Consider the following 144,179-nt stretch of genomic DNA (forward strand, 5'->3'; position numbering starts at 1 on the left):
TTTCTTCTGATACTGCGTATAAGTACATCTTAGTAGCAGTTGATTCATACACACGCTTTGTCTGGGTCTGGCCCCACCGCAGCGCTGATTCACGGACTGTCATAAGAGATTTGCGCGTCTTTATAGGGAATTTTGCCTGTGGTACCTTCCATTTGGATCAGGGTCCTGCTTTCGCCTCTAAGGCGTATAAGGATGCCATGATGTCGCTGGGGGTCCAAGTCAAGTTTTCGTCTCCATACAGACCTGAGGGTAATAGTGTAGTGGAACGAATGAACCGTGACTTAAAGCAATCATTGACAGCTCGAGATATAGGCACTGGCAGGAACTGGCTGGCCCACCTCAATGGCGTGCAGCGTGCTCTTAATAATCTCCCTGGACGGTCTCTGGGTGGGCGGACCCCATACGAAATGCTCTTTGGTATCAAGATGTATGTACCTAACCTTGATGGTCTAGACTGGGTGGCTAGCGCTATCTCCTTTGACGTAGATGAACATTGCAATGTTTTACAGACTCTACAAAAGACAAGAGAGGATCTTGCAAAGGAACATTTGCCCTCCACATCGGATGATGCATTGCAGATCCCGGTAGTTGGCTGGCTACCCCAAGTTGGAGAACTGGTTCGGGAGAAGATCGAGAACAAGAAAGAATTTGGTCCCTCCTATCGAGCTCCGGTTCCTGTGCTTGGTGTGAAGGGCACAAGAACAGTCATTTTACAACCACTTCCAGGTCGTAAGGAAAACAGGTTTATCTCAATTGACAATGTCAAGATACACAGAGTGGCCGATTCTTCTTAGTATGACACCGGCGGTCTCCTGTCCTTCGATTGTGAGAAATTCTGTTATGGCCACTGCTTCTAATCCTGAGCCCGAGGTAGCCATTGAGATGCCTACAATTTCCAGTCCTTTATTAAGTACTTTGCCTGGTACTAACGTTGATGAAATTGATTACACTTACCCATCTGACTTATCGATGCCTGATTTACAAACACGTTTGGCCACAGAATCCAGATTTTCATTTGACACTGTCTCGCACACTGCAACCCTCTCGGATTGCAGTATATACAAGTTTATTTAAAAAACATTTTTTAATTCCTCCTTGGAAATATGTTTGGCTAGCGCTTTTTTCAATTTATCTTTTTATGTCAATTGGTTTTGTGTTTTATTTTTTCCGACTCGTCAATGGACACTATGTCGAAGAGAGAACATGCATTCGACAGCTCAATGGAACTCTGGCACCCCTTTCCTCCTCGCATTCCGCACACAGACTGAAGAGAGACTTGGTTTTTGTTAATATCACTGCTTGGCCTGTCCTAGATGGGATTGTATGGGATGATGTTAAATTTCAAATCCATGGCCCATCTGACGTTATTAATGTCCCTAATGTGCTTAGAGTATATATGGGGGATGTGGTGAAACAAAACATACGTTCTGATGATTGGGATGTTCAGGCCGTGGAGGCATTGTTTTCTGATTTGAAATATTATGCTGCCTTTGATGCTGAAGATTTATATTTAGATTCTGCTAATTATGGTGATTTATTTTGCTTCCAACATTTTGGCAACCACGTCTTACACAAAACTAGTTCCAGAAGAAATACTGTAAATTATACACAGTGGGAGCATTGCCCGGCTCTTTTACAAGGCAGTTCAAGTACATTTTTGAAAAAGTACACTTATTTTACCGATTTTAATCAGTCCAATCTAGCTTAGTTTTATTTTAAGATGACAGAAAAATCCATGTCCAAGGTTAGACTTACCGATACTAAGTTATTGTATTCGAAGTCCTTCCTCGACCAGTTAGCTGTTGGAGGCTACGAGTTGTGGAAGGAAACAATTGACCTTAAATCAATTTGGGGTTCTGAAAGTTGGCAAGTGCAAGGCACTGAGGCTTTGCACCGGGCATGCCTCATCCCAAATCATATGTTATTTTTGAACTCTACCATTTCTCAAACAACATGCTTTGGATTGGCTTCTTCTAAAAAAGTGAATACTCCTTCCATCCCTGATTTAGAAGAATATTCAGGTTGGGGTAATTTTACAAAATTTTCCATTAGGGAATTTTCTGGGTTTAGCTGATGGCTTCACACAAATCAGGACCGATCCCCATTTTGAGAATGACCATTCTGTCACCACTTATTCCATAGGCAAATTATGTCAAAATTGTCTCCAACATTCTGCCTTGGCATCAGTTAAACTGCATCTATCTAAACTAACGGGTGATGTTGATTTAAATGATTTTATAAAAGGCCCGGCTAGTGGTAGATCAAAACGATGGATATATGCGGTTTATAATGAAATCTGGAAAACGTCACAGATTGAGGCGGCTACCCGTCTTAGGGCTATTGATCAAGCTAACTTGGAGAAAGTGCTTGCAGTTGTAGATAATAGCATTAACACGCTTTCTTCCCGTATTTACACATTGGATAATATTGTATCATCTGTTGTTGATAGTGTGCAAAATGAAGTGTCAGTGTTATACCATGGTCAAAATCAATTGCGTTCTATTATGCAGTTTGCATGGACCCTGCAGACACTTAAGGCCGGAAAAGTGCCTTGGAATTACATGAATGTCTCCTCCCTCTTTGCCCCTTTTAATTTGACTGACAAACAGCGTTTGCTTTCAATGAGAAATGCATCTTTTTCCATGTTACACATTGAAAAGTTGGAGTCTTTGCCATTCTCTGTGGCAGAGGACACGGCTGCGACGTGCCTTATCCACGGTTTAATTACGTTACCGTTTGCTGTATTTAAATTTACAAATTGTAAAAAAAATGTTGCCATTGGTAGATACGAACCGCTGGGTAGTTCATACCTCCATGAAGCCTGGTCGCTTCCTTTCACATACAGATGCCTTAGAGAAGGGAGGGAGGTTTTTCTAAAAGGTGAAGAGTGCACAGAAACGCCTGATCACTCATTAATGTGTAGACATATTCAGTTGCACGGTTCTTGCAACCAAGAACAGCCTAATTTAGCCTGTGTTTTGAAGGGTACTCCCGTTCCAACAATCGTCCCCACTTTCAAATTACTGGCAAACGGCAGCTATTTACTTTTAAATAATGAAGATTGTTGTGGGTTAATAAAAGGCATCACTTATGTGGTAACAGTCACTGAACGTGTGGTTTGCTGTAAAAATGTTTTGTATCCTCCTCCGCATGGGAACTTGGATGTTTCCATCTGGCCGTGAATTCCAACCTTGAAGGCAGAGTTCAATGGAATGAGTAGAATAAGAGCCGTATGGTCACAAAAAGAAGTTGCCCTGACTTCAGCTCGTGAAACATTTGTCCTTCACATAGCCAACACCCGCACAGAGGTGCAGGCTTTATTGAATACTGACCTACCATTGCATTTCAGTGAACTGATTCATACAATCTTTAACGCGTCCTCCACTTCGGGCCTTGCACATTTTTTTAAGATAGTTAGCAGTGGTCTTGTGACTTCCTTTGAAAAGATATTTGGAGTCATTCCTGCTTTCTTTCATTCAATCTTTTCGAGCCTGTTTGGTGGTTTTCCTGTTTTACTAGCGTTGGCCGCAGGCGTTCTGGTGATATTCTGTTTTATAAAAAATGGATGCCCGTCCTGTGTTTCAAGACGCTCAGCCCCGCCTGGCACTGTTTCGCAACAGGATGCTTGAATACTATGGCACGCTGCCACTCGCCACCTTAAGTGCAGCGTATGGATTATCGTTTCGATTTTCCTATTTTACGTGTGTCCAGCCTGTCTTTCATTGCCTGAGCTGCGATTTCGATTGGGCCCTGGATTTGTGTCTCTGCAAGATGGTTTCTCCTGACATGGATTTTAATCATCTCATGAGTCCCTTAGTTGCTCACGAGTTGTTTTTTCCGACGAAACGATTATGGCCTTGGCAGCGATGCATGGAGTACTGGGTCGATGGAATGTATTTGCAGCAGCGCAAGATTTCTTGGCATACAGCTTCATTGAGAACCCACCGAGTTGTCCTCTGATGGTGCTAGAGGCTCCGGTAATTGAAGAGCATGAATATTCATTCCCGCTATTAGATTAGATAGCTGAATTATTTTCGGATGATAACAGTGATTTCCTTTTGGAAGCTGTAGCTGCTTATTTTGCATATTCAGTCCTGGGCTGAGACCACTCAAGGCCTTTGTTGACATTGAACTTTTTTCGAATATTATTTTGGAGAATTATGACTAAATTTTCATGTCCCAGACCTATTGACTTTGTCGACATTGAACTTTTTTCGAGAATTTTTTTTGGGCATTATGACTAACTTTTCATGTCCCAGACCTATTGACGTTGCTCAAATTGTCAAGATGGTGTGATTTTGGTTTATTTTTTTAAGTGACGAAATTAAGTTTTCTCACCTCCTCAAATTTGAACAGACTTTCGTTCTTGAACTCTGCACTTCAAAGATGAGCCCCTTAAATTATCTTGGCTTATCCGCGCTCGGATCTTGGGGGGATGTCATATAGATACGCTTTGCCTATATGCTCTGTTAAGTTAGCATGAGCTTATTAGAAGTTTAAACGCCATCTTTCCCTTCTGCTGCTTTTGCACACGACACATAAACTGTTGTTTTAGCTTCGGTTCACACGAGAATAATATGTTATTACTCTGATATCAGCTTTGCTTAGTGAACTGTGTCTGTACAGTGAGTGCTGAAGCATTCAAGGATAACTCGACACAGTGGTTGTTGTGAGGTCTGATCTTCGCACCTTCCTAGACATAACATTCATGCAGTGGCAGCCAAATTCTGGCTTTAGGCACATTTTATATTGCTTCTCGCAGCGCACCCACACACACTTGATGGTGCTTCGCATGCAGAGAGCTGGTGGAAGATGATGTGATCCCTTACCACTAGGATCTTGAGGTATGGGGCCGCCCTGCTAAAACCCAATGAGACCTTCTTAGATATAATATAATATGCTAATTAGGGAGGGTGAGAATTAGGTGTTGTTAAACCCGATTCATTTCAGCATTTTAGCATATTGTCACCTTTCACATTCTATGGACTAGTAACTATGCTGATTACTTTGCTTCTTATAATATGTTTGCTTGTAATATCTAAGATACTGCTTTTGAGAACCTTGCATTGGTAAATAAACATTTCTAATATGCTAGCGTCCTCATTTACTCCCTGTTTTGAATTGAAATGAATGTATAACGAAAGAGTGTTCATGTGTTCCACATTACCTGAGGTAATCTAAGTCCATGTTCTGGTTTGTCTAAGTATTGGGAGTTTGTAATGACCAACAAGACACTGTAGCTAGTCAGGTAAGGGAATTTTGGGTACTAAGGTGAGTTTTGGCACACCCTAACTTACTGAGGTTCCAGGTTTCTATGCACAGTTCTGTAGGAGAACAGGATCCCTGCTACACTCTATCACACTTTTAGTGGGATTCATGGGTGCGCATAACTCTGTACTCGTGGTGGTGACCTCTGCACAAGTAAATGAGCTAACGCCCACCAAGAATCTCTCTTTTTAACTCCTGGCAGGCATAACTGATATAAATGTGTGCGTGAATTTAACTTTCGGTCAAATTTACCTTTGTGAAAAGGTCCGAAGAGCCTAATCACAAAAACTATCTTGGAGCAAGTAAAGTAGGACTGCTTACTTGTCCTGTCTTTTATGTATGGAGTTCTCTAACCCATTGCCAGATAGCTCCAAGTATATATGTAATGGATTTAGTCTCAAGAGTAAGAGAGTAGCAGTTTGAATATAATTCATTAGTACTATTGAAACGCAGGCTCAAAAATACTCTAGTCCAACCTTAGAGTAAGTCAACTACTACACATGGCCAACCACTGACATTGCAACACACTTCCATAGAAGTCAATGAAGGCAGGGGGTACCAGGGCTCCCCAAAGTGATGACCCTGAGATCTAACCTAGAGTTTGGGAGTTCCTAGGGAGTTGAGCTCTCTAAAACTGTTGCCATTATCGAAAAAAACTGTAATGGTGTCAGGTGCACAAGTTAGCAGGAACTTTAATCCTTACTGCAGCCCATATCAACGGGTTTACTGAAATAAATATGGGAATACAAGTAAACAAAATTAGAATAACTAACATTTCATATAAGCCTTTAGGTAAATTAACTTTAATGTTATTATTAAATGAGTTTATACAATGTGCCTAATAAAATGTTTATATAATATATATTAGATGATAATGTCTTTTTTAAACTGAATTATGAATCTGGTAATGCATAACATGCATCTAAGATTATGACACATCAAACACAAACAATACTGTAAGGGGTGGAGAGTGTGAATGAACATTTTATTTCATTTAATTTAATTCAAAAATTGTTCAGATTAAAATTAAAACATTTATTTAAATAAAAATGTATTATTTTGTGCCTAAGTGATTGTGTTTTGTCCCTTTGCACTGTAGTTGTCCCAAGTGAAAAGGACTAATTATTTGTAATAAAAAAAATTATAATATTTATTTTTTATGAATGTTTTTTTTTTCTAATTATTGTTTACGGGTAAATGCTTGCCCTAGTGGTGCAAACTTAAAAAACAGATGGAAACATACTAATATAAAGCTTTCAGTCATAAATGCAGTCCTATGTGCCCCCCTGCCCTCAAATGACGGGTGGAAGCACTTAATTCTGCATGTTGCTGTAATTCTACACATCGAAATATTATATTCTATTTATGAGGAGATTTAAACTTAGGTGCAGGTGTAAATCTACACATGAGGAAATCTACACATACAAACATAGCATTCTGAGTAGATCCCTTAGTGTGGTTGGAATACAGTAACAAGGAGGTAATTTTCTGAATGCTAGAAGAGAATCTGCTATAACTGACATTATTTGGTTATATCTCCAAATATGGTGTTGCACTACGCAGGGCCGGAAGTCTCTGGCTACTAAGGGCTGTATTGTATTATTCAACCACATGCTGATGATTTCACTAGAGAGATGAATTTCATCCAAAGAATGGTGCAAAGCATATCAACAAAGTTACTTCTGTATTGTTTGTTGTAGACACTTCAACCAGGTCGCTGCATGAAAGTCTGGCATTTTCAGTTTGTTTCAGTATTAATGTTTGATTGCCCAGCAGTTCTGTATACTACTTGAGAAAATACACAATTGAGGTTTTACGTACTACAGTTCATACAGGGCCGGCAAAAATCATCAGAAACACATCTCTATTCTTATAGTACAAGACACTGACATCTGCAACAGTGCATAGGGTGTAACGTTTACTGGGGTGTACACCGCAGTCTCTCCTTTCTCAGTTCTTCTTGAGCATGGATACTCACTAACGTTTCCCCAGGGGCTACAAATTTGGTCTGTGATGTGACCGAGGGTGCATTGATACCAGCAAGGTGGTGGTCGGGTTTGGCAAGGGGTTTGTGGTAAGGTAGGTGTAAGGGAAGCTAGGAGTATACATCTAGTGTCTGAATTACACAATGGGATACCAAAAACTTGGAATTATTTTCAGCTTCTCTGCTTAACCAAACTGTGTGATCCTGGATAATTATTTTATTTCACTATCCCTCCTTTTTTTCATTATCACATAAGGACCTCGAAATACATAACTTCAGGGTGTGTGTTGTACAAAGCATTCTCCAGTGTTTGATTTAATAAACTATGTGTTTTTCATGTATAATAGAAACTTCAGCCCCCAAAAGGTGCAGATGCCAACTGACTTGCCTCTTCGTACACTATTGTCATTGTTATCAGGGTGTAGGGAAGAATTAATGTGTCTCAATTCATGTTTGAAAACTATCAGTTTAAAAAAATATACTTCTCAATGCACTGATAATCTGGTGTACTAAGGTGAAACGGTTCTGCATGTTAATAAATTATTAACAGACTTTATCATATTTTTACTGCAAGATGTTTTTATAAATGACTGTGTTCTTACAGTTAAGTGGTTTAGGACACCCTGGTTAATTCCTTTCTTTAATTTCAATTAACATTTAAATAAATGCGTGCATCTTTATTTAACATTTTTTTTAGGTCTGCCCTGAGCCAGCGCACAAGTGCTGCTCTGGTGATGATCTGTTGTAGTACCGTACGGGAGAAAAGCCCCGCCCACTCCCCTGCCCTTATTTTGCATTGACTTGTGTCTTTGTCCTTTGTAAATGCTGTCTTCTGATTTCTAAATAGGCTTGTTAGTCCCTCCTTAGTATGGCCATGTATTCATTTGTAACCTTCCATGGCTACTGGCCCCTTTACTTCGGCTGTTACACAGTATGCTTATTTTAGTCTGTAGTGCATCTGCAACAAATGATGGACAGCATGCTGAATGATTCAGACATTCTCCCTGGCTTGCTTCCAGTCCAGGGAGGACCTGGCCTGGCAGTTCAGGCTGGAATGTTCCCATTGGGTGCAGGGTCAAGACTGATTTGCATATGGCTGGGTCCAAACTGGAATGGCATGGTGAGCAAACAATGATGGATTTAGTCCCAGATCTCTGTACTGGGGTGAATGTCTGACATTGTTCTGCATTCTGTCCATCAATTGTTCTTTTTGCATATTTTAGTCAGTAAGTACTATTTTCTTTAATGAGTTTCTGGTCCTGCAGGCGCTACTTGCAGTATGGCATGAGCGCTTTCACTTTCAAATAACCCGGGTTTTGATCAGTCATGGACTCTAAGTGGCTCGTGATACGCCCTCCTACGTTACTGACTGCAATGTTGTTTTTTTTATATTGCCTTTCTGTTGACTTTTTAGAAGTCAGAGCAGGTGGCGTGAGTGTTTTAATAGCAGGGTATTGGCTTCCCAGCAGCATCGACCATGGGTGAGTGTCTCCGCCCACTGCCGATGCAGAGACTCAACTGCTCGGTTCTCATAATCTGGGCAGACATTGCCCCTGTATCCTACAGGAGTTGGCATTACTTGAATGGAATCTTAATTTTCATGTCTATGGCTACTCTACGTGTGGGAGGGAATGAACTTCAAATACGCAATGCTGGTCATTGTAGCATCTGAGCCTTCTGTCTTCGCATCTGTGCTGCTACTCTTGTATTTATTTCCTGGATTGGGTGGAGGCAAGCAGGATCTGTCCATGAGGCCATCTCATTACTAGAGGAAAATTTGCACACCAGACTGAACCCCATTAAAAAAGTCGTAAAATTTAACTGCAAGTTCTTACTTCCAGATCATCAACTTTGTGTCTTGACACTGCACATTTTCATAAGTGTTCTATTAATTTCCCCAGGGCATTGGGAAGATCTTTTGGGGTGGCTGCGGCCAAAGTTTGGAACAGTCTACCTTGGGAGATTATACAAATTGAGGAACTTCTCCCGTTCAGAAAATGCGTGAAAACCTGGCTGTTCCCTAAGGTCCGAGTTCATTACCACCTGTATGACACCGTTCCTCCCACATTTCATGGAGCCTCAGCGCCAGGATGGCTGCAAAGTGACAGTGCGCTTTATAAGACTTATAAATAAATAATTTTAAATAAAGTTTAAAAATAAACCGAACATAAATGTTATAGTTAATAATGATTAACCTCCTGCCAAAATTACAGAACAATGACATTTTTGATTTCGAACATGTTTATGATGAGCCTTGTGGCACAGATAGCTACTATTGTTTTGGAGTGAAGTGCAGCTCACATAGTGTATCTCATTTTGTAGCACATTGGAAGGTCATAGCATAGTGGGTGAACTGGCTGTTCTTCATTGTATATACTATTTTGAAAGGTATGGTCTTTTAACCATGTGAGCCCTGTATTTTCAATCCCATAATTGGTGTAGAGTTAATGTTTTGATAACTGCAGAAAAATAAAACATTTCTTGGGGAGGGTCTGCTAAAAACAAATGTATGATGGCGCCCCGCCCTAACTCTGACACCAGACCCAGGATGCATTTGCACACCCACCTCCCTCTTTTTATGTTCAGCCCACTCCCATCCTGTTTATTCTTGATGTCTCTGCTTATGCAACACAAGAATGTGTTTTATGAAGGGCTGTGACTTGAGGTATTCTCCCTGGAGGGTCATAACCCCTATGTCGTGTAATACAATTTGCGCTTCTTTCTACATGTTTAAATCAACAGCATATATACATTTTAGGGGAACAAACAACAACAGTGCAGCATTTTTTGCATTGTAATTGAGCCGAAGGAGGGACTGAGTGAGATGAGCTTGGGGCCAGGGTTGGGCTTCTGGATGGATGTGCTCGTACCAGGTGTGACAAATGTGAACTGGGCCAGCAGGCGCATGGGCGTGCTTCAGAGTTCATCCTACATGGACCATTTCGCTGCCTCCGGGGTGGGGCAAGCTGCTGCTGCCCCTCCTCTGCTCCAGATAAAGAAGAAAACACGTGAATTTGTGAGAACTTAATGAATGTAGTCTCTTGCTGCTGTGTCAAACAATTGGAGCGTGTTCCTCTAGATGTCAGAGTGGTAGAGTTGCAGAAAAAGGTGCCTAATGTCACCAAGCAACTTCCTCCAGCAAGATACGCACATGTACTTATGGATGGTCTGTCAGGTAGGCAAAACAGATAACAACAGACACAAGCCATTTTTTGTTTTGTTTTGCATAACATCCCCTCAAGCAGTGAATTTTGCTCTCGTCGGAAGGCCTTTCATCATTATCTGCGCCACAATCTTTTGTCAATCTGGGATCAGCCACAGACACTAAACAATACGAGCTTTTCACCACATGCTGTTATACTTTACACTCCCTTCAGAAATCTCAGCCAGTTGTCTACTTTCTTTCCATGCTTCTTTTACTTTAAGGTTGGAAATGCGAACACTTTACAATTAAAAGCATAGAAAGCAAAATAAGTTCCGTTGGAAAACGTTGGTTATTTCCAATATGAAGTTGTAAATACTAAAACAGTTGCCTTCTACAAAAAATCCTAGTTTTTTGGTGTATTTTAGCGGAATATTGGTGTAGGGTACTTTTCTTTTGCACACTTTATAGGCGCAGTTTTCCCTGCAACACACTCTTAAATTCAGCAAAGTGTAAAATATGTTGCCAATGTACCTACAATATTTTTAGCTGATTGGAACACGCATTTTCCATGTATTTACCGTGCTTGGTACTGTTTAGCAGTGCGGTGCTTGTAAATATATCAAGCACACTTGGAGCACATCGTTTGTGCAAGCCACACCCTTTATATTTTTTGTGGTTTTGCAGACATTACAGCAACACACTTCGCTGAACCATCTTTAACTGAGCCGCTCTCCTGCTTTCACAACAGTATTTGCCCTAACCTTTACAGCAATCTATTTTCTTGAACAAAGTGGATAAGATTATTTTGGGGTTTGTAATGTATTTAATTTTGTGTTGTGCTTCACTCTTGCTCTGACCCTGTTTCTTCGTGCACAATGACATGCTCTCCCAACTTTAATGGATTTTGATTTTTTTTTGCAATGAGTTTTAGAGCAAACCGATTTTATGTTTTGTTTGCGCTGTAAGCTTTCACACACACTACAGCATCCATTCATAAATGTATCTAAATTCTCCCACTGTTGCATGTCGTCTTTGTGTTATGTTTTCATCAGTAACAGAGTCTAAGTGCACCTTGACACGCTCTCCTGCTTTTCAGTTTTGTGTTTCTGTAAAGTTTTGATGGCAGCCTGGGTCATAGTGCAACATAACACACTCATTTACTTCCCCAACATGTATCTTTTCCGTTTGCGATGGATCTCCATGTGTAATTGCAATAAGACACACTCTTCCACTTCACCAACTATAATGGATTTGGATTTATATTTGCGGTGAGTTTGACAGCAACATATTGCCACAAACATAATGGATTAATTTATTTTCTGCATGTGGGCAATAAATGATCACCCACTCCAGGATGTTAGTGCACCATAACACACTACCCTGTCACATTTACAATGATAAAAGTGATATTGGTAATACAGGTAAAATACACTTGCCCCATTGACGTGCTCCCATCATATTTATATGTGGTCTTGCAGCCAAATCAGCAACACAGTTCTTCAAACTATGTTTAACTGCACCAAGACCTGCTCGCCTGCTTCCTCACTATCATGGAATGTTTAATGCTTGCAATAACTTTAACAGAAATCTATTTCCCGAACATAATGAAATATTTTAATTTATGGGTGTGTTTGCGATACATTTTTTACCGCTCCATGACATTTTAAATATCCAATTTTAAATGCTATAAAATATGTTGGAAATCCAGGTACATTACATTTGCCCTGTGGGAGTGCTCCCCTTTTAGGATGATCATTGGCAGAGCATGCGCTGTTCTGCGAGGCATGCTGTATTAAGGTAGTAGGGATTTGAAGCTCCACCCAGTCTCTGCCCACATTTTTCATTGGATTGTGTCATTGTCAACTGTAATCTGTGGCTGTTCATTGGTCAATAGGCTTAGTAGCCCCTACTTAGTACCACCTTATCTCATATTGTAACCTCCCATGGCGACACTCCCTGTTACATGTGTGGTTGCTCCGTAGGCTTTAATTACAGCCTCAGAGCACTATTTTCTCAAATAGTGTTGTCCTGCCTGCTGTTGGAGGCAGGACACGCTCTCTCCTAACGCTTTCTATTAAAAGATTATGGCACGCATTTGCAATGCAATAGGTCTCGCATTAATGCGAGGCCTATTGCACTGCAAATGCTTGTTTTATGTTAGTGATGAGTCGGGTAAACATTAGCCCAGTGCTGCTTTTGACCAGGGGCCACATGTAAATGTCAGGAGGGTCGCCTGCGGCCCCGGGCCGTACTTTGAGTATCACTGCTCTTTAGGGTGACCAACTGGCATTGGTGCAAATTCAGGACGGTGAGTGTAAAAATTCAGGACAAAGGGTCAAAATTCAGGACACAAATTCAGGACAGGAGGTCAAAATTCAGGACAAAACTTTAGGACAATAGGTACGTTTTACAGACACCTCAGAGGTCGCGCAATAGTATATAAGTAAGCCCAGCCATTTCCAAACATATTCAACCATTTGCAAACCTATGTTTGTATCCTTCCATCTATCATTTCACTCATCCATCCCTTCATCCATCCTTTCACTCATCCATCCATTATCCATCTATCCACCCTTTCACCCTATCCATCTGTACACTTACCCATCCACTCTTCATCCCATCCATCCATTCACTCATCCATCCAGCCATTTACCCTTTCACCAATCCAGCCATCCTTTCACTTACTAATCCTTCCACCCATCCACTCTTTTAGTCATCCATCCATCCTCCCTTTCTCTCTCCATCGACCTTTTCACTTAGCCAACCTTCCTTCCTTCCTTCCATCCATCCACCCACCCATCCATCTACTCATCCACTCATGAATCCATCCATTGACCCTATCACTCATCCATCTATCATTTCACTCGTTCACACATCTATTCATCCTTTTGTCCATCTACCCTCCCTTTCACTCACTCATCCATCCTTACATCCACCCTTTCACTCAAACATCCATTCATTCACCCTTGCTATTATCAATCCATCAATCCATCCATTATTTCACTCATCCACCCATCCACCCATCATCCACCCAACCATCCACCCACCCACCCACCATCCACCCACCCATCCACTCATCCATCCTTTCACCCACCCACCATCCACCCACCCATCCACTCATCCATCCATCCATCCTTTCACCCACCCACTCATCATCCATCCATCAATCCTTTCACCCACCCACTCCTCATCCATCCATCCATCATTTCACCCACTCACTCTCCCTCCATCCATCCTTTCACCCACCAACTCATCATCCATCCATCCATCATTCCCCTCATCATCCATCCATCCTTCCCCTCATCATCCATCCATCCTTCCCCTCACCATCCATCAATCCTTCCCCTCTTCATCCATCGATCCATCCTTTCACCCACCCACTCATCATCCATCTATCCATCCTTCCTTCCCCTCATCCATCCATTCTTCCCCTCATCCATCCATCCTTCCCCTCATCCATCCTTCCTTTCATCCATCATCCATCCTTCCCCTCATCAATCCATTCTTTCCATCTATTTATCCTTCCCCTAATCCATCCATCCTTCCCCTCCATTCATTCATCCATCCATCCTTCCACTCATCCATCCATCCATCCTTTCACCCACCCACTCTCCATCCATCCATCCTTTCACCCACCCACTCTCCATCCATCCATCCATCCTTTCACCCACCCACTCATCATCCATCCAACCATCCTTACCCTCATCATCCATCCATCCATCCATCCTTCCTTCCCCTCATCCATCCATCCTTCCCCTCATCCATCCATCCATCCTTCCCCTCATCCATCCTTTCACCCACCCACTCTCCAACCATCCATCCTTTCACCCACCCACTCATCATCCATCCATCCATCCTTCCCCTAATCATCCATCCATCCTTCCCCTAATCATCCATCCATCCTTCCCCTCATCATCCATCCATCCTTCCCCTCATCATCCATCCATCCATCCTTCCTTCTCCTCATCCATCCATCCTTCCCCTCCATCCATCCATCCTTCCCCTCATCATCCATCCATCCTTTCGCCCACTCATCCATCCATCCACCCATCCTTCCCCTCCATGCATCCCCTCATCCATCCATCCTTCTCCTCCATCCATCCATCCTTCCACTCCTTTCTTCCCCTCCATCCATCCTTTCCCTCCATCCATCCATCCATCCTTCCCATCATCATCCATCTATCCTTTTACCCACTCATCCATCCATCCATCCTTCCCCTCCATCCATCCCCTCATCCAGCCATCCTTCCCCTCATCCATCCATCCATCCTTCCCCTCCATCCATCCCCTCATCCATCCATCCTTCCCCTCATCCATCCATCCTTCCTTCCCCTCATCCATCCATCCTTCCCCACATCCATCATTTCACCCACCCACTCTCCATCCATCCATCCTTTCACCCACCCACTCATCATCCATCCATCCATCCTTCCCCTCATCATCCATCCATCCTTCCCCTCATCATCCATCCATCCTTCCCCTCATCATCCATCCATCCATCCTTCCTTCCCCTCATCCATCCATCCATCCCCTCCATCCATCCATCCATCCTTTCCCTCATCATCCATCCATCCTTTCGCCCACTCATCCATCCATCCACCCATCCTTCCCCTCCATCCATCCCCTCATCCATCCATCCTTCTCCTCCATCCATCCATCCTTCCCCTCCTTCCTTCCCCTCCATCCATCCTTCCCCTCCATCCATCCTTCCCCTCCATCCATCCATCCTTCCCATCATCATCCATCTATCCTTTCACCCACTCATCCATCCATCCTTCCCCTCCATCCATCCCCTCATCCAGCCATCCTTCCCCTCATCCATCCATCCTTCCTTCCCCTCATCCATCCATCCTTCCTTCCCCTCAGCCATCCTTCCTTTCATCCATCATCCATCCTTCCCCTCATCCATCCATCCATCCTTCCCCTCCATTCCTCCATCCATCCTTCCCCTCATCCATCTTTCCCCTCATCCATCATCCAGCTACCCTTCCACCCATACATCCAGCTATTTATATTTTCTCTCATCCATCCTTCCCCTCATTCATCAATCCATCCATCCATCCTCTCTCATTATCCATTTATTCACTCTTTCATTCATCTATTTATCCTTTCACTAATTCATCCAGCCATCCACCCATCCCTTCACTTACTTACTCGCCCACCTTTCCATATTAATTTTGAGCTGAGACCTTTTGAGAAGAGGCACATCAAGAACTTCACGACTGGGACAGAAGCCACCCAGGGCAGAGACATGATCCACCACAGGGGGGACAAGAGCCATCACGGGAGGGGGAACAGGATCCACCAGGGTGGGCACAGGGGTGGGCATGCAGTATTCTAGTATCATCTGGGCTCCTCGCCCCCTTCTGCACAAGAGGCTCTCTGTCCAAAATGCCATTCCCCACTGTGATGTACAGTACTTACATGAGATACTCTAAGAGAACTGATTGAACTGATTGTCCTCCATACTTTGTTAATCTGTGTGGGTGCGATTGTGCCTTTTCTTTATTGTATTACATTATAGACTGCATGTTCAAAGAACAGAGGTTTGCTTACAATTAAGTGACAGTAATTAAGCTCGGTGAAGAGAAGCACATGCTGCCTTGGTGTAATCTGGCTGAGCGGAGTCTAGGATGTCTGGGGCCCTGGGTAGATAGAAATGGAATGTGTAAGGCCCCTCTAAATTGCAGAGACATGAGTCATTCAGGGCTGTTTGCATCTGAATAGATGCCCCTGCTCCTGAAGTTGCAGCCCCTCTTCTCAGTCACCTTCGAGCACCTCTTAACAGCTCATCAAGGGCTGGAGGTGTCAGGGCTGCAATCCCGCTGGGCCTCTCCAATGCTGCTGGGTATCTGACCTTTGCTACTGCATTGGGAGTCAAGAAGGGAGGTGGGGGCAAGCTGTGCCGGCTTTAGGGTGGGGAGACCAGGGCCCGGCTAAAATGACGGACAAATGGCGTCTGTTAAAGAATCCTTCACGGACAACGGACAGACGGCCAAAATTACGGACTGTCCGTGAAATTTACGGACGGTTGGTCACCCTACACAACAATTTGGCGGTGGGCAGTCAAACGCATCTCCATTTTGCAGCGGTTAAAGTATGTGAGGGTCTGAGCACCATGACCGGCTGCTATCGAAAGTTGGCAATTCTGCTCCTAGCGCAGGTAAAGCTCAAGTGTGCACCCAAGGTACTCACTCATCCACTCCGCAGCCACCCGGATCTCCCACAGCAGGAATTAGGACCAAGCTTAAGGTAGACCCAGTCACACTGGTAAATTTAGATGGAGCTCTGCAAACCTTTGACTTCATCAGGGCCATGTTTTTCTGGACTTTGAAAGCTTTTGCAAGTCAGCCGATGTTTTAACTATTGATGATTCAACCAACACATGTCGACAGTTCTAGCAGTATGATAAAATATTAAAGAAATGCAGTTATGAAAGCCCTTGTTACTGCGCTCCAATGATTCTAGAATTAACCGTCCAATTATAATCCGTGCATCTGTTCTTGCAGGTTTAGACTCAGACTTAGATTCAGAGCGTAAGCTGCGTGGACTATTTATTTGCTGCTTGTAATGTCTACAATGGCTGTCAATTTGACCAATCATGCACTGACAAGGGTGCTGACTTATTTGTAAATAATTTTATGTGCTGAAAGCAGCACGAAGAACTCGCTGGATTCTCACTTAAAAGAATAACTAGAATTGTCTACTAAAACATTTTCTCTCCCAAAAAACATCCTTAATTACATTACCTAAATTAATATTGGAAACAAGGTTAAATATTCCCCTTTGTAATAACATTCTGAAGGGAAGAGAATGTTTCACCTTACAGGCAAACGACACACTCCTACGAACAGAATATACATTATTCATCATCCTGTGCTAAGAAAGTATTTTTCCCACAAGACACAGCAAACATGAAATGGCAAGATACAGGGCCATTAGAAATAAGTTCCAGAAAATCACATAGTCACCCTTTCTTGCTGCCAGCTATCTTTACAGAGCAGCTGCAAGTACAGCACTTTGGATATGTTCAATGCAGGAGCCCGGCCAGACTTCTAACAAGAAGAAACGAGCCGTGCTTTCCTCTCCCCAGCCTGCTAGCAGTCTCTCCATCAGCGCCAGTTACCCTTGAACAGCTGCTCAGACAGTACATGCGAGCCTCTGCACGCTGGCGTGTTTCCAGGGATCTCGTGGACATGAACGGCCTTGTTCTCGTACTCTCAGCTTGTTAGCCGTCTCCGTGGGCCGATCAGTCACAGTGCTGCCTGTTAACTCGCGACGCCAACCGCTTTTTGTCCCTTAGCTCCTCATAAAAATCAAGCGGGATCGGCAGCATAGCGCCATTGCATCCTTGACTCAAAATATTTTTTTTTTGTCTCTGCCTGCGTTACATTTTTGATCGAATCCGTATTCAATGGCACGAGATGGAAAAAAGATTTGTGAAAAATTCCTCACTCGGTGGCCCTCGAGAAGGACTCAGGTTCCCGTGGCACCTTTGATTCTGATTAGCAAATGCGAAATTGAGCAAACTAATGCTTTTTAACTTTTTATATGCATGCGAAAAATAAAACATTTATCTGGAAAGTTCTAAAAAAATTAAAAAAATTGTGGACGGAAAAACATATAGTCTGTATGCCAAGTGTGATGGTGGTTAAGGAGGTTTGGATAAAAAAACACAAGTAAATGAAGTGACTTGTATGGCCAGCACATCGCCCTATACCATATGAACCAACTCCAAGAGCATATGTGTGCATGATGGAATCCAAAAACCAGGAAAGGAACCTTATTACAGAAATGTGCAGCCAAACTCCAAGGCAACAAGCACGGTGTTAAGTGCACACCTTGGCAAGGAGCGCAGGCTTACTTTTCTAATGCCGAACCAACGTTAGAAAAGTAACGTGAATATATTCGGAGGGTAAGATTTACTATTCTAACTCTAATCCCACAAACGTTAGAGAAGGAGCAGAAAAGAAGGGGGCAGAGTTACAATTCTAACTTCAATTCAAGAAACATTGAGGAAAGTGAAGGAATAAAGTGGGTCATATTTACTATGTGGCCTTAAAAGCCAACACACTTTGAGGATAGTACAATCATATTTTGGAAGGGGAGTTACAATTTACTCTTTTAACATTATGATATTGCCTTCAAGCCAACAAACATTGTGGAAATTATATATTATATATTGAGGGAGGGAGGATTTAATTTATCATTCAAGCACGTATGCCGAAGCATATATTAGCTAGACGCCGATTTGAAGATATGGAGTACTCTCCTCTTTTCTGACTAATTCTACATGCAGCTGAATCCATTTATATCTTACGAAAATATAAGCTTTGTGAAAACTATTTGATGCTGCCTTTTGCTGCACTATCAGCAACCGATTTGGGTAACACTACTTCATAAATACTGAAACTTTTTAGACGCCGCAAGTCTGATACTCTTGGCTGTTTTTGTGGAAACCCTGAGTAAGTCTTGGGTGAATGCCCGCATAAGACGAAACAAGTGTTGGCTCGGTGGCTTTTGTGTGTTGGAAAAGATTAAGAAAATAAGAACGGAAGCATTTATTTGAAAATATTGGACACAAATAAACAGCAAGAAAATCACTTAAGAAGAACACTGTGTGAACTAAAAAAATATTTTTTCGGGCTAATATATGAGTTTTGGTCAGTACATTGAGTTTGTTTGTCTTATGGGTGCGGATTTATCTACAGCCATTTAACAATGCTGGGTGGTCATTGTTCTATGTCCTTGTGAGCATTTCTCATCAATGAATGTGTATGACCAAGTGTGTCAGCTTGCGCAATTGTACCCCACTGCCTGTTAACCTTTTTTGCTTCATATATTAGTTAATGTTTACAGTAAAAATATAATTTTTTAAAGGCAATTTCGAAATTGGTCTTTATTTTTTATATCACATTTTTCCCACTAATATTGGGGTGAATAAAATTGTAGAATAAATAAAATATGCAACAAAAATATATCCATAGACACACAACAAAAAAAGAAAAAGGCAAATAAATATTTTTCTTCAAATTACAATACCAAAGTATATATAACTAAAGTTACTTTAAATTCGGAACCCACACTTTAAATTCTTTTTTAAAGTAACTGTTTTAAACTATTTCAAAATAATGCTCCAGGGACTAATTAACAGCCTTGTAATACCCAATATATGTATATTTAAATTATCATCCTACATATAAAGCAAAGCATACCACATCCTTCAATACAACCCAAACCAAGTTTTATTTTAAAAAAGGATTAAAGTAATTCGAATACTAAGTTTAAAACATTTCAACATTCTTAAAAATTCATGAAATTCAATTATTAAAATGTACAATTACTAACTTTATATTAATATAAATACATTTGAGTTAAACCCTACCCACCAAACCCTCAATAAACCTCACAACATGTCAAAATAAATTAACAAATAAATAAATACCTAAAAACATTCACTAACCAAAAATTAATTTCATTAAAAGTATGTACATTTAAAGCATTTCTCACTCAAACCCAAAAACCAACCCATACACACAAAAAATTATGAAAACAAAAACACTTAAAATAATACTAAAAACGAAGGAAATATATTTATATATTCATAGCTAAATCTATAACAAAAATCATCCACTTTGCTGTATCACCAAAATCATGATAGTTAAGTATACTCAATTTTTAATACAGATATTATTTACAACATAAAAAACGATATACGTACCATTCATGTTATATCCCATATTATGTCCTACAATATTTTTGCAGTCACAATAGATTGACCATAATATTGTGTGTGGGGGGTACTCTTTTAGTAGGGCCAAACAGATCAGACCTGGGGACACCTGGAAGGACTATGGGGACAATCTTAGTATAACGTAATGGCAATGTTGGTCCTCTATGGGAACCAATACACACAAGCTCCCCAGGGGAGAGTTCTTGACCCTGCATGGTATCCAATGTCACAGCTAGTATCCTGAGCCTTAGAATATCTGCTACCAACCCCTCTGCACAGCATATAAATAGGTTTCCCTTTTACTCTCACTAACAATCAAATAACATGAGAATTTCTTTTCTTCTCATTACATCAAATGTTTACTTGCTGACTAGTAACTGATCTTTACAATCCTTGACACTGTTGCTTCCTCTACTGCAGAAGCAGGTGGCTGGTGCTACAGAAGCTAAACAGATCCACTTCCTCAATGCCCACAGCTAGTATATACACTTTGTTGTCCCCCCTAAGAGAAGGCAAGAAGATAGTGCCACAAGTTCTGGAGACAGAAACCAATCAAAGATCCAGCATTCCAAAGGAGATCCTTCCATTCTAGAAATGAGTTAATCCACTATAGGTTTCCTTTCTTCTGTTGCTCCTCTTGTTCTCAACTATTCTTTCCGGTGCATGCGTTTAAAATGGAGCAGAGTAGTTCTAGACTGTGAGAGTTGTGAGCCAACCCAGAGATGCCACATCTCTCCTTCACAACTAACTGGAACTGCCATGGAGCAGGCTCTTTTCTATTCAAACACTCTGCACAGCATTCCGAGAAGAGCAAAGATGGTGTCTTAAATGGACAATAAATCAACCCTCTCCTTTGAGCCAGGTTACACCCACTCAAGAATGCTTTCTTTCCTCTTAGACTTCAAGGCAACTCCTACTGCAGTGAGAGTAAGCAGAGGTTTGTTTACCTTCCCCTTGTTCCATGTGGGAGCATCTTTCCAGTGCTTGACAGGCAGAGACAGTTGATGAGTATATGGAGATTTTTACCCTTGCCTCCTTATTCTGCCTGGAGATGGCTACTCTCCTAGGGTGGGACAGTTGTTCCAGGTAGAGATTTTAACTGCCAGCTGGCAGTTCAATAATCAACAAGTTTAGCAAGCAGGGTAGCTCAAAGCACGAATTGTATTAGCCTGCCATAGGGAAATGTGTCCAATGTTTTAATTGCAAAAGAAATACAGGTACAGTAAACATGAATCTGGATATGCATTTGTGGCCCAGAAAATGAACATAAATTATTTTACTAATTTGTGCCGTCAAAAATTCCATTTTAAGCCCAGTTTACAAAAATTATAAAAACTCTCCAGATTTTAGACTTCAGCAAAAAAGAAAGAAGACAATTCTTTTTGGATTCCCGATCAAATTCAATCAATCAATCAGGGGTTTATAAAGCGTGTTACTCACTGATGAGGGTCTCAAGGCACTTTGCCTTGGCAGGCCATAACTAATTTGCCAGCTGTGCGTAGATGGCAGGCTGGACCAGACAAGCAGTCCCTCTCCCAGCATCAATACCTGTGAACATAGATGTGAACACATCATGCAGAGTCTGCTTAGAGCCCTATACCCAAGATGTATACAATACCTGACCTAGCTCACTTTATTCTGAACGGTAGACACTGACAGTTGCAGCTGTAAATCCATTTTTAACTGAAGCGCATTGGGTGGGACTGCATTAGAGAGACTCACTCAAAAGTGAGGTCCAAAACTCAGAGGTCTTAAAGCCCAAAAATGTAAATTTTTAGTGTGTACATTTCTGCTTCCCTACAATATTCATAGCAGGTAACGTTTCACAAAAGTAAATGTTGAAAATCTGTATTTAGATATTAATACAGAGTACTCATCCATTCCATGGATATTCTGATAAATCCGTCATACAAAGCAAATTGCTTGTGTAAAGCGCACCATTAGAAATTATGCATTTTTACCAACTCTAAGGGGCTGATTACGATGTCGTCTGGAAACTCTTCTGACCAAATCAGTTTCGGAATCATTTCAGATCGAATCAGGTTCTGCGAGTCTGACTGAACAATTATGATGCTTCCGGACATCGTTCGGTGGGACTCGCATTGACTTCAATGGGAGCCTGTGTTCTGAACGAGAACACATGCTCCCATTGACAAAAGGGGTGGTTAGGGAAAACCTTGCAACCTGTGGTGGGCGCCCCGTGGTGCTTACCACACTGTGCATGCATGGGAAAGAGGGACCCATGGGTACCCTCACAGGCCCAATTCCGAGGGCCCTGGATGAAGGGGGGCCTTCTACCGGCCCCCAAAGTCAGATTCCGACAGTTGATCCATGTCGGCACAACCGATTCAGAAAGGCTGTCCGAAGCTGAAGTCCTAATTGCTCGGATGGATTCCCCGTCCGTAGATTGCTACAATTTGGCTCCAAAGAACTCGGTTACTCCCAAAGCCTTTCGGAACCAAGTCAGTTATTTTGAAAGCTTTCCAGCCATTGTAATCGGTCATTGGGAAAAGTGTCTGAGGCGGTCGGAAACGTGGGTTCCGAATCAGATTCGGACAAATCGAATGCTGTTCGGAGCCTTTGCAAACTACATCGTAATCGCCCCCTAAATGTGATGTGTGAACTGACAATGGGGTTGATGGGACATTAAACTACTTATATCACATGGCACATCAGTGTATACTCTCAGTGAAATATTTGTTTTGCAGACCTACAGATCTCTCTGTACAATATGTTACAGTCCACTCAGGACTGAAGAACTCCCAGTCAACCGTAATTGCCTAAAGGACAGCATCTAAGAATTAGAATCATATGGCCTTCTACAATCCTTTTCCAAGCAACAGCTTCCATAGACACAGATCCCTGAGCAAGGCAAACAGGGAGTCTACAGCAGTCAAAAGAATTTACTTCCCTAGAAATCAACATCAGGAGGTTGTATGGTTACTGTTAAGATTTGCAGGAGGATTGCCGACTCTGAAGGTGGTCAGTGGACGACTCAGTCTTCTTGTCACATTGCAGGAGTCCGACTCCGGCATGCATGTGCCACTCCATCTGGAAGACATTCTTAACACTATGCACATTCTTCCACCTCTTCTACAATTTCAAAAACTTTCTCTGAATTTGCTTTACACCACGTCTGTAAAAGTGTTCTTTCATAAGATTGAACCTATTCTAACTTTCTTTGAAGAAACATGAAATGACACGTTTGGTTCCCCCAAACCTTTGCAGTCTTTAATTTTAGCACATCCCAACCTATCATGGTTGCACAAGTTTATCTATGTATGCTATTTTTGGCTTGTTCTTTCACCTACATCCTGTTTCACCCTATTAATGGGATTTACACTCTCTGTACTATGAGAGACAAATGCACCAGTAAATGTGGTGGTGGGTGTCCCTTTCTAGAATCTTGCTCCTGGTTTCCAGTGTTTTCTTGCTTCATCTTCTGGGATTCTGCCTTATCTCCTGGGATCTTACTCGAGCTCCTAGAAGCCTAGATCTCGAAAAATGCCAGCTTGTTCAAAAAATCTCCACTTTGAGTATGTTGACTTCTTGGAAGTTGTTTATGCGTCATGGCCTTTTACTTCAGTGGCCCTTCAAGGAGACACCTGCTGTTTTCATGTGATTTATAGGTGTTAACCAAAACAACGTGTACAGAAAGGAGTCCCCCTCACTTCTCACAGTTTTTGACTAGAGACAAAGATGCAAGCATTGAATTCAGATATTGGCAGTTAGAGCCATGAATCAAGTACATTCCAGTAACAAAATGTGGACGTTTTGGGGAAATTTGTTTGTATTTCTTCCACGGTTGGTTTCAACTGTGCTTCGAGCATCGTACCTTATAAACCTCTTGAAAAAATGACAACATTTCGAAGGATTTATTTCACGAAAAGAGCTTTCTTAAGAAGCTGCAGCTCTACAACAGAAATCACATTTTCGTGTCAAAATGTGCAAAGGCATTCCTCGTGTATTCATGAAAATAATAAATGTGACCCTCTTAAAGATCAATATCTTGAAAGCCCTAGCTAGTGAATGAACCTGGATGAAAAGGACCCGTCACAGCTTGCAAACAGATGATAACTTCTCTGGTTGAGTTTTCTGGACCTGCCCCTTCCTCCCGGGAACCCTTCACCTGGCAGTTGACTAGCTCAAAGCAGGTTATTAGCATAGAATTATTAGAGTTACTTCATCCCAGGGGTCTAGAAATCTTCCCTGTAAGAAATAATATTCAATATATAAATGTCCACATCAATGCTAAAACAGAGAATTGGAATCCGGCAAAACTACCCATATGCAATTATTCATCATGAAAAGTGTGGTGGTGAGGAAACAAAGGGGACCCTGCATGACCCCCTAGTGCCTCAAACAACATTGATGCACACAGGGGACTCAATATGTGCCCCCCTGTGTGCACGCACACCACTTCCTGCATGGCATCGACTACAGCAGTCCATGCAGTGCAGGTACTGATTTTGACATTACCATTGCAGGGCCTATTTCTTGGGCACTTCTGTGGGAACACCAAAAAACAGCCCGTCAGACAGGAGAAAACTCCTAATCTGGCAGGCGGTTCAAACATGGGTTTGGCAGAGCGGGAGAGAGATGGTCCTGCTCCCACACAGCCAAACCCATAATAAGGCCCTAAGCCAAATTGAAACATGGATGATGGACGTAACATTCAAAATGTGCCCTAGACCAGCCACAGAGATATACTGCAATCATGATGAATATCAAAACTCTTAGTGCCTGATAATTTGTTTTGTGGTCTCACCACCGTACAGCTGCAGCGGTGGTCCCAAGACCACCAACTTGGCGGTGTCCCGCTCGCAGTATTATGACGTTCCCGATGGGATGGCATTCTCTTGGTGGCAGTGTCTCTTCAGAGTGACGTTTCACTGCTGGAGAGATAGGTAAGTACAACATGTGTATATCTGAAACAGATATAAATGTTGTGTATGTGTTGTAATGTATATGTAGGCCATGCATACTGTGTGCTTTGTTGCATGTTAAATATAACAAACTGTTACAATACACCATATAGGAGACATAGCGGTGAAGCCTACCTATGGATCTGGCGACAACTCTCACTTCTTTTTGTGCTTTTCAGCCAACTCGCACATGACAGAGTCCCCTCCAGGAACAGCTCGTAGGAAGGGCAGATCGTAATCTGGGATGTCAAAAACTTTGGCAGGACAGCCTCTAAGTCCCACCTCTGACTTTTCCACTGTCGACGCATAGCAGAAATCTCGGTGGTGGTGGCGGTCCAGTGGTGATCTGTGGCAAAGTTCCTGCAAGGATCATAATTTGGTGCTCTGACCGCCAAGGCAGCATGTGGGAGATTGCCCAAAAAGTTACGGTGGTGACTTTCCGCCAAACTCATATGCAGGCCCTAATATATCCCTATATATGCATTGCTCCCTAAGAAGCAAAGTTACTCTTACTAAGAACTAGTGAACCACATCAAAAGAAAAACAAACTACTCCCACACATAAAATTGTAATAGACTTTTTATCCAAGCAATGATCCAGGCAGTACTTAAGTTATGCATTAAGAGGCTCATTTACAAGCCCTGTGTACCACAGGAAAAATACTTTTTGTGACATTCGAGTGGTGTACAGGGCTTAGCCATATCTATAAGGCCACGTGCTGCCAGACTCATGGTGGTGTGGAAGTGGTGGACTCCCTACAGCCCTACCACAAGTCAGGTGGTCGCACTGCCACAACCCCCCCTCCCCCACATCTTGCGGTGGTCAGGAGGCCGCAATATGCCTGGCGGGACGCTGCAGTCCCACCAAGCATATTACTAGTTTCCTCTCTGCCGGCGGTGTCATGGCAGCGAGGCAATGAAAGGTGACCCTGCAGGGCCCCCTGTGGCTCCTCCGCATGTGGAATAAAGCATGTCCCACCTGTGGACATGCACATCAGGTCCTGCACGGCATGGACTTTGTAGTCTATGCCGTGCAGGAAATAATGTTGGCATACCCATTTTCAGGGCACCACCATGGAAACATAAAAAAAGACCGCCTGGCAAGAGAAAACTCCTAATCTGGTTGACTCTCTAACCATGGCTTTGGCAGTGCGGCAGCAGGGTGGATCCAGTTGTACACCGCCAAAGTCATATTCGGGCCCTATGATGGAGAAGCGTGCAATGGGCATTAATGTGGGTGTTCCCATGTAACAACAATTACTTTTGACACATTCCCAGATTTACAACAAGCTGTAAACCTGGGAATGTGTCAAAAGCATATGCCTCCCTATGGGTTGTGGGGGGGAGGTACACCGAGGAGACATAACATTAGTTCTCCTCGTTGTTTCCTCTTTCTATGAGTGCTGCATTCTAGAAGATGAAAGAGAAGAGAGACAGAGGAAATCACCTCCATTGCTTGTTTTTGTGCTGAGAGGCGTCCATTTCTACGTAAAAACAATAAGGAGGAAGGCTTGTGGCGCTGTCCTACTTCAAAATATTGTAAATGGGGCCCTAAGTGTAGAATAACTAATCACTTCAGAATTTTAATAACAAGTCTATTTCACCAACAAAATGAACAAAAATTAAGTCCCATAATGGACTACTTTGAAGACACTTGGCTTGGGAGGCCGCACCTCTCAGTACACAGATGGCAACCCAAATGTCAAATGCCATGGTAGTATGTCTATGGGCCTTGCTATGACTTTGGCGGTCTTAGAGCGGGCCAGAGTACAACTTTTAAAGTCTCTGCCAGGTAGTTCTTAGGCAGTCCCACAACGGTGCCTTTGAAAAGGGCACTGCAATGGGAGAGTCTGATACTATAAATGGTCTGGGGAAGAAGCAATTGATACTCTATATCCTGCCTTTCATGAGGCTGTTCAGACAGCCTCACTTGGCCTTATTTCTAATAGGGCGTTGATTGTGGTTATCCGCAAGCCGGGCAAGGATCCACTTGCTTGTGGTAGCTATCGTTCTACTTCACTTATATATGGAGATGTTAAAATACTGGCAAGTATTCTAGTGGTACGACTTCGCAAAGTCATTTCATCCCTGAAACATCATTCACATGGTGGTTTTTGTCCCAGACCGTTCCTCTAGACACCACCTTCGAACATTGGCTCTTTCCTTAGGAGCAGAAAAGGCATTTGACCATATTGACTGGGGCTATCTCTTTGCTACCATGAAACGCTTTGACCTAGGTGATCAGTTTATTTCTAAGGTCTGCCTACTATATGACAACCCAAATGCTCAGGTCAATTTTGCTGGCTTTCTTTCAGACCCTTTTTCAATCCAAAGGGGCATCCGGAAAGGTTGTCCCCTTTCTCCCTTTTTATTTCTACGGGTGATAGAACCCCTTGCCTCACTATCACTGAGGAGTCTGTGTATACCTATTGTAGGAGGTGAATCTAAACTACATTTATATGCTGATTACATTCTCCTTACTTTAAAAGATCTCCCTAAATCTTTACAAGCTTTACTTGAGAATATTGATTGCTTTGCAATCCATTCCGGTTATAAAGTGAACTGGGATAAAAGTGAGGCTCTTCTGCTCTCTCCCAGTACCACAAAAGCATCAATTGATAGATACCCCTTTTTCTGGAATTCATCGAAACTAAAATGTCTGGGAATTCTGGTTAAGTGAGGTTTGGAAGAAATGGTTTCAGACAACCTCTCACCCCTTATAACACAAATGGAAACTGATTTCAGTAAATTGTATCTCTTAGGTCTTTCCATGTGGGGAAGAGTACAGGCCGTAAGGATGGTCACTTTATCTCGCTTCACTTACGCCCTTGGAATTGGAATGCTTCCAATTACTACAATTACAATACAAAATACAATCCTTTAGCTACAATACGCAGAATAGAGGCCCATATTCGGGCATTGGTCTGGGGATCTATGCCTCCTCGTCTAACTGCTGCCAAATTAATAGCTTGCCGCTCCTATGTTGGTCTGGGTTTACTATCTTTGGAACATTATTCTTTAGCCCCTCATCTCTCGCAATTAGTCTATCTACTTCCAGGCACGATTGATCCTCCACAATGGGTTACAACAGAACACTCTCTACATAATCATGATGATAGTTTTGAAGTTCAATATGTTACCCATAACCCACAAACATCTTCTCCGCACTCTGTGATACAAGCTACATACCAAGCATGGCATCGAGCACATCGTCTTTTATGGGTTGCTCATTGCTTGCACTATAAAGCTCCACTTTAGGGTAATGAGAGTATTCGAATAAATGGTCAGGCGCTTCACTGGTCCAGTTGTAGATCGAGAGGAATTCAGACACTAGATCAGATCATACTAAATGGAGGGTTAAAATCCTATGACCTGCTTCGTGAGCAGTGTCTGGGTCCTCTTCCCAGACACTGCTCTGGGAAGACACTGGGGACTCACTTAAATCTGCTATAGTTATTCCTATTCTAAAAAACCTGGTGCTGATCCCACCTCTCTCTCTAATTTTCGACCTATTTCTTTGCTCCCGCTCCTGGGAAAGATCCTGGAGAGCCACGTCACCACCTGTCTCTCTGCTTTTATTGAGGAGAACCATCTTCTCGCCTCCCATCAGGCAGGTTTTCGCCCAGCTCACTCGACGGAATCTGTTGTCCTCTCCGTCTTGGACGAGCTTAGGAGAAGCGCTGATATCAACTCTCTTCAGGCCCTGGTCCTACTCGATTTGTCCGCCGCCTTCGACACGGTCGATCATTCCATCCTTCTCGATCGTGTCGGGGGCGCCGGCATTCGGGGGTCAGCTTTGGCCTGGCTTGCCTCCTTCTTACAAGACCGTACCCAGGCTGTCCAGCTGAAGGGTTTTTCTGCCCCCCCCTGTTCTGTCTCCTGCGGGGTCCCCCGAGGGTTCTTCCCTCTCTCCCCTTCTCTTTAATCTTTATATCTATCCTCTTACAGCTGCCCTGCTAAAAATGGAGGTCACAATATTTAACTATGCCAATGACCTTCAGCTTATCTTTAACCTCTCTTTTTCCCCTGATTCTATCTTCAAGTTCCAATCCACTCTGATTTTCATCTATGATTGGATGAACCACAATCATTTAAAACTTAATCCTGATAAGACAGAGTTGGTCCTTACCGGTGGCCCCTTTAGCCCCTGGACCTCTGCCTTCTGGCCCCCAGCCCTCGGTCCTCCTCCCCTACCCTCTGTCTCTGTTAAAACCTTGGGCATTAAAATCAGTCAAGATCTCACCATGCGCTCTCAGATTAGCACAGTTGTTTCATCTTGTTTTTTGTCTCTTAGAATCATTCGCAAAATCTCCTTTTTTTTTTCTACTGATGCCCTCAAAGTCATTCTTCTGGCTATGATTTTATCCCGCCTTGATTATGGCAATGCCCTATATGTAGGCGTTCCGGCTTATGAACTTCGGCGCTTACAATTAATTCAAAATCAAGCAGCACGTCTCATTTATAGGCTTCCTAAGTCTTATCGAGTCACCCCTTTGCTAAAAACTCTTCATAGGCTACCCATCTTGCAGCGATCTTTATTCAAGATGGGCTGCCTGATCTTCATGGCCTTAGCTGGCACTGCTCCAGCTTTCATCAACTCGATGATCTGTGCTTATGTTCCTAGCAGAAGCCTCCGTTCCTCCACGCAGATTCTACTAAACGTCCCTCGTTTTCGGAAGAAACAATTTGGAGGCATGAGGTTTTCTACCCTTGCCCCCCACCTTTGGAATACCTTCCCCTTTACCATTAGGTCCGCCCCCACATATATGGACTTCTGTAAAACCCTAAAAACGTACCTTTTTTCCCAAGCATATTCACCGTAGTAACCTTCCGGTCTCCCCTCAGTTCTGTCATTGTGTAGCGCCAAGAAACTGCATGGTGTTAGAGCGCTTTATAAAACCTTTTCAACCTCAACTTCCCTTGACATTACATTCCTCACCAATATTTGAATATCTTCTTATAAAGGGGTGACATAAGGGAGGGATGTCAGGTCTGTATGGTGTTTTAACTCATCACTTATTCTCACAACCACTTCTTAAAGCTCTTCGTGAGAAATGGCAGGAGCGCTTACGCATTACCAGAAGATGTCTGGTCGGACATATTGGAAGCCCTTGACAAGATTACTCAGGAGGCACGTTCAAAATTCTGCCTTTTCAAAACTTTACATGATTGGTATTGGATACCTTTGAAACTACAAAAATCAGGATTATTACCACATTCTAAGTGCTGGAGGTGCCTTGGAGTCAATTGTGATCTCCCCCATATACTCTGTGAATGTCCTTCTATACAGTGTTTTTGGACTTATGTAGGGAATACTATGAAGACTACAATTCCCCTCTTACTCCCCTTACTCCTCCCATCATCTTATTGCATGAACTTGGGGACTCGCCTGACATTACACGTCCACAGCCTCGCCTTTTACACACTGCACATTCTACAGCCACAATTTGTATCTTAAGACAGTGACAATGACCCAGTCCCTCCTCGCAGGAGGACTGGATGGTAGCAATTATTCAGACGGAATCCCATGAACGTTTACTATATCGACTACAAGATCAGGAGGAAGGTTTCCAACAAGTATGGGCTCTTTTTCACCGAGACTCCTGAATGATCCTTTCCTCTTTCCCATATTCTATTCATCTTGTCTCCTTCTCCTTCTGCTTCTCTCTTTTCTCCTTCCGTTTACCTTTTTTCTCATATCCCCCTCCCACCCTTCCCTCCTCTCTTTTCCTTTATTGCGCATGTACCTTTCACCTTTATCTTTCCCTCCTTCCTTTCTTTCTCATTTCCCCCTCCCTGACTGATTGTGTTTAGTGAGGGGTATGAATTCCCAAATATAATATATCATGCACTATATCCTTTTCTTCCATTATCTGCTTTTTTTATATGACACCTTTATCCCTCCTCTCATTTATTTTGTGTAGTCTTCTCTCCTCTATAGCACACTGATAATTTTATTGACTTTAGACTCTTGTCGGTCCATATCGTCGTGCAGCACTTTTATGTATTTATATATCTTAAATTCTTTCAATAAAGAATTACGAAACAACAAAAACAGATGAGGAAAATAAAAACATTATGATGGAATTAGACCAAATATACACACATATTAAAATATAATATTTCCTTCCTAAAGATGCATTTAATAAAATCAACCTTACATGTGTGTAGCTGTAGATCTTCAGCCATGTCTAGAAAATCCATTAGACAAATCTGTAAAAAATAGACTTCTAGGAACTCAGAAAAATAAATAGATGACAAAGTTCAAACTAAATCCAGCAAAGTAATTCAAAGGCATCAGGAAGCATAAAAAACCTTAAAAAAATAAGAAAAATAAGACCCACTGAAGGAAACCCAAAAATGTAAAGGAAATGAAAAAGGAAAAAAAATATTTTAAAAAGTAATATTGGTTTACAATGAAGAAAAATGATTTCCTTTAAAAAAAAAAACACCTAACTCAAGTCCAAAGGATGATTTCTGATTCGTAAACCTGTACCTAAAAAAAACACAATTTCCAAACAGAACACAACCATTACAGTATTCTATGAAAACACCAAAAATATATTACAATAAGTAAAATAACACAAGACAACTACAAAACTATAACTAGGTCTATCGTACAACACAGTTTACTGACAAAATATCGCCATACCAAAAATTGTGTCATAAATATCGTTGTCAAAATATTGCCATCCTAATTTTTAATGTAAATGACAAAGGCATAGAAAAAAATATTGTTTTCTTTTATATCAATGTACAAAATATCCATTTTATATAGGCAAACAGGTTAATTTTAGGTGAGAAAAGGGACTTTATGGAGGCAATACAGAAGCAAAAGATTAAGTGTAGGCAGGAAAAACGACTTAGGGGCCGATTATGATCGCGGATAATCCGCATCCTCCGGGCCGGCGGAAGCCACCGCCGGCCCGGAGGATGCGGATTATCCGCTGCGCACTGAAAAAATACCCCCCGTCAGATTAGGATGGCTGGGGGATGTTTTTTCCGTCCGCAGCTTTTCCGCCGCGGTCGCCTTCCGACCGCGGCAGAAAAACTCTAACATGGCTGCCGGTGTCTATCAGACATCGCCAGGAATATTAGGATGGCGGCGGTCCTGTGCCTTTCCACGGCGGCATTTCCGCCTTGGAAAGGCATACGGTCTTTTCTTTGCGGGCCCGTTGCGGGCCCTCAGGGGTGAGGGTGGGGGGGGGTGGGGGTTGCACATGGGGGGTACCTATGGTACCCCCCTGCCTTTGCGTACACGAAGCGGCAGGCACGACGCGGTCCCTGCCGTTTCATGCATGCAAAGGTCAACATGCACTTTTTAACCTTGCGGCGGGTGCTGCTTGGAGCAGCATCCGCCGCAATGTTAAATGTAGGGGATGTGACCGCCAGGGTAGTGGTCACATCCTAATTTCCATGGAGGGACCACCGCTGCCCATGCGGACGGTCCCTCTTCCTCAGGGGTGGCGGACGGACCTGCGTCCGCCACCCCCGAGGAGGCAAAACAGAGGCAAAAAAGAGCTAAAAAGGTTAAGTTTAGGCAAGAAAAAAGCCTTTTTCTGGAGGAAAAAATGAGCCAATAGGTTAAGTTCAGGCAGGAAAAGAGGCCATTTATGGAAGCAAAAATTAAGCAAAAATTTAATGTTTAGGCTGGAAAAAAGACTTCATGGAGGCAAAAAGGAGGCAAAAGCTTACGTTTAGGCAGGAAAACAACTGTCTATGTAGGAACAAAGGAGGCAAAAGGTTAAGTTTAGGTGGGAAAAGGGGCTTTATGGAGGCAAAAACATAAGTAAAAGCTGTTTCTGGAGACAAAAATGTTAAGTTTAGGTGGGAAATATAACAATTTATAGAGGCAAAAGGGAGGTAAAATGTTAAGTTTAGGCATGAAAAAGACTGTTTATGGAGGTAAAAAGGGGGCAACAGGCTTCACGTTAGATGAAAGTAAAACAAAGTTATGAGGCAAGCTTGAGAGCTGTGGCAAGGTTTCTGACTGACAGCGGTTACAGGCTTCAGTTGAAGCTCAGCCTGGCACAGCAGGGGGAGCTGGCAAACTACAGGAAAAAAACAATGCAAGAAAACAATATTGCACCCCGGGTCGTAGCAAAAGACTGTGTTACTAGGGCTTGTGTCAACACAAGTCTTATGCCACTGCTGACACCAAATGTTAGAACTAGCAGTTTCTTGATGGATGGGACGCATTGAAGCCAGACAGAATCCACCGCCCTAGATAGGATGAGTATCATACATTTGTCTGACAACCTCTGTTCAACTTTAGGCAGTTTGGCACAGAGCAGTCAGGCTTATCCTCAGGATAAAGTGTAAAGTATTGGCAGAAGACCACCCTCGTAACACACTACAAAAAGACTCCCTACATTTTACTATACACACATTGAAATCAAAATGACATACACATTGGATATATGCTTTACGGTTATATGCAACTGTTAAAGTCTCCCATTAGCAGTAGAATGGCATGAACATATGTACTAGTCATAGGTATTTACCTGCCCCTTTATCTCCTCAGCCAGGTAAATACTTCCCTGAGGTGTTCACGATTAAAGCAATCCCTCCCACATCACAATTAACAGAAACATATATGCAGGCTGGTTAGAGGTATTCCACTTTCATGCTAACACACTAGCATAAAACACAACATTAACAATTATGCATACCCAGTACAGTTGTAATGGTCAAGAAATCAGACGTTTTGGTGACGCTTCGTGACCCAGCCGCTCAGCCACTCAAACTACACCTGCCAACGATACACATTGCATCCACTGGTAATACTTTGATTAGATTGTTGGGACCACCTATGCGGAAGGAAACAGTTACTTGATTTCATCCCTGCAGATTAGACTTTAAGGCACCCAGCGGCACCTTCATGATTGTGGGATCACAGTCCCCCGTAGGAGGAAGACAGCGACACCGGAAGCTGGTGCACTTCAAAATTAGAAAAATGTTTCCCCTCAGGCAGAGGTGCGAGCTGCAATTGCTCCAGGCAGCCAGCCATGGGTTCACACAAGGCACAGCGAGACACCCTGGGTTCAGTCATGATATTCTCAACAACAGAGTACCTTGTAGCATGGGTCCGGAGAGAGGGTGGAGGTGACCTCAGACAGAGTCCATGGTGTCAGGCACTGTTGTCCTCCCAATCTGGAGGTCAGAGACAGTCTAGACTGCCAGTTCAGGTCCCAAAGACTCAGCAGGCATCCATCAAAATCCCTCTGGCACCAAACGCTACAGAGTGTGAGCTAGCATAGGTTTTAGGTTGAAAGCAAACTACCTCCCCAGCTCTCCTTGAACTCCTCACATTTCGGCATCCCAGGTGGGCCACTGACCCTTATGCGCACACTCCTCTGCACAGTGTGATTACGGAATATATCAGGATGGTGCTTGTCCCAACCAATGATTTATTTATTTTATTTATTTATTTTCAAAGTTTTATATAGCGCTAGCTAGATCCAGAGGCTTTTAGAGCGCTTTACATGATCAGGATAGAATAAGGCAAACATGGTATGAAAAGCAAATAACAAAGTTAAAAAACAAATATAATTATAAAATCAAGGAGGGATGAAACAGGAGTTGAAGCAATATAATACAGGTAATAAAGGTAGAGTGGAATTACAGCAAGAGGGCCATATATTACAGGGACAAATATGGTATAGTGAAAAGAGATCAGGAGTCAGGCACAGGATTAGGATCCCCAGTAGTAGTTAAGGAGGTGGGTTTTGAGGTCATTTTTGAAGCTGGCGTACGAGGGGTTACAGCGCAGGTATTTCGGGAGGGTATTCCAGATAGTAGGGCCATTTCCAGAGAAGGAGCGAGATTGTGTGGTTTTCTTTTTATGCAGAGGAGGGATTAGGTGGAGGGCGTTTGTGCTTCTCAAAGGACGAGTGGTACCAGCGATAAGGAGTTGCTTGGATAGGTACTGCGGAGTGTTTTGGTGGAGTGCTTTATGAGTAATGCATGCCGTCTTGTAAGTTGATCTCCCTTCGACAGGGAGCCATTTAAGCGATTTGAGAGCTGGGGAGATATGATCGAAGCGTTTGCAGTCTGTGATGAGCCTGGCTGCACGGTTGAGCACAGCTTTAATAGGAGCAAGGTGGACCTTGGGGATTCCTTTTAGGATGGCATTGCCATAGTCAATATAATTGATGAGTAAGAATGATTTGATTTTCTTGAGATGACGAAGAGTAAAGAGGGCTCCTTTGGCAGAGTTTTTGATGTGAACGTTAAGGGAGAGGGTGTTGTCGATAATAATGCCAAGAGATTTGACGGAGTTGGACAGTGTGAGTGAGCAGTTGAGTGCGTTAAGGTCTGAGAGCCATGATTGAATGGGGAAATGGTTCTTTTTAGGGGCGAAGAGGATGATTTCAGTTTTATTTGGGTTTAGTTTGAGATGATTTGACTGGAACCAGGATTGAATCTTGTGAAGGGAGTTGTTCAGGTGTAAGATGTCAGCGTGAGTTTTAATCTTGTAATAGATTTGGGTGTCATCAACGTAAAGGTGGTAGTTGATGCCTGCTGGTTTAAGAATGAGGGAGAGGGGTTCCATAGAGAGGTTAAAGAGGGAAGGGGAGAGGATAGAACCTTGGGGGACTCCAAGGGAGACAGGAGAGGGGCTAGTGAGACAATTTTGAATGTTTATTTGCTGAGTTCGGTGTTGAAGATATGAGATGAACCATTTGAGGGAGGTATCGTTAAGGCCGAAACGGTTCATAAGAACATTGAGTAAGGCTGATGGGTTGACTGAAGGAGGATAAGAAGGCAGGTCTCGCCATTATCAAGTGATTGATGGATGTCATCAATGACATTGAGCATTGCTGTTTCGGTGCTGCAGCCTCTCCTGAAGCCAGACTGAAGGGGGTCAAGTACGTTAAAGTTTTCGATGTGTTTGTCAAGTTGTAGTAGGACACATTTTTCAAGGACCTTTGAGAGAAGGGGGAGGTTGGTGATAGGGCGGAGATTATTTAGGTCATTTGGGTCCGCATTTGGATTTTTAATTATGGGTGAGATTTTACCAAGTTGAAGGGAGGTGGGGACACAGCCCGTGGAGAGAGAGGTGTTGGTAATTTTTATCCAGAATGGGGCGATGAAGTGTTTAAGGGTGGGGACAAGATTGGAGGGTACAGGGTCTTTTGTGTGGGAGGACGGTTTAAGATTGCTAATTATTTTGAGGACTTCTAGCTCTGTGACGGGGAGGAAGTTGAGCAAGGATGCATTGTTCTTTAGTTGTGAGTTAGGGGAGTTGGTAGCCGATGAAGTGGTAGGAGGGAGGCCAGTGGAGTTGTTGGGGGGTGTAGAGAAGAGGGAGGGTGAGAGGGGTCGTAAGGAAGTGGGTTGGACGGTGGGTTATTGGGAGGGAAGGATTGATCAATTTTGGCAATTTTTTCCGAGAAGAAATTGGCAATTTTGTCGCATCTGGCCAAGGAGGCTGTCATATTAGGAGGTGCTGGGGAGGTTTGATTACAAATTATATTGAAGAGTTCCCTGGGTCTGTTTTTAGCAGAATCTAGTTGAGTGCCGAAGAAGGATGCCTTTTGTTAAAGATGTGTTTTTTGTACCTGGATCTAGCACGTCTAAGTTGAGCCAGACGGGAGGGAGAAGGCTGGTGTCTCCAGGTTCTTTCTGCTAGTCTGAGTGCCCGTCTTTCATTATTTAACTCAGTATTAAACCAAGAGTTTGAGGGGGTGTTTCTTTGGTTTTTGAGTTTAGGCGGGGCCTGTTCGTCAAGAATACCAGTGACAGTATTATTGAAGAGTTCAGTGAGCTCATTTGCATTATGTGAGTCGGGAACGAGAAGGAGTTGAGCTTGGAGTTTAGATTGGATAGCGTCTGGGGGATAACTTTTAGGTTCCTTGTTAATTTCTTAGGTCGGTTAACTTTAAGAAGCGGGGAGGCTTGCCGAGGTTTCTATCGTGAACAGTATAAGGTGGTGGTCAGACCAGTCAATGGGGATGATATTGGTCATGGATGTCAGATCGTCATTAGACAGAATGACGTCAAGTATAGAACCTTTTGAGTGAGTTGGGGATAAGCAAAGTTGTTTGAGTTCACTGATCTCAAGGAGAGTAGTAAGGAGGGAGATATTGGGGTCATTAGTATCGTTCCAATGGAGGTTAAGATCCCCAAGAAAGATATTTTTTGAGTTGGATAATGCAGATTTCGTCAGGATCTCAGATAAGTCCTCAATGAGGGCTGTGGTAGACAAGGGGGCGATAGATGTTGTGTAGGCGGATTGGGAGGGAGTTTTGAGTTGATAGTTCTGCTGCATCCTGCATGGTCCTTACTATCTTGTAGAAATGGGGAGATCCTTTCTGTCCCTAGGATCTTGTGGAAAGAAGACCAGCAAACTGGCCCTTAGAACGTGCTTAGGGGCCCGGGCCACAACAGTTGGCAACTAGCAGCAGGCCACCATCATCCAGGTAAAATCCACCAAGTGATGGTCACCTTCCTATAGCACAAGCCCCAGGCCACCACAAGTCGGTGGATAGTCCAGTTGCAGTCCCTCCAGTGTCTCTTGTCAATGTTCCAGTGTCAAACCAGCATAGTATGGTTCGAATCCCAAATGGCCTTTAAAGATGAGATCAGGTCAATGCATAGGCACTCTCTAAATGTTGCCCTGTCTGCCATCCGACCGTGTTAGCTTGATCAGTATATTTAGTGGAGCAAAGAACCTGCCCCTTGGAATGCAGGTGCTAAATCCATCCCATCCCCTACTATCTGTCTCAGGAAGGCCCCTCAGAGTCAGAGGGCTGCCGTTTTTCCTTTAGCCCCTTGTTCATGTCCTTCTATCAGTAATGCACTGATGTAGCTGTCCCCCCAGCATTCAGATGTGGATTGGAGACAGGCTGACAGGCATACAGAGCCACAAGCACAGAAATGCCAACTTTCCCAAAGTGGCATCTTCACATTAGTAATGTCACATCCACTTGCAGGATACTACTGCTCTACCGCACATAGGAAATACTGCTCAATAGCCCTTCCACTGGTCCCCCATGATAATAAATGCGAGAAGCAGGCACAACTATACCGAACACACCATCCGGTGCCATAAAGTACCAGTGCATGTAGAGCACCCATTCCCATGCCCTGCCTCTACCCGACACTGCACCTTTCCCCCAGGGAGTACTCGGATGTAGTGAGAGACATGCAGATCCTTGGCAATTAGCTTTTTAAATGTCAAGCCAAGTAGCAGTAACCTGCACACACAGGCCCCACCAGGGCAATCTTGTGGTCTCCATGGGTGGCACAACCAGTGCTGCAGGCCCACTGAGGAACATTTAAGTTACATGACCGAGGTAGTAGCCTTAACCCTTGACAAGGGACTTATAGCGAACTCAAATCAGCCAATTATGTGTAAATGAATTAAAAGAATGTGTATGACATGCACAACACTTTGCCACTGAATGGCAGAGCAAAAGCGCTCAAAGTCCTAACACTAGCACATAGATCAGAGGAAAACCAGGAACCAGGAGGCACAAAAGCAAAAAAGTTTAGGGCAATTTCCAATACAGTGTAACAATTATAAATGTGAAAAATAATTATGTACCATTTATGTAAAAAGGTTTACAAGATTATGGTAAGAATGTTAAAGAATTATATTACACATGGTAATTTGGAAAATAATGTGTAAGAGATGCTGTATCAATAGTAATGAAGAGGTCTTACTCTAATAAAAAAGGTACGTTTTAATAAATCTAAACATATACATTAAATAAAATATGAAAAACAAATAAAATTACAATATAAAAACCATAATGTGTTTTTCACTGTAGAAAATAAAATTAAAAACACCAATCATTTTTGTGAGATGATGAATACTAAAAGTTTTAAATCTATTACTCACACTATAATGTAACATAATAGAGTAAAGGTGTTAGACATTAAAGAGTACACATTTACTATTCCCACTCCAATATACATTATTTTGAAGATGGTGTTGGACATTAAGGGACTAATTATGACTTTGGAGTTGTGGCTCCGGGTGTGCACTGCCACAGGGCCAATGCCGTGGGCAGACCACCCACCAAATTTGGAGTTTTCTCCTGTCTGGCAGGCTGGTTTTTTGGCATTCCAATGGTGGTGTCTCAGAAAATAGGCACCGCAATGGGAACGGCAAAAACAGTTCATGCAAGGCATGGACTGAAAAGTCCATGCCATGCAGGAACTGGGGTGCATGCACATGTGCCCCCCTACATGCATCCCTATGTGGAGGAGGCACATTTGTTTCCTTTCTGCCATGCTTTCATGGAGTAGGAACCTCCATGACTCTGCCGGCGTAGAGGAAACTCGTAATATGCTTGGTGGGACTGCAGCAGTCTTGCCAAGCATATTGTGGCCTCCTGACTGCTGCAACACCACCAGGGAACACCGGTTCCCTGGTGGCTGTGGCGGGGTAATGGTGGTTCGACCATTTTAATCATAATAGGGCGGTTAGGAGACTCGTGCTGCAGTGCCCAGAAGAGTATGGCAGTCCGCCAGACTGGTAATCAGCCTCTAAGTGGGTCACATTTACTAATCCCATACCAATTTAATCCAATTTGGGAAAGGTGTTGAGCACTATAGGGGTTCCATTTATTATTCCCACTCCATTCTAAACCATTTTGAGGTTGATGTTGGACACTAAAAAGGTCACATTTACTACTCACTCTCCACTTTAAAAACTTTTGGGGAACATGCCTAACACTAAAGTTGTCTTATTTACTTTGTTTTGCATGTGTATTTGTAAAGTGTATCATCACTCACAAGGGTATCTCGCTACAGAACAGGAGTGTGTGCCTGGACAGGCCTATGGTAGGGTATTTCATTAAAAAGCCATGTCTTCAGTTTCTTGCAGAATTCAAGAACAGAGGAGGAGGGTTGTAGGAATACAGCTCTGTAATTCTGGAAGACATACGCTCTGTCGGCCTGTGGATGTAGGCATGATGCTGTGTTCTTTTTATTATGACTCTTTATGATACTAATAAAAATATTGGTTCCATAAAATAAATTAATATAGCTTTTTACCATAAATAAATAAAAACTAAAATTTGGCAAAATAAAATCCATAAATAAAGTTATAATCCCAAAATCCCATAACAAATAAGCCCTAAAATATTATATACAATATTTTTGCTAACAGTATTTTTTAAGAAAGATATTAAAATGCTTAAAACAATAGTCTTACTATCGATATTTATGTCTACAATATTTTAGACATCACAATTTTCCCGCAACTATATTTCTGTATTACTATATATATTTTTAAGTATTTTGTCCAAACACCCTTTTCCTACATCCGCAGCTACCACGCAACATTTGTTTCTTTACTCATTAGGACATCATAAATCACTAATAAGGGGTAGAAGCACGTAGACAAGCAGCTGTTATTCAACACACCTTGTGGGACAGAGGTATGCCTTGAACACCTACCTAGAGCTGCCAAGCTCACAAACAACTGTCACAGCCCCACAGCGGTCAAGTGCAGGTTGACTGTTTTGGAAACTACACTGCAGAACAGTCATGCTTAAAAGGTCACACAAATCCCTTGCAATTGGTGTAACTACAAATAGTACTTACTATCTCATGTATGACATTCACGTTCTAATTCAAGCGCCATAGAAAATCTAAATTAAATCCATTCTATTCACATCTTATGTGCTTTTTTTAAATGTTACTAACATAGGTTCCCTGTATTAGCAATAAAGCACCACTATAGTCTGAAAATCCCTTATTTATTCCCTCACCACAGCCACACCCAGTTTTTCTTTTTTAACTGATTTTCAGGGTGTATGGATTCTATGCATAATGTTTTATCTACATTATAAAGATTTTTATTAATCATACAATAATAATTACTAGTGAGAGACACAAGGCATTCGTCTGGGGAACTTGCTGGTCCTGTTAAACAAACACACCTTGCTCCTGTAGCTAGGTAGCTAAGGTTTTATTTGCGATAATCAATTACTACAATGACCTTCGTGGTTACCTCTTTGCATGATCCCATGAAAATGAATGATTACAGTAATGTACATTATGAGAGGGCCATAAAATGCTTATCCTTCAGGGGTGCTCACATTTATCATACCAATAGCGATCTGAATGGAGACCTGTGGGAGGAGGGAATGGCTTTTCCTTTGGTCAAAACGCTATGCCAAATGCAACCAAGAGATTGACTGCAGAAGTGGAAGGCAGCATTTCCAAACTGCATCATTTGGAGCTTCTGTGACCCCTGCAGCGTGCCTTTCATTAGGCTTTTCTGCTTAGGGGCCCTAAAGAAAACGATCAATCAGTGCTGGTTTACACAGATATTCTGTGGGGATTTTAAGTACAAACAAATGCAAGTTCGTTTCAATATGTAAATAAAAATCAATCAGCCAAATTGAAAAATTAAGAAAGACAATAGAGAAGAGGTCAATAAAATAGAATAAGGAGCTGATTATGATGTCGGGTGGACCATATTGGTCTGGAACTGTCCGAACATAGGTCGGCGGTTCAGACCTCGCAATTTGGATAAAACCACAGATTTGGCAGTCAGAAACATCCAGTTCATTATGGCGGCATGTGCGGCAGGCGGAAAAGGCTGCCATAGTGAAATGGATGTTTATAAACATCCCTGCACCATGTGGCAGGCCCCTCATTGTGCCTGCCACCCAAAGCAGGGATGTTTAGGGGGTCACCATAGGTGACCCCCAGGCCACAAGGTGGAGGGCCATGTTAGAACGGCTGACATGGAAAGGCTGTCGAAAAATGACATCACAACCTCGATAAAGGAACCTCTCTCATTAGGGGATTATGGTGACTTTTTTATACCGTCGAAAGTGCCGCAGACTGTCTCTCGGCCCTATGCCTCCACCCACCGCATCGTAATGCAACGGGTCGACTGCAGAGGCAGATGTCGGTGTCGAACCCACTGACACCCCAATAAGCCCCTAAGTGTTTTAAATACTCAAACCTTTCATGGTTAACAGCATTACATTCACCAAAGTGAAGAACAAAGAGAAAACACACATGAAAATTACTTACCACATATTGAGGTTTAAAGAAGACTTAAATAGAGGGGCATATTACCAAGCAATAGCGATAATTATCGTTATTGCTTGGTTAGAGACAACATTTTACCGCTGAGCTGCGGCAATTTTTATCGCAGATAAACCTTGGTATTACCAAGGTTTATCGCAAATGCGATAAAAAACGGCCGCAATGCATGAATATCGCTGAAAAGTCAGCGATATTCATGCATTACCGAGCTGATGCTCTTAGCCATGTTATCCACCTCCCATTGGATAACATGGCTAAGAACTGCTCAGGGCAGGTGTTAGCTTTTGGAGATATTCGCGCTAATAAGTTGGTAATAGGAGATAGCGATGTTAGCGACTGTTTCCAATCGCTAACATCTTGGCACGCCCACTTTGCATGTCATTAGTGATAAATATCACTGACATGCAAAGTGGGGCCCAAGATGGTTGCTATCTCCTACTAGCTGTCGCTAACTGGTGTTAGCGACAGCTAGGTAATAGGGAGATAATTTTACCTCCGCTTTCTTGGCTTTTAAAGCCAAAAAAGCGGAGATAAACCCCCTTGATAATATGCCCCAGAGTTCTCAAAAATAGCGAATGGCATAAAAAAGATAAACCCAAAAGGGTTCCGACCTAACAGGTATTTATTGACTTTGCCAATTCTTTCACTGAATGCATCACAGCGTGTTACTAAGTGTGGGCAGACTGTTTCATTTTGCCTGCAGAACTGGTGGCTTTTGGTGATGGCTAAATTTCACCAGTAGCTTTGTGGTGGAATTTGTTCCCCGCGAGGCTCCAGAAATGCTAGATGACAAGTGAGATTTGGCATTACCTAGTGTGATTTTCTAACACGGACGGTCACGGGTGATCACAATCAAACGCAGTCAGAGGGCTGCTTCTTGTGTAGATTTCCTGCTGCTTGAGTATATTTTCCACCTGAGTAGCAGCAAAATCAGCTCAAATGGGTGCGAGCTCTTGCGTACTGCTGATTTTGTAGCATTTCTCACACCACTTGCGCTAAATTGCAGCGTGAGCAATGCAACATGCATATTTTCTGCTCATTGGCGGAACTCCACCGAATCTCGTGAAGTTTTTATGTAACTCCGTGGAATGCCGTGGAGTGAAACTCTGAGTTTTCTGTGGAGTGAAACTTTGCAAGTTCTGCCCACGCCTAGTGCATACCCAATCATAACCAGCACTTTTCAAATGTGTATTGTTTTATACAAAAACACATTTCAGCAGGGTCAATGATTTGTGACATATGACCACCATTTATAATTTACCAATCTAATATGGCAGACAGCCATGTTATTGCCAAAAAATTAGGGGGCATATTTACAAGCCCCATGCGCCACATTTACGCCGCAGTTGCATCACTTCTGTGATGCAGCAGCGGCGTAAACCATGCACCACATTGCGCCTTATTTACAACATGACACATCTAGGGAGATGCGTCACGTTTTAAAGCCCTGCACCACATGAAACCTGCGTTAGGTTTCATGTGGGCGTTCCGGCGCAGGTTGGGCATTCCGTCGCAGGAATGCCTCGTAAAAGTGACACAGTGAAATCTACAAGATTTCACGAAGTCACTTTTACATCCATGCTGCGTCAAAACCTTGGGCCTGCTTGAAGCAGACATAAGGAGTGACGCAGCATGTTAGGCATAGGGCGCCCCTGAGCACTGCGACACGACTCCCGCAATGCGCCGCCCTTACGCCACAGGATGCGACACGCATCACCCTATCCTTGCGCCACGGTGTGCCGCATTGTAAATGCGACTCATTCGTGGTGGCACTGCGAGGGAATTGCGTGTTGCATCTGTTCAGGCGCATCCCTGCTGATTTGCAGAGATAAGCCAGAATTCATAAATCTGCCCCTAGAAGTTTAAAAAAATGTTCACTGAACTAAACTACTTAACAAAACAGGGCTCTGCATCTGGGTGCAGCAAAACATCAAAATCTGAAATTATTTCTTGGACTGATTCACACAAATTGGTGTGCTGTGGGTCGTATGTAAGGTGTGTTTATGTTTTTTACCACCATTGTACCAGGGCCAGCATTTCACAACAAATCATCACCCTTTTTGTCATGGACAGCATATTGCCAGGGATACCAGGGGTGCAGAAATTTGCAGGACAGGTGCAGAAAGAAACAAGAGCAGTACAGAAACTACCAAGAGAGGTGCAGAAACAGGTAAGAGGGTTGCAGAAAGAGGCAAGAGGGGTACAGAAAAAGGCAAGAGGGGTGCAGAAAGAGGCAAGAGGGTGAAGAAATTAGCACAAGAGGTGTAGAAAGAAGCAAGAGCAGTGCAAAGGAACCAACAGAGCAGTGGCGGCTGGCAGAGGGAGTGCTGTGAGGCGGTGGGGTGGAATGGGGGCATGATGGGGTAGTGGAGTCAGATGCACAACGGCCAGGAGTAAAGTAAGTAAATAAATAAATAAAACTATTGCGCTCACTGCATCGCCGAGTTGGCAATGCAGCGAGCGCAAGGTAAATAGTTTTATTTATTTATTTACTTACTTTACTCCTGGCCGTTGTACGTCCGACTGCACTACCCTCCCACCCTGCCCCTCCCCCGCACCGCCGCAGCACTCCCTCTGCAAGCCGCCACTGCAACAGAGGTGTAAAAGAGGCAAGTGAGGTGCAGAAGGAGGAAAGAGAACTGCAGAAAGAGACAAGAGAGTTGCAGAAACAGACAAAATGGGTGCAGAAAGAGGGAGCAGGTGGGCAGACGGAGGCAAGAGAGGTGCAGAAAGAAGCAAGAGAGGTGCAGAAAATGACAAGAGAACTGCAGAAAGAGGCTAGAGGGATGCAAAAAAGGGAAGAAGGGTTCAGAAACAAAAGAAGTGCAGAAAGAAGGAACAGAGGTGCAAAAAGAGCGAAGAGGGGTGCAGAAAGAGGCACAAGGAGTGCAGAAAGAGTCAAGTGATATGCAGAAAGAAACAAGAGAAGCGTACAGCATGAGGGAAAGGGGTACAGAAAGAGGCATGAGGGGTGCAGAATAGGCGAAAGGGGTGTAAAAAGAGGAAAGAGGGGTACACAAAGAGGCATGAGAGATGCACAAAGAAGCAAGAGAGGTGCAGAAAGAAACAACTGAGGTGCAGAAAGAAACAAAAGAAGTGCAGAAAGAAGGAACAGAGGTGCAGAAATAGGCAGGAGGGGTGCAGAAAGAGGGAAGAGGGGTGCACAAAGAAGTAAGTGATGTACAGAAAGAGGCAACAGAGGTGCAGTAAGAGGCAAAAGAGGTGCTGAAAGAAGCAATAGAAATGCAGAAGAGGCAAGAGAGGTGCAGAAAGAAGCAAGAGTAACCTGCACACCATTAGTACCAATTTAATACCCACATTTAGCAATAAGTAACAGGTGACCATTTGGTTTACAAAGGAACTTCCACCATGCTGTAACACTTGTCTCTCCTTTTTGGTTACGTTTGAGCCATTTGAGCTACAAACAAGGCTTTTTCTGTACAAATCTGCAGATTAGGCAGCACATGATGGATTATGTGGCCAATGCGGAAAATCTATAATTGTGCGAGTTGGTACAGCCAAAGAGTCATAATTTTAGTGGCCCTGCTCACACCTCTGACTAGGTCCAAAAGTACTCCTCAGTGATTCCTTTATTTTTGTCTTATTGAGTTCATAGTTTAGCTTCTATGGAAACAAGGAAAACGAAACCTGAGGTTACCACTCCACATCACAGACTACCATACCACATAATTTCTTTCCATAACATATAGTCCAACTCTACATAATTCCTATATACTAAATACCACATAGTTTCTATCCACAGAATTTCACTGCACAACATACCACATAATTCCACAACACATAACGTACATCCACTCCACTCCATAGAACATTAGTAAAAAACTTTTACAAATGCGAGACCTATTAAATTACAATTGCTTCTTTAACTGGTATTCATGTTTGCAGAGTGGTGGAGAAAGGGGGCTGGGTCTCCAACCAGCGCTCAGGAATACCGCTGCATAGTACTTACAGGAGGTAGCAGGAGGGCTTCTTGGTCCCCAAAGCCCCTCAGGAGTAAAGTGAACTTCAACCCCTACGGTGCCAGGTGGCGCATTTACAGAGGGGTGGAAGAAGGGTGTGTGTGGCCTCCGAAGACCTCTTAGCAATCCCACTGTGTTAGACTTAGTGGAGGTAACAGGAGAGGTAGTTGGGCCCCCAAGGACCACCTTGGGGTCCTTAGGGGCTAACTCTGTTACCTCCAGTAGGTTCCACACAGTGGGATGGCTAAGAGGTGTTAGCAGGCCACGCCACCTTTCTCCACCACTCTGAAGACACACCTACTGGCACATTCTGGGTTGGGGATTAAGTCCCCTTGAATCCTGAGGGTCCCTGGGGGCCAACTAGCCCACCAGGAACCTCCAGTAAGCCCCACACAGCTGGATTGCTGAGAGTGGTCAGAGGCAACACCCCCTTTTTACACCACTCTGCAAACGCGCCTCCTGGTTCACTGCTGCTCGTTGGATGAAGTCCCCTTTAGTCCTGAGGTCGTCAGGACAAAAGAGGGCCCCATCGCGCCACCAGCAGTATGCCAATAGGCAAGTTTGCAGAGTGGTGTCAAAAGGGGCGTTGCCTTGGACCCCCTCTCATTAATCCCGCCAGGATGCGCGGTTCCAGATTGGTGCAGGGAGGGGGTGGGGCAGTTTTTTTTTGCTAGAAGGGGGGCTGTGTGGCCCCCCTTCTTTTAATATTTTTGGGGCCCTGGTGTCCCAATCCCCCAGGGCCTGCCCCATTTTTAAAAATAAATGAATTCTAAAAATGGAAAGGGGGCTGCGTGGCCCCCTCCCTTGGCCGGGTTTGGTCCCGGGGACCCCATTCCCTGGGGCATGGCCTCCTTTATTATTTTAATACTTATAGGGAAGGGGCTGTGTGGTCCCCCTTCCCTGGGCTCCTTTTGGTCCCAAGACCCCATCTCCTGCGGGGATTGGCCTCCATTTAAATACATAAATATAAGGGAGGGGGGCCATGTGGCCCCCCTTCCCTGGCCCCCTCTCCAGGCCAATTTCAGCCCCAGGGACCCCATCTCCCGGGGGCCCTGCCATTCAGTTTTTTTTCATTAAAGGGAGAGCGGGCCACATGGCCCCTCTCCTGGACCACTTCTGACCCCAGGGACCCATCCCCCGGGGCCGGTCCTCACATTGGGGACTGCTGTGAGCCACAATGCCCCCGCAGTCCCAGCCGGCTCCCCACCTCCTGCGGGAGCCGGCATTGCTTTTGGACAAGTGAAACTGCTAACATGCAGCTCCCCATGCCAAAAAGCAAATCTGCTTCACTTCATGGAAGCAAAAGCACGTTTCCTGCTCTTGTTTCCATGAAGCGAAGCAGTGTTTGCTCCCGCCCTGCCATAGCAAACAGAAATGTCCAGGAGGTAGGCTCCCCAGGATATTGCAGGATCCTGCCTTGGTGGGTGGCGGTCTCCAGGGCCATCGAGGGCTCCGGGAGGGGGTCTGTGCGGTGTCTATTGCACATTCAGTAGAGTGTTGCAGCTGTAGCAATACAGGGCCATGTAAAGTTGAAGTTTCAGTTTTTGGCACATGGAGGGCAGGTAGTCAGAGCCAAGATCATGCTCCGGGGTTAGGCTGCGCCAACATATGTACTTATTCCCAAGCACTTATAAATGCACTATACACTCTTGTTGCAGTACTCTAATGATCAAGTCTCTACCTACGTACTTATACATTGACCGAGACAAAGTTAAATAACTGAAGTTTTCCACACTGCCAGAGGTAACATGGTTGCATACGCTGTCCGTAGCTCAATGTAATGTGGTAGGCCTCAGGGGCAGCATCATGCATACATAATGAACACACAGACACAGTTAGATACATAGTGAAACTGGGTACGGGCAGGTGCGCTTGACTCATTTTTATTACTAGGGTCACATATCCAGTGACGTCTTTGCTGAATGTGTGGGGTGAGTGCAAGCCAGCCCTCAGGGAATGGTTGGTGCTGGCAACAAGTACAACAGTAATCATCAGATCACCCACAGAGATTCAATCATAACAGTTCCATGACTTATGCTGCACTAAGGTAGGGGTACCAGATGTGAAATCATACACAAAAGATTGTATTATAAAGGGTCCATGAGTTGTGGTGTACTGAGGTAGGAGCATCAGAAGCATTCAGCTTGTGCACAGCCAGCAATGATGCGTGGTGCGGGCTGGCCACACTGAAAGCAATGTCTGTTGCCTACTGGACTGTGTCATCTGCAATCGCGACTCGATGTGAATTGTGAGCCCTGGTGTCCGCAGTGTAGATCGAAGGCATTAGTCAGCACAGACATCAAGGAATACTTTTTGTCACTTCCTCTTGAGAAAATACGACATAGAGTACAGTCCACTCTGCATTAAATAAATCAAAACTGAATTCGAACTGTGAGCTCTGCTGTCCGCCGTGTAGACTGCCATTCAGTGTTCGTTTGGACGTGCATGATGAATTTGGTCATTGTAGTAAAGCTATAACTGATATAAATCATGTTCTTGAAGCAAGGATACTAAAAGGATATTATGTAGGTTTTAGGGACGTTATACTTAGTTGCCTACTGGACTCTGCAATTATTGAATCAAGACTCAATTTTAATTATGAGCTCATATGACCGGAGTGTAGGCAGGAAGCAGCAGTCAGCAAGGGCCCACATTCACATGGCGTTAAGTTGAGCTGCACAGTCAATAGCACCTGAAGCAACCGATGTGTGCGGAGCCTGCGATGATGCGTGGTCTGGGTGGACCGCACTGGTAGCTATGTCTTTTGTCTAATGAATTCTGCCTTAATAAGGCTACGTGGCGATGACTTGTGGTGCACTGAGTTAGTGTCACCTGAAGCAACCAGAGTGTGTGCAGCCTGCGATGATGCATGGTCCGGGCGGACAACACTGGTAGCAATGTCTCTTGCCTACTGGACTGCGTCATCTGCAATCAAGACTTGATCTGAATTGTGAGCCCTGCTGTCTGCAGTATAAATTGAAGGCAGTAGTCTGTACAGACATAACTCTGGGGTGCCTTGCCACTGGGTTTGCAGATGGCCCGTTTCGAGTAGGCCTGCGGTTATGGTGGTGGCCTAATGGCAGGGTGAGGGCTGACGCTCTGGCAGACACATTTGCCTTCGCAGAAGTGAACTATACCCAGAGCCCTGGCCTATTTATTCACACTCCAATGCTGGAGTGGCATATGTTGGATCATCCCACTCCTCTTTTGCTTCCGCATACAGGGAACGACGACACAGCTACATGACCAAGATCTTCCCCACTGCCTGAGCTAACATGGTTGCGTCCACTGTCCACAACACTACCAGCACACATAGAGATGTATGTGCTTTGCATAGTGAGGTCTGTCCAGCACATCACCACCACACTTGGCATTTTGTGCATTATTATTGATGAGTGACTTGCCTCCTTCACACATACTTGGCTCCCACCTCTCTCAACAGTCAGCTATTGTGTGGCTGAGGAGCCTTGCCGTTTTTGGAAGGTCCGCTGTCCTGTTCTGCATTGCCTCGGTGGTAGTAGGGGGGACCAGGGGGGAGGTCCGGGGGTTGGTGGCAGTGGGAGTTGAGGCGTTCTTGGGTGTGGGAGTTGCATGATCAGTAGCTCTATGACATGTTGGTCTTTGGATGTGGCTCTGGGTTGGGTTCAATTTCATACTGTGGGTGGTCATCATGCTTTACACCAGCAAAAGGCAGATGTTAAATTCTTACTGCTAATGCGGCTTTTCGCCTGGTTTTGGATCGCATCGCAGATTTGACTGGTCTTTGAAAATATCGGGAAGTGGTGTTTTTGTATTATCTTGGCACAGGAACGCCTACTCTGCATATCATTAGCATTAGTTGCCGCTCTCATTTGTGGCAATTTTTTTTTCGGAAGCTATCGATGGAAAACTGGCGATATCGGCAGTTTTCACCAGGTTGGGAATGGAATGATAATGTAAAATCACTGAAAAAACTATAGGATTAATTAACATTATAATTAGAAATTAGCATTTAAAAACCATTGAAATTCACTGAAAAAACCATTGGTTTCAGGGACGTTATAGTTAGAAATTAGCATTTAAAAAACCTTAGAAATTCACTGGAAAGAACATAGATTTCAGGGACATTATAGTTAGTTGGACATTTCACTCATATAAAACCATAGAAATTCCCCCGTTATAGATGAGCTAACTATAACTCGCTTCCCCGCAATGCACTGCTGATGACGTCACATATCACATCACTTATGACATGGTCAGTGACATCACTGATGACGTCACTGATGACATCTCAAATGACATCACTGATGACATCATCCACGTGATAATCTGATGCACCTCCTCAGACCCTAATGTAACCTTTAATACACCGACTCTAAAATACAGACTACCATTTTTGAAACCATAGAGAAACCAATAGCAGTTACTATATTCCCACTGACTAATTTCTAGCTATACCCACACATTCATTCATTCACCCATACAGTTACTCATACATGCAGTCACTCAGAAAGTACAGCACTATTATATGTACTCATACACCTATACAAACACTTATACACCATCACTCATCCATAGAGTTATTGACACACCTAGCTAGTCATGTAAAGAATCAATAACACTGCCATTTACTCACCTATACAGTTATACATTAACTTTCTAACCTATTCATACAGATACTAACATATACTTACTGTCTTATACAATCACTGACACAAGCACACAATCATTTATAAAGCCACTCTCACAATTACTCACTCTCATGTATAGTCATTTATATATTCTAACACTCACATATACTGCCTTTCACATATGTAGTTACTCACACATATACCACTGAGACATACATTCACTCACCAACACACTGACACACATACTCACTCACCTATATAGCTATTTCCACATGCACTGTTGAACCAATACACCCAATACATTATCCATTCACACATGTAGGCAGAAGGTCACACACCCCCCACCCACCCACACACACAAACACTGAGGAACCCATACAGATTCTCATGCAACCAATGAGTAACCCATATAGACAGTCATGTACCTACACGTCAAACCATGCAGCCACCTACACAACATCAGAGAGACTGATACAGACATTCACAGAGTATAATCAGTTACCCATGCGTTCAGTAAGACACAATTAATCACTCACTATACAGTCAGTCACACACCTATTAAATCCTCCACCCAGATACTTATACATCAACTCATTCTTCAATACACCTTGGCATTGACATATATAAAATATATTTAAACTTTAGAGAAACACACATTCACTGGATGATGTCATCAGTGATGTTATCAGTGATGTCATTTGAGATGTCATCAGTGATGTCAATGACCATGTCATGAGTGATGTAATATGTGACGTTATCAGCAGTGCATTGAGGGGGCGTGAGTTATAGTTAGCTCTACTAACTATAATGTTTGAATTTCTCTGGTTTTGTACAAGTGAAATGTCCAACTAACTGTAAGGTCCCTGAAACCTATGGCCTTTTCAGTAAATTTCTAAGGTTTTTTAAATGCTAATTTCTAACTATAATGTCCCTGAAAACTATGTTTTTTTAGTGAATATAATATATATATATATACATATATATATATATATATATATATATATATATATATATATATATATATATATATATATTACCTACTGGCGGTCGCCAGTAGGTATATATAGTTAGGATTTTTTCTCTATGGGTTTTTTGAAAATTCTATGTCTAATAACTTTGGCGTTTGTGGACGGAATTGGCTAAAATTTTCAGGAAAATGGCACATTTTGTTTCTGAGCAGCCCCTGAAAATTATGGGGGGGTTCGTCAAGGGGGGGCCGAGAAAAAAGGGGGGTCCCAAAACGCGTTTTTCCCATGTTAATTTCCATAGGGCGGTTGGCCTCACTTTTAGCCCGAACGGCTGAATGGATTTGCACGAAACTTGGCAAAATTGTAGGGACTGGTAGCCCGATGTGCCTTTTGTAGGTCTCAATATATGTGCTCCAGTGGATTTTGAGAAATTAACGTTTAAAAAAAGATATATATCTGTAACAGCGGACTGGGCAGCGGCCCAGGACGCGGACTTTTTGCGCAACGGAGCTTTGTGAAGCGAAGCTGATTGGTTCTCCGGCATCTGTCAACATTCCAAACAGTCCGTAGCGGCCGCCATCTTGTCTCTCGGTAGGATCGAGAGACAAGAGGAGGTCAAAACAAAGGGGGAAATAACTATAAGGGGGCATAGTAGATCCTCGCTGACCCCCTAGGTTTGATGTGGAGGTTTTAAAAGGGCACCGCGGGCAAAAAAAAATAATAATAATAATAATCGAACGGCTGAATGGATTTGCACGAAACTTGGCAAAATATTAGGGACTGGTAGCCCGATGTGCCTTTGCTAGGTCTCAATATATGTGCTCCAGTGGATTTTGAGAAATTAACGTTCAAAAAAAGATATATATCTGTAACAGCGCTCCGCTTCGCGTAACGGAGGTTTGCGAAGCTGATTGGTCATTCTGTCACTGGGCTATAGTTGGGCTACATCTGGCTGATATTTGGGCTACATTTGTTTTTTTGTGTGTCTGGTGGCCATCTTTGGGCTACATTGGGCTACATTGGGCTACATTTGGGCTCCAACATATATATAGGCCAATGTAGCCCAATATATATTTTTCAAAGTTAATTTTCGTAAAAACCACTGGAGCATATATCTTGAGACATAGCAAAGGCACATCGGGCTACCAGTCCCTACAATTTTGCCAAGTTTCGTGGAAATCCATTCAGCCGTTCGAGCTAAAAGTGAGTCCAACCGCCCTATGGAAATGAAGGAAATGAATGGGTAATTTGTAATTAGCAAATAGCTCATCGCAAACTAGGAATGGTAAAGAATCGCTATTTATTCCTTAAAGTTCGCTATTTAGGAAATGCAAAAAACTTTGATGATACATATGGCGGTTCATCTCTAACAAGATAAGAAGCATAGGGATACATTTATGATGACTGGCGCATCACCAGGGATGTGTTAGTCATTCTGTGCCGCTGTTCCGTCACCTATGGTGTGCTGCATTTACAATGCGGCGCATCATGGGGCAAAAACAGCACAGATGCGTGATGTATCTGTGCCGTAAAGGTGGCGCATTGCTGGAGTTGTATCGCAAGTGTGATGAAGCTCCAGCAAGGGTCGGGGGTGCCCCTGTCGCAGGGTTTCTGTTCTCACACAGAACTGTGGACAGAGGATTGGAACCTCGGCGAATTAGGGTGTCCCAAAACTCACGTTAGTAATCAAAAACTCCTTAGCAAGCTAGGTACAGTGTCACATTGGATATAACAAACTCTCAATGTTTAGACAATCCAGAATATGAACTTATAGTACCTCAGGATACGTGGAACTCATGAACAGTCGGTCGTTATATATTTCTTAGAAACCAGAACATGGAGTTAAGAAGAACACATGTGTATTTGAAATGTTTATTTACTAATGCCGTCTTCACAGGCGTAGTATCTTAGATAATACAAGTACACATATTATCAGTAGCAAAATTACCAGCATAGTTACTAGTACATAAAAAGCGAATGGTGATAGTATGTTAACATGCTGTAAATGAATAGGAGTTAGCAACACTTATAAGCAGCCGCGTGCCGTGGAGGGAGTTACGGTGGGGCAGGGAGGCGGGGAGGGGGAGGGGCAAGGTAGAGAGGGCTCCACCCTGCTTCTCCCCCTCCCCGCCTCCCTGCCTCACCGTAACTCCCTCCACGGCCCGCGGCTGCTTATATCTCACCCTCCCTAATACACATATTATATTATTTGCTAAGAAGGTCTCTTTGTGTTGGTTTAGGGCGTGCCCATACTTTAGTGTCTTAGATTTGAAGGAATCACATCAGCATACACCAGCTCTCTCTTCATGTGAGCCGCATCAACTGTTGTGTATGTGTGTTCGGCAAAGCAATATAAAACCCGCCTCATGCCCAGAATTGGCAGAAGTTGCACTTATGTTATGAGTATGAAGTCGTGGAGATCAGACCTCATAACAATTCTGTATCGTGTTGTTCTTGAAACTTTAGCACTCGCTGTACAGATATAGTTTAACAAGCAAAGCAGATAGTAGAGCAATAACATATTATTCTCATGTAAACCACGATGAACTACTAGGTGGAAAGCTAAAGCAACAACTAAGTGTCGTGTGCAGAAGTTGCAAAAAAGGAAAAATGGCGTTTAAACCGGTAATGAGCCCATGCTAACTTAACACGGTGTAAAGATATCCAGGACCTAGATGACACCTCCCCATGATCCGGAAACGAACTGAATAAGATAATAGAAGTGCCATCTCATGAGAGCAGATTGCAAGTTTATATGTGGACGGTCCGCAAGGTAAAGCATTAAAAACTAGGAAAATTTAATGCTAAAGAAAAATAAAACAGCCAAGTACTTTATCGAGTCTTAAGCCAATAGGCAAGGTAAATAATAAAAACTTGACAAATAAGTCAATGAATTGTCAATGAAATGCTAGTACTCAGCATATCAAACATGAAAAAGGTCTATGACATAACTGTGTATGCAAAATAAGCTGCAACAGCCTCCAATAGGAAGTCACCGTCTTCATCCGAAAACAGTTCAGCCATCCAATTTAAAAGCGGAAAAGAACATACGTGCTCTCCCAGCACCGGATCCTCTATCACCATCAGAGGACAGCTCGGTGGGTTTTCAAGAAAGCTCTGTTCCAAGAAAGACTGTGCTGCCGCCAGTAAATTCCAGGGACCAAGTAGTCCATGCATCAATGCCACAGCCATAATCCTTTCGCCAGGACAAACCAACTCGTGAGTAATGATAGGAGTCATCAGCTGATTAAAGTCGACGTCAGGAGAAACCGGTCCGCAGAGACACAAATCAATGGCCCAATCAAAATCACAGGTCAGGCAGTGAAATACAGGCTGGACACAGGTGAAGTAGGAGAATCGAAAAGATAATCCATATGCCGTGCTTAATATCGCCAACGGCATTGTGCCATAATATTCTAGCATGCGATTGCGGAACAGTGTCAGCAGCTGCAGGGTGGGAGGTTGCATAGGAGGGACATCCATATTTAAAAATGTAAAAAAGCACAAGAGCGTCCGCTGGTAATGCAAGTAAAAATGCCAATCCACGAACCAGAGTGGAGAAAATAGAATGAAAGGAAGCAGAGATGAGTCCAAAGATTTTCTCAAATGAAGTCACGAGACCACTGGTAACAACTTTAAAAAAGTGCGCCAGGGACTTTGCGGAGGATGCGTTAAAGATAGTCGGAACCATCTTGCTGAATTTGAAAGGCAAATCTGAATTGAAAAGTGTGTGCACCTCTGTACGGGTGTTCGCTATGTGAAGCAAGAAAGTTTCACGGGCCGAACTCAAGGCCACCTCTCTCTGAGACAAAAGAGCTCTTATTCTTGCCATGCCGTTGAAATCTGTCCCAAGGTTGGTATTTGTGGCCAGATTGAAAACTCCCTATGTTCATGTGTGGGAGGAAATAGAACATTTCTGCAGCAAATAACCCGTTCACTTACTGTTACGATAAAAGGAATACTTTTAATTAACTCAGAACAATCTTCATTATTGAGCATCAAATAACTACCATTTTCCAACAACTTGAACGTGGGGATGATAGCAGGAACTGGCGTGCCTTGCAACACGCAAGCCATATTTGGTCGGTGTTTGTTGCATGAACCGTGTAACTGTATGTGCCTACACATTAGTGAATGATCTGGCGTCTCAGTGCATTCCTCTCCATTCAGATAAACTTCTTGATCATCTTTGAAACATCTGTATGTGTATGGAAGCGACCAGACCTCATGAAGAAAAGCACTACCTAAAGGTTCATAACGACCTATTGGTATATATTTCATACAATTTGAAAACTTATATAAAGCAAAAGGCAGCCTTATTAAACCGTGGATAAGGCACGTTGCCAAAAAACCCGCAATCCTCTGCTGATGATGTCACTGAGCATGTCATGAATGATGTAATATGTGACATCATCAGCAGTGGATTACGGGTAATAGTATCTCTAGTTTACTCCCCTATAGCTGTCTTTCTTTTAACATAAGTGTCTGTTTCCTTCCCTTATACTTACTGTTTTTGGTTCGCTTCCGGTTCGCGTACCGGGGAGCGAACTGGGAAGCGAACTAAGAGAAATAGAGGTTGGCACAGTTCGAAATATTGTACCAATTTTTTAATAACGGGGAGGTAGTTCTGAAAAGAACTTTTTTTTTTTTTTTTTCAGAACATTTTTTTACTTTTTTTGAATTTTTCTGAACAGTTTTATATTTTTTGGGGTTTTTCTTGGAGGGGGCAATGAAAACGATTCATTGTAAAGGGCTCAACAGGAGCAACAAAACAAAAAAAAGAAGTATTTATTATTTTGGGCGTTTCGTACAAACTTGCATATGATAGTCAATAGCTCTGTTGATCAGAGTGATGCTTTTTTCTCCGTAGGAAATGAATCCATCGCAAAATACGCAGGTGTGTTTTACATCACCAAATCTCATTTGTATATTTGGCACCATCTCCCTGCCCTCTGGTCCCGTTACTTCCGGTACAACAGATCTTCTGGCCATAATAGGGAGATTATCTAGGTCGTTCCGAAACTGTGCAGCACTGTAGTTGTTAGGATGCCACCTAGTCATATGGCGATGCATTGTGTAGTTTCCGAAACTGTATTTTTTGTCGGTCCCTCTGGACAGTCTATCTTGACATATAAGGCAAGTTACGTATCTTGCATTTACTTTTTTCTGACCTTTGGGAATTTTAAAAAATTGCCAAATGAAGTTTTCTTTCCGGTGAGACGTCCTGGGCTGCTCAGGCAAAAACTGCCTCTCTTCGTGCTCGTCCTCCTGTTCCTCTTCTTCCTCTTCTTGTTGAATTATAACTTGAGCAGGTGGTCCACTCTTCCTTGGATGTGGTGGAGGTGGTGGGGAAGCACCAGCTGAAGCTACTAAAGAAGCCATTGCTCAGTGATCACAAAGGGTCTTTCTCTCACAATGATGAAAGTCAGTGAGGAAAGAAGGAGGGATTTTCATCATTTGGGAAAAACAAGAGTTCTCAACCAATCAAAAGTGTTCATTTTAGATTATATGACCTAGTCTTACATCATTAGGAAACCAAAAGTGAAATGAACCAATGAAAAGTGTTATTACCAAGTCACATGACTTGCTGTGTTTACGTTAAGCGCTTTGCAGGGCCTCCCGGTTTGCTTCCAGAAACCTGCGCTTTGCGACTCGCTTCGCGTACCAGTTCGCTAACGTTGTACGTCATATGACGTATCACGCGACAACGTGAAACGTCATGCGGACGGGAGGCGTCACGATGTTGTTTTCTAACGCGGCACTTGCGGTAAAGAAACGTTTACCGGCTCGCGGTGTATTTCGCGGCATCAAGGTCAGCTAACGGGAAGCTTCCCGATTCGCGAAGCGGGAACGAAGAAAAAAATATATAAAAAAAAAATTATTCATAAACATATAAAATATATTTTTGGATTTAAAGAAGAATACATTTTACAGCTACAGATATTAGCTGTTAAAAAACCAATGAAATTCACAGAAAAAACCATAGGTTATAGACCATATATAGTTAGGAATTAGCATTTACAAAACCTTGAAAATTCACTGAAAAAACCATAGGTTATAGACCATATATAGTTAGGAATTAGCATTTAGAAAACCTTATTTTACTCACACAAAACCATTGAAATTTCATATATAGTTAGTTGCACTAACTATATATCGCGCACCCGCAATCCACTGCTGATGATGTCACATATTACATCATTCATGACATGGTCAGTGACATCACTGATGACATCACTGATGACATCTCAAATGACATCACTGATGACATCACTGATGACATCTCAAATGACATCACTGATGACATCATGACACACCAATACCAGTTACTACATAAGCACTCACTGATTCCTACGTCTACACACACATTCACTCATTCACCCATACAATTACTCATACATACAGTCACTTATTATTACAACACTATCATATGCACTCATACACCTATGCAGACAGTCACACACTGCCACTCATCCATGGAGTTACTCACACACCAAGCCAGTCCTGTAAAGAATCAATCACACTTCCATTTCTTCATCTATACAGTTAAACACAGAACACCATACTTCAGTGACATCACTGATGACATCACTAATGACATCTGAAATGACATCACTGATGACATCTCAAATGACATCACTGATGACATCATGACACACCAATACCAGTTACTACATACACACTCACTGATTCGTACGTCTACACACACATTCACTCATTCACCCATACAATTACTCATACATACAGTCACTTATTATTAGAACACTATCATATGCACTCATACACCTAGTCAGTCCTGTGAAGAATCAATCACACTTCGATTTCCTCATCTATAGTTAAACACAGAACACCATACTTTTCACACATATACTAACACATACTTACTCTCTTATACAATCACTGATACAAGTACACATTGATATGCACAGAGTCACACACCTCCCAGCCAGCCACACACACACTCAGTCTTCCATACATCCAGTCATTCTTCAATATGTAAAACGTATTTAAACTTTACAAAAACACACAGACACTAGATGATGTCATCAGTGATGTCATCAGTGATGTCACTGACCATGTCATGAATGATGTAATATGTGACATCATCAGCAGTGGATTGCGGGTGCGCGATATATAGTTAGTGCAACTAACTATATATGGAATTTCAATGGTTTTGTGTGAGTAAAATAAGGTTTTCTAAATGCTAATTCCTAACTATATATGGTCTATAACCTATGGTTTTTTCAGTGAATTTTCAAGGTTTTGTAAATGCTAATTCCTAACTATATATGGTCTATAACCTATGGTTTTTTCTGTGAATATATATATATATATATATATATATATTACCTACTGGCGGTCGCCAGTAGGTATATATAGTTAGGATTGATTTTCATAGGGAAATCGCAACATTCTATTTAGAATAATTTTGGCGCCGGTTGAGGAATCAGCCTGAATTTTTCAGCAACTTTGCCTCGCGGCTCTCCGCTCCTTCCCTGAAAGTTTGGGGGGGGGATTCGTCAAGCGGGGGCCGAAATAAAAGGGGGGGCCCAAAACGTGTTTTCCCCATGTTAATTTCCATAGGGCGGTCGGTCGCACTTTTAGCTCGAACGGCTGAATGGATTTTCACCAAACTTAACAAAATTGTAGGGACTGGTAGCCCAATGTGCCTTTGCTATGTCTCAAGATTTTTGCTCCAGTGGATTTTGAGTAATTAAGGATAAAAAATATATATATATATGTAAACACGCCCCAGTACGCGCACCGGGGAGCACTCCGGGCGCACCACGCGACTTGCGCACGGCAAGCTGATTGGTTCTCGGGTGTCTGTAAACATTCGAAACAGTCCGCAGCGGCCGCCATCTTGTGTCTCGGTAGGATCGAGACACAAGAGGTGGTAAAAACAAAAGGGAAAATAATGAAAAGGGGGCAGGGTAGACCCCCCCTGGCCCCCTAGGTTTGATGTGGGGGCCATAAAAGGGTCCCTCGGGTAAAAAAAAATAAAAATAAAAAAAAATCGATTTTCGCGTGGGGAGCGTACCGGGGAGCGTACTTTGGTGAAAAATAGTGAAAATAATAGTGTAAAATAATCATTTTGAGTGATTACAGGTAGGGTAGCTCTGAAAAGAGCTTTTGGGTTCTGTGGCTGTTTTATGTACCTACAAGTACGTCCCACACAACCCCACACCACCACACCCACACACTCCCCACACATACCTCACACACGCACACCTCCACCTACACCCAAACACCCCAAAGCCCTACACCGACACCTTACACATGCACACCCACAACCACAACCACACATCCCACACACCCAGACACACACACACCTCACCCCCCAACACACACACGCACACACAGATACGTCACAGACACACCCCACACATCCCACACACACACCTCCCCTTCACACACACACACACACCCACACATCCCACATATACACACATATCTTACACACATACCCCCCACATCCACACACCCCCACACCCCCACACACACCTCACACACCCACACCTCCACCTACACTCAAACACCCACACACTCACACCCACACACACACCTTACATACCCACACCCCCACCAATACCCACATACCCCACACACCTACACACACCTATACACCCACATACCATAGTCTGTCAGGAAAACATAAAGAACATGGAGGCAGGAGATGAAAAAGAGATGTCAAATACACTTTGGAGATAATATAGTGGGAGAAAGGAAGTATCTATGAGAAAAATTACTCTGTAAAACAAAAAAGTTGCCCAGTATACTATAAGTCTCACATTATAATATATTCATTTTGGTACTATTTCATTGATTACATATAAAAAAGAATAATGTCTGGAACAATTTTTAATTATTAAATATAAATCTATTGCTCTGATTTTTCAAAATTTAATAAGACTTCCAACATTATCTCGTCGGGAATGTCCTCATTTGGATTACATGATTCCATTTCTTCCACATATTTCAGAAACTCTTCATCAAGAGACTGATCGAAAAAATCTGAATTGTTAATCTCTTCCTCTGGGTTGTCCTGAAGATCAAGTTCGAATGAAATATTAAATTTATTTTGATCTCCTTCCATTATGTTGCTGTAAATTGCATAAAAAATAAATATATCAGTAGAGATAGGGCACTGTTGGGTTTAAGTTCAGACAGGTAGTTTTGATTTTTTAATAGTGAAGTTATCTTTGGGCAGTGTATGGTATCAGGCTGGAAGTAGAAATATAAAAAAGTGTATGTGATGAAACCTAAGTAAATTCATAATTATACAAGACAAGCCTAAATCCATCCATAACTATAACAGAGAAGCCTATCTCAATCTATAACTATTACAGAGGGATAGTATATAACTATCAGAAAATGTTTTCCAAATTAACTTAAAGTGCACAATATACTTCAGTTTTCCAAAAAACATCTTACCTTTGAAAAAGCAATTGAAGTTATTAGTGAAAATCCTTTTGAATTGTACACCAGGAAGTAGTAGTCAAAATGGCTGTGTTTCCCTCTCTTTCTTTATATATATTCAGGTACATAACCAATCAAATGTCAGGTAAAAAAAGTAGAAAATGAAAGTAACATTTTAATTGGCTGTCAATTCTAACACTTCAGATGTGTTTTTGTGAAGTAATTTACCTCAGGATATTTAGACAGTGCTACAGCTCAAATGGCTCAATGGAATTCCATCGAATTTGGGAAAATGGTAGGGATTGCTATGTAGTATGAGCTATTCTATATTTGGTGAAAGTGTCTCCAGTGGTTTTTATTCAAATTAATTTTTAACATTTTTTGGGAGTGCTTACCGGTGAGTGCCCCGGTACGCGTACCGGTAAGCGCAACGGGAGTCCTCCATTTTGTGTTTCGGTAGATTTGAGTCAGAAAATGGCGGACAAACAACGTTGGGAATGGGTATAAGGGGTCACGGTAGGTACTCCCTGACACTCTAGGTTTTCTGAGGGGGTCTTAGGAGGCCCATATAGGCCCAAAAAAATTATATATTTTTAAATTTTCGCGGGTGTAGCGCCTGGTACGCGCACCGGGAAGCGTACCGGGGAGCGTACTTTGGTGAAAAATAGTGGAAAAAGTTAGAAAACGATAATCATTTGGAGTGATCAGAGATAGGGTAGCCCTGAAAAGGGCTTTTGGGTTCTGTGGCTGATTTAGGTACCTACAAGTAGGTACCAATGCACAGTCTTAAATTCAGGAGGAATATTCTATTCCCCTCATCAGAAAAGTGCACACCATCTCCCCTGTAGATATCTTGCATGTTGTAACGCAAGTTATTATTGTATATTGAACCCATTCCATAGTCTCTCATGTAAGCAGAAACAGATTTATTCACATGTTTCCGTGCCTTCTCAAATTGTGGACAAAATTGATTGGACCACTTCCATTTCAGCCTTTGGCATATATTGGAATATACCAAGGCAGTTTGAGGAAAAAGTGCCATCAATTGATCAAAGGTGTCCTTTATAAGCATTTCCAGACCTACCCCAGTCAAAGTGCCCAAGTCATTTCCTCCACAGTGCACAATTAACAAGTCAGGGTGTGGCAAATGCAAAAAGGTTTTCACCAATGGTATCAATTGGTGACATTTCAATCCTCTGTGGCCAATCCAATTAATCTTCACATTTGGTAAGTCAAGGTTGTGGAAATTTCTGGTAGCTGCATACCTTTGAGCCCAGTGGATATAGCTATGTCCAATAATCCAGACAGAATACATGGTGAGAGGAGATTCTGATGCAGTCAGATGAAGTGTGGAAAAGAAATGGCAGTTGGAACAATAGGAGTTTGCAAAAAAAAAACCTGTGGAGTTTCAGTGCTATTGAATCACAAGCAATGATTGGTTGAATGAGATAGTTGAAAACTGAAAGTTAGGGTGCATGGTTGTGTTCTGTGTAAGAAGTAATTTGAATGGTTAAAAGAAAGTCATTTAAAGAAACATTGCACCAGATAAGCTGGTGTATTCGCAGGTCAAACATCCTTGCTGAGGTGATTTGCAATATTGTAAAATAAACTTTTAACCCTGGGAGCTCAGTGAGGAGGGAGTTGCTATGGTAACAGGTAGAAAGGGCTGAGGGGGGGAAGGGTGTTGGTTGGAAAATAGAGAGGGAAGAAATTTGATTGGTTAACAAAAAGGGATATCTGTGTAGAATTAGAGGTTTTCTGTGCCTTTATGGTTTGCAGTGTCTGGAGAACATATCTTTTGCTCTGCTAAAGAAATATTGGTGTGTGTATCTGACACTGTTCTGAATCTCCTAAAATATTTGTAAAGGTGAGTTATGATTCATTTAATATACATAGGCCCACATGCATCAAGCATTTTTGCAGTCGCAGACGGTGCGATTCCTTAAAATCGGCCGTTTGCGAATGCAAAAGTGCTTGTTGGGATGCATCATGCCATTTTAGAAGTCGCATCTTTTTTACGATTTCTAAAATTGCATTAGCATTTAAGAAATCGCAATTGTGCGATTTCTTAAATGCTATGCATCATTATAGAAAAATATGCATTTTTTAAAATTGGAATTGCAAATTACCACGAAGTTCAACTTCGTGGTAAATTGCGAAATTGATTAAATATGCACAAAAATGCATTTTTGAAACTGTAAAGTTACACACACACATGTCCTTAGGACATGTGTGTATGTAACTTATGCTGAAAAGTACATTTCAGGGGTGCATGGGGGGGTCCTTTGGACCCCCCCTGCACCCATGAAATGTTCTAAGTGCCACTCGCAATTTCCATTGACTCCTATGGGCCTTTTGGCCCATAGGAATCAATGGAAATTGCGAAAATTAAGTTAAGAAATCGGTATTTCTTTGGGATTCGGTAAAAAATGCGATTTTTACCGAATCCCACAAGAATACCGAAAATATTGATGCATATCATTTTGCATTTCTTAATTTGCGATTCCTTATTTTTCGCAAATTAAGAAATGCAAAAAGACACAATGATGCATGTGGGCCATAGAGACTTGTATACTCTATGGAGAAGATTTGGAAGGAAATTGTGGTCTTTACATGTTGCTTTGTGTCATGCTTTTTGATAATGCTTGGTAAAAAGTTTTTACTGCATAGAGTAATTGTATTTTGTAAAATTGTGAATTTTTAGTCGTGACATGGAATGCTTCTACGTAGGACCTGTGCTGTGTTTTGTAAATGTGATGTAAAAAACGATTTTGGGGGAAAAAAATAGTTTTTACATTTTTTAAAAGGAATAAAGAATGTGTGCATGTTTAATAGAAATACATTTGACTCTTTACAATGATGTTACCTGTGTTAACTCAGTGTAGGAAGCATATTGAGTTTGTTTGCATAGAGGAATTGTACTTTGTAAAATTGTGAAGCTTCATGTGCAAGATTTTGCCTCAGTATTATCCCTGCTGTGAGGCAGATGGTTGTAAATATGATCTGTGCTGTGTTTCCTAAATGTGATGTCAAAAACGATTTTGGGGAAAATAAATGGATTTTACATATTTGAGTATAATGTGGCGCAAAGGTTTAAAAAATGACGCATACATGCGTCACTTTTTAAATATGGGGAAAAAAGGTACATGTTTGGGATTTCCTGGGGAGCCTAGGTGGTGAGGATTGCATCTAAGTGTGCAGTGGACTAGGCTTCATGAAGCATAAAAATAGTTTTTACATTTTTTAAAAGGAATAAAGAATGTGTGCATGTTTAATAGAAATACATTTGACTCTTTACAATGATGTTAGCTGTGTTAACTCAGTGTAGGAAGCATATTGAGTTTGTTTGCATTGAGGAATTGTATTTTGTAAAATTGTGAAGCTTCATGTGCAAGATTTTGCCTCAGTCTTATCCCTACTGCGAGGCAGATGGTTGTAAATATGATCTGTGCTGTGTTTCCTAAATGTGATGTCAAAAACGATTTTGGGGAAAATAAATGGATTTTACATTTTTGAGTATAATGTGGCGCAAAGGTTTAAAAAATGACGCATACATGCGTCACTTTTTAAATATGGGGAAAAAAGGTACATGTTTGGGCTTTCCTGGGGAGCCTAGGTGGTGAGGATTGTATCTAAGTGTGCAGTGGACTAGGCTTCATGAAGCCTATCTCTGCTGCATTCTTAGACCCAGGTGTCAATTTGACTCTTTACAATGATGTTAGCTGTGTTTTAAAACAGTGTAGGAAGCATATTGAGTTTGTTTGCATAGAGGAATTGTATTTTGTAAAATTGTATAGCTTCATGTGAAAACGTTAATTGTATTTTGTAAAATTGTGAATTTTTAGTCGTGACATGGAATGCTTCTACATAGGACCTGTGCTGTGTTTTGTAAATGTGATGTAAAAACGATTTTGGGGAAAATAAATAGTTTTTACATTTTTTAAAAGGAATTAAGAATGTGTGCATGTTTAATAAAAATACATTTGACTCTTTACAATGATGTTACCTGTGTTAACTCAGTGTAGGAAGCATATTGAGTTTGTTTGCATAGAGGAATTGTATTTTGTAAAATTGTGAAGCTTCATGTGCAAGATTTTGCCTCAGTCTTATCCCTGCTGTGAGGCAGATGGTTGTAAATATGATCTGTGCTGTGTTTCCTAAATGTGATGTCAAAAACGATTTTGGGGAAAATAAATGGATTTAACATTTTTGAGTATAATGTTGCACAAACGTCACTTTTTAAATATGGGGCAAAAAAGGTACTTGTTTGGGCTTTCCTGTGGAGCATAGGTGTTGAGGCTTGTGTCTAAGAGTGCAGTGGATTAGGCTTCATGAAGCCTATCTCTGCTGCATTCTTAGACACAGGTGTTTTGAGGCAAAATCTTGCACTTGTCTCACAACAGGAATAAGACTGAGGCAAACGCTTTCTCATGGAGCTTCACAATTTTACAAAATACAATTCCTGTATGTAAACAAACACAATATGCTTCCTACACTGAGTTAAAACACAGGTAACATCATTGTAAAGAGTCAAATTGACACCTATGTCTAAGAATGCAGACAGGGATATGCTTCATGAAGCCTAGTCCACTGCACACTTAGATACAATCCTCACCATCTAGGCTCCCCAGGAAAGCCCAAACATGTACCTTTTTCCCCCATATTTAAAAAGTGACGCATGTATGCGTCATTTTTTAAACCTTTGCGCCACATTATACTCAAAAATGTAAAATCCATTTATTTTCCCCAAAATCGTTTTGACATCAAATTTAGGAAACACAGCACAGATCATATTTACAATCATCTGCCTCACAACAGGGATAAGACTGAGGCAAAATCTTGCACCTGCTCACAACAGGAATAAGACTGAGGCAAACGCTTTCACATGGAGCTTCACAATTTTACAAAATACAATTCCTCTATGCAAACAAACTCAATATGCTTCCTACACTGATTTAAAACACAGCTAAAATCACTGTAAAGAGTCAAATTGACACCTGCGTCTAAATGTAAATGTATTTGAGCTTGTAAAGCGCACTGCTACCCGTCCGTAGGTTTCCAGGCGCTGTATAACTCTGGGGAACCCGTCCTGGCTTTCCCTGTGGGATGGTCCCTGCTGGGAGTCCCCAAGACGGAGCCAGGCATCCCCGGAATTGATGGGGCCATTGTGGAGATTAGGCAAGCTAATGCCCAGAGTTGCCGAGTGGAACTCCTGATTAGAGTAAGCACCAAAGCGAGAATTATTGAGTCCACTGACCCAAGTCCACGACCCTGCCGCGTCGGGAATTGAACCCTGGTCCCGGGCCGACTTCTGCTCCCGGGTCTGCCGCCTCTAACCAGTGAGCCACACTACTCCACGAATGCAGACAGGTATATGCTTCATGAAGCCTAGTCCACTGCACTCTTAGACACAAGCTTCACCAACTACGCTCCCCAGGAAAACCCAAACAAGTACCTTTTTGCTCCATATTTAAAAATGGATGCATGTAGGTAGATGCGTCACTTTTTAAACCTCTGCGCCACATTATAATCAAAAATGTAAAAACCAATCATTTTCTCCAAAATCGTTTTTGACATCACATTTAGGAAACACAGCACAGATCCTATTTACAATCATCTGCCTCACAGCAGGGATAAGACTGAGGCAAAATCTTGCACCTGCCTCACAACAGGAATAAGACTGAGGCAAACGCTTTCTCATGGAGCTTCACAATTTTATAAAATACAATTCTATATAACTATATAACTCAATATTTTCTTGGGAAGCATAGGTGGTGAAGCCTGTGTATAAGAGTGCAGTGGAGTTAGACATAGGTCTGATCTTCTTTGTAGTTGTGGACAGAGCTGTCTTCCACTATATTTTTCAATACAGGCCTCACCTTTTGTGCACCACTGGAGAATCCTCACCTGATCTGAAACCCTGTATTGATCGTTTGCTTTTTGTCATTGCTTTGTTGTTTGGTAATAGTGGTCTATAATGTGCTACTGTTTTTCTTTAACACAGATTGAAATCGTTATTTGAAGAAAAAGCAAAGATGCCCACAAAGGAAAGGACAAAGAAACAACGTAACCGGGAAAAATCAAAAACAGCAACGGAATTACAGCATTCTTCCACAACAGATACTTCAAAAAACAGGAACAAAGCTCCTGGTAAGACAACTAAGTCTTTTTTACGCAACATATGTACATCCAGAAAAAATGATGGACACCATGTAGAAAAAGAAAATGAGAGAGTAAAATTGAAAAGGAAGGAGAGAACTTCAAAGAATCCTAAAACAGGAGCAGCAGAGAATAATATGTATAGGAATAGAAGGCAGAATCAGTTTGGAGACATTCGTAGACGAATGTTTCGCAATAGAGTGGTTTTAAATTTGTTAAAAAATATTAAAAAAGGTAAACAGAGAGCTGCTTTTTATAAGAAAAAGAAAAGTGTAGAGAAGATTGTTGATCAGGCTTTTGAAGTTAAGAAAAAATTATTTATTTTAATAATCAATAGAATTAGGACACTTAACAAGACAATTGATGTTTTCAAATCAAACAGTAGATGGAAAAGAGTAATTAATCGGACTAATTTTTGTAAAGTTTTTTCTGGAGAATGGATGCACAGTTCAAGTTGTGAGCCATTTTGTAATGAGGAGAGTTACTTCCAGGAGAATGATTTAGTGCATGCAGTTGACACCAGTAGTCGAGCGTATGAAGTGAAAGACGGTTGTCCGATTGAAAAAGAGAAACTTGTGCCTAGAGAACCAGAAGAGGTGTTATCTGATGGAGTTTTAGGGAGACGTACTAAGGGTCCAGTGTACACTTGGAAGTGTAGTAGTATTTGTAGTGTGCGACAAGAATCAATTGATTTATTTTGTAATTTCTTATGTACATATAGTAAAAAAAGTATAAAGCAGAAAGTGAAGTTGTTGCAAGACTTAGATCCTTGCAGAGTGAGAGGAATCACAGGTTTGCAAGGCCATTCACTGGCTTGTCTTTCTAGAAAAGTCTGTCAGAGTGTTTTTCATCATTTTAGGATGTTAGCAGTGCATCATACCAAAATGAGGAAATTAGTGAGAATGTTGTATTATGCAAAAAGTCCAGCACTTAAGTTTAAACAATTAAACAGTGCTCTTTTGCATGGAACAGAATTAGATGTGAAGAAGATTTGTGAAGAAATTAAGATTTGTTATTTTCGTGAGCAAGAGGACAGTGTAGAAATTGAGACAGCAATTCAAGGTAATGTGGAAGACAATGTACAGATTTTAAATACAGAAAAGTTTGAGAAGGAAATTACCAGGTTTAAGGTGAAATCAAGTGAAAGGCCGAATTTTACTTGTGTGTGTTGTCGACGGACTCATTATAAGATTCAGACTAGGTTAGTTGATTTATATGCAAATAGTGAAAAGATGGATAATTATGAGTGGAAAGATTTAGCAACTTATTTGTGGGTGGAGAATTCTTTTGATTTGAGTTCTTATCAGCGTATTTGTAAATATTGTTATGACAAATTAAATCAAAACAGAATGCCTGCTAGAGCTGTTCATAATAATCTGGAGTTGATAGACATTCCCCGTGAATTGATGGATTTAAATACATATGAGTCTATTTTGATTCAATGTGTCCATCCTTTTCAGGCAATTGTTCGCATGGAGCCTAAGATAGGGAAATTGCCTCCTACAGATTTGCAGAGAGGATTAAAGGGAAGAGTTGTTTATTTGCCCCTAGATTTGAAAAAAAACTATTGATACAATTGGTATAGAAAAAGTAGAAGAGGAACCTTTAGTTATTCTAGTTAATGGGGTTCCAACAAAGAGTAAAAAAGTCTGGCAAGATTTAGTGGATGTTAGGAAAGTCAAAAAGGCAACGTTGTATTTAGTCAAAAACAATGAGTACTACAAAGATGTATGTGTTGCAGCAGAGGAAACAGCTACAGATGAAGACAGTGATTGTTCAGGCGGCCAAATTGAAAAAGTTGATGTGTCTAGAAGTGAAGAAATATATGAACATTGTACTGTTCATCCTTTGCATTCCAAAGAAGAAATGGGGAATGCAATTGAATTGTTTCAAATGAGCACAGCAAAAGGAAGTCCCATTAGTGTATGGGAAGAAAGTTTGGAAGCTCGTTGTTTTCCACAGCTATTTCCAACAGGTCGAGGTGGACGATATGACGATCGACCACTTCAAATTCCTGCATCTGAATATCGAACTGTAAGATTATATGCTGAAGATGCAAGGTTTCGTCAATGCATTCCCTATTTGTTTCATCTACTGTATGAAAGCGACTTGTCTGGGCTTTCTTATGCAGTAAACCATATTCTGAAAAGTGGAGCACATCTACAAAATGTTTCGGCGAGGGACTTTATGGAGAAAGTGAATCTGCAAGATAATATTTTAGAATCTCATCTAATCAATCTCATGGCATGTCAGCGTGGTACAAATGAGTATTGGTACCGTCGCCATGGGGAATTGAAATGTATGCTAAGAAACTTAGGAACTCCTACATGGTTCCTCACTCTTAGCTGTGCCGAGTATGCATGGGAGGACTTACTTCAATTTCTACGAGAGGCCAATGCTAATATACAAAATATAGAATTCAAAACACCTGGAGAACTGTGTTCTTTGGATCCAGAGAATGTATGCAGATATTTTAATCATAGATTTGAAGCTATGATTTCTTTTATTACCAACAAAAAAAATCCTCCCCTTGGAGAGGTTTCGGATTTCTTTTGGAGAAAGGAGTATCAAGCGAGAGGTGCTCCTCACATACATATGTTGTTGTGGATTAAAGATGCACCCAAATTTGGAACAGATTCAGATGAGACAGTGATGAGTTTCATTGAAGAGTATTCAACATGTGCTGTTCCGAAAACTACGGAAGAAAACAGTTTAAGGCAACAAGTTTTACGCTTTCAATCCCATCGTTGTGGAAAGTAATGTTGTTTCAGCTTTCCACGACCAGTGATTTCTAAAGGAAGAGTAAATAATTTGATGTCTTCTCTGCGACATACTGTGACGAGGAAATCACCAAAAAATACATACAATTTAAAAAGAGACGAAGAGTCCAAGTACATTAACGACTACAACCCAGTGATTTTGTCCATGTGGAATGCTAACATGGATATTTAATTCTTGCTGACAACTCTATTGCTGTGGCTCGATATGTGACGTCTTATAACACAAAAAAAGAAAAGACAGAACTAAAGGAAATGTGGGAGGACATTTCACATGAAAAGAGTCTAAGCAAGAAATTATACAGTTACAGTCTGAAGATGTTGTCGCATCGAGAAATTGGAGCGTATGAATGTTCTGATCGATTGTCGTCAGCAAGTCTCTATGCCAAATCTAGAACCATCATTTGGGTGAGTCTAGGTCTTGCTGCAACACGAAATCGAGTTTTGAAATCTGTACAAGAGATAGAGTATTTGGCGGAGAAAGAACCAGAAAGTACAGATATTTTGAAGACAAACATGTTGGATACATACTATCCAAATAGAAGTCATCACCTTGAGAACGCTTGTCTCTATGAAGTTCTGCAGAGATATATTTATAAGAGGAACATCAGAGAAGATATCAATAATGGAATATATGGAGTCATTGGATGTGAAGGATGTCTAGTGAAACAGAAAAAAGGTCATTTGATTAATCATCGCAAATTGAGTTGTGATAATCCAGATAAAAGAGAATTTTATTATTTGGCTCTTTTGCAACTGTTTAAACCATGGCGTGAAGAAGAGGAACTTCTTGGAGATTTTCTCTGTTATGAAGACTCCTTTAATGCAATGAAGGATACCATAGAATGTCCTGTTTTTCCAAATTATCTGCAAATGTTGAATGAAGAAATAGAGCAAGAAGCCACAATTGCTGCAGAGATTGCAAGAGACAGTTCTCAAGGCAGTCAGAGTTCTGCTTCATTGAGTCAGGATCCACTAGGAGGACCAATTATCGAAAATGAAGCTGCTACTGCCATGGATGAGGTGGAAAGAGCTATGGAACAAGGTCAAGATGATGAAGTTAACTTAGAAGATTTGGTGAAACAACTAAACCTTGAGCAGAAACAGATATATGACAAAGTCACAGAACAGATTGAACATGGACTCAGTCATGAGAAAAAAGAGTGCTCATGTACATCATTTAAGCCTGTCCAACTGTACGTGAGTGGAGAAGCGGGAACTGGAAAAAGTTTTCTGATTAAAGCCATTGCAACTTATCTGCAGAAAAGGACTGAATCACCGCTGTCTTGTGTTGTTACTGCTCCAACTGGGCTGGCAGCACATAACATTAAAGGGATTACTTTACATCATTTACTGATGCAGCCAGTGGAGCATGATAACAAATTGGAGTATCACAAGCTATCAGGAGATGCGTGTTCCGAAGTTTCGAGAGTCCTGAAGAAAATGAAACTTCTTATCATTGATAAAGTAAGCATGGTGTCAAATATCATGCTTGCTTTTGTGCATTTGAGAATGCAAGAAATTCTTAGAACAGACTATGATGTCTTATTTGGTGGAAAACATATTATTGTTTTTGGAGATCTTCTGCAGTTGACTTCAGTGAAAGGACAACCTGTGTTCAAAATGCTCACACATGAAGATACCAGGAAGTGCTTAGGGAGCATTGGAAATGTTAATAAATGGTTAAACTTCAAATATGCAGAACTGCTTCAAAATATGCGGCAGGCAAATGATGAAGATTATAAAAATATTCTACAAGATGTAAGGATCGGAAAAGTAAGTCAGCAAGGGAAAGAAGCTTTACATGCACGATTAATTTCAAATTTGTACCCAAATGAAAACATTCTTCCAGAGAACATATTTAAGAAAATTAACGAGAAGAAATCTGGCATATGTTTGTTGCCAACTCTGAAAGAATGTTCCATGTTCAACAACAAAATGTTACAGTTAGAAAATGAAGAGATAGTGAAACTGGAAGCTATTGATAAAATAGAGCATATGGGAGCAACAATTATTTTGTCTGAAAATTTGAAATCAAAATTCGATTCATTAGAGAAGACTTTATCTAAAACTGCTGGTTTTGAAAAGACTCTGAATGTGTGTTTGAATTGTCGTGTCATTTTAAGAAGGAATTTAAATGTTGAAAGAGGTCTAGTAAATGGAGCAATGGGTTATGTTGTTGGTTTTGTGAATTACAAAAATAGAGATGGAATTGAAATTTTAAAAATTAAATTTGATGACATTGATGAAATAGAACAAATTTGTCGTTGTTCAGCTACATTTTTGCTCGTGAAAGACTTATATGTTCGCAGAAAACAGTTTCCTATTTGTTTGGCATATGCGGTGACAATTCATAAGTCTCAAGGTTTAAGTGTAGATAGCGCTTTGGTGAACATTGGAAGTTCTGTGTTTAAAGAGGGTATGGCATATGTGGCATTATCACGAGTCAGAACTTTATCAGGATTGTACTTGATTGAGTGTGATGAAACAGAGATTTGTGCAGATTTAGATTGTGTAAAAGAATACAATAGGTTAAGAAGAGAGTATGCTCCACATTTGCCTCAATATCCTCGGATTGAAAAACGTGTGGTAGGCCGAAAAAGAAGAAATGAGAGTAATTGCAGTGAGGTATCAGCAAAAAGGCATAAAGTAGATAAAAGTGTAATTGTAAAGAGAAACAAAAAGGATTCTGTTGAAGATCTTGTTGGATTTCAGTTTGAAAACAGTTCTGGTGTCAACTGCTATGCTAATGTAGTAGTTAATGTTGTTTTTTTTCTTCAACATTTACAAAGACAGATTGTTGAAAATCGGGAACAAACATTGTGCTGTTTATTGAATGCTGTGTTAGACAAATGTAGTAGTGATAGAGCAAAAATAGACAGTGTTTCAGAAATTAGAAATCTTCCAGATATATGTTCAGGTCAAAATCAATTTTCACAGAATATTCAGCAGGATTGTCAGGAATTTTTAATATATATGTTTGATGTATTACAAGATGAAGGAGTAGATATAAAAAATCTATTTGGCCTTTCTTATCAATGGCAATATGACTGTGATAACTGTGCTTCATCAAGTACTACTAGAATAGACTCTAAAAGATTTATATATTTAACTTTACCAGACTGCAAATCAGTGTCTTTCAATAATCTAGTTAAAGCAGCGGATCACAATATGGTGTGTACCCAATGTAAGTCTGCAATGCTGTCCACATTATTTCTACAAAATTATGGTCACTATGTTATTTTAATGTTCCAACGATGTAGACCTGATGGAACTAAATTGGCAACTTCTATTAAAAATGTTGTGGCTTCTCAGTTATCGATATCAGGAAGAACCTTTGCAACTGTAGCTATTATTTTTCATGATGGTCCTTCTACAACATCAGGGCATTGCACATGCTATTTAAAAACTTCTAAAGGTTGGACCCAATGTAACGACAATCATTTGACTTTCAAAAAACGTTTGCCTTTTGGCTTTATAAATTCATATCTAGTGTTTTTACAGCCAAAATTTAGGTAAAGGTAATTGGCCTATGAAGACGGGAGGAGTACTCATATATACTCATACATCTGACACTATTTGGCCAAATGGAAAGGTGCAAGAATGAGTAAAGAGTCATGACTGAAAAAAAGGAGTATATTAAAATTTTGAAAATATTACAGATGTTCTTGGAGCTTTTCTTGTAGAAAGTCGATGAAATGGATTTCTAAGTGAACAGCAAAATACTATGCAACGAGAAAAGGACCTCCATAATATACTATTTGGCCTCAAGGAAAAGTAAGTCAATCAAAGATTAGCGTACATTTGTCATTTGTCAGTATGTAAGGTTTTTTTTAAAAGACAATGTTTTAGATTGTGTTTTTTTTCCCGCTGTCATATGATGAGTAATTTGAACTCACTACTTTAAGTGAAATTCAATATATTCTGAGAACAGCAAAAATAAACTATGTAACATGTTGAAGAAATAATTCTATACTTTGGATTGTGTAAATTAAATTGTATTCCCATTCTCTGACACTTACTTTCCTTTTTTCATCTTCTTTCAGCTCTTTTTACTCACTTATAATGTCTTTCTCTCACTCTCTGTAACCCCGGTTCCCTTACTCCACTTCTTTGACAACCCCTCATTTTCATTTCAACTGTGTGTATCCCGTCTCTCCCTTGCATAACTTTTCAGCTTTCAGTCTTTCTGCTTTTCTTCTCTTTTCCGTATTTTCCTCCTTTGCTCTTTTAGTAATTCCTGTTTACTCACTCAGCAGTATTATTGCACTCTATCACTATAAATCACCCACTCTCCTTAGCTTATCTTTGTTTGCTCTTTACTTTTGACCTCTTCTCTCTGTTTTTCGTTCACTACTTCTATGTCCTCAGTGCCTCACTCTACTTGTGTTATTTTCACTTGTGTTTATCTACCTTCTATCACTTCTTTTACAACAACTTCACTGCTCCTCTCTCATCGTTCTTCATTCCATTTCTTTTACTCTGGTTCCGTTACTATCCATCATTTCCTTTCTTTCAATGTCCTTCTCTTTACTTTCATCACCAAATTATTTTCTCTCAGTACCACTGTTTTAGTTGTCTTCTCCTCTCTTTCCTTTTTTTTGCAGACTTACTTTTTTTCTTTTCTCACTCATTGTACTCCACCTCACTCAGTTTTTCTCTTAGTGTGTGTACGTTATAACTTCCTCAGTCCATTTCCTTCAATTGTTGTATATTATTCTGTCCCCCTTCATCCTTTCACTGTATGACTGTTCTTCTCTTACTCTCAGTTATCTTCTATTCCTCATTCTTCTAAATGCATCCTTAATTAGACTGTTTTCTGTCTCAGTCATTATCTTTTTACTTACTTCTGTTTCCTGATTTAGTTTTGCTAACTCACATTGTTTTAGTATCTTTCTTACCTTCAGTTCATTTCTCTGTACTTCTCTCTCTTTTTCTTAGTGAATCTATATGCCTTACTCTTTGTAATTTGCTCTCCTTCTATTTCTTTTTCCCTCTTTTTGTCCTTCTACCTTAGTTTATTTCCCTTTTTATGTGTTCTTCACTCTCACTTTATTTCTAAATAGAGTGTTATGATGTTTTTAGCTCTTCATTTGTATCTTTTAATTTAAAATACATATTTTACTAATTATAACTTATTTTTTCTTCTCTCTTTCACAGATACCAACTGTAGTAAAAACAATTAAAGTTACATTTATTATATGGTAAGTATGACTAAAAAAATGTAGTTTGTTATCACCCTTTGCTTTAAGGTCACTAACATTTTCTCAAACTACCTCACTCCTGTGTTTTTACTCTGCTTCTTTCACTTATTCTTATTCTCGTGTTTACTCCCCTTTCCCTATTTACCCTCTCATATTCAACTTCTTTTGATCCCTATTCTTTACTTCACTTACCCTCTGTTCCCTTCCTTTGCTTCTTCACTCATTCTCTTTTTCTTAATTATTTACCTTACTCCTACACATATAGCTCATCCCCTTCCAACAAATGCACACACCTGTAACATACACCCACACACACACCACACACACACCTCATACACACAAAAAAACTCCCACACACACTCTTCAAAAACACACACACATTCCATACACACACATACATCGAACATATATACACCCCACACTCATACACTTTTCATACATATTTCACACACCCTCATTTCTACCCACACCAAAACAGTCCACACAACCACACCCACAGACACACCTTACACACCCAAACTCCTACCTACACCCACTGACTCCCTGTAAGTCACACACATTGCATTACTTAACTTTTTTTGCTGTTTTACTCAAGCCCATTCAGGTACTGTTTCCTTTACTCTCTATGTCCACTCTCTATGTTATCCTAATTCAATATTTCTCCCTCTTTAGTTATGCACACTACTTTTTTCTCTCTCTCCCTCACCAGTGTTATTCAAATCTGGTTCCGTTATTACCTTTTATTTGTACATCATTTTTCTCTTTCCTTTTACTCTTTACAGCCACTCACATTCTTCATGTGCCTCTGCTTTAGTATTCTTCTTCTCTCTTTCTTTGTTTCACACCCTTATATTTTTTTCATTTTCTCTCTTACACTTTCTTATATCTTTTACACTGTTTTACTATGTATTATACAGTTCCTCTGTGTTGCTCTCTCTTGCTGTCTGTCTCTTAACATTACTCTCTCTTTCTCTTTCTCTTATGCTCTCCTTCTCTTGTTTTTTTTTTCTTTTTTTTTATTGCGCTAACGGGGCGCTCTCCGGTGCGCGCACCGGGAAGCGCACCTATGAGAAAAATGAAGTCAAGAGTGCTAAAAATGTTAGTAATTTTTTAGAAATGGGAGGTAGTTCTGAAAAGAACTTTTTTTTAATGTTTTTGTTGTTTTATATATTTTTTTATTTTTCTGAACATTTTTTATTTTTTTTGTATTTTTTGAACAATTTTATGTTTTTTTTGTTTTTTTGGGGGGGGGAACAACGACAAAACAGGCCTTAGAAAGGGCTCAACAGGAGCAAAAAAAAAAATATTTCTTGGGGCATTTTGAGCACTTGTGGTTTTCAAACGCTCTATTAATTAAAATGATACTCATATTCCCATATGAAATTAGTTCACCACAATAAATGCACACTAGCTTCATGTGCACAAAATTCTGTTGAATGTTTGGGACCGTCTCCCTCGCCTCTGGTCCCGATAGAGTTACCTGCGACGATGTACTGGCCACAGGAGTTGGTACGTTATCTTGGAGGTGACGCAGCTCAGCAGCGCTGTAATTGTTTGGATGCCACCTCTGCATGTGGCGGTGCATAGTATAGTTACCAAAACTATACTTTTTGTTTGTACCTCTAGACAAAACATCTTTACAAATGAGGCATGTCACATATCGGGCATTGACCTTTTTTTGGTCTTGAGGAAAAGAAAAAAATTGCCATATAAAATGGTCTTTGTGGTGTGATTTGCGGGGCTGTTCAGGCAAGAACTGCCTCCGCTCTACGTCCTCTTCCTCTTCTTCTTCCTCTCCCTCTGGGTATGGAAGGAACTGCGCAGGTGGTCCTTCCTTCCTAGGTGGTTGTGGTGGGGGTGGGGCTCCACCAGCTGCAGCTACTACAGATGCCATTATTTCAACAAGGAGAAACAGGTCTTCCTCTCACAAACATGAAAGTCAGAGTGAGGAAAAAAGGAGGGGTTTTCATCATTTGGGAAAAAAAATAGTTCTAAACCAATGAAAAGTGTTATTTACAGGTCACATGACCTATTACGCTTACGTTACGCGTCCCACTCCGTGCCCAGAGCGCTTCCGGGGTGCTGCGCTTCGCGCCTCGTTCGCGCTCCGGAGCACTTCCGAGTGCGCGAACGCGGCGCGTCATAAGACGCATTACGCGGCAACGCGATACGTCGCGCTTACGCGACGCGTCGCGATGTTGTTCTCGAACGCGGCAGTTGTGCAAACGGGACATTTCCCAGTGCGCGGACCGGGTCGCGGCATAAAATTAAGCTAACGGAAAGCTACCCGGTGCGCGAACCGGTAGCGAAACTACAAAAAAAAAATATATATAGATACATAAAAAAATTATATTAAATACATATAAAATATATTTTTCCTTTAAAAAAAGAATACATTTAACAGCTTTTAATATTTGCTATTAAAAAACCATTGAAATTCACTGAAAAAACCATAGGTTATAGACCATATATAGTTAGGAATTAGCATTTACAAAACCTTGAAAATTCACTGAAAAAACCATAGGTTATAGACCATATATAGTTAGGAATTAGCATTTTTAAAACCTTATTTTACTCACACAAAACCATTGAAATTCGCATATATATTTAGTTGCACTAACTATATATTTCGCGCACCCGCAATCCACTGCTGATGATGTCACATAGTACATCATTCATGACATGGTCAGTGACATCACTGATGACATCACTGATGACATCTCAAATGACATCACTGATGACATCACTGATGACATCTCATTTGATATGACTGATCACATCACTGATGACATCATTCATGTGATAATACGATTAACTTCTTCAGACTCTAACATAACCTTATATACACTCAGTGTAAACAGACACTCACAGAGTGTCACTCATCCATGGAGTTACTCATACACCTAGTCAGTCATGCAAAGAATCAATCACACCTCCATCTCCTCAACTATACAGTTATACACACCTTACTTATACAAACAGATACTAACACATATTTACTCTCTTATACAATCCCTGATACAATTTCAGAATGATCCATACAGCCACTCACACATTCACTGCCTCTTATGCACAGTTATTTATATATGTCAACTCTCACATATACTGTGTTTTACATATGTTCTTACTTTGACATGTAGCACTGAGATATCCATTCACTCACCAATACACTCATGCACACAGTCAACTGCCCATACAGCTGTTCCAACATGCACTTTTGAACCCATACATCTAGTGAATCAACTGCTCACACATCTATGCACAGAGTCATACACCTCCCAACCACCCACACACACACTCAGTCTCCCATACAAATAATTGGGCAACCAATCAGTAACCCATATAGTTACTCATATAGCTACTGATCAATACATGCAGCAGTTTACAGAACAGACATAATGATGCACAAATTAAGACAGTTTAGTCACTAACCCATGCACTCAGTGAGACACATTTAATCACTCACTCATACAGTCAGTCATGCACCTACTAAATCCTTCATCCAGACACTTATACATCCACTCATTCTTCAATATGTAAGACATATTTAAAGTTTACAGAAACATACAGACACTGGATGTTGTTATCAGTGATGTCATCAGTGATGTCATTTGAGATGTCATCAGTGATGTCATCAGTGATGTCACTGACCATGTCATGAATGATGTAATATGTGACATCATCAGCTGTCGATTGCGGGTGCGCGAAATATATAGTTAGTGCAACTAACTATATATGCGAATTTCAATGGTTTTGTGTGAGTAAAATAAGGTTTTAAAAATGCTAATTCCTAACTATATATGGTCTATAACCTATGGTTTTTTCAGTGAATTTTCAAGGTTTTGTAAATGCTAATTCCTAACTATATATGGTCTATAACCTATGGTTTTTTCAGTGAATATATATATATATTACCTACTGGCGGTCGCCAGTAGGTATATATAGTTAGGATTTTTTCTCTATGGGATTTTTGAAAATTCTATGTCTAATAACTTTGGCGTTTGTGGACGGAATTGGCTGAAATTTTCAGGAAAATGGCACATTTTGTTTCTGAGCAGCCCTTGAAAATTTGGGGGGGTTCGTCAAGGGGGGGCCGAGAAAAAAGGGGGGTCCCAAAACGTGTTTTTAACATTGAGTTTTCCATAGGGTGGTTGGCCTCACTTTTAGCCCGAACGGCTGAATGGATTTGCACGAAACTTGGCAAAATTGTAGGGACTGGTAGCCCGATGTGCCTTTTGTAGGTCTCAATATATGTGCTCCAGTGGATTTTGAGAAATTAACATTTAAAAAAAGATATATATCTGTAACAGCGGACCGGGCAGCGTCCCAGGACGCGTACTTTTCGCGCAACGGAGCTTTGTGAAGCGAAGCTGATTGGTTCTCTGGCGTCTGTCAACATTCCAAAAAGTCCGTAGCGGCCGCCATCTTGTCTCTCGGTAGGATCGAGAGACAAGAGGAGGCCAAAACAAAGGGGGAAATAACCATAAGGGGGCATAGTAGATCCTCGCTGACCCCCTAGGTTTGATGTGGAGGTTTTAAAAGGGCCCCGCGGGGCAAAAAAAAAAAATAATAATAATAATCGAACGGCTGAATGGATTTGCACGAAACTTGGCAAAATATTAGCGACTGGTAGCCCGATGTGCCTTTGCTAGGTCTCAATATATGTGCTCCAGTGGATTTTGAGAAATTAACGTTCAAAAAAAGATATATATCTGTAACAGCGCTCCGCTTCGCGTAACGGAGGTTTGCGAAGCTGATTGGTCATTCTGTCACTGGGCTATAGTTGGGCTACATCTGGCTGATATTTGGGCTACATTTGTTTTTTTTGTGTCTGGCGGCCATCTTTGGGCTACATTGGGCTACATTGGGCTTCATTGGGCTACATTGGGCTACATTTGGGCTCCAACATATATATAGGCCAATGTAGCCCAATATATATTTTTCAAAGTTAATTTTCGTAAAAACCACTGGAGCATATATCTTGAGACATAGCAAAGGCACATCGGGCTACCAGTCCCTACAATTTTGCCAAGTTTCGTGGAAATCCATTCAGCCGTTCGAGCTAAAAGTGAGTCCAACCGCCCTATGGAAATGAAGGAAATGAATGGGTAATTTGTAATTAGCAAATAGCTAATCGCAAACTAGGAATGGTAAAGAATCGCTATTTATTCCTTAAAGTTCGCTATTTAGGAAATGCAAAAAACTTTGATGATACATATGGCGGTTCATCTCTAACAAGATAAGAAGCATAGGGATAGATTTATGATGACTGGCGCATCACCAGGGATGTGTTAGTCATTCTGTGCTGCTGTTCCGTCAGCTATGGTGTGCTTCATTTACAATGCGGCGCATCATGGGGCAAAAACAGCACAGATGCGTGATGTATCTGTGCCGTAAAGGTGGCGCATTGCTGGAGTTGTATCGCAAGTGTGATGAAGCTCCAGCAAGGGTCGGGGGTGCCCCTGTCGCAGGGTTTCTGTTCTCACACAGAACTGTGGACAGAGGATTGGAACCTCGGCGAATTAGGGTGTCCCAAAACTCACGTTAGTAATCAAAAACCCCTTAGCAAGCTAGGTACAGTGTCACATTGGATATAACAAACTCTCAATGTTTAGACAATCCAGAATATGAACTTATAGTACCTCAGGATACGTGGAACTCATGAACAGTCGGTCGTTATATATTTCTTAGAAACCAGAACATGGAGTTAAGAAGAACACATGTGTATTTGAAATGTTTATTTACTAATGCCGTCTTCTCAGGCGTAGTATCTTAGATAATACAAGTACACATATTATCAGTAGCAAAATTACCAGCATAGTTACTAGTACATAAAAAGCGAATGGTGATAGTATGTTAACATGCTGTAAATGAATAAGAGTTAGCAACACTTATAAGCCGCCGCGGGCCGTGGAGGGAGTTACGGTGAGGCAGGGAGGCGGGGAGGGGGAGAAGCAGGGTGGAGAATACAAGTACACATATTATCAGTAGCAAAATTACCAGCATAGTTACTAGTACATAAAAAGCGAATGGTGATAGTATGTTAACATGCTGTAAATGAATAAGAGTTAGCAACACTTATAAGCAGCCGCGGGCCGTGGAGGGAGTTACGGTGGGGCAGGGAGGCGGGGAGGGGGAGGGGCAAGGTAGAGAGGGCTCCACCCTGCTTCTCCCCCTCCCTGCCTCACCGTAACTCCCTCCACGGCCCGCGGCTGCTTATATCTCACCCTCCCTAATACACATATTATATTATTTGCTAAGAAGGTCTCTTTGTGTTGGTTTAGGGCGTGCCCATACTTTAGTGTCTTAGATTTGAAGGAATCACATCAGCATACACCAGCTCTCTCTTCATGTGAACCGCATCAAGTGTTGTGTATGTGTGTTCGGCAAAGCAATATAAAACCCGCCTCATGACCAGAATTGGCAGAAGTTGCACTTATGTTATGAGTATGAAGTCGTGGAGATCAGACCTCATAACAATTCTGTATCGTGTTGTTCTTGAAACTTTAGCACTCGCTGTACAGATATAGTTTAACAAGCAAAGCAGATAGTAGAGCAATAACATATTATTCTCATGTAAACCACGATGAACTACTAGGTTGAAAGCTAAAGCAACAACTAAGTGTCGTGTGCAGAAGTTGCAAAAAAGGAAAAATGGCGTTTAAACCGGTAATGAGCCCATGCTAACTTAACACGGTGTAAAGATATCCAGGACCTAGATGACACCTCCCCATGATCCGGAAACGAACTGAATAAGATAATAGAAGTGCCATCTCATGAGAGCAGATTGCAAGTTTATATGTGGACGGTCCGCAAGGTAAAGCATTAAAAACTAGGAAAATTTAATGCTAAAGAAAAATAAAACAGCCAAGTACTTTATCGAGTCTTAAGCCAATAGGCAAGGTAAATAATAAAAACTTGACAAATAAGTCAATGAATTGTCAATGAAATGCTAGTACTCAGCATATCAAACATGAAAAAGGTCTATGACATAACTGTGTATGCAAAATAAGCTGCAACAGCCTCCAATAGGAAGTCACTGTCTTCATCCGAAAACAGTTCAGCCATCCAATTTAAAAGCGGAAAAGAACATACGTGCTCTCCCAGCACCGGATCCTCTATCACCATCAGAGGACAGCTCGGTGGGTTTTCAAGAAAGCTCTGTTCCAAGAAAGACTGTGCTGCCGCCAGTAAATTCCAGGGACCAATTAGTCCATGCATCAATGCCACAGCCATAATCCTTTCGCCAGGACAAACCAACTCGTGAGTAATGATAGGAGTCATCAGCTGATTAAAGTCGACGTCAGGAGAAACCGGTTCGCAGAGACACAAATCAATGGCCCAATCGAAATCACAGGTCAGGCAGTGAAATACAGGCTGGACACAGGTGAAGTAGGAGAATCGAAAAGATAATCCATATGCCATGCTTAATATCGCCAACGGCATTGTGCCATAATATTCTAGCATGCGATTGCGGAACAGTGTCAGCAGCTGCAGGGCGGGAGGTTGCATAGGAGGGAAATCCATATTTAAAAATGTAAAAAAGCACAAGAGCGTCCGCTGGTAATGCAAGTAAAAATGGCAATCCACGAAGCAGAGTGGAGAAATTAGAATGAAAGAAAGCAGGGATGACTCCAAAGATTTTCTCAAATGAAGTCACGAGACCACTGGTAACAACTTTAAAAAAGTGCGCCAGGGCCTTTGTGGAGGATGCGTTAAAGATAGTCCGAACCATCTTGCTGAAATTGAAAGGCAAATCTGAATTGAAAAGGGTCTGCACCTCTGTACGGGTGTTCGCTATGTGAAGCACGAAAGTTTCACGGGCCGAACTCAAGGCCACCTCTCTCTGAGACAAAAGAGCTCTTATTCTTGCCATGCCGTTGAAATCTGCTCCCAAGGTTGGTATTTGTGGCCAGATTGAAAACTCCCTATGTTCATGTGTGGGAGGAAATAGAACATTTCTGCAGCAAATAACCCGTTCACTTACTGTTACGATAAAAGGAATACTTTTAATTAACCCAGAACAATCTTCATTATTGAGCATCAAATAACTACCATTTTCCAACAACTTGAACGTGGGGATGATAGCAGGAACTGGCGTGCCTTGCAACACGCAAGCCATATTTGGTCGGTGTTTGTTGCATGAACCGTGTAACTGTATGTGCCTACACATTAGTGAATGATCTGGCGTCTCAGTGCATTCCTCTCCATTCAGATAAACTTCTTGATCATCTTTGAAACATCTGTATGTGTATGGAAGCGACCAGACCTCATGAAGAAAAGCACTACCTAAAGGTTCATAACGACCTATTGGTATATATTTCATACAATTTGAAAACTTATATAAAGCAAAAGGCAGCGTTATTAAACCGTGGATAAGGCACGTTGTCAAAAAACCCGCAATCCTCTGCTGAGGATGTCACTGAGCATGTCATGAATGATGTAATATGTGACATCATCAGCAGTGGATTACGGGTAATAGTATCTCTAGTTTACTCCCCTATAGCTGTCTTTCTTTTAACATAAGTCTCTGTTTCCTTCCCTTATACTTACTGTTTTTGGTTCGCTTCCGGTTCGCGTACCGGCGAGCGAACTGGGAAGCGAACTAAGAGAAATAGAGGTTGGCACAGTTCCAAATATTGTACCAATTTTTTAATAACGGGGAGGTAGTTCTGAAAAGAACTTTTTTTTTAATTGTTTTTGTTGTTTTATATTTTTTTTATTATTTTTCGGAACATTTTTTTACTTTTTTTGAATTTTTCTGAACAGTTTTATATTTTTTGGGGTTTTTCTTGGAGGGGGCAATGAAAACGATTCATTGTAAAGGGCTCAACAGGAGCAACAAAACAAAAAAAAAGTATTTATTATTTTGGGCGTTTCGTACAAACTTGCATATGATAGTCAATAGCTCTGTTGATCAGAGTGATGCTTCTTTCTCCGTAGCAAATGAATCCATCGCAAAATACGCAGATGTGTTTTACTTCACCAAATCTCATTTGTATATTTGGCACCATCTCCCTGCCCTCTGGTCCCGTTACTTCCGGTACAACAGATCTTCTGGCCATAATAGGGAGATTATCTAGGTCGTTCCGAAACTGTGCAGCACTGTAGTTGTTAGGATGCCACCTAGTCATATGGCGATGCATTGTGTAGTTTCCGAAACTGTATTTTTTCTCGGTTCCTCTGGACAGTCTATCTTGACATATAAGGCAAGTTACGTATCTTGCATTTACTTTTTTCTGACCTTTGGGAATTTAAAAAAATTGCCAAATGAAGTTTTCTTTCCGGTGAGACGTCCTGGGTTCCTCAGGCAAAAACTGCCTCTCTTCCTGCTCTTCCTCGTCTTCCTCTTCTTCCTCTTCTTGCTGAATTATAACTTGAGCAGGTGGTCCACTCTTCCTTGGATGTGGTGGAGGTGGTGGGGAAGCACCAGCTGAAGCTACTAAAGAAGCCATTGCTCAGTGATCACAAAGGGTCTTTCTCTCACAATGATGAAAGTCAGAGTGAGGAAAGAAGGAGGGATTTTCATCATTTGGGAAAAACAAGAGTTCTCAACCAATGAAAAGTGTTCATTTTAGATTATATGACCTAGTCTTACATCATTAGGAAACCAAAAGTGAAATGAACCAATGAAAAGTGTTATTACCAAGTCACATGACCTGCTGTGTTTACGTTAAGCGCTTTGCAGGGCCTCCCGGTTTGCTTCCAGAAACCTGCGCTTTGCGACTCGCTTCGCGTACCAGTTCGCTAACGTAGCACGTCATATGACGTATCACGCGACAACGTGAAACGTCATGCGGACGGGAGGCGTCACGATGTTGTTTTCTAACGCGGCACTTGCGGTAAAGAAACGTTTACCGGCTCGCGGTCTATTTCGCGGCATCAAGGTCAGCTAACGGGAAGGTTCCCGATTCGCGAAGCGGGAACGAAGAAAAAAAAATATTTAAAAAAAAAATTATTCATAAACATATAAAATATATTTTTGGATTTAAAGAAGAATACATTTTACAGCTACAGATATTAGCTGTTAAAAAACCAATGAAATTCACTGAAAAAACCATAGGTTATAGACCATATATAGTTAGGAATTAGCATTTACAAAACCTTGAAAATTCACTGAAAAAACCATAGGTTATAGACCATATATAGTTAGGAATTAGCATTTAAAAAACCTTATTTTACTCACACAAAACCATTGAAATTCCATATATAGTTAGTTGCACTAACTATATATCGCGCACCCGCAATCCACTGCTGATCATGTCACATATTACATCATTCATGACATGGTCAGTGACATCACTGATGACATCACTGATGACATCTCAAATGACATCACTGATGAGATCACTGATGACATCTCATTTGACATCAATGACCACATCACTGATGATATCATTCATGTGACAATACAATGCATCTCCTCACATTTTAATATAACCTCTGTTTCACCCAGTGTTAAATACAGAGTATAATTTTTGAAACCATTGACACACCAATACTAGTTACTACATACGTACTCACTGATTCTTACGTCTACACACACATTCACTCATTCACCCATACAATCATTCATACATACAATCACTCATCTTTACAACACTATCATATGCACTCATACACCTATACAGACACTCACACTCTGCCACTCATCCATGGAGTTACTCACACACCTAGTCAGTCCTGTAAAGAATCAATCACACTTCCATTTTCTTGTCTATACAGTTAAACATAGAGCACCTTACATTTTCAAACATATACTAACACATACTTACTTTCTTATACAATCATTGATACAAGTACACATTGATCTGCACAGAGTCACACACCTCCCAGCCAGCCACACACACACTCAGTCTCCCATACAAATACTTGGACAATCAATCAATAACCCATATAGTTAATCATATAGCTACTGATCAACACATGCAGCAGTTTACAGAACAACAGACATAATGATGCACAAATTAAGACAGTTTAGTCACTAACCCATGCACTCAGTGAGACACATTTAATCACTCACTCATACATTCAGTCATGCACCTACTAAATCCTTCGTCCAGACACTTATACATCTACTCATTCTTCAATATGTAAAACATATTTAAACTTTACAGAAACACACAGTCACTGGATGATGTCATCAGTGATCTCATCAGTGATGTCATTTGAGATGTCATCAGTGATGTCATCAGTGATGTCACTGACCATGTCATGAATGATGTAATATGTGACATGATCAGCAGTGGATTGCGGGTGCGCGATATATAGTTAGTGCAACTAACTATATATGGAATTTCAATGGTTTTGTGTGAGTAAAATAAGGTTTTTTAAATGCTAATTCCTAACTATATATGGTCTATAACCTATGGTTTTTTCAGTGAATATATATATATATATATATATATATATTCACTGACACATTTAATCACTCACTCATACATTCAGTCATGCACCTACTAAATCCTTCGTCCAGACACTTATACATCGACTCATTCATAAATATGTAAGACATATTTTAACTTTACAGAAAAATACAGTCACTGGATTTTGTCATCAGTGATGTCATCAGTGATGTCATTTGAGATGTCATCAGTGATGTCATCAGTGATGTCACTGACCATGTCATGAATGATGTAATATGTGACATCATCAGCAGTGGATTGCGGGTGCGTGATATATAGTTAGTACAACTAACTATATATGGAATTTCATTGGTTTTGTGTGAGTAAAATAAGGTTTTTTAAATGCTAATTCCTAACTATATATGGTGTATAACCTATGGTTTTTGTCAGTGAATTTTTAAGGTTTTGTAAATGCTAATTCCTAACTATATATGGTCTATAACCTATGGTTTTTTCAGTGAATTTCATTGGTTTTTTAATAGCTAATATCAAAACCTTTACAATGTATTATTCTTTAAAAAGAAAAATATTTTTTACATGTTTTTTATACAATTTATTTTTTATTTTTTTTTGTTTCGCTCCCAGTACGCGTACCGGTTAGCTTCCCGTTAGCTCAATCCGGAGGCGCGACCCGGTACGCGAACTGGTAAACGTTCCTTTTGCGCACCTCTCGCGTTACAAAACAACATCGTGACGCTTCGCGTCAGCATGACGTTTCGCGTTCTCGCGTAATACGTCATATTACGTGCTACGTTCGCGTACCCGGAAGCGCAGCGGTACGCGAACTGGAAGCGATCCGCGGCGCGGCGCCGACCGCGTAACGTAAACATAGCAGGTCATGTGACTCGGTAATAACACTTTTCATTGGTTCATTTCACTTTTGGTTTCCTAATGATGTAATACAAGGTCATGTGATCTAAAATGGACACTTTTCATTGGTTTAGAACTTTTGTTTTTCCCAAATGATGAAAACCCCTCCTTCTTTCATCACTCTGACTTTCATCTTGGTGAGAGAAAGACCCTTTATTGAGACTTTGAGATGGCTTCATTAGTAGCTTCAGCTGGTGCTAGCCCACCACCTCCACCAAATCCAAGAAAGAGAGGACCACCTGCAGAAGTAATTTTGCAAGAAGAGGAAGAACAGGAAGAGGAGGAAGAGGAGGAAGAGCATGAGTTTTTGCCAGAGGAGCCCAGGAGGTACAATCGAAAGGAGAATTACATCTGGCAATTCTACAGAATTCCTGAGGGGCAAAAGAAAGTGAATGCACGTTACGTGTTTTGCCGCATATGCGGTGATAGATTGTCAAGAAGCACTGATAAAAAATACAGTTATGGCAATCATACTATGCATCGGCATATGAGTAGGTGGCACCCAAATAATTATAGTGCTGCCCAGCTACGTGACGAACAACAAAATCCCCTCCCAATGGCAAGAAGATCGGTGGTTCCAGAGGTGTCGGGACCAGAGGCGAGGGAGATGATCGCAAACATCCAAATGTTGTTTGGGCACGTAAAGCAAGTGTGCGTGGAATGTGGCACTTTCATCTGCTACAGAGAAAGTAGCATCACTTTGATTTTGCGAGCAATTCAAAATCATATTATTGTTTGTACGAAACGCACCAAAAAATAAATTCTTTTTTTTTTTTTTGCTCCTGTTGAGCCCTTTATAATGGATCGTTTTTGTTTCCCCCCCCCCCCAAAAAAACCCAAAAAAATTTAAAAACGTTCAGAAAATACAAAAAAAGTAAAAAAATGTTCAAAAAATACTAAAAAAAATATAAAACAACAAAAACATTAAAAAAAAAGTTCTTTTCAGAACTAACTCCCCATTATAAAAAAATTGGTAGAATATTTGGAACTCTGCCAACCTCTATTTCTCTTAGTTCGCTCCCGGAGCGCTACCCGGTACGCGTACCGGAAGCTAACCAAAAAAAATATTTTTTTTAAAAAAGAACAGTAAGTATAAGGTAAGCAAACAGACAGTTATGTTAAAAGAAAGACAGCTCTAGGGAGTAAACTAAGGATACTGTTACCTACAATCCACTGCTGATGATGTCACATATTACATCATTCATGACATGGTCAGTAACATCAACAGCAGTGGATTGTAGGTAACAGTATCCTTAGTTTACTCCCTATAGCTGTCTTTCTTTTAACATAACTGTCTATTTCCTTCCCTTATAGTTACTGTTCTTTTTTAAAAAACATTTTTTTGATCAGTCATAAACAGTGACATTAATAGAAACAGAGAGAGTGAACAAGAGTGAAGAACTATGGTCCTCCTCAGCCACCCTCAGAAAACCAAGGGGGTCAAGATACATCTACCGTCCCCCCTTCTACCCATTCTGAACATTATTTGCCCTCCATCTTGTATCTTGATTCGACCGAAACACAAAATGGTGGACTGCCATAACGCTGCTGGTTTGCGAACCGGGCAACTTCCCGGGAAGCGGTCCAAAAAAAAAAAAGTTGGGAAAGTAATTCACAGACACTAAGAGTAATAGAGATGGAGTGAGTGAACAAGACTGAGGAACTATGAGAACAGAGGGACTGAGAAAAAGAGTGGAAGGAGTTGAGTAAATAGGTAATAGAGAAAGGAATGAGGAAAGTAGCAAAGGCAGGAAACTGAGGATTAAAGAAGTGAAGCAGTGGATCTAATAGTAGGTGAATGTGATAGAAATGTAACGAAAAGAGTACAACTATTTACCTTGTAATTGCCGTTAAATTAATCACATTTTATTTCTATACTTTCAATCTGTGAAAGAGAGAACCAACATTTGAAAAAAATTAAAATATGTATTTAAAAATTACAAAAGACAAGGGAAAATATTGAAGGACAAATAGTTTTTCAACAACTTTGACACTGACAGAAGCTTCTGCTTCTCCAGGTCCTCTACACAATCCTAAAGATATACATTTTAAACTAACAGTATCTTGATGCAGATGAAGTGAGGCCTATCTTAAAACATGGTGCATCTTTTGCATTGCTCTTGTTTCAGAAAAGTGTCGCTTCAGTATGCCAATAACATGTCTCCTATCCAGAGATTTGTTTGAGGTGAGGCCTACTCAGAGTTCAAGATGAGATTTACACTTGTTGAAGTGTACAGAGGAGATAATATCTGTGAAAGTCTACTAATGAAGTGAGTCATGTCCACTGCACTCTTCAACAAAGTAGAAACCTCCTATGTTTCCCTGGACAGACCTAAACTTGATCTGCACAATGTGATTCGTAATGATAGGAAACACAGGTGATGTAATTGAAATATGTGCAATTTATTTTGCTCATTTCACAATCACATCACTTGTGTTTCCTTTGCTTAGGTATCTCATTGTGCAGATGTAGTCCAGCATATGAAAGAATACGTAGAAGTGCAGCACTGCATACAATAAATTTAACACTTACAGAAAACTCACCTTCTCCATGCCTCCTACACAGTTCTACATATACATCATAAATGCAAACAGTACAGAATTAATTATACATGTTAAATGGTTTATTTTTGCTGTTCTCAGAATGTATCAAAATTCACTAAAAACAGTGACTTGAAGGTATTCATCATGTAACAGCGGGGAAAAAAAAACACAATCAAAATGATTGTGTTTAAAAAACCCATACAACATCAGAAATTAAAATTCAGAACTCCTTAAAGTTAACTTACTTTCCATGACGTCCAAGGATGTCCTATGAACAGCTTACACTCTTTTGTGCTGTTATTACTTTCAGCCCGCCACTTTCTGAAAGAAAACCTCCATCGTTTTTAAAAACACGTTACATGCAATAAATGACTTCTTGCTCTCTACCACTATTTTCCACAAGGCCAAATCTAGTCAGAGATATTTATAACTCTTGGATTTCTTGTAAGCCAATCCCATCATTTGGCATTTCCGCAACTTTCAGAATTAAAATGTTGAAGATCATTTTCACAATCCTGGAATAGTAATATCTTCCCCTTCTTGCTCAGTCATGTTCTACATTTCCTATGACACTGATACTGCTTAATATGAAGCAGACTTACACTACCTCTATGAGTACTACAATTATTTAATTCTCTACATCACTTTTAATCACAAAGCAATGTAAAACAGTAGACAGCATTGCAGACTTACATTCCCTCTACTCCATGTTTTGATTGGCTGCTTCAATTAGCTTATGAAAAGAAACAGTTTTTCTGAACTCATTTAAAGTGCACATACATCTCCATGATGTCCAATCCTATGATTAGAAGTTATGTCTCTGAACTACACTTATCATCAAGGCCAAATTGTGTAGGAGCCATTAGAACTTCTTGAAATTCCACAGATCATATCCCGAGATTATTTTCCTAAAATTTTGGTTTTAAAAACACCAGGTAAGAGTTTTTAAGGTCATACGGCAATTTTTTTTTGAAAATTAAAACAGAATCATTGCAGAATGACCAGCCATTTCTAGACTTTAAATAAGCTGTGTAATGTCCTGATGATATTGAAGGGCCGTCATGATATATAATTGCTGTAGTTACAAAAGTCCTTCCTGATATTGACAACTGCGAAGCTACAAATTTTTTTATTAAAGTTGTCAATTTTGTTCCATCAGGCCTACATCGTTGGAACATTAAAATGACGTACTGGCCATATGTTCGTATAAATAATGTGGACATCATTTCAGATTTACATTGGCTACACTCCATGTTGTGATTAGCAGCTTTTACTAGCTTATTAAAGGAGACTGATTTACTGTCTGGCAAAGTTAAATATATAAATCTTTCTGAGTCTACACTAGTAGTACTTGATACCATACAGTTCTCGCAGTCATGCTGCCATTGATAAGAAAGCCCAAACAGCTGATCTACATCTACACCTTCAGCATGTAATACATCAAGCATATACATTAAAAACTCCTGACAATCTTGCTGAATATTTTGAGAGAATTGTGTTTGGCCTGAACATCTATCTAACAGATTTCTAATTTCAGACACACTTTCTATGTTTCTTCTATCAGTGGTACATTTCTCTAACACAGAATTTAACAAACTGCAAAATCTTTGATCAGAATTGACCACAATCTCTTCTTTTACATTTTTTAGAGAAAACAAAACATTAATTACTACATTAGCATAGCAGTTGACACCAGAACTGTTTTCAAACTGAAAACCAACAACATCTTCAACAGAATCCTCTTTGTTTCTGCTTGTAATTTTAGGTTCATTCACTTTTTGTCTTTTTGCTACAACCTCCCCAGTATTGTTCTCATTTCTTCGTTTCCGGCCTACCAGACGTTTCTCAAACAAAGGAAACTGAGGCAAATGTGGCGCATACTCTCTTCTTAACCTATTGTATTCCTTAACACAATCTAGATCTGCACAAATGTTTCTGACATCACACTCAATCAAGTACAATCCCGATAAAGTTCTAACTCGTGACAATGCCACATATGCCATACCCTCCTTGAACACAGAACTGCCAATATTCACCAATGCAGTGTCTACACTTAAACCTTGCGATTTATGAATTGTCACCGCATATGCCAAGCAAACAGGGAACTGCTTACGGCGAACATATAAGTCTTTTACAAGCAAAAATCTAGCAGAACAACGAGCAATTAGCTGTACTTCCTCAATGCCATCAAATTTAATTTTTAAAAATTCAATTCCATCTCTATTTCTGTATTTCACAAAATCAACAACATTACCCATTGATCCATTTACCAGACCTCTTTCAACATGTAAATTCCTTCTTAAAATTATACGGCAGTTCAAGCACACATTCAGAGTCTTTTCAAAACCTGCAGTTTTAGATATACTCTTCTCTAATGAATCCAATTTTGTTTTCAGATTCTCAGACAAAATAATTGTTGATCCCATATGCTCTACTCTATCAATAGCTTCCACTTTCACAATCTCTTGCTTTTCTAAATGCAACATTTTGTTGTTAAATTTGGCACATTCTGCAAGAGTTGGCATCAAACATATTCCAGATTTCTTATCAGTAATTTTCTGAAAAATATTCTCAGGCACAACATCTTGTTCTGGATATAAATTTGACAGTAATCGTGCATGTAAAGCTTCTTTCCCATGCTCGGTCACTTTTCCAATTCTAACATCTTGTAGAATAGTCTTGTAAACTTCATCCTTTGCCTGACGCATATTTTCATGCAGTTCAGCATAATTGAAGTTTAACCATATATTGACGTTGCCAATGCTGCCTAGGCACTTCCTGGTATCTTCATGCGTGAGCATTTTGAACACAGGTTGCCCTTTCACTGGTGTCAGCTGCAGAAGATCTCCGAAAACAATGATGTGTTTGCCACCAAATAACACATCATACTCTGTTTTGAGAACTTCTTGCATCCTCAAATGCACAAAGGCAAGCATGACATTGGAAACCATGCTTACTTCGTCAATGATAAGAAGTTTCATTTTCCTCAAGATTCTTGAAACTTCAAAACAAGCATCTCCAGATAGCTTGTGATATTCTAATTTGTTGTCATGCTCCACTGGCAGCATCAGTAAACGATGTAAAGTAATCCCTTTAATATTATGTGCTGCCAGTCCAGTTGGAGCAGTGACAACACAAGACAGCGATGACTCTGTCCTTTCCTGCAAATAGCATGAAATTGCTTTAATGAGGAAACTTTTTCCAGTTCCCGCTTCTCCACTCACGTACAGTCGGACAGGCTTCAACGACGTACATGAGCACTCTTTCTTATCATGACTTAATCCATGATCAATTTGCATGGTAACTTCGTCATATATTTTCCTCTGCTCAACGTTGAGTTGCCTTTCCAACTCTTCTAAGTTAACCGCATCCTCTTGAGCATGTGCCATGGCTCTTTCCACCTCATTCATAGCAGTGGCAGCTTCATTTTCAATAAGAGGTCCTCCTAGTGGATCCTGACTCAATGAAGCAGAACTCTGACTGTCCTGAGAACTGTCTCTGGCAATCTCGGCTGCAATCGTTGCTTCCTGCTCAATTTCCGCATTCAACATTTCTACATATTTGGGAAAAGCAGGACATTCTATGGTCTCCTTGGCGGCATTGAAAGAGTCTTCGTAACAGAGGAAATCTCCAAGCAGTTCCTCTTCTGCACGCCAAGGCTTGAAAAGTTGCAAAAGTGCTAAATAGAAAAACTCCTTTTTTTCAGGAGATTCGCCACTCAATTTTCGATGGTTTATCAAGTGGCATTTTCTTTGCTTGACCAGACATCCCTCACTTCCTATTACAGCATACACTCCTTTCTCAGTATCTTCTTTGATGTTCCTCTTGAACATGTAATTTTGCAGAACCTCATACAGACAAACATTCTCTAGGTGACTGCTTCGATTTGGATAATATGTATCCAACATGTTTGTCTTCAAAATGTCGGTACTGTTTGGCTCCTTTTCCGCCAAATACTCAATTTCCCGCACAGGTTTGAGAACTCGATTACGCGTTGCAGCAAGACCAAGACTCGCCCAAACGATACTCCTGGACTTGGCATAGAGACTTGCTGAAGACAACCGGTCAGAACATTCGTACGCTCCGATTTCTCGATGCGACAACATCTTCAGACTGAAACTGTACAACTTCTTGCTGAGGCTCTTTTCATGGGAAATGTCCTCCCACATATCCTTCAATTCTGTCTTCTCTTTTTTGGTGATGTAAGACGTCACATACCGAGCCACAGCCATACAGTTATCAGCCACAAACTGTATATCCATGTTAGCATTCCACATGGACAAAATCACCGGGTTGTAGTCGTTGATGTACTTGGACTCTTCGTTCCTCTTCAAATTGTAAGTGTTTTTAGGTGATTTCTTCATCACATTATGTCGCAGCGAAGACATCAAACTGTTTACTCTTCCTTTAGAAATCACCGATCGTGGAAAGCCGAAACGACATTTGGTGTAGAACTTGTCTTTGTTTCGGAATTTACGACGGCAGTACTTTCCACATCGATGGCTTTGGAAACGCAGAACTTTTTCTCTTAGGCTTTTCTTCTCCTTTGCGTTTGGAACAGCACACGTAGAATACTGTTGGATGAAACTCATCACTGAGTCTTCTGGATCCGTTCCAAATTTAGGTGCATCCTTGATCCACAGCAACATATGTATATGAGGAGCACCTCTTGCTTGGTACTCCTTTCTCCAGAAGAAATCCAACACCTCTCCAAGAGGTGGATTCTTCTTATTCATGATGAAAGACATCATAGCTTCAAATCTATGATTGAAGTACCTACATACATTGACTGGATCCAAAGAGCACAGTTCTCCGGGTGTCTTGAATTCGATGTTTTCTACGTTAGCATTTGCCTCTCGTAGAAATTGAAGTAAGTCTTCCCAGCCATACTCGGCACAACTCAGAGTGAGGAACCATGTGGGAGTACCTAAGTTCCTCAGCATACATTTTAAATCACCATGACGACGGTACCAGTACTCATTAGTACCACGCTGACACGCCATGAGATTAATCAGGTGAGAATCCAAAATACTATCTTGGACATTCACTTTATCCATAAAATCACTTGCCGAGATGTTTTGCATGTGTATACCACTTTTCAAGATGTGGTTCACTGCATATGACAGTCCAGACAGATCGCTTTCAAACAGGAGATGAAACAAATAAGGAATGCATTGTCGAAACCTAGCATCTCCTGCATACAATCGCAAAGTCCGGTATTCAGAAGCAGGAATTTGATGAGGTCGCTCATCATATCTTCCTCCCTGACCTGTTGGAAAAAGCTGTGGGAAACACCGAGCTTCCAAACTTTCCTCCCAAACACTAATGGGACTCCCTTTGGCTTGTTTCATTTGAAACAACTCAATAGCATTCCCCATGACTTCCTTTGAATGCAAAGGATGAACACTATAATGTTCATATATTTCCTCACTAGTAGAGGGTTCTACTTTCTCAATTTGACCAGCACACAAATCGCTATCCTCTTCCTCACTTACTTCCTCTTCTGCAACATATACATTCTTATAGTATTTATTATTTTTTTTCAAATACAATGTTGCCTTTTTAACTTTCCTAACATCTACTAAATCTTGCCATATTTTCTTATTCTTTGTCGGAACCCCATTAACTAAGATAACCAGAGGTTCCTCTTCCACTTTTTCTACTCCAATTGTGTTAATGTTTTTCTTGAAATCTAGAGGCAAATAAACAACTCTTCCCTTTAATCCTCTCTGTAAATCTGATGGAGGCAATTTCCCTGTCTTTGGCTCCATTCTTACAATAGCCTGAAAGGGATGGATACTTTGAATCAAAATAGATTCATAAGTATTTAAGTCCTTCAATTCAGAAGGAATCTCAACCAATTCCAGATTATTATGAACTGCTCTAGCAGGCATCTGGATTTGTTACAACAATAAGTACACACACGTTGATCCAATCCCAAATCAAAACAATTTTCTACCATCAAGTATGTTGCAAAATCCTTCCATTCACTATTATTTTCCCTTTCACTTTTTGCATATAAATCCACTAACTTAGTCTGATTCTTATAATAAGTGCGTCTACAACACACACAAGTGAAATTAGGCCTCTCACTTGATTTCATGTCAAACGTCGCAATTTCCCTCTGGAAATTATCTGTACTGGAAACATGTACACTATCTTCCAAATGACCCTCTACTTCTTGCTCAATTTCAACATTCTCCTCTTTACTTCCAAAGTAACAAAACTCAATTTCTTCACATATATTCTTCACATCTATTTCAGAACCATGCAAAAGAGCAGCGCATAATTGTTTCAGCATAATTGCTGGACTCTTAGCATAATACAACAGTCTAACTAACTTCCTCACTTTGTTATGATGCACTGCTAGCATCCTGAAATGATGAAAAACACTCTGGCATACTCTCCTGGAAAGACAAGCCAGTGAATGACCATGCAAACCTGTCACTTCTCTCACTCTGCAAGGATCTAATTCTTGCAACAACCTTATTTTCTGCTTCAAACTTTTCTTGTTAAATGTCCGTACAAAATCACAAAGCAAATTGATGGAATCCTGTCGCACACTGCAAATACTACTACACTTCCAGGTGTACACAGGACCCTTAGCACGTCTTCCTAAAACCTCATTACCTAACAACTCTTCTGCCTCTGTTGTCACAAGTTTTTCTTTTTCAACTGGACAACCATCTTTCACTTCATAAGCACGACCACTGATGTCAACTGCATGCACCAAATCATTATCCTGGAAATAACTCTCTTCATTAAAAAATGCCTCACAGCTTGAACTATGTATCCATTCTCCAGAAAAAACTTCACAAAAATTACTACGATTAACTATTCTCTTCCATCTACTATTTCTTTTGAAATCAAAAATTGCCTTGTTTAGCTTCCTAATTCTATTGATTATCAAAATAAATAACTTACGTTTAATTTCAAAAGCCTGATCAATAACTTTCTCAACTTTTTTTTTTCTCCTATAAAAAACTAATTTCTGTTGACCTTTCTTAATATTTTTTAACAAATTGCCAATTATCCTGTTACGGAACATTCGTTTACGAATCTCCCTAAACTGTTGTTTCCTTCTACTATCATGCACAGATTTATCTCTTGCTCTAGCAGTAACATTTTCATTTGTCCTTTTCTTTCCATTTGATTTACTTCTCATGTTATGGATTGAAACATTTTCTGTACTAATATTTTTTTTATTAGAAATATTTCTTATGAAATATTTAGAGCTCTTACCCGGTGCTTTCTTCATGGCTTGAGAAATCTTTTTGTTAGAGGACTGCTGCGTTTTTTTTTTCTCCTGCTGTCTTTGACGTTTTGCAGCCTTTATCTCTCTTATTTTTGTAGGCATATTGAAATCTTGAAATGATCTGCAGTTGAATCTGAGGAAAAATATAATAAAAAATGTTATTAAACATTATTATCAAACAGTAAATCAGTAATAGTGATCAAAAACATAACACACTACTTGACATTTTAATTTGAAGATTTTTTAGTCATTGCCATTTTTACAATACAGAAATACCAGAAAAGAAATGACATTTATATTTATGTTACCTATGCTATTTTATATGTGAATCTGATCTAATTTTATGAGCATATTTTAATATTTTATTGAAGACACTACACATAACCTGTTTTTGAAGGTGTCTTTATTTTTAAATTAAACGGTTTACCTTTTTACTTTTTATTGATTATAAATTTTAAAAATAAATGTTTATAATTCCAAAGGCTCAAGCAGGTCAGCTTCCCATCCTATATCATATAATTCGGACAAATCTGCATCCTCATCACGCTCTTCTTCATCCTCAGGATTTAAATCATCCAATGGATCAACATCCACTGATGTTTCAATTACAAGTTCAATGATGAGGTCAAAATCAACTGATTGCAGATTGTCGCTCATGTTGAGGTTGTCTTTATCTTTAAAGAAAGATAACAACAATGAGATGTTGCAGAGTAAGAGACAAATCTCACAGATTATAATAGTAAAATTATTTAACAAGAGTAACATTTTGCAGCTATTATTTAGCCATGTCCAGCGATGCTGAGCAGGTGAAGCCTATGTCTAATTTTTCACTGAACAGGACTCATCTGTTCTTAACCTTGGATAAGCCTCAACGACTCTGTGTCCCCTGCACATACTCAAATGTTAAAGTGCAGATTTATATTAAATGGCACATCCCTAGGCATGCACCAGTTAATGTGCACCACTGCTTTACCACCCATGGTGTGCCGCATTTACAATCAGATAGGAGAAAGCTGATTCAAAACCCTGCGCCTGCTTGAAGCTGGCATAGGTCTTGACGCAGCATTGTAGAGATGGGGCACCCCTGAGCCTTGCTGGAGCTGCATCGCACTTACGATACAACTCCAGCAATGCGCCACCTTTACGGCACAGATGCGTCACGCATCTGTGCCGTTTTTGCCCCATGCTGCGCCGCATTGTAAATTCAGCACAACATGGGTGGCGGAACAGTGGCGCAGGATGACTGTCACATCCCTGGTGATGCGCCACTCATCATAAATCTATCCCTAAGCTTCTTATCTTGTTACAGATGAACTGCCATATGTATCATCAAAATATTTTACATATTATAAATAGCAAATTTTAAGGAATAAATAGCGATTCTTTACTATTCCTAATTTGCAATGAGCAAATTGCTAATTGCAAATTACCCATTCATTTCCATAGGCTAGGAGGCTCATAGGAATTAATGTTGCAAGTTGTGATTAGCAATTAGCTCATCACAAAATAGGATTTTTTTCAAGCGTGCAGGGGTATCTCAAGAACACCCTGCTGCACCCCTGAAAAAGAAATTTGGGAGCACATGGCACACCTACATGCCCTAATGGCATGTATGGGCGTCATATGGGACCTTTTTTTTTTTTTTTTTTAAAAATGCTTTTTGAAAAGAATTCGCAAATTACCACAAACTAGAAGTTGGTGGTAGTTTCCAAATCCTTAATATCATTTTTTACATATTTTTTTTTGATACATTGCATTTAAGGAATCACAAATTTTGAATTATTGACATTTTAAGTAATTTCCACATGTGCAGTGTTTTCAAAATATTATTTGAAAATCGTTTTTGGGGAAAAGTAATGGTTTGCAAATTTATGACAAGGACATAATGGTGTATGCTTCTCTATAAGGCATTTCAGTATCTCTAATGTCATTTTTCCCATATTACATTATAAGACCTTTCCCCATGAAGCACATTCCTTGTAAATATGCTCCCACCTGTGCATTGCAAATTTAGATTTTGACTGTTTCAGACACATAGCCATGTTGAAAGTGACCCAAAAAAATTGCAAACGTTTTAAAAAAAAACATTCATGTGTCTTAATGACATTTTAAGTCATTTCCCCATGGACAATGTTTTCTAAGTGGCACAAAAGAGGTATACACCTATCATAAATCTGTCCCTAGCATTATAAATGATTAAATCAGGATGACAATAAGATGTGGCCTATCCAGAGGTTTGTTTAAGGTGAGGCCTACTCAGGATTGCAGATTAAAGTTACGCTTGATGAAGAATACAGAGGAGATAATTTATTGTAAAGGCCTACCAATGAAGTAAGTGATTTCTACTTCATTGCACCAGTCATCATAAATGTATCCATAAGCTTCTTATCTTGTTAGACATCAACCGCCATATGTATCATATAACTATTTTGCATTTCCAAAAAAGCGAATTTTAAGGAATAAATAGCGATTCTTTACCATTCCAAATTTGTTTGAGAAAATTGCTAATTGCAAATTACCCATTCATTTCCATGGGCTAGGAGGCTCATATAAATGAAGGTGCAATTTGCGATTAACAATTTGCTCATCACAAATTAGGAATTTATTCCAAAGGTGCAGGGGTGTCTCAAGAACACCCTGCTGCAACCCTGAAAAAGAAATTTGGGGGCATATGGCGAACATAAATTTTAACAACATTCCTTTACCTCAAAAACGATTTTCAAATCATAACTTCAAAACACTACACATGGGAAAATTACTTAAATTGTCCTTAAGACACATAAAAGCGTTTTTTGATTGGCTTTCCTGCATGGTAGGGTCACTTTTAACATGGCTATGTAACATAAACATTCAAAATCAAAATTTTCCATGTACAGGTGGGAGCATATTTACAAGCAATTTGCGCCACAAAGAAAGGTCTGACATTAAAATGGGAAAAATAACATCAGGGACAGTCAATTGCCTTATAAAGAACCATACACCATTATGTCCTTCTCATGAATTTAAAAACAATTCCTTTTTCCCAAAAACGATTTTCAAATCATAATTTCAAAAAACTGCACATGAGAAAATGACTTAAAATGTCATTGAAACACATGAAAGCGTTTTTTGATTGGCTTTCCTGCATGGTTGGTTCACTTTTATCATGGCTATGTAACACAAACATTGATAATTAAAATTTTCATGCACATGTAAGAGCATATTTACAAGCAATTTGCGCCACAGAGAAAGGTCTTACACTAAAATGAGAAAAATAACATCAGGAACAGTCAATTGCCTTATAAAGAACCATACACCATTATGTCCTTGTCATGATTTTATAAACAATTCCTTTTCCCCAAAAACGATTTTAAAATCATAATTTCTAAACACTGCACATGGGAAAATGACTTAAAATGTCATTAAAACACATGAAAGCGTTTTTTGATTGCCTTCCCAGCATGGTTTGGTCACTTTTAACATGGCTATTTAACACAAACATTCAAAATCTAAATTTTCCATGCACATGTGAGAGCATATTTACAAGCAATTTGCGCCACAGAGAAAGGTCTTACACTAAAATGAGAAAAATAACATCAAGGACAGTCAATTGCCTTATAAAGAACCATACACCATTATATCCTTGTCATGAATTTAAAAACAATTCCTTTTCCACAAAAACGATTTTCAAATCATAATTTCTAAACGCTGCACATCAGAAAATGACTTAAAATGTCATTAAAACACATGAAATCATTTTTTGATTGGCTTTCCAGCATGGTTGCGTCACTTTTAACATGGCTATGTAACACAAACATTCAAAATCAAAATTTTCCATGCACATGTGAGAGCATATTTACAAGCAATTTGCGCCACATAAATCATAATTTTCTCCTTAAAGCACACTATTCTCTATCTAAAGTAAAGAAATATTTTCTCACCTTAGCAAATACTTTGAGTTTGAAAACAGTCTAAGAAACACACCAATTTGTCTTCAGCAGAGCAAAAGGTATGCACTCCAGAGTCTGCAGCTATCAAAAGCACAGAAATGGTGTAATTCTTCACACATATTTCTCATGTCACCCAATCAAAACTCTTCCCTCACTTTTTTTCAAATGAAAACCCTTCCCCCTCTGCCCTTTCTGCCTATTTTCCATAGCAACCACCTCTTGGAGAAACTCTGGTGTTTGCAAATTCACACAACAATGTTGCAATTGAACTCTGAACTCTCAGTGCACCTGCATATCCAGTGCTTTCTTTCATTTAATGATTTTTTATTGACCACTCAAAATACATCTTTCAAACAACACATCTGTACACCCTAACTTTCTGTTTTCATCAATCAAAATCCACCAATCACTGTTACTACTTCATGAACACAGAAACTCCACAGTTTTTTTCATTTCAAACTCACATTTTTTCAACTGCCATTTCATTGCCACACTTCATCTGACTGCAGGAGAACCTTCTCTCACCATGTTTTCTGTCTGGATTGTTGGTCATAGTTATATTCACTGGGCTCAAAGGTACGTTGAAAGCAGGAATTTACCTAACCTCAATTTACAAGATGTGGAAATTAAGTGGTTTGGCCACAGAGGATTAAAATGTCACCAATTGATACCATTGGTGAAAACCTTTATGCATTTGCCAAAACCTGACCTGTTAATTGTGCACTGTGGAGGTAATGACTTGGGCACTTTGACTGGTGTAGGTCTGGAAATGCTTTTAAAGGACACCTTTGAGCAATTAATGGCACTTTTTCCTCAGACTGCCTTGGTATATTCAAATATATGCCAAAGACAGAAATGGAGGTGGTCAAACCAATTTTGTCCACAAATTGAGAAGTCGAGGAAGCATGTAAACAAATCTGTTTCAGCTTACATGAGAGACCATGGAATGGGCTCCCTGTACAACAATAACTTGCGTTACTACATGCAAGATATCTACAGAGGAGATGGAGTTCACTTCTCAGATGAGGGCAACAGAGTTTTCACTCTGAATTTAAAAATGTGCATTGGTACCTACTTATAAGTACCAAAATGTACCATAAACCCAAAAGCTCTTCTCAGAGCTACCCTACATCTAATCACTCACAATTATTATTTTACTCTAACTTTTTTCACTAATTTTCAACAAAGTACACTCCCTGGGGCGCTACCCGGTACGCGTACCGGGAGCTAACCTCGCGAAATTTTTTAAAAAAATGTTTTTTTTTCGCACATATAAACCTCCTCAGCCACCCTCAGAAAACCTAGGGGGTCAAGATAAGTCTACCGTGCCCCCTTCTACCCATTCTGAACATTATTTGCCCTCCATCTTGTATCTTAATTCGACCGAAACACAAAATGGTGGACTCCCGGAACGCTTAAGGTACGCGAACCGGGGCGCTCAACGGTTCGCGTACCGGGTCGCTCCCTGGGAAAAAAAGGTGGGAAAGTAGTTCACAGAAAAGCCACTGGAGACAATTTCACCAAATATAGATTAGCTCATACTACATACCAATCCCTACCATTTTCACAAATTTGATTGGAATTCCATTTAGCCATTTAGCCTGTAGACCTCTCTAAATACCGTGAGGTAAATTACTTCACAAAACACATCTGAAATGTTGGAATTGACAACCAATTAAAATGTTACTTTCATTTTCTACTTTTTTTACCTCACATTTGATTGGTTATGTACCCGAATATATATAAAGGAAGAGAAGGAAACACAGCCATTTTGACTACTACTTCCTGGTGTACATTTCAATAGGATTTTCATTAATAACTTCAACTTCTTTTTAAAGGTAAGTTGTTATTTTTAAAACTGAAGTATATTGTGCACTTTAAGTTAATATGGCAAACTTTTTCTGTTAGTTATATACTATCCCTCTGTAGTACTTATAAATTTAGATACACTTTTTTATATTCCTACTTCCACTCTGATACTATACACTGCCCAAAGATAAATTCTCTGTTAAAAACTGCCTATCTAAAATTAATCCCAACAGTGCCTACCTCTACTAATATATATTTTTTTTATGCAAATTTCAGGAAAAATGGAAAGTGAACAAAACATTTCATTTGAAATTGTCCTTCCAGAGTCCAACACAGAAATCATTGATCCAAATGAGATTGAATTTATGGATGAAACTTGGGACCAAGAACTACTGCAATGTGTACAAGCAGTAGATAACCTCCTTGCAAATGAGGACATTTTACAACCTCAGAGACTACAATCTATATTCCATGATTATTATGAAATTTCTGACAATGAAATGTTAGAAAGTTTAATAAATTATGAAACACAATAAAAAAAGCTTAAAAAAAAAAAAAAAAAAAAATAATCAACAAAACCAACAATCAATTAACATACAGCATTTGAAAAGTCTATCATTCATTTTTCATTGTGATACGCTCCCCAGAACGCTTCCCGGTTCGCGTACCGGGCGCTAACCATGAAAAAAAACAAAAAAAAAATTATTTTTTTTGCTTAGCGGGGCCCCTTTAAAGCCTCCACATCAAACCTAGGGGGTCAGGGAGGATCTACTATGCCCCCTTATGGTCATTTCCCCCTTTGTTTTGTCCTCCTCTTGTCACTCGATCCTACCGAGAGACAAGATGGCGGCCGCTCCGGACTGTTTAGAATGTTGACAGACACCGGAGAGCCAATCAACTTCGCTACGCGAAGTTCCGTTACGCGTCAAGTACGCGTACCGGGGCGCTGCCTGGTCCGCGCTTACAGATATATATCTTTTTTTGAACGTTATTTTCTCAAAATCCACTGCAGCACATATATTGAGACCTACAAAAGGCACATCGGGCTACCAGTCCCTACAATTTTGCCAAGTTTCGTGCAAATCCATTCAGCCGTTCGGGCTAAAAGTGAGGCTAACCGCCCTATGGAAAACTCAATGTTAAAAACACGTTTTGGGACCCCCCTTTTTTCTCGGCCCCCCCTGGACCAACTCCCCCCAAATTTCCAGTGGCTGCTCAGAAACAAAATGTTCCATTTTGCTGAAAATTTCAGCCAATTCCGTCCACAAACGCCAAAGTTATTAGACATAGAATTTTCAAAAAACCCATAGAGAAAAAATCCTAACTATATATACCTACTGGCGACCGCCAGTAGGTAATATATATATATATATATATATATATATATATATATATATATGCCTTGCTCATTAATGGCAGGTAATTCATTTATTAACACACCTGAAGTATCTGTTCAGGTTCACTACGAAATACTTTAAGCAAAATCATATTTTGATTATGTTGGTTTTTGCTCTGGCTTGATTCATTGTAGTCAGTGTCATGATTACCTAACTATGATGTGATGCATTAGCAGGAAGAACTTGGCACAGATTGTGTGACTAATCAATATCATCAATCATCACATGTGAATTCAATTCATATGGCCCTAGGGGACCATCAATTTTCTGCTACTGTACTGTGCCACTATAGACAGTATAAACAAGTCTATGACCTGAGCATCACAATCTGTGTTTTTGTTGTTGTTTTTGTTTTCTTGATATAGCTACTCCTGCTGCTGGTGCTGGCAACAAGCAGCAATCACTGGCGCTATCTCGGCAGACGATAGCTGCCCAGCTATGGCAGCAGAAGTTAGAGGCAATGGCTGTTGAATATTACCAGCTTGTGCACTTGGAGGAAGAAGAGGAGGAGGCACAGGCCTCAAGTTCCTTGTGCCACCAACCAGGCCCACCTCCACTCAGCCATGCCACTGCTGCCACCAACTGCCGCCCGTACAACCATCCTCCTCTCCTCATCAGACTCATCATCACGCCTCCACTGTGTCCTACGTGAACTGGTGTATGTGAGTCATGAGACAGCACTGTTGCGGTGCAGGCAGAACTTGACCCAGGAAATGGCTGACACCTCCACCAAACTAGGTACTCTCAAAGCCCTTTTTTATTGATTCGTTTTGTTTTAGTAGAAGGGCATGTTGTGGGTGGAAAGGGTGAGACGGGAGGAAAGTTGAAGAAAGGGTGGGAAGGATTTTTTTGCTATGGGACGGGTGTGGGCCTGCTGTGAGTGGAGAGGGTGTGTTAGAAAAATACAAAAAATAAATGGGCTTTACTTTTTTTTCTTTGTAATTATCTGTCTTTCCACTGCTAATTGCCATAATAAGGCATTGTAGTTTTGACACAAGAGTGCGACATTAAGCTGAAATTGTCACACATTATATGTTGACTTTTCCCCCTAGACTTTCCCTACCTGAAGTCCCTTGCCATGTAAGTATTCTTCAGTAGGTTATGTACCCTTTCCTGTAGTCCAGTAATTAATTATACCCCACCACCAGAATGGCACTATCTACAACACCCAGCCACCTATCAATTATACTGAATAGTATACCAGTTAGTACAGTTACTGCCCTTGTCCTACTTTTATAACTATTATTGACAACTAATTGAGTCTGCCAACAACATACTCAAAATATTTAATGTTATCTTTCTCTCTCAAGTACAACCTCACTACAAGGTCTTTAAGTTCTTACCTGAATACATTAATCAATGGTACCTCTTGCAATATTCCCAAACCTTATTGCAGGGTTTCTCAAAAGGGCATTCTTAATAGTGGTGGTATTAGTGTTCTTTTGCTAACAGAAAGGACATCACAAAGCAAGGTCCCACCCCGACCTATTCCAAATAAGAAAGACTCCTACTGGAGAATTATTCAGAAAGATTATTCATCGCAGGCATCTATATTGAAAGAAAACATAGAGTTAATGGGTTATCAGAATGAGATCAAACCAATATGCCCAAAGAAAATCATATTATAAAAACTAGCAATAGCAACTTCTAAGCAATCTGGGTCTAATTTATAAAAAAAAGAATAAAACGGAACATACAAAATCCTCGAGTCAGAACTCAAGAGGAGAAGGTTTAGGTACTCCATTTTGCACAGATTTTGTACGTAACACAGGTATTCACAAAGGTAAAGTTACACTTTTGGTGTTAATTTACTGACTCTTGCAGTGTAACTTTACAACTGATAGCTTTCCCATCAGTAACTTTACGAGCACTAACTTTACAAGTAGTAATTTATCCCTATCAATTTAAAAGGAGTTACTGTTACTAGTTAGTTATTACTTTCAAGGCTACTAATCATAATGGTAAAGTTCTGATAGTTCAGTTAGACTGCAAGAGTGAACTTTCACCAAAAGTGAAATTTTACCTTTGTGAATCAGGCCAGACAGTGCCCTCTAATACTACCTATCATGGAACATACATTATTCTGACTCTGGACTATGATGAGGCCTAGGTGGGTAAGTGGGGCTGGTCTGGGCTATTGTTCAGGTAAGAAGATCCCACAGTGAGTTGGTGTTACATTTCCCCACATCCACCCCACCAAGTGTGTGATCCATTTGTGGTATAAATTCGTAAATCAAAACTCAATACATTACAAAGCCTGGGGGAAAAGGGTTAGGGGTTTGATTAGTGGATGTGAATGGGGAGTTGGGAAAAGGTGTGACAAAGCCAAACACAACAGCAAGATACATCAGGCCGATGAAACACACATCACCCTCGAATCTGTCGGGGAAGGATATGAAGGAATGACATAGTACAGTTAATAAATGAATTGCAAACACATATTCAGCCCCAGAGACCCACGGTATTACCATCTAATTGCTCTGTCCTATGTTTGAAAAATAAAATAAAAATTTGGGAGGGAATCTATGCAGTTCTAAAAATGATGACTGTTAAAGAAACATGATACTGCATTTTAAAATCCAAATTAGCCAGTGCATCTGCATTTTTCTTCTCAAAATGTCAGTCTTGGATGCATGACTGCGAAGTCCATGCCCTGCAGGAACTAGGGGTGCATGCACAGAGGGGGCACAACATGTGCCCCCGTGCATGCATTCCATGGTTTCCATAGTGCAGAGGCAACAGGGGGCCCTGTAGGTCCCCCTTTGTTTCCTCACTGCCACACTTAGAAATCTACCGGTGACGAAACTCCTAATATGCTTGGCGGTGCTGCAGCGGGACCACCAGCATATTAGAGGCCACAGACCACTACACCAACGCCAGGGATACTGGATCCGTGGTGGACGCAGCAGTCTCATGGTGGTCCAACTGTCACAGTTCTAATGCGGCAACTGGACAGCCGACCTTGTAATAAGGGCCCACAAGTGGTTAAACAAAATTAATGCAGAAGCAGCATAATTAAAAGTTCAATTGCTTAAAAGGAGACAGTTTAGAAAGTACAAACTAAAGGTAGACTCTACAAATTGGAAAAAAAACTTCCATACATATAGACTATGGACAATATTGTCAGACTTGCAGTAAGAACCGATACAAATTTGAATTTGTTGTTACTAAGAGTATATCTGTGCAACACTTGCATGAAGGGAAGAGCTATTGAAATAAAAGAAGGCGTATCTGTAATACTATTGTCACCTTTATCATACTCCTGGAGATGGGGATCTCCACAGTATGGGATATTTGTCCCGTCATTTGAAAGTATATGCACTCTTTTGCACCATGCTTAAATAAGACTGCTGTTTTCTTTGTGATTTCAGCATCTAAGCCACTTAGGAAGCCAAACACTGTCCCTGATTTTGGCCCTATAAGTTATCTGTTAAGAAAAGGAAGCAGTTTGTTTCCTCTTAACATCTTAGAACAACTGAAACTTGAATAGAAAGTGCCCTAAGTATCCCATGCCTCTCTTCCTTTCCTACAGATGCATACATGTCAACATTTTGAAACAAGAAAGAGCGAAAAAAAGGGCGACTTCATTTTCCCCTTTGATATACATTGAAGCAAAGGCAATTTTAGGAGGGAGATAGCTAAAAGAAATACATTTTGACTTAAAAGTTGGAGTTTTCGACCAGTATCTGGTCTATTGGCATGTAGGCAAATGCTTGTCAGCAGCCAGGCGCAAGCTGTTTGGTCTAGCGAGGGTAACACTCTCTGTTCCTGATGATTTAATAAAGTTCCAAAGGAAGGGGTGGGTAGATCATCGTGTAGTCAAAGGGTTCTTGTTCAAACAAACTTGTAGATATGGTCTGGAGAGGGTATGTTTCACAAGAGAACACAACCAAATTCATTGCATTATAGAAGGAAGCATACAGACCAGCCATAAGTAGGCCAGTAGGAAGCATACCAGCCAGCCATAAATGGCCATTTGACAGCCATGGGAAAGGAGCAAGGTATGGTCAAGAAGAAGGAAACATTAGAACATTCAAAATATAATTGAGATTATTGGATGAAATAATTCTTCAGGAACACTCTTTGAAACATTTGTAATCCCTAAAATTGTGAATTCCCACCTGATTTGGGTAGTAAGCCTGTGTCTACATCTTAGGACTCAAGCAGATCGTACCAGAACCAACACACTCAGCTGGGCACATCCTAGACCCTGTTTTCACAGCTGGGAAGTCCATCACCTTCAGCCACACCTCCGAACTACCATGGACGGACCACTGCTGTGTTCACTTCACCTTCAAATCCGACATCCCCCGCAGACGCCCGCACCAGCTCCAGCACAGAAATTGGAACAAAATCTCCAATGACCAGCTCGCCATCGCCTTCAGCAGCTTCGCTCTCACCACCACAGACGATGATCCTACCACCGCAACCGCACCTTACACAACTGGATCACCAACTACACTAACACCATCGCCCCTTCAAGAAAGCCTCCAAACCTTACACCAAGAAAGTCAGATGGAACTCCTAGACTCCAGGCGGACCCGCAGATGCCTCAAAAAACTATTGAGGTACTCCAAAACCCTGACAGGCCTTGACAATTTCAAAACAGCTACCACTGCCCACCACAAACTCATCAGACTCTCCAGGAAGAAGGCACTCCAGGACAGAATCTCCACCAATGCACACACCAGCAAGAAACTCTTCAGGATCATTAACGAGTTTGCCCAACCCAACAGCAAGTCTACAGACATCACACCATCCCAGGACCTCTGCGACAGACTCAGCGCATTCTACCATCACAAAATGAAGATCATCTATGACAACTTCGATGACAACAACCCCCTTGTGGCACCCCCTCCCAGCTCCACGCAGCCTACACTAGACAGCTGGACCACCGTCAGCATCGAAGACTCTCTGAAGTTGATGAAGACCACCCACTCCGGGGCCCCCACAGACTCCTGCCCCCACCACGTCTACCACAGAGCCGCAGACATCATCGCCCCGAGCTCCAATGTATCATCAACCGCTCCTTGAAGTCCGCCTCCTTCCCAGATGACTGGAAACACTCAGAGATAAACCCTGTCCTTACAAAACCTTCAACGGACCCCACTGACCTCAAGAATTTCAGACCGATCGCCCCACTTCCATATCCGGCAAAAGTCATAAAAAAGCCATCAACGGCCAACTCGCCACCCTCATAGAAGAAAACATGCTCCCTCCTTGACAGAGGAGAAACTGTGGCCTTCATCCTCCTAGAACTCTCTGCAGCCTTCAACACTGTCTCTCAATGCACCCTAGCCCACAGCCTCCACGACACAGGAATCTGAAACAAGGCCCTCAACTGGATCCTCTCCTTCCTCTCTGGCAGAACGCAACAAGTCAGACTCCCTCCATTCTCTCAGAACCAACTCCAACCATCTGCGGAGTTGCACAAGGACCCTCCATCAGCCCAACCCTGTGCAACATCTACATGGCTCCGCTCGCATCCATCGTCAGAGTACAAGGACTCAACATCACATCGTACGCAGACAACACCCAACTCATCCTCTCCCTATCCAAAGAACCCAACATCACCAAACGTAACTTTCAAGTCAGAATGGAAGCCGTTGTCATAAGGATGAAAAACAGCTGCCTACAACTCAACACAAACAAAATCGAGGTTTTCATCATGGGCCCACACCCCGACACCTGGAATGACACATGGTGGCCCTCGCTCTCAAGGACCCCCCTGACCCCACGAACCAGGTACGCAACCTCGGAATCATCTTGGACTCTGAACTCAAAATGAACTGCCAGGTCAACGCCATCACCTCCTCCTGCTACCACACTCTCCCCGCCTGCTCTGAAAGACCTTCAACTGGATCCTCCCCAAACACAGGAAACCGTCACACACGCCCTGATCAGTAGCTGGTAGACTGGACTACAGCAATGCACTCTACGCCGGATCAAAAAGAGCCTCATTCGCAAACTCCAAAGCATCTAGCACACCGCTGCCAGACTAGTCCTCAACCTACGGCACCACTGCCACATCAGCCAACACCTACGGACCCTACACTGGCTCCCCATTGAGAAGAGAATCATCTTCAAGCCTCTCACCCACGCACACAAGGCCCTCCACAAAACCAGCCCTGCCAACCTGAACCACCGCCTCACATTCCATGCCCCCCTGCATTCTCTCTGCTCGACCCAGCTCTCCCACGCAACTGTACCTCCGATCAAGAAAAGCAGAGCAGGAGGACGCTCCCCTCTCCCTCCTCGCGGCCAAGGCTTGGATCTCCCTCCCTCTCCACCTCCAGCAGACTACATTGCTCCCTAAGTTCCTGAAGGACCTCAAGACCTGGCTCTTCAACGGAAGTCAGTAACCCTCCAGGACCTGCTGACCCCCCTACCTCCAAATCCCTCAGCACCTTGATACCTGTTTCTGGGTGAGTAGCTTGTACTTTACAAAACCCATGATTGATTGATTGATTGAGAACAGGGTTCTTAGCTTTGTCTGGCGTCCATTTGGTACTTTTGTGAATCACAACATTTAAAGAGAATTATGCAGCTTGTGTGGATACGCCTACTCCTCTCTGGACATCTGTATTTTTGATAAACTAGGCTGACAGATAGATACCTTACCCATACATTAGCTGAGCTATCTGCAAGTGGAATGATTTTTAAAAAAAGGCAAACTATTATGTCTAAACTAAAGATTAAGAGGCTCGTGGGTGCACTGCTTAAAGTACAAATCTGAGTGGTTTACAGTTCCTAAGAATTGCAAGCCTTTAGGTACTGAATTAGATGTCTTAATTACCTAGCTAAATAAATTAGCATTCACCAAAGCCGGTGCGATTTGTATTCATTATAATGTTGCAAGTTGCAACCTGGAGTGTCTCGGTTGCTGTTCAGTTTGATAACAGGCGTGATTTGATGTTGGCATTTCCTGAAGAATACAGTTAAAAGGAGCATGTAAAACGACCTCAGACATTTTAATTGTAGCACAATGCTTTACTGTCTGCCAAGGAACATCTTGGCAATTATGTAAGTGATAACAAACAAGTAGCAGATGTCGCTGAAATATTGACATTTTGTGGGCATATGTTTACAGGCAAATTAAAACTGAAACTTTATAACATTTGCCCATGTATTTCCTCGAGGTGGCTAAATCTTAATTTTCACATTGGAACACAAATAGGAGTTATTTGTTTTGCAATTAAAATATTAGTGATATTATGTAGAAAGAAATGGTGTCTGACTTAAAGATTGTGTCCTAAATATTGATTACAGAAATACTCTCCTATGTATGGAGATTTTCAATTATTACTGCCAAAGGGACAATATTTGTTATACAAAATATTTAGGATATATTTTTTATATTAGAGGATATTCTGGAAATGATGTTCTGGTAGCACACCCGCAGCGATGTTCCGGTAGCACACCCGCAGCGATGTTCCGGTAGCACACCCGCAGCGATGTTCCGGTAGCACACCCGCAGCGATGTTCCGGTAGCACACCCGCAGCTGTGTTCCGGTAGTACACCCGCAGCGATGTTCCGGTAGCACACCCGCAGCGATGTTCCGGTAGCACACCCGCAGCTATGTTCCGGTAGCACACCCGCAGCGATGTTCCGGTAGCACACCCGCAGCTATGTTCCGGTAGCACACCCGCAGCGATGTTCTGGTAGCACACCCGCAGCGATGTTCCGGTAGCACATCAACCAGTTATTTTTACACTCACTCGAAGGAATGCACAAACAAACAAAAAAAGCATGATTGAATAATTCAGTCTTAAATGATTTGAGTTCCAAGATCGATGAATGTATTTCTTTAAAAAGCTGGACCTGCAGTGGGTAAAGCCATGCTTCCGTGATGCGTCAGTGGATTTTCGCAAAATGGAGCAAATGAGTGAAGACTGAATGTACAGTCATGTTGCTGGAGCCAAAATGTAGAGTTCTTTGGACGGAAAGAGGAGATCCTCACAATATAACGTTTAGGCTCAGGCAAGTAGCAAATGGCTGAGCAAATACACATGAATATAACACATGGCCCGCATGGAAAATAAAAGGAACACGATACAATGGCATAACTATCAAACTATTGATTTTGTATACATTGAATGATTTATTTTTTGTGCTAAACAAAGGTACGCCTTTTGCTGTTTAAAAATGCCCACAATATACATATAAGTAGTAACCAACAATAGGAGCTTATTCACAAAGGTAAAAGTACATTTTTGTGTAGATTTACAATTTTCTTGGTATTACTATTACTTCAAACTACGAGTTCATAGTACGTGCACAGACTGCAGAGACTCTGCAGTTGGGATGGAGAACTCTGCACATAAAAAGTACCCAGTACTGTGTTGTATTGTAGTTGTGACTTTACTCGGGAGTTCCTAGATTGAAATGAGAGCTCACTTTACCATTCCATTGTTCATTTGCTAATGCAAAACATTGTTTTCAAATGTGTGGTTGCAAGAAAGTGAGCTGATGTGAAGCAAAATCACAACTTCTACACAGAAAAGAGTTGTGTAGAAAGAACATTGGTCAGGTATCTATGGCTTCTGTAATCATTTACCAGAAGCTGACTGAAATTACCCAGTTTGGGCTGGCCTGTTTCATGGGGAGCAGAGTCAAGAATGATTTGCATGTAGCTGGGTCCAAACTGGAATGGCACGGCAAGCAAAAAAAACAATGGATTTAACCCAGATCTGTGACTGGGGGTTAATGTTTGATTTGTTCAGTATTCCATCCATCATCTGTTCTTTTTGCATTTGTCGCCTTAAGTGGGAAGGGTATACCCAGACGTGGGTCTCTTGCTGTCTACGATTCTGCATTCAGGCTTGTTTGGCTGATGTGGGGCGATACCCCAAAACCAGTCCCAGGATGCTTGTTTCCAGTCCAGGGAGGACCTGGCCTGGTAGTTCAGTCTGGACTGTTCCCATTAGGAGCAGGGTCAAAACAGATTTGCATATGGCTGGGTCAAAACTAGAATGGGCTGCCAAGCAAATAAACAATGGATTTAACCAATATTTGTGACTCGGGGTGAATGTTTGATTTGCTCAGCATTCCGTCCATCATCTGTTCTTTTTGAACTTATCAATGGGTGCCAAGAGGAAGTTATTCAGATAGTGTTGGATGTTTAGCCAACAGCACCTTGCAAGTATAATCTAGGAAAGTCTAGTATGCAGTTTATTCATGTACGTATGTGTTAGACTTGGCCCTCTCTTAACGGTTACACTCATACCTTTTGCCTTCACCCCCTCCTATTTTTTAAATTCTTTTTTGTTGGTCTTGGGACTCTGGCACTTCACCACTGACAACCAGTGCTAAAGTGCGGGTGCTCACTCCCAAAACAATTTAATGCTACTAGTGGGTCTGCAGCACGTATTCTTAAGTAGCCCCTTAAAACATGTCTTAGGTCTGCTTTGCAGCCTTAATGCAGTTTTGAACTGATAATTTCCACGTCTGAAGCTTCTCTTTTATTACATATGAGTCAACTCTATGGTAGGCCCTAGACAGCCGATAGGACAGGATGCATTGTAATTAGTTTTGCAAGTCCTGGTATTGAAAATAATCTCAAAATCGTTTTTCACTACTGTGAAGCTTACCTCTCCAATAGGATAACATTGGGTTACCTGATTACATTTAATGTGTGCTAAGTTTTGTTAGGGAGCAGGCAGAAATGCCCAGTCTGGTGTCCGATGAATTATAAATTAAAAACCTCTTTAATGGTAAAGACAAATTTTAAGTCCCAATTCTTAAAATGCTACTTTTAAAATGTTATATAAAACCAATTGCCCGAGCTGTAATTATTCAATAAATCTCCTTAAATTCAATGTAAAGTAAATTATTGTCTTAAACTTTGTATTCATTACCAGTTATTTCATGATCTTCTGTGCAATATTCATACACTTAAATATGTTGGTTAGACCACATTCAGACAATTAAAAACAAATGATTGCGCTATAAAACACTGCACATGACTTTAGCATTACTAGTACAATGATAACATAAAATTTAAAAACTTGCTCTTATGACCAGTATGATAATATACAAATTACAGAGGTTGTAATTGCTATTATTATATATGCAGTGACCCTCTTGCTATTGGTGTCTCTTGGGGGTTCTAGATCAGTTCTGTTACAGTAGACGTTTGAGTTCTTAAGTTTTTTTTAGAGGTTTATTGTATGACTTTTCGTCCAAGGAAGACCCTCTCCAAGTTTTTCTTCAACACATTTCGAACCTCTTATTTCTTTTGGGTTCTTCTCAGGACCCTGACTGGTTAAGTTCTGTGAAAAAATAAATACATACATTATAATTCACTTCTTTCTATACATCTGTTGTTTTTTTATTAGGCTTCCAGCACTTTGCTTTGCTAGTGTAACTTGCCCGTTTTGGATTCAACCACATTCATTAAGCTTTGCATGGATTCATATACAATTCTGTCCTCCTTTAGAGCTCATACTCTGCAAGAAGGACTTTAACATTAGTGAAGCTACTTTTCCTGAGCACACGTTCCTTTGCAATTGGCTTTTATTGCAAAAGATCAAAATGACCTTATTGATATTTACAGGCTCTAACAGTGTGTTTCCATGGGGAAAGCCTTTTAACTTTGAAAGATTAAAGCGTTGATTGGACTTGGCCGTGTTTACGCATTGTTAAATTACAGGTACAAAATATCTGGTTGCCTGCCTATTGAAGTGTCATTTATCACCCAGACAGTTTTTCAGAGTTAGAGTTACTTTTTAAACCATTAAATAAACGTTCTTTGTTAATGTCCCGTGCTTCATTACAATTCATATTAAAAAGAGCCTCTCCTCTAGCTGCAATGATGCAGGCCTGCGATATTGTATTGCACAGCAGTGGTGGGAATAGGGGCACAGGGTCTGTCTTGCATTTTTATATTCAGGTAAAATATTTCCATACAACCCTCAGAGAATTATGTCCAATGATTAAGCCTTTACATAGAAATACTTCACTACTCGGGTCAGTCCCGAAGGTCATCCAGTTAGTAGAGTGGGACAGACCGAAACCGAGTAGCTCTGTCTAAAGTGCTTCCATTTAAAACCAGAGTGTGTACGGTGGTGCCAACCAGTTGGGGGCCACAGTGGACATCAAATTACCTCTGGAACTATTTAATGGCGTATAAGGACTTTAAAAAAAAAAAGAAATCAGACATACTTTTCAGTGCACTCCAGGATTTGCAGAAGGACTGTTAGAGGAATGCCTCCTTCTGTTGCCTGCTGTGCACTTCAGATGAACTGCAGTGCTACACCAAGAAGGACTGCTCTGCTGCCTGAAGCCGGCTCTGAATCCCAGATGTCTGCCTAGCAGCTGGATCCTTGCTCTTCTCCTTTAACCAAAGACTTACAGAGTGACTCCAAGGGCAAGTTGTCTGGCCTCCTAATCAGAGCCTAAGGGAAAGAAAAGTCTACAACCATCGTGAAACAGCACCTGGACCCTGCCGGAGTGAGTCCTGACCCTCTAAGTTGTGCCTCACCAGGCCTGGACTCTTGGAAGTGGTGCTAATTGTACCCAGAAAGCCCAGATCTAAAACTTTGGACTTTTTACCCATAAACTGTCTGACAACTACGAGGGGACCAGGACCTACCTGCTCATCGATCCGCCCATGGTGTAAGCACAGGTGGTAAACTGCGCTCAGCTGGTGGAGTTCACACCCTTTTTGCAACTCTGCACTCTGCCTGGAGTGCGAAGTTCATAAAAAAACATTTACCAGAGCACACGGCCACCCCTAGTCAAGCCATCTCTTACTGGCAGAGCCACAGTGTCTTCAAAGATGACGAAACCCCCTTACGGTGTTAGATTCAGGACAGGTATATTATGGCGATTATTTCTTTAAAAAAACAAAAACTAGAAAAAACAATGGACAGCAAAGTAGGACTGTCTGTTAATGTTAACAGCGGTCACAGAAAAAGTACTCCAATGTTGACAGCCGTAGAAGGACTACAGCGTAGTGTAACGCATAGAAGACAAATGGAATAATATAGCAGGCAACTCTTAGACCTGCCACTGCTGCCCCAGTCTAGAACGTGGCCTACAGTTCCATGCTAAGTCTCCTAATTGAAGTAATTGAATTGGGGCCGGCCCATGACCCCCCACTCACTTCTATTGCTGTCTTTGTTCACAACAACTGGTGCTGCCACCATCAGTGTCCTTTTGTATTACTTTAATTTGGTATCTTTCCACTCTGATAATGCTGCCGGAGAATAAAGAACTTCCCTGGCACCAGCAGTGACAACCAGGAAGTGTGACAGAGACAGACTCAGAGAGACACTTCGGTGACCCATCGGCAGCAGGTTGGCTTTATTTTCTAAGCGACAGAATTAGTAACTGCTGTTCTGTAATGTTCCTTTGTCGATGCATTTTTGTATGTTAGTATGTTCGTACTGTTCGGGGCCTCTTTAGGCCGTCAGGTACTTAGTCAAAGTTGATAATTACTTCAAAATATAATATGTGTGAACGGAGATGTGTGCAGGTATCAGGCAGGCTGCTTGCTGATCCCTGTGTACATTGGCAGCCCTGCTCCATCTGGGAACTCTCCGGGGGAATCTATGACATAATATCGACAGACAGAATATCTACATACAAAAATATCGACACAAAAATATCGAAGTCAAAAATATCTGAGTTATATCTTCATAAAGGTAAGTACAAAAATATCGAAATTAAAAATATCGGTTTTTTAAATGTATTAATAATAATGTAAAAATAATTTAAAAATACATATAATTTTACAAATATTAAATAAAAACATTAAAACATATTTAAAAAATTATAACTAATACATATACATTTAAAATAAATTAAAAACTCTACATATAAATTAATATATATACATACTCCAGATATTGCAACAGTAGGAAAATTGTTGGATAGCGTAGGGGTAAAAATTACTATTCCCACTCCAGAGGGTGCAGCAGTAGGGAAAGCATTGGATAGCGTAGGAGTTTAAATTACTATTCCCACTCCAGAGGGTGCAACAGTAGGAAAAGCGTTGGATAGCGTAGGGGTAAAAATTACTCTTCCCACTCCAGAGGGTGCAACAGTAGGGAAAGCGTTGGATAACATAGGGGTAAAAATTACTATTCCCACTCCAGAGGGTGCAACAGTAGGTAAAGCATTGGATAGCGTAGGGGTTTAAATTACTATTCCCACTCCAGAGGGTGCAACAGTAGGGAAAGCATTGGATAGCGTAGGGGTAAAAATTACTATTCCCACTCCAGAGGGTGCAACAGTAGGGAAAGCGTTGGATAGCGAAGGAGTAAAAATTACTATTCCCACTCCAGAGGGTGCAACAGTAGAGAAAGAGTTGGATAGCATGGGGTAAAAATTACTATTCCCACTCCAGAGGGTGCAACAGTAGGGAAAGTGTTGGATAGCATAGGGGTAAAATTTACTATTCCCACTCCAGAGAGTGCAACAGTAGGGAAAGCGTTGGATTGCGTAGGGGTAAAAATTACTATTCCCATTCCAGAGGGTGCAACTGTAGGGAAAGCGTTGGATAGCGTAGGGGTAAAAATTACTATTCCCACTCCATAGGGTGCAACAGTAGGGAAAGCGTTGTATAGCATAGGGGTAAAAATTACTCTTCCCACTCCAGAGGGTGCAACAGTAGGGAAAGCGTTGGATAGCGTAGGGGTAAAAATTACTATTCCCACTCCAGAGGGTGCAACAGTAGGGAAAGCGTTGGATAGCGTAGGGGTAAAAATTACTATTCCCACTCCAGAGGGTGCAACAGTAGGGAAAGCGTTGGATAGCGTAGGGGTAAAAATTACTATTCCCACTCCAGAGGGTGCAACAGTAGGGAAAGCGTTGGATAGCGTAGGGGTAAAAATTACTATTCCCACTCCAGAGGGTGCAACAGTAGGGAAAGCGTTGGATAGCGTAGGGGTAAAATTTACTATTCCCACTCCAGAGAGTGCAACAGTTGGGAAAGCGTTGGATAGCGTAGGGGTTTAAATTACTATTCCCACTCCAGAGGGTGCAACAGTAGGGAAAGCGTTGGATAGCATGGGGGTAAAAATTACTTCTCACACTACTCCGCTTTTAACACACAACACACTACACATACAAAAAAACACAATTAATATAAATTTCTATTAATCAATTAATAACAATTAATATTACTAAATTGATGTAATTATACATGAAGTAATTAACACATATTAATGACTAATTAATTAACAATAAATACCAACAAATAAATACAATCTCTTTAATTAATTACATTTAATTATATCACACCCTATCCCCCTATAAACACACAACCCACTACACATAAATAAATCACATCATTTAATCACTTAATAATTATTAATTACCAATTAAATATTAATTAACAATAACAAAAACATTAAATAAATTAGCTTATTAACTCTAATTAATTTAATTAAATATTTAATATTATTTATTTACCAATTATTTATTAACAATAACAAAAAATTAAATATATTAGCACATTAACTCTAATTAATTTAATTTACTAATTAATATTATTTAATTACCAATTAATTAATTAACAATAACAAAAATTTATATATATTAAAACATTAACTCTAATTAATGTAATTAACTAATTAATATTAATTAATTACCAATTAATTATTAATTAAAAATATTTACAAACATATATTAATTAATTAATTATTATTAAATTACTTCCCACCCTATTCCCCTATCAACCCACAACCCGCTCTGATACTAAAACGCAAAATGTAAACAAATTTACTAATTTTGAAACATACATTACAAAACATATTTAACAAACATATAAACAACATAATAAAATACATAACACTAAACAAAATTTCGATATTATTACATTTCGATATTAGTAACATACATACCTTAAAAAAACGATATTCTGTCTGTCGATATTTTGGACATCGATATTCTATACCATCGAAATTAAAACATCGATATTATTGTATATCGATATTTTAATTTTGATATTTTGTCTCACTACCCTCCGGGGCTCAGGTATTATTCACCAGATTTACATTACACAAACAGTGACCGGTGCCTGCTTCTGGCTGCCGAGAACACAGATGCTTTCAAAATGAGTGAAACCCATTAGGACACGAGGCCTTGATTTAAATGTGAAAGAGGTGATGGGGTAAGAGAGAGATTTTATCCAATATCTCAAAGCCAATTTGAATATGTATTTTACTCAGTTCGCTGGACCTTTTACACTATTTTCCACATTGAACTTTAAAAATTCATAACTCCGGTTCTACAGTTTTTTTGTCATTTTGGTGTCAAATATTGTATTACAGTTTCAGTTTATAAACTTTATTTCGATTTAAAAAAATCACAAAAGTTATCACAAACAAACATCAAATCCGAGTTAGACATACCAAAATATCACTATATAACCATACTTATTTAGTAAAAGGACAAATAACAATCATCATTAAGACAATAAATAATTTAATAAAAATTCTAAAACAATCCGCAGTTGGTGGCCAGGAGCTTACATAATAAAAATTGCCTATAAAAAGAGCATCTAATCACACAATGAATACATCATACACTGATAATAAAATGTCAGTTAAAAGTCATGGGAGTGACTTTATCTATATCTCCCTTCGGTCCACCGGATCACCCACACCCGACCCAGGAATTTAGCTGTTGCTATCATAATGGGTCCGTCAACTGTTTTGAGTAATCTAAAAACTTCGATATATGATCTGATGCCCAAGGATAGACAAATAGGTTTCAGCCAGCGTCACCTTGGGTTACTATATACATGCAAAGAAGATGTGAGGCATTGATTCTTCCTTATCTAAGCAGAAGGGGCAGTTGCTACTACTTACATCTGGGTTAAACCATTTCGAGGTAAAGGCTTTGGTGGGTAGAGTTCCCACTGTGAACTGATGGAATAGTTTCCTATCACATGTAGAGGTGATTAAGTCCCAATACAGCTCAAATATTGGTTCGTGTTTGGTCTCCAGAAAAGTGCTGGACAGGGTAAGACTGGAAGAAACTGTAAACCGTCTAAGATTTATCATGTGCCAATAGGCTGCCTTTAGCTCTGCTTTGCTTGGAAATGCACTTGCGGCTGGGGAGGTCCACAAACGACTTAACCCCAGCTCATAGAGAATATCTCTAGCACAACTAAACCATGCAATGTTCTTGTTTACATCCAATTCCCTGGCTTCTAGCAAGGCCAGGGCATAGTTGGCCAGCCCTGGAGTCACCCAGAGTCTCCTCCAATATTCTAGTAACCTATAATGAGCAACATCCTTAATGGACTGACAACTGAGATCTAAATATAAGGGGACCAGTGGGGTCGATTGCGGAAGGCCAATCAGTGATCTTAAAACTTTGTTTTGAGCCACCACTAGGGATTCCAAATTCACATACCCCCACAGTTCAACATCATAGAGGATTGAAGCACATATTCTAGAATTATAGATTTGCAGAATAGGAGCTACAGGTTTAGTGTAAGCGCATCTATGCTCCTTAAGCAGCGCACCAGAAAGTTGGGCATGTCTCACTGTTAGGCTGTCTATTTGCGGCTTCCAGCTACGTTTTTTATCAATAAATACCCCTAAATTTGAAAAAGTCTCAGCTTACTATAACGTACCTTCCTGCATTCTAACTTGATCGATGGGTTTATTAGAGTTCTGGAGAACCATAAACTTTGTTTTGTCTACATTGACAACGAGCTCATGGTCTGCACAGAACTCCTCGAATCTCGAGAGGGCACGTTGTAGGCCCTGTCTTGTTTTAGAGAGAATGAGGGTGTCATTGGTGAACATTAGAAGGGGGATCTTTGTTCCTGCCAGACTCGGAGCATCCGTGGGGTAATTATCAAAATATTCCAATACCCCATTTGTGTATATTGAAAATAAGGTGGGAGCCAATATATATCCCTGTCTTACACCCTTCTCTATGGGGAACTTTTCTGTAGTACTACCTGCCAAATCCCATCTAACTTGGGCATAGTTATCCGTATAAAGTTTAATAACAAAAGCCAAGATATCCAATGGCATCCCCAATTTTAAGAGGCTATGCCATAATTTCGGACGAGGGACTAGGTCAAAAGCAGACCTAAGGTTCACAAAAGCGGCATAGATTGAACCTTTACCCAGGGTAACAGCGCACCAGTAAATGTGGACAAAACTTAAAACCTGGCCCACTGTACTAATACCCTGTTGAAATCCCGCTTGTAAATCGGAAAGAATGTGGCAATCTTCCAGCCAAGTCTGCATTCTGGCTAGAACCACCCTGGCTGATACCTTTTGAATGCAATCGATCAGGCTTATAGGCCTGTAGTTACCTGGTAGGGAGCGGTCCCCCTTTTTGAAAATAGGGAAAAATATCGAAATTAAAAATATCGGTTTTTTAAATGTATTAATAATAATGTAAAAATAATTTAAAAATACATATAATTTTACAAATATTAAATAAAAACATTAAAACATATTTAAAAAATTATAACTAATACATATACATTTAAAATAAATTAAAAACTCTACATATAAATTAATATATATACATACTCCAGATATTGCAACAGTAGGAAAATTGTTGGATAGCGTAGGGGTAAAAATTACTATTCCCACTCCAGAGGGTGCAGCAGTAGGGAAAGCATTGGATAGCGTAGGAGTTTAAATTACTATTCCCACTCCAGAGGGTGCAACAGTAGGAAAAGCGTTGGATAGCGTAGGGGTAAAAATTACTCTTCCCACTCCAGAGGGTGCAACAGTAGGGAAAGCGTTGGATAACATAGGGGTAAAAATTACTATTCCCACTCCAGAGGGTGCAACAGTAGGTAAAGCATTGGATAGCGTAGGGGTTTAAATTACTACTCCCACTCCAGAGGGTGCAACAGTAGGGAAAGCATTGGATAGCGTAGGGGTAAAAATTACTATTCCCACTCCAGAGGGTGCAACAGTAGGGAAAGCGTTGGATAGCGAAGGAGTAAAAATTACTATTCCCACTCCAGAGGGTGCAACAGTAGAGAAAGAGTTGGATAGCATGGGGTAAAAATTACTATTCCCACTCCAGAGGGTGCAACAGTAGGGAAAGTGTTGGATAGCATAGGGGTAAAATTTACTATTCCCACTCCAGAGAGTGCAACAGTAGGGAAAGCGTTGGATTGCGTAGGGGTAAAAATTACTATTCCCATTCCAGAGGGTGCAACTGTAGGGAAAGCGTTGGATAGCGTAGGGGTAAAAATTACTATTCCCACTCCATAGGGTGCAACAGTAGGGAAAGCGTTGTATAGCATAGGGGTAAAAATTACTCTTCCCACTCCAGAGGGTGCAACAGTAGGGAAAGCGTTGGATAGCGTAGGGGTAAAAATTACTATTCCCACTCCAGAGGGTGCAACAGTAGGGAAAGCGTTGGATAGCGTAGGGGTAAAAATTACTATTCCCACTCCAGAGGGTGCAACAGTAGGGAAAGCGTTGGATAGCGTAGGGGTAAAAATTACTATTCCCACTCCAGAGGGTGCAACAGTAGGGAAAGCGTTGGATAGCGTAGGGGTAAAAATTACTATTCCCACTCCAGAGGGTGCAACAGTAGGGAAAGCGTTGGATAGCGTAGGGGTAAAATTTACTATTCCCACTCCAGAGAGTGCAACAGTTGGGAAAGCGTTGGATAGCGTAGGGGTTTAAATTACTATTCCCACTCCAGAGGGTGCAACAGTAGGGAAAGCGTTGGATAGCATGGGGGTAAAAATTACTTCTCACACTACTCCGCTTTTAACACACAACACACTACACATACAAAAAAACACAATTAATATAAATTTCTATTAATCAATTAATAACAATTAATATTACTAAATTGATGTAATTATAAATGAAGTAATTAACACATATTAATGACTAATTAATTAACAATAAATACCAACAAATAAATACAATCTCTTTAATTAATTACATTTAATTATATCACACCCTATCCCCCTATAAACACACAACCCACTACACATAAATAAATCACATCATTTAATCACTTAATAATTATTAATTACCAATTAAATATTAATTAACAATAACAAAAACATTAAATAAATTAGCACATTAACTCTAATTAATTTAATTAAATATTTAATATTATTTATTTACCAATTATTTATTAACAATAACAAAAAATTAAATATATTAGCACATTAACTCTAATTAATTTAATTTACTAATTAATATTATTTAATTACCAATTAATTAATTAACAATAACAAAAATTTATATATATTAAAACATTAACTCTAATTAATGTAATTAACTAATTAATATTAATTAATTACCAATTAATTATTAATTAAAAATATTTACAAACATATATTAATTAATTAATTATTATTAAATTACTTCCCACCCTATTCCCCTATCAACCCACAACCCGCTCTGATACTAAAACGCAAAATGTAAACAAATTTACTAATTTTGAAACATACATTACAAAACATATTTAACAAACATATAAACAACATAATAAAATACATAACACTAAACAAAATTTCGATATTATTACATTTCGATATTAGTAACATACATACCTTAAAAAAACGATATTCTGTCTGTCGATATTTTGGACATCGATATTCTATACCATCGAAATTAAAACATCGATATTATTGTATATCGATATTTTAATTTTGATATTTTGTCTCACTACCCTCCGGGGCTCAGGTATTATTCACCAGATTTACATTACACAAACAGTGACCGGTGCCTGCTTCTGGCTGCCGAGAACACAGATGCTTTCAAAATGAGTGAAACCCATTAGGACACGAGGCCTTGATTTAAATGTGAAAGAGGTGATGGGGTAAGAGAGAGATTTTATCCAATATCTCAAAGCCAATTTGAATATGTATTTTACTCAGTTCGCTGGACCTTTTACACTATTTTCCACATTGAACTTTAAAAATTCATAACTCCGGTTCTACAGTTTTTTTGTCATTTTGGTGTCAAATATTGTATTACAGTTTCAGTTTATAAACTTTATTTCGATTTAAAAAAATCACAAAAGTTATCACAAACAAACATCAAATCCGAGTTAGACATACCAAAATATCACTATATAACCATACTTATTTAGTAAAAGGACAAATAACAATCATCATTAAGACAATAAATAATTTAATAAAAATTCTAAAACAATCCGCAGTTGGTGGCCAGGAGCTTACATAATAAAAATTGCCTATAAAAAGAGCATCTAATCACACAATGAATACATCATACACTGATAATAAAATGTCAGTTAAAAGTCATGGGAGTGACTTTATCTATATCTCCCTTCGGTCCACCGGATCACCCACACCCGACCCAGGAATTTAGCTGTTGCTATCATAATGGGTCCGTCAACTGTTTTGAGTAATCTAAAAACTTCGATATATGATCTGATGCCCAAGGATAGACAAATAGGTTTCAGCCAGCGTCACCTTGGGTTACTATATACATGCAAAGAAGATGTGAGGCATTGATTCTTCCTTATCTAAGCAGAAGGGGCAGTTGCTACTACTTACATCTGGGTTAAACCATTTCGAGGTAAAGGCTTTGGTGGGTAGAGTTCCCACTGTGAACTGATGGAATAGTTTCCTATCACATGTAGAGGTGATTAAGTCCCAATACAGCTCAAATTTTGGTTCGTGTTTGGTCTCCAGAAAAGTGCTGGACAGGGTAAGACTGGAAGAAACTGTAAACCGTCTAAGATTTATCATGTGCCAATAGGCTGCCTTTAGCTCTGCTTTGCTTGGAAATGCACTTGCGGCTGGGGAGGTCCACAAACGACTTAACCCCAGCTCATAGAGAATATCTCTAGCACAACTAAACCATGCAATGTTCTTGTTTACATCCAATTCCCTGGCTTCTAGCAAGGCCAGGGCATAGTTGGCCAGCCCTGGAGTCACCCAGAGTCTCCTCCAATATTCTAGTAACCTATAATGAGCAACATCCTTAATGGACTGACAACTGAGATCTAAATATAAGGGGACCAGTGGGGTCGATTGCGGAAGGCCAATCAGTGATCTTAAAACTTTGTTTTGAGCCACCACTAGGGATTCCAAATTCACATACCCCCACAGTTCAACATCATAGAGGATTGAAGCACATATTCTAGAATTATAGATTTGCAGAATAGGAGCTACAGGTTTAGTGTAAGCGCATCTATGCTCCTTAAGCAGCGCACCAGAAAGTTGGGCATGTCTCACTGTTAGGCTGTCTATTTGCGGCTTCCAGCTACGTTTTTTATCAATAAATACCCCTAAATTTGAAAAAGTCTCAGCTTACTATAACGTACCTTCCTGCATTCTAACTTGATCGATGGGTTTATTAGAGTTCTGGAGAACCATAAACTTTGTTTTGTCTACATTGACAACGAGGTCATGGTCTGCACAGAACTCCTCGAATCTCGAGAGGGCACGTTGTAGGCCCTGTCTTGTTTTAGAGAGAATGAGGGTGTCATTGGTGAACATTAGAAGGGGGATCTTTGTTCCTGCCAGACTCGGAGCATCCGTGGGGTAATTATCAAAATATTCCAATACCCCATTTGTGTATATTGAAAATAAGGTGGGAGCCAATATATATCCCTGTCTTACACCCTTCTCTATGGGGAACTTTTCTGTAGTACTACCTGCCAAATCCCATCTAACTTGGGCATAGTTATCCGTATAAAGTTTAATAACAAAAGCCAAGATATCCAATGGCATCCCCAATTTTAAGAGGCTATGCCATAATTTCGGACGAGGGACTAGGTCAAAAGCAGACCTAAGGTTCACAAAAGCGGCATAGATTGAACCTTTACCCAGGGTAACAGCGCACCAGTAAATGTGGACAAAACTTAAAACCTGGCCCACTGTACTAATACCCTGTTGAAATCCCGCTTGTAAATCGGAAAGAATGTGGCAATCTTCCAGCCAAGTCTGCATTCTGGCTAGAACCACCCTGGCTGATACCTTTTGAATGCAATCGATCAGGCTTATAGGCCTGTAGTTACCTGGTAGGGAGCGGTCCCCCTTTTTGAAAATAGGGAAAAATATCGAAATTAAAAATATCGGTTTTTTAAATGTATTAATAATAATGTAAAAATAATTTAAAAATACATATAATTTTACAAATATTAAATAAAAACATTAAAACATATTTAAAAAATTATAACTAATACATATACATTTAAAATAAATTAAAAACTCTACATATAAATTAATATATATACATACTCCAGATATTGCAACAGTAGGAAAATTGTTGGATAGCGTAGGGGTAAAAATTACTATTCCCACTCCAGAGGGTGCAGCAGTAGGGAAAGCATTGGATAGCGTAGGAGTTTAAATTACTATTCCCACTCCAGAGGGTGCAACAGTAGGAAAAGCGTTGGATAGCGTAGGGGTAAAAATTACTCTTCCCACTCCAGAGGGTGCAACAGTAGGGAAAGCGTTGGATAACATAGGGGTAAAAATTACTATTCCCACTCCAGAGGGTGCAACAGTAGGTAAAGCATTGGATAGCGTAGGGGTTTAAATTACTACTCCCACTCCAGAGGGTGCAACAGTAGGGAAAGCATTGGATAGCGTAGGGGTAAAAATTACTATTCCCACTCCAGAGGGTGCAACAGTAGGGAAAGCGTTGGATAGCGAAGGAGTAAAAATTACTATTCCCACTCCAGAGGGTGCAACAGTAGAGAAAGAGTTGGATAGCATGGGGTAAAAATTACTATTCCCACTCCAGAGGGTGCAACAGTAGGGAAAGTGTTGGATAGCATAGGGGTAAAATTTACTATTCCCACTCCAGAGAGTGCAACAGTAGGGAAAGCGTTGGATTGCGTAGGGGTAAAAATTACTATTCCCATTCCAGAGGGTGCAACTGTAGGGAAAGCGTTGGATAGCGTAGGGGTAAAAATTACTATTCCCACTCCATAGGGTGCAACAGTAGGGAAAGCGTTGTATAGCATAGGGGTAAAAATTACTCTTCCCACTCCAGAGGGTGCAACAGTAGGGAAAGCGTTGGATAGCGTAGGGGTAAAAATTACTATTCCCACTCCAGAGGGTGCAACAGTAGGGAAAGCGTTGGATAGCGTAGGGGTAAAAATTACTATTCCCACTCCAGAGGGTGCAACAGTAGGGAAAGCGTTGGATAGCGTAGGGGTAAAAATTACTATTCCCACTCCAGAGGGTGCAACAGTAGGGAAAGCGTTGGATAGCGTAGGGGTAAAAATTACTATTCCCACTCCAGAGGGTGCAACAGTAGGGAAAGCGTTGGATAGCGTAGGGGTAAAATTTACTATTCCCACTCCAGAGAGTGCAACAGTTGGGAAAGCGTTGGATAGCGTAGGGGTTTAAATTACTATTCCCACTCCAGAGGGTGCAACAGTAGGGAAAGCGTTGGATAGCATGGGGGTAAAAATTACTTCTCACACTACTCCGCTTTTAACACACAACACACTACACATACAAAAAAACACAATTAATATAAATTTCTATTAATCAATTAATAACAATTAATATTACTAAATTGATGTAATTATAAATGAAGTAATTAACACATATTAATGACTAATTAATTAACAATAAATACCAACAAATAAATACAATCTCTTTAATTAATTACATTTAATTATATCACACCCTATCCCCCTATAAACACACAACCCACTACACATAAATAAATCACATCATTTAATCACTTAATAATTATTAATTACCAATTAAATATTAATTAACAATAACAAAAACATTAAATAAATTAGCACATTAACTCTAATTAATTTAATTAAATATTTAATATTATTTATTTACCAATTATTTATTAACAATAACAAAAAATTAAATATATTAGCACATTAACTCTAATTAATTTAATTTACTAATTAATATTATTTAATTACCAATTAATTAATTAACAATAACAAAAATTTATATATATTAAAACATTAACTCCAATTAATGTAATTAACTAATTAATATTAATTAATTACCAATTAATTATTAATTAAAAATATTTACAAACATATATTAATTAATTAATTATTATTAAATTACTTCCCACCCTATTCCCCTATCAACCCACAACCCGCTCTGATACTAAAACGCAAAATGTAAACAAATTTACTAATTTTGAAACATACATTACAAAACATATTTAACAAACATATAAACAACATAATAAAATACATAACACTAAACAAAATTTCGATATTATTACATTTCGATATTAGTAACATACATACCTTAAAAAAACGATATTCTGTCTGTCGATATTTTGGACATCGATATTCTATACCATCGAAATTAAAACATCGATATTATTGTATATCGATATTTTAATTTTGATATTTTGTCTCACTACCCTCCGGGGCTCAGGTATTATTCACCAGATTTACATTACACAAACAGTGACCGGTGCCTGCTTCTGGCTGCCGAGAACACAGATGCTTTCAAAATGAGTGAAACCCATTAGGACACGAGGCCTTGATTTAAATGTGAAAGAGGTGATGGGGTAAGAGAGAGATTTTATCCAATATCTCAAAGCCAATTTGAATATGTATTTTACTCAGTTCGCTGGACCTTTTACACTATTTTCCACATTGAACTTTAAAAATTCATAACTCCGGTTCTACAGTTTTTTTGTCATTTTGGTGTCAAATATTGTATTACAGTTTCAGTTTATAAACTTTATTTCGATTTAAAAAAATCACAAAAGTTATCACAAACAAACATCAAATCCGAGTTAGACATACCAAAATATCACTATATAACCATACTTATTTAGTAAAAGGACAAATAACAATCATCATTAAGACAATAAATAATTTAATAAAAATTCTAAAACAATCCGCAGTTGGTGGCCAGGAGCTTACATAATAAAAATTGCCTATAAAAAGAGCATCTAATCACACAATGAATACATCATACACTGGTAATAAAATGTCAGTTAAAAGTCATGGGAGTGACTTTATCTATATCTCCCTTCGGTCCACCGGATCACCCACACCCGACCCAGGAATTTAGCTGTTGCTATCATAATGGGTCCGTCAACTGTTTTGAGTAATCTAAAAACTTCGATATATGATCTGATGCCCAAGGATAGACAAATAGGTTTCAGCCAGCGTCACCTTGGGTTACTATATACATGCAAAGAAGATGTGAGGCATTGATTCTTCCTTATCTAAGCAGAAGGGGCAGTTGCTACTACTTACATCTGGGTTAAACCATTTCGAGGTAAAGGCTTTGGTGGGTAGAGTTCCCACTGTGAACTGATGGAATAGTTTCCTATCACATGTAGAGGTGATTAAGTCCCAATACAGCTCAAATTTTGGTTTGTGTTTGGTCTCCAGAAAAGTGCTGGACAGGGTAAGACTGGAAGAAACTGTAAACCGTCTAAGATTTATCATGTGCCAATAGGCTGCCTTTAGCTCTGCTTTGCTTGGAAATGCACTTGCGGCTGGGGAGGTCCACAAACGACTTAACCCCAGCTCATAGAGAATATCTCTAGCACAACTAAACCATGCAATGTTCTTGTTTACATCCAATTCCCTGGCTTCTAGCAAGGCCAGGGCATAGTTGGCCAGCCCTGGAGTCACCCAGAGTCTCCTCCAATATTCTAGTAACCTATAATGAGCAACATCCTTAATGGACTGACAACTGAGATCTAAATATAAGGGGACCAGTGGGGTCGATTGCGGAAGGCCAATCAGTGATCTTAAAACTTTGTTTTGAGCCACCACTAGGGATTCCAAATTCACATACCCCCACAGTTCTACATCATAGAGGATTGAAGCACATATTCTAGAATTATAGATTTGCAGAATAGGAGCTACAGGTTTAGTGTAAGCGCATCTATGCTCCTTAAGCAGCGCACCAGAAAGTTGGGCATGTCTCACTGTTAGGCTGTCTATTTGCGGCTTCCAGCTACGTTTTTTATCAATAAATACCCCTAAATTTGAAAAAGTCTCAGCTTACTATAACGTACCTTCCTGCATTCTAACTTGATCGATGGGTTTATTAGAGTTCTGGAGAACCATAAACTTTGTTTTGTCTACATTGACAACGAGGTCATGGTCTGCACAGAACTCCTCGAATCTCGAGAGGGCACGTTGTAGGCCCTGTCTTGTTTTAGAGAGAATGAGGGTGTCATTGGTGAACATTAGAAGGGGGATCTTTGTTCCTGCCAGACTCGGAGCATCCGTGGGGTAATTATCAAAATATTCCAATACCCCATTTGTGTATATTGAAAATAAGGTGGGAGCCAATATATATCCCTGTCTTACACCCTTCTCTATGGGGAACTTTTCTGTAGTACTACCTGCCAAATCCCATCTAACTTGGGCATAGTTATCCGTATAAAGTTTAATAACAAAAGCCAAGATATCCAATGGCATCCCCAATTTTAAGAGGCTATGCCATAATTTCGGACGAGGGACTAGGTCAAAAGCAGACCTAAGGTTCACAAAAGCGGCATAGATTGAACCTTTACCCAGGGTAACAGTGCACCAGTAAATGTGGACAAAACTTAAAACCTGGCCCACTGTACTAATACCCTGTTGAAATCCCGCTTGTAAATCGGAAAGAATGTGGCAATCTTCCAGCCAAGTCTGCATTCTGGCTAGAACCACCCTGGCTGATACCTTTTGAATGCAATCGATCAGGCTTATAGGCCTGTAGTTACCTGGTAGGGAGCGGTCCCCCTTTTTGAAAATAGGGAGGATTACTGCACCTGCCCAGGAACTAGGAATCGCTGCACCCTTATCAATAGCATTCATTAGCACTTGTATATACGTTGCCCAGGAGTCTATATGTTGGAGAAAAAGATCTGCAGGAATGCAGTCAAGGCCCGGAGCCCTGCCCTTGGGGACCTGAAGGAGAGAATTTTCTACCTCTTTCTTAGTGATATTGAGAGCAGGGGGAGGAGACGGCATTACAAAAGTGACATGTGAGCCCGAGTCCTTTGCAAACTGACATTTAAAGTGGCAGACCCACTGATCCGGTTCCACATGGTTCGTTGGCACATTTCTCGGGTCCCCACTCCCCCACTTCACCAGGTGCCAAAATCTCATCATGTCTGTCCCAAAACACGCACTAAGCAAATCTGCCCAATGGGATTCGGCCCAATCCCTTTTAGCCTCTAATTGTTCTCCCTTATAAGCCTGCCTCTTCTCTTTAATAGTGTCCCGTTCTTTGCTCCTAATTGCCACGGCCAGAGTCCTGTATTACAATGGACCACTTTTTTTCTAGATTGGTGTATTTTTTTCTTGTGTTGTGTTTTCACATTATTGCTGTTTGTGTGCTGCACAAATACATTACACATTTCTCTAAGTTAGGGCTCACTGCTTATGTGCCAAGCTACCAGAAGGGTAAGCATGTGTTAATTTAGTGACTTTTTGTGGTTCAGCCTGAAAAGCTTGTGGCTTTTGGTTGAGTAGGGTGTCATCCCCCTCAGCCAGCAACCCAATTTCTCATAGTATGTATGTATGTACATTTATACCATGAGACAAGCTACGAAGCAAGAGAGAGCTTTACTGTGGCAGAAGGGATACAGTATACAACTCAGAAAAAGGGAGGCTTTTTAACATGGACCAGAGTACATCCTCCCTAACATAAGTAGTCACACACATGAGAAGGTACATACATTACAGGAGGCCTGGATATGGGTTCTTTGTGGGATTTCTGCTAAAACTCATTACTGGCTCTTTTCTTTAAAGCAACGACCATCTGGGTGACATTTCACCTGCTTCTTGTGCTGAAAGCCACTGCCTTGCGGCCACTTCCACCCCGAACAATACTCTGTGTTCTGGACTTGAGAAGGTATCTTTTCAGGGGAGTAACCTGGCCCCTGTATCATACCCACACTATATCGTGGTTGGCCTGAAGTTGTGACTTTCCCCTAGTCTAGTGCGACCAAATAATCCTGAGTGGCACTCTCTGCTTCTTGGCACTATTTTCACTTCAGAGTTTAAAATTCAATATCTACAGTTCTACTGATTGGATTTTTGTCATTCTGCTATCATTTGAATTGATACAATTTACTTTATGTTTCCTCATTGGTTTAGAATTTGTCTTGAGTTCTGTTTACACTTTACTACTGTGTTGTATTCTACCTATTGCATATTCCTATGCATGCCTTTACCTACTTCATGCCTTCTAGTGGAATGTCTCTGCACTGTGATGCACCATGGAATGTTGGGTGCTGATTGAAGATAAGCCACAGTTATGAGGGGGCTGAGCTGCCTGCTGGCTGCTCCTGGTGAGGTTTGTTCTGGGCTTATTCCAGGATACTTAACATCTTACAATAAATCTACATGAAATACCTCAACCAGTCTGGAGTCAATTACTACATACTGTTTGTGCGATGCGTAAATACTTTTCACATTGCCTCTACGTTAAGCATGACAGCTATTGTGTTAAACTACCAGAGCGTTAAACTCAGGTTTATTTAATTACATTTCTGGTTCACCCTGACAAGGACGGTGTTTATTATTTGAGTGGGGTTTCCACCCTTTTCAACTAATAACCCAATTTCTGGCACATATTTACTTTATTTTTCAGGTGCTGCTTTTTAACCTATGAGTCAGCAGTCACAAGGACAGTGCCATGTGCTTTAAAGGGTAATGCAGGGTTTGCAGTTGTTACCCCAGGCATTCTCATTTTGAAGAACTTGAAAATAATGCTGTTCCACCATTATTTTAAAATAGTGTTTTGTTTTGTTTAGCTTTCACCCACGGTTGCTGCAGAAGAAATAATTAAAATGATTCATTGTAATGGAGATAAGTAGGAATGTCCCAGGTTGTTAGAGTAGGGAGGTTTTTGCGGCAGGTGTTGGGAGGGGGTGTTTGTGTGGATATAGCTAGAGGTGGAGGAGGGAAGGGGGCATCAGCAGTAGGGTTTGGTAAATGTTAGCCTTATGATGCATGAAAGCACAAAACGTTTTCCAGGGTTTTGTTTTTAAAGCTCACTGATTTACTTTGATGCTGTCTGTCTACTCCCTGTGTTTCACAGCAACAGCTGTGGCAAGCGTTGTAAACGATTAAACATCCAGCACTTTAGAGAACGAAGATGAAAATCGGCCTTCATATTTTCATTTTACATTTTATCATCACTAAACTGAAAGCTGTAACTTGGGGAAAGGGTATTTCCTTAAGTAGCATGGGAGAAGATATATCAAATATGAAACTCTTTTTCCCATATCCAATACTGGCTGTATTGTAAATGTAATGGCACAATGTAACCATCCTCAAACTGCCATGGGCATGATTGACAGATCATCCAATTATTGCCTGAGAAGGATAAAAACTGGAAAGCCATTAGCAGAAGGGGGTTGATGCAAAATCCGCTCACTCTTTATACTTCTTTATGTCTTATTTTGAAGATTTTATGACATGAACTGTCACTAGAGAAGATTATAGCTATCTATAGTGAAATCTAACATTTTAAATACTTATCTCATACTTTCTGTGTTTTCATATTTCACTAGACACAATGTTGGATAAGGACGTGCCAGAAGGTTGTGCATTCATAATGGAAGCACAGAGAACTGACCGTAAACCTGCATCCTGTTTAGCTAATAATAGCAATGACATGGATTTGGATATCAAGGAGATCAAGGAGTGTTATTACATTTTATTGAATCTAGGGCTGTTACTTTTGGGAATAATATGCGCTGTCACTATGATGATGTAACATTGTTAATTTAACTAGAGAAACAGGATTTTGAATTAGGTTGAAAGAAATATGTAAATTTTCTTACATTTTCTCAGACAACTAAGTAATGTAAAAATGGATAGGAGACATCCTCCATTGTGGGGAAACCAACGATGTTGGAGGATGGTGTGAAGAATGATGTATGTTTTGGTGAGGGATGAGAGAGGTTGGTTTGAAGAAGTTGGTTGGTCTAAAGCCAAGAGATCCTGATATGCACCCAAGGCTGATGCTGTGATAGTCCCTATTTTCCAAATAACAAGGAATGCAAAGGGCAATATATTCTGTTACAATGTTACAATTCAGTTAGTTCATTCATAATCAATGACAGACCTCAACAACATGCTTTGAAAGTTCCAAGACATTCTTGGAGAAAACCAGTATGTTGTCTAATAAATTCTAATATAAATGTACATATATCTAAAACATACCTGGCTAATAAATCTCTGAAAGAAGGACAAAATGGCTATACTGTAGTAGGTGCCAAAGTTGTTAAGCGCCATTGGCAACCCCTGTGGTCTATTGAGCCCTTGATGTAACTCTATTGGCCTAACCAGTGGATAGTCACATACTGGGAATCAAGTTGCCACTATTATCTTGACTAAGGCTTCAAAATATTGTAGCTGGTTACATCATGACAAAGGATCTTGCTGGTGAAGATGTGTGATGGACTGACCAGGAACTTTAGCTCCCAGGATTGCTGCACAGAGGAGTTCTTTATGCCCTAGGGGGTATAAGAATGGTCATTTTTGGCAACATTGTCTGGCCACATCTTGACCTGTGTCAACTCTTTTATGAAGTGAAAGGAGTGATTTTATTCTTGTCTACCTGAAAAAGGTATCCATTTGGACTCGGATCCCTCCCAAGTGCACTGCAGGTTAACCCAGGGTCATTGACCCAAACAGTGGGCCTGATTTACAAAGGGCCTCTGCACTCGTTGTGGAGGCCCCCGAGTCATGGGGGAGTTGCTGCACTCAGGGCGGTATCTCCACAATGAGAATTCTCATTGCAGTTCAGATGAAGCCATACTCCATTTGTTAAAGTCAAAGATCAGGCTCCAATATTTAGCCAGGTTTGTCTCACTGAAGAGCACCGGAGGTCCAACCTTCAGGGTTTGACCAGGAGCTCCCTGAAAGTCAAATCAATGAACCCTCACCAAATCCAGACTGGTGAAGAGCATTGAGGCACCCTGGCAGAAAAAGCTCCAGAAAAGTTTCTAACTCTGTAACATTTTGGTCGGGGCCTCCCACTCAGTGTATCTGTGCAGGGCTCCATTGTGTTCAGCCTGAAAGTTTGCCTTTGTCCCGGTCAAGCATGACCAGATGTCCCATAGTTGGCACTATAGATTTAAGTGCTAGAAAGTGTTTAATCTTTCAAAATTCTTATTTTTTTTATTTTGGTGTCATTTTATAGATAACAATATTTACTATTTTCATGAATTGATGTGGGATTTTTATTGTGTGATGGTGTTTTAATTATTTACTGAATTGGTGTTTTTAAATGCTTTTAATACCTGTCTCCTAAGCCAAGACTACCTGCAAGCGGCCAAGTTACCCAGGGTTGCACATGGGAAAAATTTACTGAGATCTATTCTGAGCCCTAGACCATGTTAGTGGCCTTATTGCCAGTGGTAGATGCATATTTACCACTACTAATAACCCACTCTCCAATAGGGTGTGGAAAAGGCTACAGGTTACACAGCAGTCATTACTCAAGAAGATGTTTGTGACCAAGACAGAATACTCTGCCAAAATCTTTGTGTTTGAGGTGGAGTGCATGCAAAATGTTTTTCCCTAGGTTGGGAGCGCTGACATCTAGAAATTTTCCTTTGGTGGACTGAGTCTCCCTCAGCATTTCACAATATAACTCTAAATCCTATTTATTTATTTATTTTTTGTGCTCATCTCACCAAAGACATTCGCAGGTTTAACAAGCCGATTTTTCCGCTTCTGGGGGCTCCCTGCGGCTCACTGCGTCCGTCTAGGCCACCAGGCCTTCCTCACGTGTTTGAGGACTGGTGTAATCATAAGACTTATGGGCAAGGACCAATTTGATCTATTACTCATTAATCAGGCGCAGTTGCCGAGCCCAACTTATCAAAGGCAGCCAGATACTGGGAGGACTATTCTCTCTAGTATCTTGTTCTAGACATGCCATGTTGAGGACGGCTTTAACCTCTTGGCCGTGGCGGTAATTCCGCCATGGCGCTGGGGGGGCGCAACGCCGCCATGCTCATGACGGAACTACTCTGTCACAAGCCACGGGAGCGCTGTGTTTGTGACGGAGTGGTTCCATCACGGCCCCGCCCGCTCAATTAAATGGCCGCGCAGGTGCGGAATTGACGCTGCATAGGCGGGGCAGCCGCACCATGACGGAACCACTCCATCACCAGCACAGCGCATCCGTGGCTGGTGACGGAGTGATTTCGTCACCAGCACAGAAAGGGTTAAACCAGTCTTCCCTCCCCGGAGGAATGGTGGCCTTTCATTTAATACAAATCTTTCTCCTTGCCAGGAGCTCTAAGTATAACAGCAGTTTTAAACAACAAGGGAACCCATTCGGTTATCTAGGGACCGTGGGTAGCTATAATTTTCAAACAACAGTGGTCCCCAAGAAAATGTAGAATCAAGTTTACAAATAAAACATAGTCCACAATGGGATCTACATTGTCCACTGTCCAGCCGGACAGGGTATTTTATTTTCTTACAATGGAAAAAATATAAAGGAATAAGAAAACAGGCACAGTCCTGTACCGTGTTGGGAACAAACAGGGAAGAGGGATTTTTAGGCAAGAAGGAGCATTATTGGCCACTTGTAATTCAGTAGAGGTTGTAAGTAGTGCCAAATAAGTGCTAGACACAGCATGAATTAAACATAATAGTTAGGCTGTGAAAACACTTCAAACAAGTCAAATCCATCACGGCCCCGCCCGCTCAATTAAATGGCAGCGCAGGTGCGGAATTGACGCTGCATAGGCGGGGCAGCCGCACCATGACGGAACCACTCCATCACCAGCACAGCGCATCCGTGGCTGGTGACGGAGTGATTTCGTCACCAGCACAGAAAGGGTTAAACCAGTCTTCCCTCCCCGGAGGAATGGTGGCCTTTCATTTAATACAAATCTTTCTCCTTGCCAGGAGCTCTAAGTATAACAGCAGGCACATTTGTTCCTGTGGGAGCACACCACTGGTGAAATTGTTCTTACCAAAGATCACCAGGTGCAGATCTACTTCGATGTCAATTTCAAAAAGGGATGTTAACCTGTCTACCTAATTTTTCCAGAAAATACTTAACTCTGGGCATTGAAAGAAAACATGTATATCATTGGCATTGGCAAGACTGCATCTGGGGTAGCTTGGCGGCGGGTCGGGGGCAAATTATGCAATCTTGGCCGGGGTATATTATAGCCTGTTGATCACAAAAAAATGATTTTTCTTCAGGCAAGCAGGCTTTATATATTTATACAATGTCTTGAGTGATGATTCAAAAGATTCCTCAATGTGAAGGGCAAGAGGTGTTTGGTTCCAAACTAGTGTTGGGGAAGGCACCTTGACTTCCTCTGCTTCTTGGATTCTTGCATAACAAAGAGATATCTCTTTCTTCCTCATCCGGGGGTCTTGCAATACCTGCTCAAGTTCCCACTTCCCAAAGATGTCACCTGCTTCTGCCTCATTCCATGATCTTAATTGGAGAAATTTAAACCTAGACAAAAGAGGGCCTATCTTAGCTTGCAAGACTTCCCAGGGAAGAATGCCATCTGAGTCCACCAGATTCGACCACATCACCAGCCCTGCACTTTTACTCAGTATCGCCAAGCCATTACACAGACAAGGCGGGGTCCCAGGGGAGTCCCAAAGGGGTGCAAAGTCAGAAAAATAACTTATGCCCCACATACGCCTGATTTTATACCAGGTAGACAAAGCTGATTTCAAAACCTTTAGGCGGACCTGTTTAAAAAACCTGGGGACCCCAAATTTATACAAAACCCTCCTTGCCCACTGCCTCCCTCAGCCAACACCATTTCCCCAAGTGCTCTGCCCCAGGCAGTTTCCTCTGGACTAGACAACAGCATCCTAGCACCCTTAAATTGGAAGGCCATCAAATACCAATTAATGTCAGAGAGGGCCAACCCACCTTTGAGAAGCTTCCTCCTAAGCTTTTTCCATGACATCCTCACACTTTTCTGGCCCCAAATAAAACTACCAATTTTCCCCTGAATCCTACTTATATTTTTTAGGGGGAAAGTTAGAGGGAATTGCCTTAAAAATGTATGTCAATTTTGGAAGCAGAGACATTTTCACAAGATTTACCCTCCCGTAGATGGTCAAAGGGAGGTTCTTCCATTTAGCCAAAAGGTAATCAATATCCTTTTCAATTTCCCCCAGATTTATTAAGGGGATTTTATTTAAATCCTTGACTATTTTGATATAAAGGTATCCAAATTCATTACTAACAAGGCCGCCTCTGTATAAGATGTTCAGCACATTACTTCGGTCTTAGCCGAGTTGACAAGATGCCCTGAAACCATACTGAATTCCCTTAGCCTATGTTCTAATTGTGGGATGGTCTGCTCTGGATCGCTTGTATAAACGTGTGAGACACTCATTAATAATGACCGCTCCATTCTATAAATCGCCCGTGCTGATGTTACAAATAGGGGCAACCTACAATTTTTATGACGCCCCAATAGGCAGTTCAGAAACAGAGGCTAAAACAAGGCACACAACCAAGCACTCATCCTGCAAGGCAAAGCATGTTCAACATGGCATAAGGCAGCAGGAGGGGGCAAAAAAATCAAACCCACTGTAATCCTGCGTCAGAACCAAAAATAATGTGTGGTGTGGGCATCCAAGGACATAGAACAGGCTGACACCAGGTGTAGGGGGAGGTGGGGAGTGCAAACTTGTGTATGAAATGGAAAGGAAAAAGGAGGGGTAGGAAAGAATAAAGTCCCTCGGCTGAACCGCCGTGCTTATACTTAATCAACAAAAAGAAGGGGGATCTAGGAGCAAATTATGGTTAAGTGTCCATACTCCTCTCATGTGATTAACAAACCAAAAGAGGACACTGTTCCTCAGGTAGAGCGCTCAAAAAGACCCGACCATAAAATACAAAAGAAAGAGAAAAAGGAACCTATGTATGGGTAGGGACCCCATAAAAAGGAGAGAGAACAAGTCTTGACTCCTGTTGCCCTCACACACCCCGAAGGATGTCATGGTTCATCATCGGGCGTTTTCTCCTCACTTTAGCGGAGATCTTTTAGATGGAATGCCGGATCGTGCATGTGGGTGTGTGGGGTATGTGTCCCTTAACGAGGGTGAGTAAAGTGCGTGCTAGATAGGTGAAGCTCAAATAGGGGCTACTAAATTAAAAAGTTGGGCGAGGAAAGTGCCTAGATAAAATGTGTTAGAGCCCCATAGGTAAAAAGGTTACCACTGACAGGTATGGTCTGCCTGTCGTCGACCAACATGTTTCGCGCCTCTATTGCCACACGGGTCGTTGGCACATCTTCAGGATCAAGGAAATGTGGTGAAGTGCACGTGAAAAGGAAGTTAAAAAACAAATACCCTCATGTTGAGTCAGAGCGCGCTATCTGACTGTTTCCCATACAGAGTGGCGAATAGTATTACAGGTCCTGATGTGTAACCTTGGATAGAAATACAGGATAGAAGTCATACAGTATGTGCATCAGTACAACTTGATGCATCAACACGTGCCACAGTCATGTGCACGATCTGCCACATTCAAAAGCACACAAGATATGCAAAGGGATAACTACTTTACCCCTTATATTGCCAAAAAAACTCCCTCTCCCTCACCACAGTCAAACGTGTACTTGCCTGTTGATCTTGTACACAAGAAAGTATGTACCTTTCATAACTAATGGCGGAGCCATAGTGTCCATATAGTAAACAGACCTTACACCATAGTTACATGAGCACATGACTGATGTTAGATACCAATATAAGGGTTACTGGGAGTGACCTGGTTATACACCTAATGAGAGCATGGCAATATAAGGGGTAAAGGGTGATCAAAAACCCCCTTATATCCTCCCCCTCCACTGCTTCGGGAACATTTAGGAGTTTCAAATTATTTCTCCTTGAGTGGTTCTCTAGGTGTTCCAGATCGTCCTTCAATTCTTTATTCTGGGAGGGGAGTGTCTCTAACCGAAAGGTAGTGGACACTTGATTCTTTCAATTTAGGCATCTCTTCTTCGAGTGCTTCACTCCTTGCCATGATCTCCTCTAATTTTTTAGCAAGGATCTCACAACATGACCGGACTGCAGCCTGATTTGCCTCTGAGACAGAGAATCTACTGGCCATTTCTGCCTGATTTGTTTCAGAGACTGTGAACCTACATGCCATCTCTTCCTTCATGGCCAGGTGTAAATCCGCTAATGAATGTGGATTTAAAGTTGACATAGAGGGACTTGAATCCTTCTGTTTGGGATCTTGCCCCGCTTCAGCCTTCCTTTGTTCTTGGCCCCAGTCTTGATCAATTTCTTGTGCTATCTCTTCCGGTTCCTCCAGCACCAAGTATCTATTGGTGAGATTAATCCCTGGGTGGATATCCTGTTCTACCATACTTGCCGAAGGAGATTTTGAAGACTGGGCGATTTGATCTCGATTTACTTGTGCAGGTACACATGTCTTTACCGTCGCCTCCTTCACCACCTTCTCTTTAGGTGAGGTGTTTGAGGCAGGGGTCGAAGATAGCGTATTTAATTTAGCGACCAGCGAGTGGGTGGGAGTACCCTCCTGGGTAGAGCTGAGCATAATTTTATTTTGTGAATGAGGTGATTTGGCTGAAGACGAGAGTGACATAACCTGATAAAAGGATTTCAAGGAAGGAGTAAATTTAAGTTTTGTTGCAGATTGTTTTTTCCTTTCCTGTAATTTCGCGTTGCCCTGTTGCTGCTTAGCTAACGTTATACCCCCATGGGAGTCTTGGGCCTCTAACCCTTCTTATGCTACCTTGATACTGTTCTAGCTTCAGCTCTAACTTCTGCGGCTGCAGCTACTGATGGAGATACTCGCTGGGGAAAGCCAGAGTGTGTTATGTCCCTGTTAGCCGACAAATGCACTGCCCTCGCTCGTAATGTATATCTATTCAATTTAGGGGGGGGATAAGCCCTCTTGATTGTTTGTGCTCCTCTCCATACAGTCTGTAAAGCAACCAGACTCCTCCTCCGTGCTGCTGCCCCCCTATATTCAGACAGACGTCGGGTGCTCTCCTTGATTGACCTGAACCCACGGGGCAAACCATTTGACAGCCAGCGTTCCGCAAAAACAACCATGCTCTTGGAGACCTCGGTCTGAGTCTCCTGCACTGACCACCCCCCCATACCTGCACAGAGATCAGGGAGCTGTGTTCCAGACGGGCTGCTCCTCTCCCCAAGCACTGCAACAGCAGAGAATGTGATCTGCTGAGTCTTCGTGCGGCCGCTGCCGCCTCCCACCTCCAGAGTGGCCTCCCGGGGACTGCTCCACCCCCGCTGTGGAAGCCTGCAGTGCTGACTGCAACCCTGGGGACGTGGGCTTGCCAGCACCTCCACGGGTCCTCTCGCATCGCCGGGGCAGCGAACACACCAACGCCGGAGCCAAAAACCAACAAACAGAAGAAAATCATCAAGCAGGTATCCAAGTAGGCATCTGAGCCTTGGTTCCTAGTCCCCCATGAGGAGTCCGAGGAAGCGAGCCCGTGGCCGATCACACTGCGGCCGCCATGTTCCTCCCCTCAATACAAATCCAAATCCTATATATTAGATGGGATATAAAGTAGACAAGTGTAAAGTAGGCTGCCTCCCACCTTTGTGTAATTTCTAAACTGTTCAAGCGGTGTGCAATGCAAAGCATATCAAGTTCTTTTTAAAAAAAACAATAGGCTGGCTTCAGCTCGGGTCCTCCTTCCCAAACCTCTTACCTCAGTTGGAGGATGTTCAGCTCCACACCCAGTTTTTTTTGTTGCTGGAGGATGTCCTACCTGGGGCATTCTCCATCAGGAAATCATCACACCTGGAAGACTTGAAAAGATAAACCTTACTTCCTATCAATTTTGGAAACTTCATCTGCTTCATAAAATGTGGAGTTTCCTAATTTCGAGCAAGTTCACAAAATTGTAATTCAACTCACGACTAACTCCACACAGCTTAGTTTTAATGTAACTTATGATTAATTTAAATACCTTTAGAGAAAGCTTGAAGCATGTCTCTCAAGAACATTTTGGGAAATCAGTGGCGAACAGTGTGTTCTGAACATTTTAGGGCTGCACCAATGGTGAAAACTATAATAGAATTGAAATAGCATTTTAAAGGTAAAGTTTAGTAGGTCCACAATGAATTTCACTTCAAGCTTGGAACAAACGATGGATAGTTAATTACATTTGATCAAAAGTGCCAGTCAAAAGTGCATGGACTTGAAGCAGGTTCTAGTATTGGCATACACCCTTCCTAGCTACAGATAGGTTGTGCAAAATGTGTTGTACAAAAAGAGCCTTCATCAGACATTGACCATCAAAACAAGTAGGCATAGTAAAGGATAGGTGATTGTGTGAGCCCAGAATGGGTCCATTTGTGGCTTGGCTGACAACACTAGTTTGCTCTCCAGTTACAGGAGCTGTAAATGAGTAGGCAGCAGCATTGCCTCAAATGCTCTGAGTGGTGGATTAATGATTGGCTTCTAGAATCTGTGATAACATTTCTGGTGCTGTGTGCATGGTACCTCCCATTTGGATGCGATAGAGACCTCTACTTCTAGGATTATGGACATTATCTAGTCTTCCACTTGCAGAAGACTCCTTGCATAGATTCCTCAAGGTTTCACCCTCTGTTTGGCTAACATTGCTTGGGTGAGCATTCACTTTTCTGTGTGGTGGGTGGAGAAAGCATGGGAGCCTGCCATGTGTACTGGACATGGAAATATTTACTTGCAGATGGAGTGTTTGGCATTATTGCAGGTGCAGATAAAAGTCAAGCTTCATGCTATGAAACAGTTAATAAAAAACATATGTATTTTAATTTGCTGAAGAAAGCTAAATGACCTCCTCAATAGAGCTTGGACATCTCAGCAAGTAGTTTTACTTATCAGCAACCATGTTAGCAAATGTAAAATGACTAATATGCATTAAAAGAGAAGGTATTAGCCCTTCTCACCAAGGGCTTATCATTACAAATAACAAGGGGTGCACTTGTTAAGTAATTTGCTAAATGAAATGTGGATCAAGTACAATGGTTAGACCATATTAGTATTTTAAAAACCATTATGCAAGATGATTTTTTAATCTTACACTAAGATCTCTTTTAGAAAATAAAGTGCACATTTGTGCTTTGACATCACATTGGGCCTGGTGTTTTGGCTATAAAATCATAAGCACTAAATTCCACTTAAAATCTCCAATAACCATTTCTCAATGTGTACCTAGCTCTCATCTTGTTCCTTTAGACTCTCTCTCACTTTCTCTATTCTCTCCCAAGCACCCAATCTCTGCCCCTCCACCTCTCTCCTAATTTTTCCCACTACCCCTTTTTGATCCTGCTGCATCTACCTTCTCATTCCTGTCTCTTGCTCTCTTTTGCTTATTTACTCTCCTTTCTTTCTCTCAATCTTTCTGTCCTTTTCTAGAACCTCTTCTCTCTATCTTCTCTTCTATTTTCTATGTACTTCTCAAAATGTGCATTTTCTCTCGATACCTTTTCTCTATGGACCATGTATGTCAACTGAAAATCTCTCTTGGCTGTGCATAGCTATTAGTAGTGCCTGCACCTTTCTTTGACCACTGTGCTTTTTATTGTTCCATATTCCCAGACGCCTAACATCCTTGGGGCCTCTTGAACCTTGTGGAGTCACCGATGATCAGGGAACAAAGAAGCTAGTGCAATTTAGCCACCATATCCCTGCAGCTTGTTGTCAATTCCTATTTTACTACATATCAGGGTGCTTGGATTTGGTGGGTTTAAACTGTATGAGGGCAGATGACGACCGGTTGACATCCACCAAACTACTTCTACAGTGCAGTAGACTTCAGCAAGTCATCCTCAGAACTGGAAACGAGAATGTTTCTGGTAAAAACACCAGAAACATTTTCCTTTCCAAAATCAAACTAGCCATGTGAGGGAAAGCTTTCCA

Source organism: Lissotriton helveticus, chromosome 4_1 (genome assembly GCF_964261635.1).
Source record: "Lissotriton helveticus chromosome 4_1, aLisHel1.1, whole genome shotgun sequence".
Lineage (NCBI taxonomy): Eukaryota > Metazoa > Chordata > Amphibia > Caudata > Salamandridae > Lissotriton > Lissotriton helveticus.